Source organism: Hyperolius riggenbachi, chromosome 11 (assembly GCF_040937935.1).
Source record: "Hyperolius riggenbachi isolate aHypRig1 chromosome 11, aHypRig1.pri, whole genome shotgun sequence".
NCBI classification, from domain to species: Eukaryota; Metazoa; Chordata; class Amphibia; order Anura; family Hyperoliidae; genus Hyperolius; species Hyperolius riggenbachi.
This window is the reverse complement of record NC_090656.1, coordinates 214,886,840-215,031,018: the sequence shown is the minus strand read 5'-3', so window position 1 is coordinate 215,031,018 and position 144,179 is coordinate 214,886,840. Positions and strand designations below refer to the sequence as shown.

The 144,179-nt window shown below is 47.0% G+C and overlaps 1 protein-coding gene across 2 annotated transcripts; it reads right to left on the bottom strand.

The window, feature by feature from the left end:
* Positions 1-77,167: 77,167 nt before the first annotated feature.
* On the bottom strand, positions 77,168-139,043 carry LOC137537612 (cell adhesion molecule 1-like). Of its 2 annotated transcripts, XM_068259496.1 has the most exons (8): positions 138,897-139,043; positions 128,366-128,719; positions 122,005-122,334; positions 112,603-112,707; positions 108,757-109,194; positions 94,965-95,315; positions 87,505-87,815; positions 77,168-83,747 (listed from the first exon to the last, which is right to left on the bottom strand). In XM_068259496.1, the coding sequence occupies exons 1-7, from the start codon at positions 139,021-139,023 to the stop codon at positions 87,505-87,507; spliced, it is 2,016 nt and encodes a 671-aa protein (XP_068115597.1). In that variant the 5' UTR covers positions 139,024-139,043; the 3' UTR covers positions 77,168-83,747. The 2 variants fall into 2 exon arrangements, with proteins under 2 accessions (XP_068115597.1, XP_068115598.1); XM_068259497.1 differs by lacking the exon at positions 108,757-109,194.
* Between the last annotated feature and the right edge of the window lie 5,136 nt (positions 139,044-144,179).

Below are 144,179 nucleotides of genomic sequence, written 5' to 3'. Positions count from 1 at the left end.
AAGTGGTTCAATAAACAGGGACCACGCGGCAACGCTAACCCAGCAGCAGCAGACGTGATGGAACAGGAGCAGGCGCAGGAGGAGAAGGCCACGCTTTGTGAGACACAACAACCCAGGCCTTGCATGAGGGCAAGAAGCGTGCGGATAGCAGGCTTTGTACCGCCATGCAGTCATAAATGTAATAAAGATAAGTGGTTCAATAAACAGGGACCACGCGGCAACGCTAACCCAGCAGCAGCAGACGTGATGGAACAGGAGCAGGCGCAGGAGGAGAAGGCCACGCTTTGTGAGACACAACAACCCAGGCCTTGCATGAGGGCAAGAAGCGTGCGGATAGCAGGCTTTGTACCGCCATGCAGTCATAAATGTAATAAAGATAAGTGGTTCAATAAACAGGGACCACGCGGCAACGCTAACCCAGCAGCAGCAGACGTGATGGAACAGGAGCAGGCGCAGGAGGAGAAGGCCACGCTTTGTGAGACACAACAACCCAGGCCTTGCATGTGGACAAAAAGCGTGCGGATATAGCAGCAATGCTTTTTGCCGCCATGCAGTCATAAATGTAATACAGATGAGAGGTTCAATAAACAGGGCCCGGAAACGCAACACCATCCCAGATGTTCATTGGTCATGTTACTTGGTTGGGGTCCTGGAGTGTTGCGTAGTCATTTCCAATCCAGGATTGATTCATTTTAATTTGAGTCAGACGGTCTGCATTTTCTGTAGAGAGGCGGATACGCCGATCTGTGACGATGCCTCCGGCAGCACTGAAACAGCGTTCCGACATAACGCTGGCTGCCGGGCAAGCCAGCACCTCTATTGCGTACATTGCCAGTTCGTGCCAGGTGTCTAGCTTCGATACCCAATAGTTGAAGGGTGCAGATGGATGGTTCGACACAGCTACGCCATCTGACATGTAGTCCTTGACCATCTTCTCCAGGCGATCGGTGTTGGAGGTGGATCTGCACGCTTGCTGTTCAGTGGGCTGCGGCTGCATGGGTGTCAGAAAATTTTCCCACTCCAAGGACACTGCCGATACCATTCCCTTTTGGGTACTAGCTGCGGCTTGCGTTGTTTGCTGCCCTCCTGGTCGTCCTGGGTTTGCGGAAGTCAGTCTGTCTGCGTACAACTGGCTAGAGGAGGGGGAGGATGTCAATCTCCTCTCTAAAGTCTCCACAAGGGCCTGCTGGTATTCTTCCATTTTGACCTGTCTGACTCTTTCTTCAAGCAGTTTTGGAACATTGTGTTTGTACCGTGGATCCAGAAGGGTATAAACCCAGTAATTGGTGTTGTCCAGAATGCGCACAATGCGTGGGTCACGTTCAATGCAGTCTAGCATGAATTGAGCCATGTGTGCCAGAGTCCTACCAGAATCCTCATCATCCTCTTGTGAGCGTTGTGATAGTTGTTGTGATGCATCATAGTCGTCACCTTCCTCCTGGTCTGCTTCTGCTGACCATTCGCGTTGAATTGTGGAAGTCCAACGTGCACCGCTCTGGCCCTCGTCAGTGGTGGCATGAAATTCCTGCTCCAACTCCAGCTGTTCCTCCTCCTCTTCTTCGTCATAGCTGCTGGGGCCAGCGTTCCCTGAGGCGGATGGCCTGATGTTGGTACCATCACGCTGATCGTTTTCTCCTTCAGATTCCCCCAGTTGCATCATGACAGCTGTTTCCTTGATTTTTAACATCGACCTCTTCAGTAAACACAGCAGTGGTATGGTAATGCTGACTGAAGAGTTGTCACTGCTCACAAGCAACGTGGATTGCTCAAAATTTTGGAGGACTTGGCAGAGGTCCAACATGTTGGCCCAATCGGATCCACAGAAGCTTGGCAGCTGGCCGGATGCGCCTCGGTACTGCGCCGTCATGTACTGGACCACTGCACTCTTCTGCTCGCAAAAGCGGGCTAGCATGTGCAGCGTAGAATTCCAGCGCGTAGGGACATCACACAGCAAGCGATGGTGGGGGAGATTGAAGCGCTCCTGCATCTTGGCGAGTGCCCCCGAAGCAGTACTGGAATTTCTACAATGTTTGGACACTCGACGCACCTTCAACAGCAGATCGGGCACGCCTGGGTATGTCCTCAGGAACCGCTGAACTACTAGGTTCATCACGTGCGCCAGGCAAGGGATGTGTGTCAGCTTAGCCAACCTTAAAGCGCGAATGAGATTACTCCCATTATCACACACAACCATGCCCGGTTTCAGGTCCAGCGGTGCCAGCCACAAATCCGTCTGTTCCTTTATTCCCCTCCAAATTTCCTCCCCTGTGTGCTGCTTATCCCCAAGGCAGATTAGCTTCAGCAACGCTTGCTGACGCATGCCAACAGCTGTGCTGCACTGCTTCCACGATCCTACTGCTGCTGGGTTAGCGTTTCCGGATGAGGTACAGCTTTGAGATGCGTTGGAGGAGAAGGAGTCAGAGAGGTAGGTGCTGCTGTTATCCAGTGGGAGGGACGGCGGTGCAGCTGTTTGTGGCGTGGGCAACACCCGTGCCGTAGCAGGTGAGGAATCGCTGCCAGGCTCCACAAGGTTCACCCAGTGCGCGGTAAGGGAGATGTATCGACCCTGGCCGAACGCACTCGTCCAGGTGTCAGTGGTGAGGTGAACCTTGCAGGCAACGGCATTCTTCAAGCTTCGGGTTATTTTGCTGACCACGTGCTCATGCAACTCAGGCACTGCAGAGCGTGCAAAGTGGTAGCGGCTGGGAACCACGTAACGTGGGATGGCCACTGACATCATGCCCTTGAAGCTGTTTGTCTCCACCAATCGATATGGCAGCATTTCGCAGGCCAGAAGCTTGGCTATGCTGGCTGTTACTGCCACGGCCCGGGGGTCATTTGCTGGCAATTTCCTCTTGCGCTCAAACATCTCCGACACAGACAACTGAACCGTAGCGCTGCACACGGAAGGGCTGTTGGTTGTTGTGTTTGATGAACACTGGGAGACCTCAAGAGCACTACTCCGGAAAGTGACAGTGTCAGCGTCGTCTGATGTTTGTGAATGTTGTGAACCACGCAATGGCTGGGCTACTGCTGCTGCTGAGGCGGGTCTGGTGAACCCAAGGGAGGCAGTGTTGTTTCTGGTACCCTGTCCTGACGCGTTTGCCCAAAGAGTGGGATGTTTGGATAGCATGTGACGGCTCATGCTGGTGGTGGAGAGGTTGTTAATATTTTTCCCCCTGCTCAGGCGGGTCTTGCACACCTTGCAAATCGCCATGGTAACATCCTCAGTGCAGTCTTCAAAGAAAGCCCAGACTTTGGAGCACCTGCCTCCTTGCTGGCGATTTCTGTTTGCTCCTCTTTTGCCTCTCACTTGAACTTCCACGCTTGTGGTGCCTGAAATTGCGCGCCGCCTACCTTGTGGCACAAGGCGAACTCGTGCAGCAGTGTGTTCTTCAACAGACTCATCTGTGCTGCTGCTACGACGGCGATGTTCTCGTTCACAAACAAAATCTGGGTCTCTGTCCACATTGTCCATACCCTCCTCTTCCATCTCCTCAAACTCGTCATATGTCATTGTGGGCCACCGCCGTGGAGTAGAGCTCCCCACAACAACCTCTGCGCAGCACACTCCAACGTCGTCTTCCAGATCTTGTCGGCCGACCTCCTGCAATTGCAACCCCTCCTGCCCAAATTGCTCTGGGATTTGGGTTTCCGAGTCCTCTTCGGACTCGCCTCGTATTTCAGTGCGCGGTGCATTTCCCACAGTTAACGGTTGTGAATCCAGGCACAACATTTCTGGCTGTTCCTCCATTGACCTTTGAAAGGTGGAAGTTTGTTGGGCTGGGAATAGCTCCTGCGAATACCCCATTGTGTCCTGAGGTAATTCATCGGACTGGTTATCTGGCAGTTGTGTGCGTGGTGTCGCTGCCGGTTGTGTCAGCTTTGTGCCCACTGGCTCCTTGTAACTGGCTGAGGACTCGGACCTCGTGCGTGATGTGCTGGTGCTGCTTAACCCACTGCTGGACGCTTGAGAGGTCATCCAAGTAATTATCTGGTCCTGTTCTTTTGGATTTGTGAGGGTTGTTGTCCTGGACAACATGGGCGGTATTGAGTGGGTTTTCTTGGGTGCTCCCCTGTGGCCTGTACGTGAACCGTCAGGGGAAACACCTCTTCCCTTGCCCCTCCCTCTTTCACCGGATTTCTTCCTCATTTCACTTATCCTTACAGTACACGCTGACTGGCAGCAGTACAGTGGCAGTACAGAAATGCTATACAGTACCACTATTCCCAGCAGCGACACAGAGCACAATGCTATACAGTGACGGGTGAGCGGTGTACCACTATTCCCAGCAGACACAGAACAGTACACAGAATGCTATATAGTGTGGCTGAACGAGCGGTGTACCACTGTTCCCAGCAGACACAGAACAGTACACAGAATGCTATATAGTGTGGCTGAACGAGCGGTGTACTACTGTTCCCAGCAGACACAGAACAGTACACAGAATGCTATATAGTGTGGCTGAACGAGCGGTGTACTACTGTTCCCAGCAGACACAGAACAGTACACAGAATGCTATATAGTGTGGCTGAACGAGCGGTGTACTACTGTTCCCAGCAGACACAGAACAGTACACAGAATGCTATATAGTGTGGCTGAACGAGCGGTGTACTACTGTTCCCAGCAGACACAGAACAGTACACAGAATGCTATATAGTGTGGCTGAACGAGCGGTGTACTACTGTTCCCAGCAGACACAGAACAGTACACAGAATGCTATATAGTGTGGCTGAACGAGCGGTGTACTACTGTTCCCAGCAGACACAGAACAGTACACAGAATGCTATATAGTGTGGCTGAACGAGCGGTGTACTACTGTTCCCAGCAGACACAGAACAGTACACAGAATGCTATATAGTGTGGCTGAACGAGCGGTGTACTACTGTTCCCAGCAGACACAGAACAGTACACAGAATGCTATATAGTGTGGCTGAACGAGCGGTGTACTACTGTTCCCAGCAGACACAGAACAGTACACAGAATGCTATATAGTGTGGCTGAACGAGCGGTGTACTACTGTTCCCAGCAGCGACACACAATGACTGGGGGGGACCCTGGCTAGCGTGGCTGGAGCGCGAACTACCCTGCCTGCCTACCCAAAGCTAAACCCACAGACAAATGGCGGAGATATGACGTGGTTCGGGTATTTATTTACCCGAACCACGTGACAGTTCGGCCAATCAGAGCGCGTTCGGGTCCGAACCACGTGACCCGTTCGGCCAATCACAGCGCTAGCCGAACGTTCGGGGAACGTTCGGCCATGCGCTCTTAGTTCGGCCATATGGCCGAACGGTTTGGCCGAGCACCGTCAGGTGTTCGGCCGAACTCGAACATCACCCGAACAGGGTGATGTTCTGCAGAACCCGAACAGTGGCGAACACTGTTCGCCCAACACTAATTGCAGCCGCAGTGCAGCCAGAAAAAATAGACAGGCATGTACACGCACCAGAAAAATTATTATAGCGGCTGCTGCTAGCAGCGGCCTTAAAAATTCAGGAATCCGCCTGAAGTCCTGGACCTTGTTGGTGGTGGCAGAGGCAGTCAAGCAGCCTGCAGGCAGAGATGCTGTGTGGGGAGCGACTTATTCATGGGGCAGGCAGTCACACGGCATGCAGGCAGAGATGCTTTGTGTGGGGACTGACTTAGTCTTCGGGTAGGCCTGACCATGCTTTGCAGACCAGGCATCTGTGGTCAGTTGGACCCTTGACCCAACGCTGTGTGCCAGAGATGACACCACTTGCCTTTCAACATTATCAGTAACAGTATCGCCTTTTTTGAGAAATAATTGCAGTCTGGTATCTTCCACTGCAGTGTGTGGCTTTGCTTTTGTGTGCTGCTTTTCATCAGGTGGTCATCCCATTGCAGTTCGTGCTTTTTCATTGTGTGCTTCGTAAGGCAGTTGTCCCTACGAGGGTATTGGTCTTTCCACGGCTCAATTTGCGGTGGCAGAGAGTACAGGTGGCATCGCTCTCATCTGAGGCAGACACACAAAAAAATGGCCACACTGCTGAGCCCTGGCATGATGGCACTTTGGTGGTTGCTGTCGACTGAGTGTTAAGTGGGATGCCAGAATCAGAGCAGGAGGAGGAAGATATGTCACGCTTCCGTGCGGAAGCTGAGGAAGATGAGTTGTTCTCTGTTAAATAGTCAACTACATCCTGAAAATCGTGGAGTTGATGGCACGTGCCTTCTTCTGAGCACTGTACTTTGGTCCAGGGCCGCACGAAATCACGTCAGCGCAATATCAAACAGACCTGCCGGGTGGCCTGCCTCTGCCTGTTGTTTTGTCCATATTGGGGGGGGGATGAAGTGAAAGGTATGCACTGACTTGACTAATACAATGTGCAGTCACACAGATGTAGTGAAAGGTATACACTGACTGCTGGTATAATACAATGCGCAGTCACACAGATGCAGTGAAAGGTATGCAGTGACTGCTGGTGGTATAATGCAATGTGCAGTCACACAGGTGCAGTGAAAAGGAATTGTAACAGCAGCAGCGGCGAGCGGTGCCGCCGCTGCAGCTGCCTCCACGGAGGGGACCTGGAGGACGTCGGCTGCGGCGAACGCTTCCGCCGCCGCAGCCGTCTCTGTGCTCCTGCCCGTCTTCTCGGCGTGTAGTACGCCGAGGACGGGGCTTTCTGCTGCACACAGGGTCGCTGTCTTGCGCGGGCGCGCGCACAGACAGGACCTTTATTTTGGGAGGAGAGGCGTCAGCTGACCGGCTGGTCGGCTGATGTCAGAGGAGTCCCACGGCGCCCAGGATTGGCTGATCCTGGAGGTGTGTGCCAGTGGGGTCTCCTCTGCTTCATAAGCCTCCGGGCTTCATTTTAGGATTGTCTGTTGTCTTGAATACTTGCGTGTTAGTGCGCAGACCTTAGGCTAGTTTCCTGGTGTTGACACCAAGGATTTCACACCTAGTCTAGGATATTGCTGTATTGCTATTGTTACTTATAGACTAGTTCCCGGGTGTTGATGCCACGGATTTCACACCCAGACTAGGATATTTCTACTGTATTGATCTCCTGTGTATGACTCTTAGCTATTACCTCTGACACTGATCCTGCCTTCTGATCCTGTACTTTCGCCTATCTGTCTACCTGTTGCTGAACCTCTGCCTGATTACCGTTTACTCTCTGGTCTCACGATTTTGTACCGATACGTACCTCTCTGTTACCGACCCTTGCCTGCCTGACTATTCTACTCGCCTGTGGGCCCTCGCCACTGGTAAGGTGTTTACTGCGCCAGCTCCGCTGGTTAAGCAACTCTGCTAGGCTGTAGTTCAGCCTTAATTACCTGCTCACTAGTTATCTGTCATTTTAGTATTACTGTATCTCTTAGGCTGCAGTACAATTTGACTCACCCGCCCCTCGGATGTTCATTTGCCAGAAGTACATTCTGAATCACCCGCTCCTCGGGAGATTCAGCCTCTTCAGTATTGTTTCTCCAGTTTGCTGGAACTTGTACCCTAGTGCACGCTGCATGTACTGATAGTACCAAACCAGCCCCTCTGGTGAGGTTTCTTCAAACTATTAAAGTTACGGTTGCACCCAAACACTTACACTTTATTTGGTGTCCCGAGGTTAGTCATACTTGTAATATTAGTGATTCTGCAGATCACTAATAATCAGGTATATATCTGTATTGTCGGCGATACTGCAGATCACCGATAATCAGATACTCTCTGTGTGCTGACACCGACCGTTACAGGTATGCACTGAATGTGCTGGGCCTGGCACAGTATAGCAATTAGCAGGGGCCAGCTGCGACAGACAGGGCTGTATATGCAGTGTCAGTGGGCCACACACACACAAAAAAAAAAAACCACATCACAAGAACATTAGCTCTCAAAAGAGTTCTTTTGTGGTGCTTTTCAGCAACAAATATCAGCAAGGAGCAAGCTAACAGGCCTCCTAACTATTGCTTTCCTTATCTCTCCATTGTCTCTCCCTTCTCTCACTAATTGCAGCAGTAGACAAAGTGAGAAAATGGCCGACGCTGCTGCCTTTTATAAGGGGGAGGTCCAGGAGGGAGTGCAGCCTGATTGGCTGTCATGTGTCTGCTGACTGTGATGTAGAGGGTCAAAGTTTAGCCCAATGATGTAGTATAGGAAGCCGATCGATCTTGCTAAAACTTCACATTTCGCATTGTTCATGTGAACAAGTTCGCGTTCTAACCATTCGGGCTATCTCTATTAGGAATACAGTAGTGGTAAAGGTTAGTGCTGGGCATACTGTAGGGGTGAAAGTTAGTGTTGGGAATACGGTAGAGGTTAAGGTTAATGTTGGACATACAGTATGTATAAGGTTAGGGCTAGGCATACAGGAGAGGTAAAGTCTAGGACTAGGCATACAGTAGTGGTATGTTTCATGTTGGACACACAGCAGGGATAAAGGTTAGTGTGGGAATACAGTAGACGTTCAATGCTCTGACCCGTACCCTCAATGGAAATCACCAAAGCATGGACTTGTTAGTTACTGATGCATAAATGTGCTTCAATTAATATTAAATATGCTTAAAAAAGAAACTACTGTTTCCGGAGTCTGCTGGTCTTCTTACCCACAATACATATTTTTGGGAACATAAGACACACTTTTTCTTTTTGATATATTCCAAATACAGGGAGTTGCGAACCCCCGCCAATATGAACTGGCTACCACCGCAGTTCATCCAACGCTAGACAGTCTGCCATCATTGTAAAGCTCCATTTTCCCGGATATCTCCTTTCCATATTTTTAATGTCTTGGTGGAATCGTTCACCTTGTTCCTCACTAAATTTGAATACAATTTTGCATTTTGTGGCAAATCATGATGCTCAGGAGTTTTTTCAATATTTTATTTGTTTTCAGCAGACCAAAATGCGTAGAAATTTGCTGAAAATAATCAAACAGCTTTTTAGTCGCGGATCTGTGTTATCTGACAGTCTGTAAAAGAAAAAACAATAGATTACCAAATATCCCTAAAGCCATGTACTCACCTAGCGATGCAGGGAGATGGATCCAGCGACATCTCCCTGATGACGAGTAGTGTTGGGCGAACAGTGTTCGCCACTGTTCGGGTTCTGCAGAACATCACCCTGTTCGGGTGATGTTCGAGTTCGGCCGAACACCTGACGGTGCTCGGCCAAACCGTTCGGCCATATGGCCGAACTAAGAGCGCATGGCCGAACGTTCCCCGAACGTTCGGCTAGCGCTGTGATTGGCCGAACGGGTCACGTGGTTCGGACCCGAACGCGCTCTGATTGGCCGAACTGTCACGTGGTTCGGGTAAATAAATACCCGAACCACGTCATATCTCCGCCATTTGTCTGTGGGTTTAGCTTTGGGTAGGCAGGCAGGGTAGTTCGCGCTCCAGCCACGCTAGCCAGGGTCCCCCCCAGTCATTGTGTGTCGCTGCTGGGAATAGTAGTACACCGCTCGCTCAGCATTCTGTTTACTGCCACTCTGTGTACCTCGCTCAGCCACACTATATAGCATTCTGTTTACTGCCACTCTGTGTCTGCTGGGAATAGTAGTACACCGCTTGCACAGCCACACTATATAGCATTCTGTTTACTGCCACTCTGTGTACCTCGCTCAGCCACACTATATAGCATTCTGTTTACTGCCACTCTGTGTCTGCTGGGAATAGTGGTACACCGCTCGCTCAGCCACACTATATAGCATTCTGTTCACTGTTCTGTGTCTGCTTGGAATAGTGGTACACCGCTCGTTCAGCCACACTATATAGCATTCTGTGTACTGTTCTGTGTCTGCTGGGAACAGTAGTACACCGCTCGTTCAGCCACACTATATAGCATTCTGTGTACTGTTCTGTGTCTGCTGGGAACAGTAGTACACCGCTCGCTCAGCCACACTATATAGCATTCTGTTCACTGTTCTGTGTCTGCTGGGAATAGTGGTACACCGCTCGCTCAGCCACACTATATAGCATTCTGTTCACTGTTCTGTGTCTGCTGGGAATAGTGGTACACCGCTCGCTCAGCCACACTATATAGCATTCTGTTTACTGTTCTGTGTCTGCTGGGAATAGTGGTACACCGCTCGCTCATCCACACTATATAGCATTCTGTTCACTGTTCTGTGTCTGCTGGGAATAGTGGTACACCGCTCGCTCAGCCACACTATATAGCATTCTGTTCACTGTTCTGTGTCTGCTGGGAATAGTGGTACACCGCTCGCTCAGCCACACTATATAGCATTCTGTTCACTGTTCTGTGTCTGCTGGGAATAGTGGTACACCGCTCGCTCAGCCACACTATATAGCATTCTGTTCACTGTTCTGTGTCTGCTGGGAATAGTGGTACACCGCTCGCTCAGCCACACTATATAGCATTCTGTTTACTGTTCTGTGTCTGCTGGGAATAGTGGTACACCGCTCGCTCATCCACACTATATAGCATTCTGTTCACTGTTCTGTGTCTGCTGGGAATAGTGGTACACCGCTCGCTCAGCCACACTATATAGCATTCTGTTCACTGTTCTGTGTCTGCTGGGAATAGTGGTACACCGCTCGCTCAGCCACACTATATAGCATTCTGTTCACTGTTCTGTGTCTGCTGGGAACAGTGGTACACCGCTCGTTCAGCCACACTATATAGCATTCTGTGTACTGTTCTGTGTCTGCTGGGAACAGTAGTACACCGCTCGTTCAGCCACACTATATAGCATTCTGTGTACTGTTCTGTGTCTGCTGGGAACAGTAGTACACCGCTCATTCAGCCACACTATATAGCATTCTGTTCACTGTTCTGTGTCTGCTGGGAATAGTGGTACACCGCTCGCTCAGCCACACTATATAGCATTCTGTTCACTGTTCTGTGTCTGCTGGGAACAGTAGTACACCGCTCGTTCAGCCACACTATATAGCATTCTGTGTACTGTTCTGTGTCTGCTGGGAACAGTAGTACACCGCTCGTTCAGCCACACTATATAGCATTCTGTTCACTGTTCTGTGTCTGCTGGGAATAGTGGTACACCGCTCGCTCAGCCACACTATATAGCATTCTGTGTACTGTTCTGTGTCTGCTGGGAACAGTAGTACACCGCTCGTTCAGCCACACTATATAGCATTCTGTTCACTGTTCTGTGTCTGCTGGGAATAGTGGTACACCGCTCGCTCAGCCACACTATATAGCATTCTGTTCACTGTTCTGTGTCTGCTGGGAATAGTGGTACACCGCTCACCCGTCACTGTATAGCATTGTGCTCTGTGTCGCTGCTGGGAATAGTGGTACTGTATAGCATTTCTGTACTGCCACTGTACTGCTGCCAGTCAGCGTGTACTGTAAGGATAAGTGAAATGAGGAAGAAATCCGGTGAAAGAGGGAGGGGCAAGGGAAGAGGTGTTTCCCCTGACGGTTCACGTACAGGCCACAGGGGAGCACCCAAGAAAACCCACTCAATACCACCCATGTTGTCCAGGACAACAACCCTCACAAATCCAAAAGAACAGGACCAGATAATTACTTGGATGACCTCTCAAGCGTCCAGCAGTGGGTTAAGCAGCACCAGCACATCACGCACGAGGTCCGAGTCCTCAGCCAGTTACAAGGAGCCAGTGGGCACAAAGCTGACACAACCGGCAGCGACACCACGCACACAACTGCCAGATAACCAGTCCGATGAATTACCTCAGGACACAATGGGGTATTCGCAGGAGCTATTCCCAGCCCAACAAACTTCCACCTTTCAAAGGTCAATGGAGGAACAGCCAGAAATGTTGTGCCTGGATTCACAACCGTTAACTGTGGGAAATGTACCGCGCACTGAAATACGAGGCGAGTCCGAAGAGGACTCGGAAACCCAAATCCCAGAGCAATTTGGGCAGGAGGGGTTGCAATTGCAGGAGGTCGGCCGACAAGATCTGGAAGACGACGTTGGAGTGTGCTGCGCAGAGGTTGTTGTGGGGAGCTCTACTCCACGGCGGTGGCCCACAATGACATATGACGAGTTTGAGGAGATGGAAGAGGAGGGTATGGACAATGTGGACAGAGACCCAGATTTTGTTTGTGAACGAGAACATCGCCGTCGTAGCAGCAGCACAGATGAGTCTGTTGAAGAACACACTGCTGCACGAGTTCGCCTTGTGCCACAAGGTAGGCGGCGCGCAATTTCAGGCACCACAAGCGTGGAAGTTCAAGTGAGAGGCAAAAGAGGAGCAAACAGAAATCGCCAGCAAGGAGGCAGGTGCTCCAAAGTCTGGGCTTTCTTTGAAGACTGCACTGAGGATGTTACCATGGCGATTTGCAAGGTGTGCAAGACCCGCCTGAGCAGGGGGAAAAATATTAACAACCTCTCCACCACCAGCATGAGCCGTCACATGCTATCCAAACATCCCACTCTTTGGGCAAACGCGTCAGGACAGGGTACCAGAAACAACACTGCCTCCCTTGGGTTCACCAGACTCACCACCAGACCCGCCTCAGCAGCAGCAGTAGCCCAGCCATTGCGTGGTTCACAACATTCACAAACATCAGACGACGCTGACACTGTCACTTTCCGGAGTAGTGCTCTTGAGGTCTCCCAGTGTTCATCAAACACAACAACCAACAGCCCTTCCGTGTGCAGCGCTACGGTTCAGTTGTCTGTGTCGGAGATGTTTGAGCGCAAGAGGAAATTGCCAGCAAATGACCCCCGGGCCGTGGCAGTAACAGCCAGCATAGCCAAGCTTCTGGCCTGCGAAATGCTGCCATATCGATTGGTGGAGACAAACAGCTTCAAGGGCATGATGTCAGTGGCCATCCCACGTTACGTGGTTCCCAGCCGCTACCACTTTGCACGCTCTGCAGTGCCTGAGTTGCATGAGCACGTGGTCAGCAAAATAACCCGAAGCTTGAAGAATGCCGTTGCCTGCAAGGTTCACCTCACCACTGACACCTGGACGAGTGCGTTCGGCCAGGGTAGATACATCTCCCTTACCGCGCACTGGGTGAACCTTGTGGAGCCTGGCAGCGATTCCTCACCTGCTACGGCACGGGTGTTGCCCACGCCACAAACAGCTGCACCGCCGTCCCTCCCACTGGATAACAGCAGCACCTACCTCTCTGACTCCTTCTCCTCCAACGCATCTCAAAGCTGTACCTCATCCGGAAACGCTAACCCAGCAGCAGTAGGATCGTGGAAGCAGTGCAGCACAGCTGTTGGCATGCGTCAGCAAGCGTTGCTGAAGCTAATCTGCCTTGGGGATAAGCAGCACACAGGGGAGGAAATTTGGAGGGGAATAAAGGAACAGACGGATTTGTGGCTGGCACCGCTGGACCTGAAACCGGGCATGGTTGTGTGTGATAATGGGAGTAATCTCATTCGCGCTTTAAGGTTGGCTAAGCTGACACACATCCCTTGCCTGGCGCACGTGATGAACCTAGTAGTTCAGCGGTTCCTGAGGACATACCCAGGCGTGCCCGATCTGCTGTTGAAGGTGCGTCGAGTGTCCAAACATTGTAGAAATTCCAGTACTGCTTCGGGGGCACTCGCCAAGATGCAGGAGCGCTTCAATCTCCCCCACCATCGCTTGCTGTGTGATGTCCCTACGCGCTGGAATTCTACGCTGCACATGCTAGCCCGCTTTTGCGAGCAGAAGAGTGCAGTGGTCCAGTACATGACGGCGCAGTACCGAGGCGCATCCGGCCAGCTGCCAAGCTTCTGTGGATCCGATTGGGCCAACATGTTGGACCTCTGCCAAGTCCTCCAAAATTTTGAGCAATCCACGTTGCTTGTGAGCAGTGACAACTCTTCAGTCAGCATTACCATACCACTGCTGTGTTTACTGAAGAGGTCGATGTTAAAAATCAAGGAAACAGCTGTCATGATGCAACTGGGGGAATCTGAAGGAGAAAACGATCAGCGTGATGGTACCAACATCAGGCCATCCGCCTCAGGGAACGCTGGCCCCAGCAGCTATGACGAAGAAGAGGAGGAGGAACAGCTGGAGTTGGAGCAGGAATTTCATGCCACCACTGACGAGGGCCAGAGCGGTGCACGTTGGACTTCCACAATTCAACGCGAATGGTCAGCAGAAGCAGACCAGGAGGAAGGTGACGACTATGATGCATCACAACAACTATCACAACGCTCACAAGAGGATGATGAGGATTCTGGTAGGACTCTGGCACACATGGCTCAATTCATGCTAGACTGCATTGAACGTGACCCACGCATTGTGCGCATTCTGGACAACACCAATTACTGGGTTTATACCCTTCTGGATCCACGGTACAAACACAATGTTCCAAAACTGCTTGAAGAAAGAGTCAGACAGGTCAAAATGGAAGAATACCAGCAGGCCCTTGTGGAGACTTTAGAGAGGAGATTGACATCCTCCCCCTCCTCTAGCCAGTTGTACGCAGACAGACTGACTTCCGCAAACCCAGGACGACCAGGAGGGCAGCAAACAACGCAAGCCGCAGCTAGTACCCAAAAGGGAATGGTATCGGCAGTGTCCTTGGAGTGGGAAAATTTTCTGACACCCATGCAGCCGCAGCCCACTGAACAGCAAGCGTGCAGATCCACCTCCAACACCGATCGCCTGGAGAAGATGGTCAAGGACTACATGTCAGATGGCGTAGCTGTGTCGAACCATCCATCTGCACCCTTCAACTATTGGGTATCGAAGCTAGACACCTGGCACGAACTGGCAATGTACGCAATAGAGGTGCTGGCTTGCCCGGCAGCCAGCGTTATGTCGGAACGCTGTTTCAGTGCTGCCGGAGGCATCGTCACAGATCGGCGTATCCGCCTCTCTACAGACAATGCAGACCGTCTGACTCAAATTAAAATGAATCAATCCTGGATTGGAAATGACTACGCAACACTCCAGGACCCCAACCAAGTAACATGACCAATGAACATCTGGGATGGTGTTGCGTTTCCGGGCCCTGTTTATTGAACCTCTCATCTGTATTACATTTATGACTGCATGGCGGCAAAAAGCATTGCTGCTATATCCGCACGCTTTTTGTCCACATGCAAGGCCTGGGTTGTTGTGTCTCACAAAGCGTGGCCTTCTCCTCCTGCGCCTGCTCCTGTTCCATCACGTCTGCTGCTGCTGGGTTAGCGTTGCCGCGTGGTCCCTGTTTATTGAACCACTTATCTTTATTACATTTATGACTGCATGGCGGTACAAAGCATGCTATCCGCACGCTTCTTGCCCTCATGCAAGGCCTGGGTTGTTGTGTCTCACAAAGCGTGGCCTTCTCCTCCTGCGCCTCCTCCTGTTCCATCACGTCTGCTGCTGCTGGGTTAGCGTTGCCGCGTGGTCCCTGTTTATTGAACCACTTATCTTTATTACATTTATGACTGCATGGCCGTACAAAGCCTGCTATCCGCACGCTTCTTGCCCTCATGCAAGGCCTGGGTTGTTGTGTCTCACAAAGCGTGGCCTTCTCCTCCTGCGCCTGCTCCTGTTCCATCACGTCTGCTGCTGCTGGGTTAGCGTTGCCGCGTGGTCCCTGTTTATTGAACCACTTATCTTTATTACATTTATGACTGCATGGCGGTACAAAGCCTGCTATCCGCACGCTTCTTGCCCTCATGCAAGGCCGGGGTTGTTGTGTCTCACAAAGCGTGGCCTTCTTCTCCTCCTGCGCCACCCTCCTCCTGTTCCATCACGTGTGCTGCTGCTGGGTTAGCGTTACCGGTCCCTTTTCCTGGAACCTCTTATATGTATTACATTTATGACTGCATGCCGACAAAAAACATGTTACCTGTGCAAAGAAAACAGACATTTCCCGCATTTAAAAGACAGTTTTCCCTTTGAAACTTTAAAATCGATTTTCTCAAAAACTATAAGCTCTTTTTGCTAATTTTTTTTTCCTCTTGTACCCACTCCCAAGGTGCACATACCCTGCAAATTTGGGGTATGTAGCATGTAAGGAGGCTTTACAAACCACAAAAGTTCGGGTCCCCATTGACTTCCATTATGTTCGGAGTTCGGGTCGAACACCCGAACATCGCGGCCATGTTCGGCCTGTTCGGCCCGAACCCGAACATCTAGATGTTCGCCCAACACTAATGACGAGCACTCCCCAGATCCATCTTTCTTCATCTTCCGGCCAGCAGGTATGCGCCACAGCTCACGATGGTGCGCAACAGGTGCAAACGAGACTTCAAGCAGTCGCTGTACTTTGTGCGGGAGTTGTCAGGGATCTTAAAGATCTTATCCGCCATGATGGTCGTTATCACCACATGACGCTAAGTGGGCCTTTAATAATGTCACGAGATTGCATAAACGACCGCTTGTCGCTCAAAAAAATTTCCGGTCGTTGGAAAAAACGTTAGAAAAATGGGCCTTTTGAGCTATGATTAAGGACGGTTAGTCCGAAACATGTCAGCTATCTGATGTTTGCCCTGGATGTTTTGGGATATGTCCAATAATAAAGGAAATCTTCACTGAGCTGTGCGGACCCTCTCTTTTTGCCAGATTGCCAGCTAGCCTGTTAGCCAGTTTACTGCAGATTGCTAGTTGGCCGGTTTGCTGCAGATTTCCAGCTGGCCTTTTAGTTGGTTTCCTGCAGATCACCAGGCAGCCTTTTGGTGAGTTTGTTACAGATTGTCAGTTGGCCAGTTTTCTGCAGATTGCCAGTTGGCCTGTTGGCCAGTTTTCTTCAGATAACCAGTAGTCCAGTTTGCTGCAGATGACCTTTTTGGCGATTTTGCTGCAGATTAACGCTTGAAGTTGTAGAGATAACATCCACAGTGCAAGACAGTGAGCCGAGTTAAAGCTTGTACACATGTCTAAAAAATCTACCCAATTGTTGTCTGCGGGTCAGTGAAAAATGGCGCCCAGCACCGTTAGATAAAAATGGCGCCCCATTCACTTACTTTATCAAACGATATTTATCGTTTTAAAAGGTTAAAAAATGGCACCGACCTTTTGAACGAAATTTATCGTTTTAAAACTTTTTTTTGTCCTGCCTGAACGATATTTATCGTTTTAACCCCTGCTTTGCTGCCGTTTGGAAAATATCTGCCCGCCAGCTTTAATGTTTAATAGCAAAACCCCCTTAAAAGCTAAAAACACCAAATTTGCAGGTAGTGTTAAGAAGAAAATTGTGAACAAGAGGAAACATTTTTTTTTCAAAAAGACCTTATAGTTTTTGAGAAAATTGATTTTGAATATTCTCCTTCTGACCGTGGGAAAATTAAACGCCCACCGACTTTAGCGGTTAATAGCAAAGCCCCTTTAAATGCCAAAAACACCAAATGTGTAGGGAAGGTTAAGAAGAATAGTGGGAACACGAAGAAAAAAAATTGTCCAAAAAGACCTTATAGTTTTTGAGAAAATCGATTTGAAATCTTCAAAGAGGAAAATGTATCTATTTAAATCGCGTAATGACATTTCTACGGAAACAATTCCCGCCGACTTTAGCAGTTAATAGCAAAGTCCCCTTACATCCTAGCAACACCAAATTTGCAGCTTATGTTAAAAAGATACTGGGAAACAATATTTAAAAAAAAAATTTGAAAAATTGTATTTATTTATTTTTTAAATTTACATTTTTGGGTTATGTTCTGAGTGTGTGAAATTTTTTGAAAAAAATGACGTGAGGTCCCCCCTCCCGAGCCTCTGTAACCCCTTGTCTCCCATGCAGGCTGGGATAACCAGAATGCGGAGCCCCGGCTGACTGGGGCTTCGCACCCGGCGGCCAAGCCTTCCCCTCCCCCCAGAGCCCTTGTCCAATCCATGGACAAGGGGCTCTTCCCCACCTCCGGTACCCCAGGAGGAGGTGGGGGCGATGACTCCCGGGGGGGGGGGGGTTCATGGTGGAATCTGGGAGTCCCCTTTAAGAAGGGGAACCCAGATGCCTGCCCCCCTCCTGGGAGAAATGAGTATAGGGGTGCAAAGTACCCCTTACCCATTTCCATAAAGGGTTAAATGAAATAAAAACGCAACAACGAGAAAAGTCCTTTAATGTTCTAAATTAACCAGAAATACTTACCTGTACCTTTAAGAAAAAATTGCCACGCCAATTAGGTCCCACGACAGTATCCTCCATCTTGCAATCTTCAGAAATACTTACCTGAACATTTAAGAAAAAATTCCCACGCCATTATCCTCGGAAAAGGTCCCGCGCTATAATCTGTTATGTCCCACGACGACAGTATCCTCTGTCTTGCGATCTTCAGAAATACTTACCTGTACCTTTAAGAAAAAAATCCCACGTCAATTAGGTCCCACGACATTATCCTCCGTCTTGCGACCTTCTGATACATGTTGATTGAAGATCTCCGCCGCCCCGACGCCACACACGCCGCCCCCGCCGAACTGCTCTCAGCTATACTTAGTATAGCTAAGAGCAAAAAGCATCTTTAAATTTTAGCTCCAATGGTCCCCATTGGTTCCTTATCAGACCAATGGGGATCAGGAGGATCCCCATTGGCCGATAAGGAACCAATGGGGAGCCTTCGAGCCAAAGTTTAAAGATGCTTTTTGTTCTCAGCTATACTAAGTATAGCTGAGAGTGCATCTACAGTGGTGTGAAAAACTATTTGCCCCCATCGTGATTTCTTATTCTTTTGCATGTTTGTCACACTCAAATGTTTCTGCTCATCAAAAACCGCTAACTATTAGTCAAAGATAACATAATTCAACACAAAATGCAGTTTTAAATGATGGTTTTTATTATTTAGTGAGAAAAAAAAACTCCAAATCTACATGGCCCTGTGTGAAAAAGTGATTGCCCCCCTTGTTAAAAAATAACTTAACTGTGGTTTACCACACCTGAGTTCAATTTCTGTAGTCATCCCCAGGTCTGATTACTGCCACACCTGTTTCGATCAAGAAATCACTTAAATAGGAGGTATCTGACAGAGAAGTAGACCAAAAGCACCTCAAAAGCTAGACATCATGCCAAGATTCAAAGAAATTCAGGAACAAATGAGAACAAAAGTACTGTAATTGAGATCTATCAGTCTGGTAAAGGTTATAAAGCCATTTCTAAAGATTTGGGACTCTAGTGAACCACAGTGAGAGCCATTATCCACAAATGGCAAAAACATGGATCAGTGGTGAACCTTCCCAGGAGTGGCCGGCCGACCAAAATTACCCCAAGAGCGCAGAGAAAACTCATCCGAGAGGCTACAAAAGACCCCAGGACAACATCTAAAGAACTGCAGGCCTCACTTGCCTCAATTAAGGTCAGTGTTCATGACTCCACCATAAGAAAGAGACTGGACAAAAACGGTCTGCATGGCAGATATCCAAGGCGCAAACTAGTGTTGGGCGAACAGTGTTCGCCACTGTTCGGGTTCTGCAGAACATCACCCTGTTCGGTTGATGTTCGAGTTCGGCCGAACACCTGACGGTGCTCGGCCAAACCGTTCGGCCGCATGGCCGAACTAAGAGCGCATGGCCGAACGTTCCTCGAACGTTCGGCTAGCGCTGTGATTGGCCGAACGGGTCACGTGGTTCGGGCCCGAACGCGCTCTGATTGGCCGAACGGTCACGTGGTTCGGGTAAATAAATACCCGAACCACGTCATATCTCCGCCATTTGTCTGTGGGTTTAGCTTTGGGTAGGCAGGCAGGGTAGTTCGCTCTCCAGCCACGCTAGCCAGGGTCCCCCCCAGTCATTGTGTGTCGCTGCTGGGAACAGTAGTACACCGCTCGCTCAGCCACACTATATATAGCATTGTTTACTGCCACTGTGTACCTCGCTCAGCCACGCTATATATATAGCATTGTGTTTTCTGACACTCTGTGTACACGGCTTAGCCTGACTAATATAGCATTGTGTGTACTGCCACTGTGCACCTCGCTCAGCCACGCTATATATAGCATTGTGTGTACTGCCACTGTGCACCTCGCTCAGCCACGCTATATATAGCCTTGTGTGTACTGCCACTGTGCACCTCGCTCAGCCACGCTATATATATAGCATTGTGTTTTCTGACACTCTGTGTACACGGCTTAGCCTGACTAATATAGCATTGTGTGTACTGCCACTGTGCACCTCGCTCAGCCACGCTATATATAGCATTGTGTGTACTGCCACTGTGCACCTCGCTCAGCCACGCTATATATAGCATTGTGTGTACTGCCACTGTGCACCTCGCTCAGCCACGCTATATATAGCATTGTGTGTACTGCCACTGTGCACCTCGCTCAGCCACGCTATATATAGCATTGTGTGTACTGCCACTGTGCACCTCGCTCAGCCACGCTATATATATAGCATTGTGTTTTCTGACACTCTGTGTACACGGCTTAGCCTGACTAATATAGCATTGTGTGTACTGCCACTGTGCACCTCGCTCAGCCACGCTATATATAGCATTGTGTGTACTGCCACTGTGCACCTCGCTCAGCCACGCTATATATAGCATTGTGTGTACTGCCACTGTGCACCTCGCTCAGCCACGCTATATATAGCATTGTGTGTACTGCCACTGTGCACCTCGCTCAGCCACGCTATATATATAGCATTGTGTTTTCTGACACTCTGTGTACACGGCTTAGCCTGACTAATATAGCATTGTGTGTACTGCCACTGTGCACCTCGCTCAGCCACGCTATATATAGCATTGTGTGTACTGCCACTGTGCACCTCGCTCAGCCACGCTATATATAGCATTGTGTGTACTGCCACTGTGCACCTCGCTCAGCCACGCTTTATATAGCATTGTGTTTTCTGACACTCTGTGTACACGGCTTAGCCTGACTAATATAGCATTGTGTGTACTGCCACTGTGCACCTCGCTCAGCCACGCTATATATAGCATTGTGTTTTCTGACACTCTGTGTACACGGCTTAGCCTGGCTCTATAGCATTGTGTGTACTGCCACTGTGCACCTCGCTCAGCCACGCTATATATAGCATTGTGTTTACTGCCACTCTGTGTACACCGCTCAGCCAGACTATATACCGTTGTTTACTGACACTCTGTGTACACCGCTCAGCCAGACTATATACCATTGTTTACTGACACTCTGTGTACACGGCTCAGCCTGACTATAAAGCATTGTGTGTACTGCCACTGTGCACCTCGCTCAGCCACGCTATATATAGCATTGTGTTTTCTGACACTCTGTGTACACGGCTTAGCCTGACTATATAGCATTGTGTGTACTGCCACTGTGCACCTCGCTCAGCCACGCTATATATAGCATTGTGTTTACTGCCACTCTGTGTACACCGCTCAGCCAGACTATATACCGTTGTTTACTGACACTCTGTGTACACCGCTCAGCCAGACTATATACCATTGTTTACTGACACTCTGTGTACACGGCTCAGCCTGACTATAAAGCATTGTGTGTACTGCCACTGTGCACCTCGCTCAGCCACGCTATATATAGCATTGTGTTTTCTGACACTCTGTGTACACGGCTTAGCCTGACTATATAGCATTGTGTGTACTGCCACTGTGCACCTCGCTCAGCCACGCTATATATAGCATTGTGTTTACTGCCACTCTGTGTACACCGCTCAGCCAGACTATATACCGTTGTTTACTGACACTCTGTGTACACCGCTCAGCCAGACTATATACCATTGTTTACTGACACTCTGTGTACACGGCTCAGCCTGACTATAAAGCATTGTGTGTACTGCCACTGTGCACCTCGCTCAGCCACGCTATATATAGCATTGTGTTTTCTGACACTCTGTGTACACGGCTTAGCCTGACTATATAGCATTGTGTGTACTGCCACTGTGCACCTCGCTCAGCCACGCTATATATAGCATTGTGCTTTCTGACACTCTGTGTACACGGCTTAGCCTGACTAATATAGCATTGTGTGTACTGCCACTGTGCACCTCGCTCAGCCACGCTATATATAGCATTGTGTTTTCTGACACTCTGTGTACACGGCTTAGCCAGACTATATAGCATTGTGTGTACTGCCACTCTGTGTACACCGCTCAGCCAGACTATATAGCATTGTGTTTACTTCCACTCTGTGTCTGCTGGGCCTGGGAACAGTAGTACACCGCTCACCCGCCACTGTATAGCATTGTGCTCTGTGTCGCTGCTGGGAATAGTGGTACTGTATAGCATTTCTGTACTGCCACTGTACTGCTGCCAGTCAGCGTGTACTGTAAGGATAAGTGAAATGAGGAAGAAATCCGGTGAAAGAGGAAGGGGCAAGGGAAGAGGTGTTTCCCCTGACGGTTCACGTACAGGCCACAGGGGAGCACCCAAGAAAACCCACTCAATACCGCCCATGTTGTCCAGGACAACAACCCTCACAAATCCAAAAGAACAGGACCAGATAATTACTTGGATGACCTCTCAAGCGTCCAGCAGTGGGTTAAGCAGCACCAGCACATCACGCACGAGGTCCGAGTCCTCAGCCAGTTACAAGGAGCCAGTGGGCACAAAGCTGACACAACCGGCAGCGACACCACGCACACAACTGCCAGATAACCAGTCCTATGAATTACCTCAGGACACAATGGGGTATTCGCAGGAGCTATTCCCAGCCCAACAAACTTCCACCTATGAAAGGTCAATGGAGGAACAGCCAGAAATGTTGTGCCCGGATTCACAACCATTAACTGTGGGAAATGCACCGCGCACTGAAATACAAGGCGAGTCCGAGGAGGACTCGGAAACCCAAATCCCAGAGCAAGTTGGGCAGGAGGGGTTGCAATTGCAGGAGGTCGGCCGACAAGATCTGGAAGACGACGTTGGAGTGAGCTGCGCAGAGGTTGTTCTGGGGAGCTCTACTCCACGGCGGCGGCCCCCCACAATGACATATGACGAGTTTGAGGAGATGGAAGAGGAGGGTATGGACAATGTGGACAGAGACCCAGATTTTATTTGTGAACGAGAACATCGCCGTCGTAGCAGCAGCACAGATGAGTCTGTTGAAGAACCCACTGCTGCACGAGTTCGCCTTGTGCCACAAGGTAGGCGGCGCGCAATTTCAGGCACCACAAGCGTGGAAGTTAGAGTGAGAGGCAAAAGAGGAGGAAACAGAAATCGCCAGCAAGGAGGCAGGTGCTCCAAAGTCTGGGCTTTCTTTGAAGACTGCACTGAGGATGTTACCATGGCGATTTGCAAGGTGTGCAAGACTCGCCTGAGCAGGGGGAAAAGTATTAACAACCTCTCCACCACCAGCATGAGCCGCCACATGCTATCCAAACATCCCACTCTGTGGGCAAACGCGGCAGGACAGGGTACCAGCAACACTGCCTCCCTTGGGTTCACCAGACTCACCACCAGACCCGCCTCAGCAGCAGCAGTAGCCCAGCCATTGCGTGGTTCACAACATTCACAAACATCAGACGACGCTGACACTGTCACTTTCCGGAGTAGTGCTCTTGAGGTCTCCCAGTGTTCATCAAACACAACAACCAACAGCCCTTCCGTGTGCAGCGCTACGGTTCAGTTGTCTGTGTCGGAGATGTTTGAGCGCAAGAGGAAATTGCCAGCAAATGACCCCCGGGCCGTGGCAGTAACAGCCAGCATAGCCAAGCTTCTGGCCTGCGAAATGCTGCCATATCGAGTGGTGGAGACAAACAGCTTCAAGGGCATGATGTCAGTGGCCATCCCACGTTACGTGGTTCCCAGCCGCTACCACTTTGCGCGCTCTGCAGTGCCTGAGTTGCATGAGCACGTGGTCAGCAAAATAACCCGAAGCTTGAAGAATGCCGTTGCCTGCAAGGTTCACCTCACCACTGACACTTGGACGAGTGCGTTCGGCCAGGGTCGATACATCTCCCTTACCGCGCACTGGGTGAACCTTGTGGAGCCTGGCAGCGATTCCTCACCTGCTACGGCGCGGGTGTTGCCCACGCCGCAAACAGCTGCACCGCCGTCCCTCCCACTGGATAACAACAGCAGCACCTACCTCTCTGACTCCTTCTCCTCCAACGCATCTCAAAGCTGTACCTCATCCGGAAACGCTAACCCAGCAGCAGTAGGATCGTGGAAGCAGTGCAGCACAGCTGTTGGCATGCGTCAGCAAGCGTTGCTGAAGCTGATCTGCCTTGGGGATAAGCAGCACACAGGGGAGGAAATTTGGAAGGGAATAAAGGAACAGACGGATTTGTGGCTGGCACCGCTGGACTTGAAACCGGGCATGGTTGTGTGTGATAATGGGAGTAATCTCATTCGCGCTTTAAGGTTGGCTAAGCTGACACACATCCCTTGCCTGGCGCACGTGATGAACCTAGTAGTTCAGCGGTTCCTGAGGACATACCCAGGCGTGGCCGATCTTCTGTTGAAGGTGCGTCGAGTGGCCAAACATTGTAGAAATTCCAGTACTGCTTCGGGGGCACTCGCCAAGATGCAGGAGCGCTTCAATCTCCCCCACCATCGCTTGCTGTGTGATGTCCCTACGCGCTGGAATTCTACGCTGCACATGCTAGCACGCTTTTGTGAGCAGAAGAGTGCAGTGGTCCAGTACATGACGGCGCAGTACCGAGGCGCATCCGGACAGCTACCAAGCTTCTGTGGATCCGATTGGGCCAACATGTTGGACCTCTGCCAAGTCCTCCAAAATTTTGAGCAATCCACGTTGCTTGTGAGCAGTGACAACTCTTCAGTCAGCATTACCATACCACTGCTGTGTTTACTGAAGAGGTCAATGTTGAAAATCAAGGAAACAGCTGTCATGATGCAACTGGGGGAATCTGAAGGAGAAAACGATCAGCGTGATGGTACCAACATCAGGCCATCCGCCTCAGGGAACGCTGGCCCCAGCAGCTATGACGAAGAAGAGGAGGAGGAACAGCTGGAGTTGGAGCAGGAATTTCATGCCACCACTGACGAGGGCCAGAGCGGTGCACGTTGGACTTCCACAATTCAACGCGAATGGTCAGCAGAAGCAGACCAGGAGGAAGGTGACGACTATGATGCATCACAACAACTATCACAACGCTCACAAGAGGATGATGAGGATTCTGGTAGGACTCTGGCACACATGGCTCAATTCATGCTAGACTGCATTGAACGTGACCCACGCATTGTGCGCATTCTGGACAACACCAATTACTGGGTTTATACCCTTCTGGATCCACGGTACAAACACAATGTTCCAAAACTGCTTGAAGAAAGAGTCAGACAGGTCAAAATGGAAGAATACCAGCAGGCCCTTGTGGAGACTTTAGAGAGGAGATTGACATCCTCCCCCTCCTCTAGCCAGTTGTACGCAGACAGACTGACTTCCGCAAACCCAGGACGACCAGGAGGGCAGCAAACAACGCAAGCCGCAGCTAGTGCCCAAAAGGGAATGGTATCGGCAGTGTCCTTGGAGTGGGAAAATTTTCTGACACCCATGCAGCAGCAGCCCACTGAACAGCAAGCGTGCAGATCCACCTCCAACACCGATCGCCTGGAGAAGATGGTCAAGGACTACATGTCAGATGACGTAGCTGTGTCGAACAATCCATCTGCACCCTTCAACTATTGGGTATCGAAGCTAGACACCTGGCACGAACTGGCAATGTACGCAATAGAGGTGCTGGCTTGCCCGGCAGCCAGCGTTATGTCGGAACGTTGTTTCAGTGCTGCCGGAGGCATCATCACAGATCGGCGTATCCGCCTCTCCACAGAAAATGCAGACCGTCTGACTCAAATTAAAATGAATCAATCCTGGATTGGAAATGACTACGCAACACTCCAGGACCCCAACCAAGTAACATGACCAATGAACATCTGGGATGGTGTAGCATTTCCGGTCCCTGTTTATTGAACCTCTCATCTGTATTACATTTATGACTGCATGGCGGCAAAAAGCATTGCTGCTATATCCGCACGCTTTTTGTCCTCATGCAAGGCCTAGGTTGTTGTGTCTCAAAAACCGTGGCCTTCTCCTCCTGCGCCTGCTCCTGTTCCATCACGTCTGCTGCTGCTGGGTTAGCGTTGCCGCGTGGTCCCTGTTTATTGAACCACTTATCTTTATTACATTTATGACTGCATGGCGGTACAAAGCATGCTATCCGCACGCTTCTTGCCCTCATGCAAGGCCTGGGTTGTTGTGTCTCACAAAGCGTGGCCATCTCCTCCTGCGCCTGCTCCTGTTCCATCACGTCTGCTGCTGCTGGGTTAGCGTTGCCGCGTGGTCCCTGTTTATTGAACCACTTAACTTTATTACATTTATGACTGCATGGCGGTACAAAGCATGCTATCCGCACGCTTCTTGCCCTCATGCAAGGCCTGGGTTGTTGTGTCTCACAAAGCGTGGCCTTCTCCTCCTGCGCCTCCTCCTGTTCCATCACGTGTGCTGCTGCTGGGTTAGCGTTACCGGTCCCTTTTCCTGGAACCTCTTATATGTATTACATTTATGACTGCATGCCGACAAAAAACATGTTACCTGTGCAAAGAAAACAGACATTTCCCGCATTTAAAAGACAGTTTTCCCTTTGAAACTTTAAAATCGATTTTCTCAAAAACTATAAGCTCTTTTTGCTAATTTTTTTTTCCTCTTGTACCCACTCCCAAGGTGCACATACCCTGTAAATTTGGGGTATGTAGCATGTAAGGAGGCTTTACAAACCACAAAAGTTCGGGTCCCCATTGACTTCCATTATGTTCGGAGTTCGGGTCGAACACCCGAACATCGCGGCCATGTTCGGCCTGTTCGGCCCGAACCCGAACATCTAGATGTTCGCCCAACACTAGCGCAAACCACTTTTAAGCAAAAAGAACATTAAGGCTCGTCTCAATTTTGCTAAAAAAAATCTCAATGATTGCCAAGACTTTTGGGAAAATACCTTGTGGACCGGCGAGACAAAAGTTAAACTTTTTGGAAGGTGCGTGTCCCGTTACATCTGGCGTAGAAGTAACACAGCATTTCAGCAAAAGAACATCATACCAACAGTAAAATATGGTGGTGGTAGTGTGATGGTCTGGGGTTGTTTTGCTGCTTCAGGACCTGGAAGGCTTGCTGTGATAGATGGAACCATGAGTTCTACTGTCTACCAAAAATCCTGAAGGAGAATGTCCGGCCATCTGTTCGTCAACTCAAGCTGAAGCGATCTTGGGTGCTGCAGCAGGACAATGACCCAAAACACACCAGCAAATCCACCTGAATGGCTGAAGAAAAACAAAATGAAGACTTTGGAGTGGCCTAGTCAAAGTCCTGACCTGAATTCTATTGAGATGTTGTGGCATGACCTTAAAAAGGTGGTTCATGCTAGAAAACCCTCAAATAAAGCTGAATTACAACAATTCTGCAAAGATGAGTGGGCCAAAATTGCTCCAGAGCGCTGTAAAAGACTCGTTGCAAGTTATCGCAAACGCTTGATTGCAGTTATTGCTGCTAAGGGTGGCCCAACCAGTTATTAGGTTCAGGGGGCAATTTCTTTTTCACACAGGGCCATGTAGGTTTTGAGTTTTTTTTCTCACTAAATAATAAAAACCATCATTTAAAACTGCATTTTGTGTTCAATTATGTTATCTTTGACTAATAGTTAACGTTTTTTGATGAGCAGAAACATTTAAGTGTGACAAACATGCAAAAGAATAAGAAATCAGGAAGGGGGCAAATAGTTTTTCACACCACTGTATATAGACGCATTACCGCTAGCTGCCGCTGCCCTCCCTGCCTCCCCCCACCTGTCACCTTCACCCATGCTGGCACCCATGGGTGCATTGGGTGCCAGCATGGGTGAGGGTGACAGCAGGTGGGGGGAGGCAGGGAGGGCACCAGAAACAAGCATGCAGCTAATCTCGTCAGATCTGACAATGTCAGAAACCCCTTAGCATGCTTGTTCAGGGTCTATGGATACAAGTATTAGAGGCAAAGGATCAGCAGGGCAGCCAGCCATCTGGTATTGCTTAAAAGGAAATGAATATGGCAGCCTCCATGTCCTTCTCACTTCAGTTGTCCTTTAATTCTCTAAATTAACCACAAATACTTACCTGTACCTTTAAGAAAAAAATCCCATGCCAATTACGTCCCACGACAGTATCCTCCATCTTGCGACCTTCTGATACATCTTGATTGAAGATCTCCGCCGCCCCGACGCCACACACGCCGCCCCCGCTGCACTGCTCTCAGCTATACTAAGTATAGCTGAGAGTGCGTCTATACAGACGCATTACCGCTAACTCCCGCTGCCCTCCCTGCCTCCCCCCACCTGTCACCTTCACCCATGCTGGCGCCCAATGCACCCATGGGTGCCAGCATGGGTGAGGATGACAGGTGTGAGAGAGGCAGGGAGGGCAGCGGCAGCCAGCGGTAATGCGTCTGTATAGACGCACTCTTAGCTATACTTAGTATAGCTGAGAACAAAAAGCATCTTTAAACTTTGGCTCCAAGGCTCCCCATTGGTTCCTTATCGACCAATGGGGATCCTCCTGATCCCCATTGGTCTGTTAAGGAACCAATGGGGACCATTGGAGCTAAAATTTAAAGATGCTTTTTGCTCTTAGCTATACTAAGTATAGCTGAGAGCAGTTCGGCGGGGGCGGCGTGTGTGGCGTCGGGGCGGCGGAGATCTTCAATCAACATGCATCAGAAGGTCGCAAGACGGAGGATACTGTCGTGGGACCTAATTGACGTGGGATTTTTTTCTTAAAGGTACAGGTAAGTATTTCTGAAGATCGCAAGACAGAGGATACTGTCGTCGTGGGACATAACAGATTATAGCGCGGGACCTTTTCCGAGGATAATGGCGTGGGAATTTTTTCTTAAAGGTTCAGGTAAGTATTTCTGAAGATCGCAAGATGGAGGATACTGTCGTGGGACCTAATTGGCGTGGCAATTTTTTCTAAGGTAAGTATTTCTGGTTAATTTAGAACATTAAAGGACTTTTCTCGTTGTTGCGTTTTTATTTCATTTAACCCTTTATGGAAATGGGTTAGGGGTACTTTGCACCCCTATACTCATTTCTCCTGGGAGGGGGGCAGGCATCTGGGTTCCCCTTCTTAAAGGGGACTCCCAGATGCCACCATGAACCCCCCCCAGGGAGTTGTCGCCCCCACCTCCTCCTGGGGCACCGGAGGTGGGGAAGAGCCCCTTTTCCATGGATTGGACAAGGGCTCCGGGGGGGAGGGGAAGGCTTGGCCGCCCCTCCCCCCGAAGCCCCCCCATACCATGGACCATGCGGGCTGGTATAGCTCAGGGTGCGAAGCCCCAGTCGGCCGGGGCTCCGCATTCTGGCTATCCCAGCCTGCATGGGAGACAAGGGGTTACAGAGGCTCGGGAGGGGGGACCCCGCGTCTTTTTTTCAAAAAATTTCCCACACTCAGAACATAAACCAAAAATTTAAATTTAAAAAAAAAAAATTCAAGTTTTTTTTTTAAATATTGTTTCCCAGCATCTTTTTTAACATATCCTGCACATTTGGTGTTGCTAGGATGTAAGGGGACTTTGCTATTAACTGCTAAAGTCGGCGGGAATTGTTTCCGTAGAAATGTCATTACGCGATTTAAATAGATACATTTTCCTCTTTGAAGATTTCAAATCGATTTTCTCAAAAACTATAAGGTCTTTTTGAACAATTTTTTTTCTTTGGGTTCCCACTATTCTTCTTAACATTCCATACACATTTGGTGTTTCTGGCATTTAAAGGGGCTTTGCTATTAACCGCTAAAGTCGGCGGGCGTTTAATTTTTCCACGGTCAGAAGGAGAATATTCAAAATCGATTTTCTCAAAAACTATAAGGTCTTTCTGAAAAAAAAAATTTTTTCCTTTTGTTCACAATTTTCTTCTTAACACTCCCTGCAAATTTGGTGTTTTTAGCTTTTAAGGGGGCTTTGCTATTAAACATTAAAGTCGGCGGGAAGATATTTTTCAAATGGCAGCAAAGCAGGGGTTAAAACGATAAATATCGTTCAGGCAGGATTAAAAAAAAAATGTTTAAACGATAAATTTCGTTCAAAAGGTCTGCACTATTTTAACCTTTAAAACGATAAAGATCGTTTTAAACATATATCGGGCAGAAGGGGGCGCCATTATTTAGCCGGCGCCATTTTTCACTGGACGCGTTGTCTGACCTTGGTCTGATGGACAACAATCAGGCGGTCGGATCTCCGTTACACGCCACAGTCCGACCGCGGCGGTGCCTACACACACAGAGAAGCGCTTGTAAAACTGAGCATCCGGTACGCAAGTTTTTAATGCAGACTTTTAATAAATGTTAAGTGGTTTTATGCTATGCGGAGTTCCGCTTTTTATATCTAAAGGTCCTGCACTGTCGCTGCCCAGGCTGGAGGGCTTATATGCTTAGAGTACAAGAAATAATTTGGTGAGTGCACTCACGAGGGGGGCATAGGCATCCCCCTGTGTTTCCTCGTTATCTGGGTGGAGGCTATTGCTGACACAACTGTGTCAAGTGTATCACCGGGTGGTGTATAACAAGCCATACTACACTATATGCAGATTCTTTACAGGGAAATCCTATGCTACATTTGAGAGATCTGGATTGTGATCACGGCTTTGTTATTTGGATTGGATCGATATTGGAGAGTGTGTGTACTCGGAGAAAGTCTGCGCGATCCCCTACATTGGTGACATTTGTGTTACATATATACATAGTATTATTAGTGCTGTGGAGCACAGGTCTTTTTACCCTTTGGGGTTTCTTCTGACATGAGTAAGATGCTGCTCTGCCGAAGACTCTGCAGGGGCCCTGGAGAACACAGTTAAGTTAGGTTGTGGTTGGAGGGGGGAGACAACAGCCGGCGCAAGGGCCCTGGGCGGAAATTTGACTACAGCAAAGGACCCTTCATGCTGCTTTCTGAAGTGTCTGTTAGGGCAGAGCTCCAGTCCCCAACCCTCATAGCTCCCAACTGTCCCTCTTTTGAAGGGACAGGCCCTCTTTGGGAGCCCTGACCCTCTGTCCCTCTTTCCTCCTCATTTGTCCCTCTTTCAGGGCTTTGTCCTTCTTTCTATGTAAATATATATATTTCTCTACTAAAAAATGTGTTTTATTGATTCTAAACTTTATTCCCATCTTTTAAATTGATATATTACTAATTTTAAAATGTTAATATGAGGGAAAATGAACCAGGATAGAAAGGACCAGTGTGGTTTGAATTACAAAACAAACTATGTTTCTTATGAAATCTTTATGATATGTGTGACTAGGGTTGTGATGGGGGTGTGGCTTAAGTGTCCCTCTTTCTCATCTCAAAAAGTTGGGAGGTATGAACCCTGTCCTCAAGACCCACCAACAGTACCTGTTTTGCAGGAAACCACAAGCATTCACAGGTGGGGTAATTACTGTCTCAGCAAAGCTGATTACCTACCTGTGTGGATTTCCACAAAACATGCACTGTTGGTGGGCCAGTGGGGAACACTTCGTTAGGGGACCACTGGATTTATTTTGTCTGGGGACAGTTGCGTAACAAGAAATCATGGGGCACCCTTGTGAAAATTTGGATGGGGCCCCCTCCCCTGGGGCCCACTCAAGTCAGTTTTGAGGGTCAGGAGGGGTCGCAGCATGAGAGGAGAGCATGGCCACCTACATCAGCTAGGAGGGGGCCATTCCCCCTTCCCTCACCTCGGGCTCTCCCCTCAGCGCTCCCCCTCCAGCATCATTGGCAGCAGCGGTGGCCAGGAAAACATACCTCTGTATGTTCCACCGCAGAGGTCCAATTTCTAAGTGCCTCACACTACTTCCTGATAAAAAGGAAGTACACTTCCGTCAGACACTTAGAGAGCGGAATCTCTGGCACGTGGAACGCATGGAGGTATGTGTTCCTGCCGCCGCTGCTGCCAATGATTGATGCTGCAGGAGGAGCACTAAGGGGAGAGCCCGAGGTGAGGGAAGGGGGGAGTGGCCCTTCTCTCCGCTGATGTAGGTGGGCATGCTCTCCCCTCATGCTACGGCCCCTCCTGCCCCCCAAAACAGCCCTGGGTAGGTCCCGGAGGCCCCTCCCCCCGTGTGTGCAGGGGCTGTAGCCTCTGTTGTTACGCCACTGTCTGAGGGCCCCATTGTTACAAGAACTGACCCTGACTCTGTGCAAGTGTATAGAGCAGCAGATCTCCAATTACTGAAGCAGTCCATCAAAGCACTCATCACGTGAAGAAAAATATGATTGCCCTTTTATAAACCAGGCATTAAATGTCACGCTGTGTTTGTCATATACAGTGGGATGCGAAAGTTTGGACAACCTTGTTAATCGTCATGATTTTCCTGTATAAATCATTGGTTGTTACGTTAATGTCAGTTAAATATATCATATAGGAGACACACACAGTGATATTTGAGAAGTGAAAAGAAGTTTATTGGATTTACAGAAATTGCGCAATATTTGTTTAAATAAAATTAGGCAGGTGCATAAATTTGCATGTCATTTTATTGATTCCAAAACCTTTAGAACGAATTATTGGAACTCAAATTGGCTTGGTAAGCTCAGTGACCCCTGACCTACATACACAGGTGAATCCAATTATGAGAAAGAGTATTTAAGGAGGTCAATTGTAAGTTTCCCTCCTCTTTTAATTTTCTCTGAAGGGTAGCAACATGGGGGTCACAAAACAACTGACCTGAAGACAAAGATTGTTCACCATCATGGTTTAGGGGAAGAATACAGAAAGCTGTCTCAGAGATTTCAGCTATCTGTTTCCACAGTTAGGAACCTATTGAGGAAATGAAAGACCACAGGCTTAGTTCAACTTAAAGTTTGAAGTGGCAGACCAAGAAAAAGCTTGGATAAACTGAAGTAACGAATGGTGAGAACAGTCAGAGTCAACTCACAGACCACCACCAAAGACCTACAACATCATCTTGCTGCAGATGGCGTCACTGTGCATCGTTCAACCATTTGGCACACTGTTTTATACAAGAAGAGGCTGTATGCGAGAGTGATGCACAGCACAGAGCTGCTTGAGTTATGCTAAAGCACATTTGGACAAGCCAGCTTCATTTTAGAATAAGGTGCTGTGGACTGATGAAACTAAAGTTAAGTTATTTGGGCGACTGTGACAACTGTCCAGCTGATCGAATTTGGTCTGTCCACAATGAAGCAACGACCTTATTATCTTGGGTGTGCCCCCTAACACTTTCATATAGGCGGCGGTCATTGCTTCATTGTGATACGCACGCCCCTTCACCACGGCAAGGTAACGATCACGAAGGGGAATTGACACATGTACATGCCTTTTGTTTTGTAATTGCTGCCGCAGTGCAGCCAGAAAAATTAGGCATGCATGTACATGCACCAGAAAAAATTGCTATTGTTCTTGTTAGCGGCCGCTGCACAGCGGCCTTAAAAATTCAGGAATCCACCTGCAGTCCTAGACCCTGATGGTGGTGGCGGAGAAGGCAGTCAAGCAGCCTGCAGGCAGAGATGCTGTGTGGGAACTGGGGATGACTTAGTCTTGGGGCAGGCAGTTACACAGCGTGCAGGCAGAGATGCTGTGTGTGGGGACTGGCTTAGTCTTCGGGCAGGCCTGACCGTGCTTTGCAGACCACGTGGTCAGATGGACCCTTCACCCAACGCTGTGTGCCAGAGATGACACCACTTGCCTTTCAACATCATGGTACAGTTTGGGTATCGCCTTTTTTGAGAAATAATTGCGGCCTGGTATCTTCCACTGCGGTGTGTGGCTTTGCTTTTGTGTGCTGCTTTTCCTCAGGTGGTCGTCCCATTGCAGTTTGTGCTTTGTCATCACGTGCCTTTGTAAGGCAGTTGTCCCTTTGTGGATCTTGGTCTTTCTACGGATCAATTTTCGGTGGCAGAGAGTACAGATAGCTATGCTCTTATCTGAGGCAGACACACAAAAAAATTTCCACATCGCTGAGCCCTGGGATGATGGCACTTTGGTGGTGGCGGCCGACTGAGTGTTAAGTGGGTGCCAGAATCAGAGCAGGAGGAGGAAGATATGTCACGCTTCCGTGCGGAAGCTGTGGAAGATGAAGTGTTCTGTGTTAAATAGTCAACTATGTCCTGACAATCTTGGGGGTTGATGGCACATGCCTTCTGAACACTGTACTTTGGTCCAGGGCTGCACAAAATCACGACAGCATGACCTCGAACAGACCACACAGGTGCAGTGAAAAGGTAGGCACTGAATGTGCTGGGCCTAGCACAGTATAGCAATTAGCAAGGGCCAGCTGCGACTGACAGGGCTGTATATGCAAGTGTCAGTGGGCCACAAAAAAAAAAAAAAAAAAACAGATCACAAAAACATTAGCTCTCAAAAGAGCTGTTTTGAGGTGCTTTTTAGCAATAAGTATCAGCAAGGAGCAAGCTAACAAGCCTAACAACAGCCTAACTAAGCTTTCCCTATCTCTTCTCCAATGTCTCTCCCTTCTCTCCCTAATATCTGAGCACACAGAGTGAGATCATGGCCGACGCAGCTGCCTTTTATACAGGGGGGGGGGGGGGCAGGAGGGAATGTAGCCTGATTGGCTACCATGTGTCTGATGACTGTGATGTAGAGGGTCAAAGTTTGGCCCAATGATGTAGTATAGGGGGCGGATTGAATGTGCATAAACCACCGATGTTCGCGGGCGAATAGTTCGGGCCATCTCTATCCATCATGCTGTGGGGCTGTGTGACCAGTGCAGGAACTGGGAATCTTGTCAAAGTTGAGGGATACATGGATTCCACTCAGTATCAGCAGATTCTGGAGAACAATGTCCAGGAATCAGTGACAAAGCGGAAGCTGCCCCAAGGCTGGATCTTTTAACAAGACAACAACCCTAAACGCTGCTCAAAATCCACTAAGGCATTCATGCAGAGGAACAAGTACAATGTTCTGGAATGGCCATCTCAGTCCCCAGACCTGAATATAATTGAAAATCTGTGGTGTGAGTTAAAGAGAGCTGTCCATGCTCAAAAGCCATCAAACCTGAATGAGCTAGAGATGTTTTGTAAAGAGGAATGGTCTAAAATACCTTCAACCAAAATTCAGACTCTCATTGGAATCTACAGGAAGCATTTAGAGGCTGTAATTTCTGCAGAAAGAGGATCTACTAAATATTGATTTCATTTATTTTTTGTAGTGCCCAAATGTATGCACCTGCCTAATTTTGTTTAAACAATTATTGCACACTCTCTGTGAATCCAATAAACTTCATTTCACTTCTCATATATCACTCTGTCTCCTATATGATATATTTAACTGACATTTTTTATCGTAACAACCAATGATTTATACAGGAAAATCGTGACAATTAACAAGGTTGCCCAAACGTTCGCATCCCACTCTAATTAGGCACCTCAGTCACATCTGCAGAAATCATCCATAGTCCCTTGCGATTACCAAATCCTGATATCCACCAAGCTGCATTAGCAAGTGCCTTCCTGGTGAATTGCTGCCCTCTTGTGTAACAAGTGAGGTATTACAGTTCCTAGTGTGCAGCAGCTTTCTCTGATAAGTGCAGCTTAATCCTAGGGTGTCTGTTGTCCATGGGGGAGGCCTGTATTTACATCACAGGAGCCTATAGGCACAGATGTCCTGGCACCTTAGACTTCACCCTTCATGAACTTACAAACCCCACCGAACCGCTCCACTGTGCTGGCTGTCCCAGCTTTCATCTCTCCCTTACTTCCCTTGCCCGTCACAGGTAGCTACAGGTGCCCCTTAGTATTAGGTATCCAGAAGTACCCTCAATATTAAGTAGCTAGAGGTGCTCTTAACTGAAGGGAACTCTAGTCAGTGGAATGCCGAGAGCTGGGTGAGTTATACTCTGCTCGGGACTCTGCATGGGGTGGAGGGAGACACTTGGGGAGGGGATTGACCCGCCATTCCATCACCAGGTGCCTGTAGGCAAGTGCCTACAGTGCCTTATGGTAAATCCGGCCCTGCCCTGGGGGCAGCTGGACATGAAAGAAGAGGCACACATTAAACAGCGTGAGTGTGTTTACAGTACACATGCATACGGCATGAGGGGTAAGGGTGTACAGGGTGTAGGTCATCCCTACTAGTAATACATATACAGTATATATAGTGTTTTGGAGCTGGTAAGGATGGTAAATGAGATGCAAATAATTCTGAGTTGATGGGGGATTATGCAAATTTTGAACAGTCAGTTTTCAAATTGCAAAATTTGCATACAGAATTTGCATAATATCAAATTAACTTGGAATTATTTGCATCTCATAGGATCATAGGACATTCTTCGCCTCTGGTACACAGGATGGACACACAGGCAAGGTAAGCAGCACCACGAGGAGCAGGTGAAACAGCCCTGGTAGCTACCACTTTTGCCTTGCAGCACTGGAGTCCTAGGGCACTATATCCATGGAGTTTGTACGTTCTCCCTGTGCTTGTGTGAGTTTTTTTCTGAGCACTCAAGATGTCCTCTCACATCCCAAAAACATACTCATAAGTAATCTGGCTCCGCCCCTTCCCCCCTCACAATTCTTCATGGACTACAATAGAGGAGGCAGTCTATGACTATGGTAGAATTAGACTGTGAACTCCTCTGAGGCATACATTTGGTTTAAAAGAGTGCAGGATGGAGCAGAGGCGGCCTTAGGGGGGGCCCCGCACCTGAAGGGTGCCCCACAGTCATGCCTACTGCGCTCGCACTGAGAGCCCCATTCTTCCTGGTCAGCTTATGATAAGGTGCTGACCCGCTGATTTACATCATGCACATAGCACTCCTGGCCATGGGCACTCAATATACCACTGACCCAGCGCCGACAACTGCGAGTCTGCGACAATCAACCTCTCACAGGACTAAGGAGCATCTTATTTTGGAATTTGCTAAATAGGTGAAGACTCTACAATACCACCAACAGAATCAGAGTCAGCCAGCAAAGTCAGGCCAGCAGACACAACACAGTGACAGCGTGAGGCCGGCGGCAGGCTGGACACATACCTCCATCGCGACGGAGGTCTCCGATCAGTAAGTGCTTCATGTTGCTTCCTGTTTACACAGGAAGCCAGCCTGGTACCCATCCGGAGCACCCCAGCTAGCCTAGTACCCATCCCTAGCTCCCTACCTAGCTTAGTACCCATTTTCAGTTTATTGGTTGGCTTAGAGGCCTTTAACATCCTTAGGTTCCTTTTACACTTAATCAGTTGCTCTCAGTTATAACTGAAAGAAAACGGAATTTCAAAGTAATGCCCATGTTTTCCTATGGCACCTTTCACACTTAACGTGTTTTAACTGAAATCTTCTTCCCAATGCACTGCTATGGAAAAAACGCGTACCAACGAGCACTAACGCTGACTAACGCACACTAACGTATACCAACTGATTAAGTGTAAACAGGGCCTTATTGTATATTCTGGCGTATAAGACTACTTTTTAACCCTTGACAATCTTCTGAAAAGTCAGGGGTCGTCTTATACGCTGGGTGTCATTGATGCCGGGTGAGATGCCCTATCCTGTTACCGACTCTCAGATCTCACTGCTGAGGACTGTAGTGAAACGGCAATATGTGCGAGATCTGAGAGGCAGAGAAGCAGGTAAATAGGATACAAGGGCGGTCCAGAAGGGTGAAAGCAGGGGCGTAGCAATAGGGGGTGCAGAGGTAGCCACCGCATCGGGTCCCTTGGGCCAGAGGGGCCCCGAAGGGCCCTCCCTCAACTACAGTATTAGCTCTCTATTGGTCCTGTGCTCATAATAATCACTTCTATAGATGCTTTGAATAGTAGTAATCATTAACAAACTGTTCCCCATCCCCTTCTTGCACCTCTGACACTGTAGTTGCCATTGGCAGGTTTTGGTGCGCCGTATCAATTGTTATGCATAGAGTACTTGGGGGGCCCCATTGTAAAACTTGCATCGGGGCCCACAGCTCCTTAGCTACGCCAAGAGGCATGTTTTATGGGCACAGCATAATCTATTCTTCCATACCGCTCTAATAAACGGAGAAAAGGAGAGCTGACTAATCCACTTAAGGAGAGGGAGAGTTGACCAATCCAACCAGTCAATCACCTATATACTGTTGTATACTGGGTACCCCGTACTGTACAGTACAGCACCAGTATCTGTTCATACCAGTATATGATTTTTTTTTAGTTTTTATTTGGTGTGCGTTGGAAGAGGTGTAGTCTTATAGAGCGAATATATCCCAAACTTATACGTCCAGTCGTCTTACACTGGAATATACGGTATCTGTTTTTAACAATAATAAATGTCATGAACGATACGGAAAGTCGTGCGTAATCGTCAACGATTTTCGTATGGTCCAGCACCATTACTGTCATTCTCATTTTAAACGTACAAGAAGTTCATTTTTTCCCCTCTCTTCTTGTGCTTCCCCATCACCCACACTGAATGAGAACAGACCCCTCACCCACTTCACACGTAGCTCTTTCACACTTAACCACTTAACGACCAGCCGCCGCCGATAGGTCTTTCCTGTATTTCCATGGAAACGGCCGCATCGTTTGAGCGGCCGTTCCATGTCAGTTCACGGAGGGTGTCTCCGTGAACAGCCTGCGAGCCTCCGATCACGGCTCACAGGCTAAATGTAAACACGCAGGGAAGAAATCCCCTGTGTTTACATCGTACGGCGCTGCTGTCACAGCAGCGCCGTAAAGGAAAACAGCAATCCCCAGCCTCTGATTAGCCGGGGATCACCGCCGTCTGATAGGCTGAAACCTATCAGAGGCGGTACAGGACGTATCGCCATCCTGTGCCGCCCACAATGAGGAGGAGAGGGAGGGAAGGAGAGGGAGGGGGAATAGCGCTGCGGAGGGGGGCTTTGAGGAGCCCTGAGCGCTGTTAGGAGGGGGGGCGCTGCGATGAAGGGGGGAGCTGCAGCCGCGCGGAAGGCAGCCCGACCTCTGCCTCCCTTCCTCTCCCCAGGCCGCCCTCCATCCCCGCTACACACATATAGCCGGCGGCGATCAGACCCCCCCCAACAGGACATCCCCCTAGTGGGGAAAAAGGGGGGGGGGAAGTCTGATTGCTCTGACTGGAGGCTGATCTGTGCTGGGGGCTGGAGAGCCCACGCAGCACAGAACATAGAAAAATGCTGCTTTCCTTAAAGTGAACCTAAAGTCAAGGTAAAAAAATTAGATTTTTTCACCTGGGGCTTCCCTCAGCCCCCTGCAGCCGATCGGTGCCCTCGCAGCTCCGCTCCGATGGTCCAGGACCCGCCGGCGAACACTTCCGGTTTGGCGTCAGCGGCCGACAGGCATGGGAACGTGAGTGATTCTTTGCGTTCCCAGCCTGTATATCGCCCCCTATGCTGCTATTGTGGCCTCCTGTTTTTTTTTTTTTAAGTGTGGTGTCACAGTTCACTCATCTCTTCAACTACAAGAAAGGCCCAGGAGTAGTCTTAGCTACCGTAATATCTATGTTACGGCAGGGCCCTTATTACACTTTCTCTTACAGGGCTATGGAAACCGTTTTGCCCATGCGATAAAGCGAGGTGCAAAAATGAAATCATGCCTAGCAGTGGATGGTTTCGATCCATCAACCTCTTGGTTATGGGCCCAGCACACTTCCGCTGCGCCACTCTACAGTCTGCTTACATTTGTATACAATCTTCAAGTTTAAGAAGGGTACATTAGTTGAAATAGTTACACTACAATCTATGTTACAGCCAGGGGCGTTTCTAGGGTCCTTGGAGATCGGGGGCACCTGTAGGCACTAGGTGGGGGGTACATGCGGCGCACGCGGCGTGGCAAAAATGGGCGTGGTCATGAGGTGAGTGGGCGTGGCCATGGGTGGGGCCAAATGTACATGAACTTAGCAGCGGTGTAAGCTACAGATAACGGGCCTGCCCATCAAAATATTGGATGGAGCCCCCTGTCCTTTATTTAGATAATTTACAATCAGTAAAGGCATAGATCAAAGATGTATACGCACATACAATTTTGATTGGTCAATCACTGACCAATTTTACCACCCCCGTGCAGTAAGTGGGCCAACAGACAATAAATTTGATGAACAGAGCTAAAGTTGGCTAATCAAAATTGTATGTGTGTACCAGGCTTTACAGCTAATACTGTACATGGCCATTTCTAGGGCCGTGCAGCCCGTGCGGGCGCCCTGAGCGCTGTTAGGAGGGGGGGCGCTGTGATGAAGGGGGGAGCTGCAGCCGCGCTGAGGGCAGCCCGACCTCTGCCTTCCTTCCTCTTCCCGGGCCGCCCTCCGTGCTCCCCCCTTGGACTGCAAAGCAATGCACAGGGAAGCGCTATACAAAGCTACTCACCTCCCTGGTTCCAATCGCTGCTCACTTGCATAGAGTAGACGCTAATACACACACGCTGCTTCCCGCTAAATAGGAAGCAGCGTGTGTATCAGCGTCTATGCAGAGAAGAGACTGGCGGCGAGTGAGCAGCGATTGGAACCAGGGAGGTGAGTAGTTCTGTATAGCGCTTCCCTGCGCATTGCTTTGCAGTCCGAGGGGGGTGCACAGAGGGCGGCCCGGGGAGAGGAAGGGAGGGAGAGGTCAGCCTGCCTTCCCCGCGGCTGCGGCTCCCCCCTCCATTATGGGGGGCACCTACCTAACCTATCCTGGGGGGCACCTACCTAATCTAACCTATCCTGGGGGGCACCTACCTATCTAACCTATCCTGGGGGGCACCTACCTATCTTACCTATACTGGGGGTCAGCTACCTAATCTAACCTATACTGGGGGGCACCTACCTAATCTAACCTATACTGGGGGGCAGCTACCTAATCTAACCTATACTGGGGGGCACCTACCTGATCTAACCTATACTGGGGGGCAGCTACCTATCTAACCTATACTGGGGCAGCTACCTATCTAACCTATAGTGGGAGCATTAACTTATCTAACCTGGGGCACCTACCTATCTACCTAGCTAGCCTATCCCATTCGCGTTCCGTCGTTTTCACTTGAGAAATGTTCACCTCCCATTCATTAGCCTATAACTTTATCACTACTTATCACAATGAACTGATCTATATCTTGTTTTTTCCACCACCAATTAGGCTTTCTTTGGGGGGTACATTTTGCTAAGAGCCACTTTACTGTAAATGTATTTTAACAGGAAGAATAAGAAAAAACCGGAAAAAATCATTATTTCTCAGTTTTTAGCCATTATAGTTTTAAAATAATACATGCCTCCATAATTAAAACTCACGTATTGTATTTGCCCATATGTCCCGGTTATTACACCATTAAAATTATGTCCCTATCACAATGTATGGCGACAATATTTTATTTGGAAATAAAGGTGCATTTTTTCCGTTTTGCATCTATCACTATTTACAAGTTTAACCTGCTGGGCGGTCTGGACGAGCTCAGCTCGTCCAGTACCGCCGGAGCCTGCCGCTCAGGCCCTGCTGGGCCGATTTGGCTCAAATAAAAAGCAGCACACGCAGCCGGCACTTTGCCAGCCGCGTGTGCTGCCTGATCGCCGCCGCTCTGCGGCGATCCGCCGCGAGCAGCGGCGAAAGAGGGTCCCCCCAGCCGTCTGAGCCCAGCGTAGCCGGAACAAAAAGTTCCGGCCAGCGCTAAGGGCAGGATCGGAGGCGGCTGACGTCAGGACGTCGGCTGACGTCGATGACGTCACTCCGCTCGTCGCTATGGCGACGATGTAAGCAAAACAAGGAAGGCCGCTCATTGCGGCCTTCCTTGTTTATTCTGGGCGCCGGAGGCGATCGGAAGAACGCCTCCGGAGCGCCCTCTAGTGGGCTTTCTGCAGCCAACTTTCAGTTGGCTGCATGAAATAGTTTTTTTTTTATTAAAAAAAAACCCTCCCGCAGCCTGCCTGGCGATCTTAATAGAACGCCAGGCAGGTTAAAATAAAAAAAAATATAGAAATATTTCATCTTTACATTGATATTTAAAAAGTTTAGACCCTTAGGTAAATATTTACATGTTTTTTTATTTGTATTGTAATGTTTTTTTTTTTTTAATATTAAAACATTTTATTTGAGTATTTTTGGGAGGGTGGGATGTAAACTATAGTTTTATAATGTAATTGTGTGTTGTTTTAAATTTTTTTTACTTTTAGTTGTAGTTTTACTTTTTGGACACAAGATGGCGGCCATGAGTTTGTTTACATGTCGTCACTCTAAGCGTAACACACGAGTCACTCTAAGCGTAACACATGCTTAGAGTGACGCAGGGGGGGGGCAACGGCCAGAAACAGCACAGCTTCCGAGAGAAGCTGTCGCTTTTTCAGCGGGGGAGAGGAATCAGTGATCGGGCACCATAGCCCGATACATTGATTCCGTGGCTACCGAATCCGCGGCCGGGAGTGCGCGTGCATGCGCGTGATCGTCCGCGGTAGCGCGCATGGTTCCTGGACGTAGTTTCTACGTCCAGGAACCAAAATAGGCTATACAGGTGACTACTATACTGGCTACCTATATTGGAGGCACCTACCTAACTAACCTATACTGGGGGCATCTACCTATCTAACCTATGCTGGGGGCAACTATTCTGGCTACCTATATTAGAGGCACCCACCTAGCTAACCTGTACTGGGGCACCTACCTATCTAACTTATACCAGGGGCGCCTGCGTATCTAACCTATACTGGGGGCAACTATACTGGCTACCTATACTGGAGGCACCTACCTGGCTAACCAATACCAGAGGCAACTATACTGGCTCACCTATGCCTGGCTACCTATACTGGGGAGACCTATAGCTGGCTACCTATACTGGGGGTACCTATTCTGGGCTACCTATACTGGGGGAATCTATACTGAGTGCAACTAGACCTGGCTAACCTATACTGCGGGCACCCATACCTTGCTTCGGGGGGGGGGGGGCGCAATTTTTACACCCTCGCCCTGGGTGCATTTTAGCCTAGAAACTGCACTGATACTGTACATACTGAAGGTAGCAGCGATCAGCATACAATACAGCTAGTTTACAATCAGCAAAGGCACAGAGTAACACCTTATACTGTACACACTGGAGGTAGAACATCACACAGTGCCGGCACTAGAGAACAGCGTATACTGTACATACTGTAGGCAGCAGAATTCAGCACACTGCAGCTAGCGTGCCGAAAAATATGAGCGTCACGTTGTGCGGCACACTTGGCGTGCCGCACCAAAAAATGGGTGGGCCATGGACCAGATTGTGGGTGTGGTAATGGGTGGAGACAAATTTACATGAACCTAGCAATGGTGGGACATTAGATTAGGACAGTGGTGGCGAACCTTTTGGAGGCCGAGTGCCCAAACTGCAGCCCAAAAGTCACTTATCTATCGCAAAGTGGCAACAGCAATTTAAACTAAATACTGTACAAACGTTTTAACTCATACATGAACATTATGGAAAATCCAAGTTTAAAATAAACTGTGAAGATAAATGTAACGATCGGTGTCAGCACACAGAGAGAATCTGATCGTTGATGATCTGCAGAATCATCAACGATACAGATGTATACCTGATTATGGATGATCTGCAGAATCACCAATAATACAGGTATGACTAACCTCTGGACACCTAATGAGTAATGTGTTTGATGAACTGTAGGCTATCTCCTGAGGAGCAGGAGATATAAGTGACTCAGCCAAGAGACACCTGGGAGGCAGGTGGCCCTGGGCAGTGCAGAAACTATCTCTTAGATAACAAGGACCTTGCAACCAGGGAAGCAGTATTAGATGGTGAACTGGACTGTAGCCAAAGGAATAGACCACTGGCTGCTAACAGACCGGACTCTCTGAGGTGCGGGAGTCCTGGTTGCAGCTGACACTTGGTGGAATGGTGTCACTGCTAATACTGATCAACTGAACACTCAGGGAGAGTGACAGCTAGGATGGTCAGGCAGGCCAGGTCGGCAACACACAAGCAGATGAGAAACAGAGACAGAAGACTGATTCGGTAACCGGGTACAGGCAGGGTCTGGCAACAGATAGACAGATATGCAAGGTACCGAATCAGAAAGCAAGAGAAAGGTTGAGAGAGCAAAAGGTCATAACATATAAATATCACAGAATCCTAGACTGGGGTGTGAGCTCCTTGATCTCGACACCCGGGAACTAGTCTAGAGTATAACACAGTATAGACACAGAGTCCCTAAGCTTGGGTGTGAGGTCCTTGGTCACAACACCCCGGAACTGGTCTAAGGTATAACACAGCAATGACACAGTATCCCTAAGCTTGGGTGTGAGGTCCTTGGTCACAACACCCCAGAACTGGTCTAAGGTATAACACAGCAATGACACAGTATCCCTAAGCTTGGGTGTGAGGTCCTTGGTCACAACACCCTGGAACTGGTCTAAAGTATAACTCAGCAATGACACAGTATCCCTAAGCTTGGGTGTGAGGTCCGTGGTCTTGACACCCTGGAACTGATCTAAGGTATAACACAGCAATGACACAGTATCCCTAAACTTGGGTGTGAGGTCCGTGGTCTCAACACCCTGGAACTGGTCTAAAGTATAACACAGCAATGTCACAGTATTCCTAAGCTTGGGTGTGAGGTCCGTGGTCTCAACACCCTGGAACTGTTCTAACATATAACACAGTAGTAATCTGGCTCAGTGTGAATTCCCAGGTCCTCCTGGTTCTAACACACTGTGGGATCTGACTGGTCTGAGTGCTCACACGTTAGTATTCGCAACGGCAGACAACCAGCAACTGACAGGCAAGAAGTATATATAGAGCAGCGCTCCTCAGCGCCACCCAGCCAATCACCTGCTGTGCTGGGATCAGCTGATCGTCCTGATCAGCTGATCCCTCTCCTATTGGCATAAAGGGCCTGCCTCCTAGCGCGCGCGTGCGTAGCTCTCCATCTGTGTGCACTACTAGGCTCAGACACCCCAGACGCATGCTGCTGTGCGGAAACCGCCGGTCTGAACGCGGAGACAGCCGCCCTGCTGCCAGACCGCGCGGCGGATGTCTCCGCAATCCTTTACAGTACCCCTCCCGCCCCACCTGAGGAGTGGACTCCGGACACTTCCCACCAGGCTTCCCAGGATGTGAGTCATGAAATTATTTCTTTAATTCCTCCGCATGCATGCGACAATCTGGCACGCAAGTTCTTTCCTCCAAACCATATCCTTTCCAGTGGACCAGATACTGTACGGAATTCTGCACTAAGCGAGAGTCCAGAATCTTTTCAATCTCATATTATGGTTGGTCATCAACCAACACAGGGGGGGGGGGGGGAGAGGAATCCACGTGCACCGCTGGTTTCAATAGAGACACATGGAATGATCTCACACCTCTCATACTGGCTGGGAGATCAATCGCATAAGTGACATTATTAATTTTCTTGGACACTGGGAATGGTCCTATAAATCTAGGACCCAGTTTGGGTGACAGCTGCTTCAAGGCCAAATGCCAAGTGGATACCCACACAAGATCTCCTGGAGAAAACTTCCACTCTACAGACTGCCTTTTATCTGCCTGCTTTTTCTGGGTTTGAAAAGCTTTCCCTAGGTTCCTTTTAACCATTCTCCAAATTTCCTTTAAAGCTCTCTGCCAATCCTCCAAAGCCGGGAATGGTGTAGATGCCACCGGCAATGGAGCAAACTTCGGTGATCTTCCCGAGACCATCTGAAATGGGGAAAATCCTGACGAGGAGCTTTTCCAGGTTATTGTGCGCAAATTCTGCGAACGGCAAAAATTTTACCCAATCAGATTGCGCATCTGCAACATAACATCTGAGGAACTGTTCTAGGGATTGGTTAACTCTCTCGGTCTGGCCATTGGTCTGTGGGTGGTAGCCTGATGAAAAAGCAAGGTCCATATCCAGTTGATGGCAAAAGGCTCTCCAAAACTTAGAAACAATTTGGACTCCCCGATCTGACACTATGTTTTCCGGAATGCCATGCAGCCGGAAAATGTGCTGGATGAAGAGATCAGCCAGTTCCTGGGCCGAGGGGAGTCCTTTCAAAGGAACAAAATGAGCCATCTTACTGAATCTGTCCCCTACCACCCAAATGACCGTTTTGCCCTCAGACCTGGGGAGTTCACCCACAAAATCCATGGACACATGGGTCCATGGTTCACTTGGGACTGGCAAGGGTTGCAAAGTACCAACAGGGGCCTGACGAGAGGGTTTACTCCTAGCACACACTGCACACTCTCTTACAAACTCCTTACAATCTGTTTGAAGGCCACCAAGCACATCTGCCCAGTAAATCCTGAGTTCTGGTGGCCCCGGGATGACCAGCATTCTTATGGGAATGAAACAGTTGCAAGAGTTGTAGACAGAAAGGCAGTGGTACAAACAAGACCCCATCAGGCTTCCCCTCTGGAACATCCTGTTGGTAAGGACTCAGAGTGACTGTCCAATCCTTCCAAGTCTCAGTGGCTGCCAGAACTACCTTCTGAGGTAGAATGGTCTCAGGGGCTGAGGGCTGTACTGTCTCGGGCTCAAAACACCCTGACAAGGCGTCGGCCTTGATGTTTTTACTACCAGGAGTATACGTAATTACAAATCTGAATCTTGCAAAGAACAGGGACCACGGGGCCTGATGGGGGCTAAGTCTCTTGGCACCCTCTATGTACTCCAAATTCTTATGATCAGTGTAAACTGTGATAGTATGTTCTGCACCTTCTAGCCAGTGTCGTCATTCCTCAAAAGCTAAATTGATGGCTAAAAGTTCCCGATTGCCTATGTCATCGTTTTTCTCTGCGGGTGCAAACCTGTGAGAAAAGTAGGCACATGGGTGGAGTTTTCCCTGTAAGCCTGACCTCTGAGACAATACAGCTCCCACCCCCACCTCTGAAGCATCAACCTCCACAATAAAAGGAAAGGGGACATCAACATGTCTCAATATAGGTGCGGAACAGAACAGTTTTTTCAGTGTAGAAAAGGAAGCATGGGCCTCTGCTGACCAGTGGTGAGTATCGTAGAGTTGAGCCGAAATTTTCGTAATTTCGCATTACTAAAATTACGCATGCGAAATTTGCGATTACGATGCGAAATTACGGTAGCGTAATTGCCATTAAAATCGTAATTGAAAATACCATAAGCGTAATTTTCAACGCGTAATTTCGCGTTTCGTTCATGCCGTAATTTCGCATTAAACGCTACCGTAATTTCGCGTTAAACCGTAACGCTCCGTATAATATAAAAAAGCTGCCGACTTTAAGGGTTAATAGCAAAGCCCCCTTAAATGCTAAGAGCCTCAAATTTGGAGAATATATTAAGGAGATCAGGAGGAATAAGAGGAAAATTTTTTTTTTCAAAAAGACCTTATAGTTTTTGAGAAAATCGATGTTAAAGTTTCAAAGGAAAAATGTAAACATTTAAAAACCCGCCGACTTTAACGGTTAATAGCAAAGCCTGCTTAAAGTTTAGGAACACCAAATTCCCAGGGTATATTAAGGGGATCAGTGGAAATAAGAGGAAAATTTTTTTTTTCAAAAAGACCTTATAGTTTTTGAGAAAATCGATTTTTAAGTTTCAAGGGCGAAAATGTCTTTTAAATGCGGAAAATGTCAGTTTTTTTTGCACAGGTAACAATAGTGTATTATTTTCATAGATTCCCCCAAGTGGGAAGAGTTTTACTTACTTCGTTCTGAGTGTGGGAAATATAAAAAAAAAACGACGTAGGGTCCCCCCTCCCAGACCTCTTTAACCCCTTGTCCCCCATGCAGGCTGGGATAGCCAGAATGCGGAGCACCGGCCGCGTGGGGCTCCGCACCCTGACTATACCAGCCCGCATGGTCCATGGATTGGGGGGTCTCGGAAGGGGAGGGGCAGCCAAGCTTTCCCCTCCCCCTCCGAGCCCTTGTCCAATCCAAGGACAAGGGGCTCTTCTCCACCTCCGATGGGCGGTGGAGGTGGAGGCCGTGATTTCCTGGGGGGGAGGTTCATGGTGGAATCTGGGAGTCCCCTTTAAAAAGGGGTCCCCCAGATGCCCACCCCCCCCTCCCAGGAGAAATGAGTATAGAGGTACTTGTACCCCTTACCCATTTCCTTTAAGAGTTAAAGTAAATAAACACACAGACACTTAGAAAAAGTATTTTAATTGAACAAAAAACATAACCACGAAAAAAGTCCTTTAATATTCTTAATTAACCATTAATACTTACCTGTCCCTTTAAATAAATGATCCCTCGCAATATCCTCGGAAATGTTCTATCAATTACAATGTAACAAAGTTATTACAATGTAACAACTTTGTTACATTGTAACTACGCCGCACCCGACGTCACTCGCCGCCGCCGCCGCCGCGTCTGTGCTGCAGGACCCGACAGAGCTCTGAGCTATAGCTCAGAGCTCTCTAAGCATCTTTGTATTTGGGCTCCAAGGAGCCCCATTGGTCCTTAGCAGACCAATGGGGTTCCTTCTGATTTAAAGGAACCCCATTGGTCTGCTAAGGACCAATAGGGCTCCTTGGAGCCCAAATACAAAGATGCTTAGAGAGCTCTGAGCTATGCTCTGTCGGGTCCTGCAGCACAGACGGGGCGGCGGCGGCGGCGGTGAGTGACGTCGGGTGCGGCGTAGTTACAATGTAACAAAGTTGTTACATTGTAATAACTTTGTTACATTGTAACTGATAGAACATTTCCGAGGATATTGCGAGGGATCATTTATTTAAAGGGACAGGTAAGTATTAATGGTTAATTAAGAATATTAAAGGACTTTTTTCGTGGTTATGTTTTTTGTTCAATTAAAATACTTTTTCTAAGTGTCTGTGTGTTTATTTACTTTAACTCTTAAAGGAAATGGGTAAGGGGTACAAGTACCTCTATACTCATTTCTCCTGGGAGGGGGGGTGGGCATCTGGGGGACCCCTTTTTAAAGGGGACTCCCAGATTCCACCATGAACCTCCCCCCCAGGAAATCGCGGCCTCCACCTCCACCGCCCATCGGAGGTGGAGAAGAGCCCCTTGTCCTTGGATTGGACAAGGGCTCGGAGGGGGAGGGGAAAGCTTGGCTGCCCCTCCCCTTCCAAGACCCCCCAATCCATGGACCATGCGGGCTGGTATAGTCAGGATGCGGAGCCCCACGCGGCCGGTGCTCCGCATTCTGGCTATCCCAGCCTGCATGGGGGACAAGGGGTTAAAGAGGTCTGGGAGGGGGGACCCCACGTCGTTTTTTTTTTTATATTTCCCACACTCAGAACGAAGTAAGTAAAACTCTTCCCACTTGGGGGAATCTATGAAAATAATACACTATTGTTACCTGTGCAAAAAAAATGACATTTTCCGCATTTAAAAGACATTTTCGCCCTTGTAACTTAAAAATCGATTTTCTCAAAAACTATAAGGTCTTTTTGAAAAAATTTTTTCCTCTTATTCCCACTGATCCCCTTAATATACCCTGGGAATTTGGTGTTCCTAAACTTTAAGCAGGCTTTGCTATTAACCGTTAAAGTCGGCGGGTTTTTAAATGTTTACATTTTTCCTTTGAAACTTTAACATCGATTTTCTCAAAAACTATAAGGTCTTTTTGAAAAAAAAAATTTTCCTCTTATTCCTCCTGATCTCCTTAATATATTCTCCAAATTTGAGGCTCTTAGCATTTAAGGGGGCTTTGCTATTAACCCTTAAAGTCGGCGGCTTTTTTATATTATATGGAGCATTACGGTTTAATGCGAAATTACGGTAGCGTTTAATGCGAAATTACGGCATGATACGACTGTAATGCGAAAATTACGCGAAAATTACGCTTATGCGAAATTTCGCGAAATCCTTCTTCATTACGATTATGTACTTACGGCCATAATCGTAATTACACTAATTACGCGAAATTTCGCGAAATCGTAATTAGGTCATTACGCTCATCTCTAAGTATCAGCCCCTTTCTTGGTGAGACTGGTGAGAGGCGAGACTATGGTAGAATACCCCTTTATGAACCTCCTGTAGTAGTTGGCAAAACCCAAAAAGCTCTGGAGTGCCTTCAGTCCTACAGGCTGAGGCCACTCCAGGACAGCAGAAACCTTCCCTGGATCCATAGAGAGGCCGGATGTAGAGATAATGTACCCCAGGAAGGCAACCGAAGTCACCTCGAAGAGACATTTCTCCAGTTTGGCATAAAGCAGATTCTGTCTTAACTTCTCTAGAACAAACCTAACATGCTTGCGGTGTTCCGAGAGATTGGATGAAAAAATCAGTATATCGTCCAGATAGACTAGGACGAACTTCCCCAACACCTCCCTGAATACCTCATTAATCAACTCCTGGAAGACGGCCGGAGTGTTACACAACCCGAAGGGCATCACCAGATACTCGTAATGCCCGTTGGGCGTGTTAAAGACCGTCTTCCATTCGTCACCATCCCTAATGCAAACGAGGTTGTAAGCACCTCTCAGATCTAGCTTTGAAAAAATCTTGCCGTTGGTAACCTGGGTGAATAAACCGTCAATCAAGGGTAACCGATAATGATTTTTCACTGTGATCTTGTTTAAGCCTCGATAGTCAATGCAGGGACGGAGGCCTCCATCTTTTTTTTTTTTACAAAAAAGAATACTGCCCCTGCCGGTGAACGAGAGGGACGGATGAACCCTTTAGCCAAGTTTTCTCTGATGTATTCCTGCATAGCTAGCTTCTCAGGCCCAGACAGATTATAGAGGTGACCCCTGGGAGGCATACAACCAGATCTCAAGTCGTTGGGACAGTCGAAGGTACGGTGGGGGGGAAGTTTATCTGCTGATTTGGGACAGAACACGTCAGCAAATTCTGCATATTGTTTTGGCACACCTTTAATCTGAATCTTGGTGTTACCCACGGTTACTTTCGCTAAACAATGATGATAACAATGGGTAGACCAGCTCGTTAGCTGACCTGAAACCCAATCTATCTGAGGAGAGTGAAGTTGTAACCATCGCATGCCAAGAATGACGGTAGAGGTTGCCATACGCAGAACCAGAAACTGCAGATTCTCCTTATGTAGCACCCCAACACTGAACCTCAAATTCGAGGTTTGAGACAGAGGATGTCTACTTTGCAGAGGAGAGTCATCTACAGCAGTGACCAAAACCTGTTGGTCTAATGGGAGTATAGGAATCCCCATGTTTTTTGCAAACTCGTAATCTATAAAGTTAGCTGCTGAACCAGAGTCTACAAAAGCTTCAGTGGTAACAGTCTGGCCCTCCCATGTGACTGAACAGGGAAGGAGTAAACGATTGTTGTTTAGAGGTAAAGACTGCGCGCCTAGGGTATTACCTCTGACTACACCTAGGCGGCAGCGTTTCCCAACTTCTTGGGACAATTCTGCACCTTATGACCCTCCTCTGCACAGTATAAACAGAGCTGTTCTGTTTTCCTGCGATTCGTCTCCACCCGAGTCAATATGGACTGTCCAATTTGCATTGGCTCTGGCGGAGGTGAGACGGGTGGAGGAGAGGCGTAGGAGACATATCTTACAGTATTCTTATTGCGGGTTTGTTTCTGATAGCGTAATCGGCGATCAACCCGTACTGCTAAAGCGATAGCCTCATCAATAGTTTTTGGTTCAGGGTGTCCCAACAGCAAATCTGAGACTGCGTCTGACAACCCTGATAAAAAACAGTCTAATAGTGCAAATGACCCCCATCTAGCTGACACAGACCATTTCCTGAATTCAACTGCATAGACTTCTACCGGATCCTTGCCTTGACGTAAAGTCTTGAGCTTCCGCTCAGCAGTAGAGGCAATGTCCGGATCATCATAAATTAAGGCCATAGCCTTGAAAAATTCCTCAACTGACGTTAAAGCCTCATGCCCTTCCTGCAGGCTATATGCCCAAGTCTGAGAATCTCCTGAAAGAAGGGTCTTAATAAAAGTAACTCTCTGTGCCTCAGTTCCTGATGATTTGGGTCTCAGTTCAAAATATGACATTACTCGATTTTTAAAATTCTGAAAGTCAGATCTATGACCAGAAAACCTTTCAGGTACAGACATGCGTAAGTTTGTAACTGGAGGAGATCGCACTGTGTTTACAGCCGTCTGAAGGACATGTATGGACCCAGACAATGCTGTGATCTGGGTCTGATGACCGTCCAGCACCCTGATGAAATTTTCCACCGAAGTGGTGAGTGCATCAAGACGGCTGTTAAGTGCGTCCATTTTGTTTTTCAGGTCTGCCGTTTTGTAACGATCTGTGTCAGCACACAGAGAGAATCTGATCATTGATAATCTGCAGAATCATCAACGATACAGATGTATACCTGATTATGGATGATCTGCAGAATCACCAATAATACAGGTATGACTAACCTCTGGACACCTAATGAGTAATGTGTTTGATGAACTGTAGGCTATCTCCTGAAGAGCAGGAGATATAAGTGACTCAGCCAAGAGACACCTGGGAGGCAGGTGGCCCTGGGCAGTGCAGAAACTATCTCTTAGATAGCAAGGACCTGGCAACCAGGGAAGCAGTATTAGATGGTGAACTGGACTGCAGCCAAAGGAATAGACCACTGGCTGCTAACAGACCGGACTCTCTGAGGTGCGGGAGTCCTGGTTGCAGCTGACACTTGGTGGAATTGTGTCACTGCAAATACTGATCAACTGAACACTCAGGGAGAGTGACAGCTAGGATGGTCAGGCAGGCCAGGTCGGCAACACACAAGCAGATGGGAAACAGAGACAGAAGACTGATTCGGTAACCGGGTACAGGCAGGGTCTGGCAACAAATAGACAGATATGCAAGGTACCGAATCAGAAAGCAAGAGAAAGGTTGAGAGAGCAAAAGGTCATAACATATAAATATTACAGAATCCTAGACTGGGGTGTGAGCTCCTTGATCTCGACACCCGGGAACTAGTCTAGAGTATAACACAGTATAGACACAGAGTCCCTAAGCTTGGGTGTGAGGTCCTTGGTCACAACACCCCGGAACTGGTCTAAGGTATAACACAGCAATGACACAGTATCCCTGAGCTTGGGTGTGAGGTCCTTGGTCACAACACCCCAGAAATGGTCTAAGGTATAACACAGCAATGACACAGTATCCCTAAGCTTGGATGTGAGGTCCTTGGTCACAACACCCTGGAACTGGTCTAAAGTATAACTCAGCAATGACACAGTATCCCTAACCTTGGGTGTGAGGTCCGTGGTCTCGACACCCTGGAACTGGTCTAAGGTATAACACAGCAATGACACAGTATCCCTAAACGTGGGTGTGAGGTCCGTGGTCTCAACACCCTGGAACTGGTCTAAAGTATAACACAGCAATGTCACAGTATTCCTAAGCTTGGGTGTGAGGTCCGTGGTCTCAACACCATGGAACTGTTCTAACATATAACACAGTAGTAATCTGGCTCAGTGTGAATTCCCAGGTCCTCCTGGTTCTAACACACTGTGGGATCTGACTGGTCTGAGTGCTCACACGTTAGTATTCGCAACAGCAGACAACCAGCAACTGACAGGCAAGAAGTATATATAGAGCAGCGCTCCTCAGCGCCACCCAGCCAATCACCTGCTGTGCTGGGATCAGCTGATCGTCCTGATCAGCTGATCCCTCTCCTATTGGCATAAAGGGCCTGCCTCCTAGCGCGCGCGTGTGCGTAGCTCTCCATCTGTGTGCACTACTAGGCTCAGACACCCCAGACGCATGCTGCTGTGCGGAAACCGCCGGTCTGAACGCGGATACAGCCGCCCCGCTGCCAGACCGCGCGGCGGTGTCTCCGCAATCCTTTACAATAAACAATTTCATCCATCCTACTCCTGAAAAATGTATTCAATTTTTTAGAACCTCCCAGTTTTATTTTCTGTTTTAAAAAGCTAAAAAAGTAGGTTTAATGCTATTGTCTCATATGATGAGGATTCAGCTTTTCCCACAGTCTCGCAGTTAGCAATCATGTGACCTCCAACAAGACAAATTCAGCAATCATGAGGCCCCCCATCAAGACAAATTCAGCAATCATGAGGCCCCTATCAAGACAAATTCAGCAATCATGAGGCCCCCCATCAAGACAAATTCAGCAATCATGAGGCCCCTATCAAGACAAATTCAGCAATCATGAGGCCCCCAACAAGACAATTTAAGCAATCATGAGGCCCCCAACATGACAAATTCAGCAAACGTGAGGCCCCCGACATGACAAATTCAGCAATCGTGAGTAGAGTTGGGCCGAACCTCCGATTTTAGGTTCGCGAACCTGGTTCGCGAAATTCCGCGGAAGGTTCGGTTCGCGTTAAAGTTCGCGAACCGCAATAGACTTCAATGGGGATGCGAACTTTGAAAAAATAAAATAATTATGCTGGCCACAAAAGTGATGGAAAAGATGTTTCAAGGGGTCTAACACCTGGAGGGGGGCATGGCGGAGTGGGATACATGCCAAAAGTCCCGGGGAAAAATCTGGATTTGACGCAAAGCAGCGTTTTAAGGGCAGAAATCACATTGAATGCTAAATGACAGGCCTAAAGTGCTTTCAAACATCTTGCATGTGTATACATCAATCAGGTAGTGTAATTAAGGTACTGCTTCACACTGACACACCAAACTCACCGTGTAACGCACCGCAAACAGCTGTTTGTGTAGTGACGGCCGTGCTGGACTGGTGCGCACCATGACGAGAGTGCAGGTTTTGGTGGCTTTACAGCCCATATGGTCGCCTGGCTGATGTAGCTCCGGGTTCACAGAACAGGTATGCAGTGGCAGGTTCACTGAACACAACAGGTATGCAGTGGCAGGTTCACTGAACACAACAGGTATGCAGTGGCGGGTTCACTGAACAGGTATGCAGTGGCAGGTTCACTGAACAGGTATGCAGTGGTGGGTTCACAGTACAGGTATGCAGTGGTGGGTTCACAGAACAGGTATGCAGTGGCAGGTTCACTGAACAGGTATACAGTGGCGGGTCCACTGAACAGAACAGGTATGCAGTGGCGGGTTCACTGAACAGGTATGCAGTGGTGGGTTCACAGAACAGGTATGCAGTGGTGGGTTCACAGCACAGGTATGCAGTGGTGGGTTCAATGAACAGGTATACAGTGGCGGGTCCACTGAACAGAACAGGTATGCAGTGGCAGGTTCACTGAACAGGTATGCAGTGGTGGGTTCACAGCACAGGTATGCAGTGGTGGGTTCACAGAACAGGTATGCAGTGGTGGGTTCACAGCACAGGTATGCAGTGGTGGGTTCAATGAACAGGTATACAGTGGCGGGTCCACTGAACAGAACAGGTATGCAGTGGCAGGTTCACTGAACAGGTATGCAGTGGTGGGTTCACAGCACAGGTATGCAGTGGTGGGTTCACTGAACAGGTATGCAGTGGTGGGTTCACAGCACAGGTATGCAGTGGTGGGTTCACAGCACAGGTATGCAGTGGTGGGTTCACAGCACAGGTATGCAGTGGTGGGTTCACAGAACAGGTATGCAGCCAGACAGGAACAAGTTAAGCCTAACTAATCTTTCCCTGAGAGACAGTCTGCAGCAGCTCGCCCTACTCTCACTAACGCAGGCAGCACACGAGTGACCGTAATGGCCGCCGCTGCCTGCCTTATATAAGGGGGGGTGGGGCTCCAGGGGCTAGTGTAGCCTAATTGGCTACACTGGGCCTGCTGACTGTGATGTAGAGGGTCAAAGTTGACCCTCCATGTGCATTATGGGGCGAACCGAACTTCCGCAAAGGTTCGCCTGCGGGACGCGAACGCGAACCACTGAAGTTCGCATGGAACCGTTCGCAGGCGAACCGTTCGGCCCAACTCTAATCGTGAGGCCCCCAACAAGACAAATTCAGCAATCATGAGGCCCCCAACAAATCATGAGGCCCCCAACAAGACAAATTCAGCAATCTTGAGGCCCCCAACAAATCATGAGGCTCCCAACAATACAAATTCAGCAGTCATGAGGCGCATAAATAGACAGCATTTCACATAAATAGGCAGAATGCCCCCTTAATATGGTAGACTAGACACCTCTCACCTGGCTTCTGAATTCTCCTCTACTGGCTGCTGTGCCTGGCAATACTGTTTTTGGCTGGATTGGGGATGATGTGTGGGCTAAAAGGCCTGGCAGTGATGCTGTGGCCGATGCTGTAGTTGGGTTGGCTGGCGGTGATGCTGTGACCTGGCTGGCGGTAATGCTGGGCTGTTGAAGTAAATGCTGGCCTGACTTGTGGTGATGCTGTGGCCTTTTTGACAGTGATTCTGGGCTGGTTGGCTGGTGGTGATGCTGGGCTGGCTGGCCTGGATAGTTTAGGTAGTGACAGGTGCCCCCTAGTTAAGGTAGCACCAGGAGTCCCCCAGTTTAGGTAACGACAGAAGCCCGCCAGTTTAGGTAGTGACAGGCGCCCCCCAGGTTAGGTAGTGAGTGACAGGCCCCCCATAGGTTAGGTAGTTAGTGACAGGGACACCCAGGTTAGATAGTGAGTGACAGGGACCACCAGGTTAGATGGTGAGTGACAAGGACCCCCAGGTTAGATAGTGAGTGACAGGGACCCCCAGGTTAGATAGTGAGTGACAGGGATCCCCAGGTTAGGTAGTGAGTGACAGGCACCCCCCAGGTTAGGTAGTGAGTGACAGGGACCACCAGGTTAGGTAGTGAGTGACAGGACCCCCCAGTTAGATAGTGAGTGACAGGCGCACCCCAGGTTAGGTAGTGAGTGACAGGGACCCCCAGGTTAGATAGTGAGTGACAGGGACCACCAGGTTAGGTAGTGAGTGACAGGGACCACCAGTTAGGTAGTGAGTGACAGGGACCACCAGGTTAGGTAGTGAGTGACAGGGACCCCCAGTTAGGTAGTGAGTGACAGGGACCACAAGCTTAGGTAGTGAGTGACAGGCCCCTCCAGTTAGGTAGTGAGTGACAGGGACCCCCCGTTATTTAGTGAGTGACAGGCGCCTCCAGTTAGGTAGTGAGTGACAGGGACCCCCGTTAGGTAGTGAGTGACAGGCGGCTCCAGTTAGGTAGTGAGTGACAGGCGCCTCCAGTTAGGTAGTGAGTGACAGGCGCCCCCCTCACCTCCCAGCCAGCAGCGTCAGACCTCGATCAGCAGGCGACCCGACCAGGCAGAGCGGGCGCCGGGCGCACCACGCTGTATATGCGGAAGTGATGTCACTTCCGCATATCAGCGGTGTCCGCTAGGTCCTAGCTGTGGCGAACATTACGGAAAGTCGTGCACAATCGCCAATGACTTGCGTAATGGTCCAGCCCATTACTGTCAGTCCTGTGTAGATTAAAACAAATACCTTTCCTTTTGCTCTCTTCCACTGAAAGCAAAAGCCCCTCACCCACATCCTGTGTCAGGTCAGCAAGGAATTTCACACGTGGCCGACCTCCTAGGCAGAGCGATTTGGTGCACAGCTCATTCCCCAAAGGAACTAGATGCAACCAGTAAGATAAGAGATTCCCTCCAAACTCATAGACTCAAACAAAGGAAACTTTAATTTATTAATAATTCAAAATAGGCTTGCCACAGAAAGACAAAAAGTACATTTTCTGATACCCATAAAGCAGTTATATCATTCACCTGAATTACAATTTTCTAGCTGTCAGGAATCAGTAGGGAAACTCCTTTATCCGACCTGCGTAGAGCGAATGCGATAGAATAGGCATGTGTAGCCTCAGTTGATACAGGGTCGCAGGCCGCTTATGAATATAGCCTCGGATTTGCGATGCGCCAATCTGCGGCGGAGTCACACAGATTATTAATATTTGGTACATTTTCTTGCTCTGAGTCTGGGGGTGGCAACCAGGAGGGGTTGCTGCCAGGAGATAACCCCGCCTTCCCTCCACCTAGTTTGGAGGTAACACAGCCCTAATTCTAAGACTGTATAAATATGGGGCCAGCAGAGCCCACCCCTGTCCTTCCTCATTTCATCTGCTAAAGGAGAGCTTGGAGCATGTGTTCAAGAAGGACTGAACGCATGCTGTGTTTCAAGGACTCTTAAACATGAATGCCTACTTTAACTGGACTTTGTTTTCTTCATTCGCCAAATGGACTGATCAGCCATACCTACAGTAAGAGCTTTCTGATTGTATCCCTGTTATTTTAAGCTTTGTGTTTATGTGTTAATCTGTGTAAATGTATGTAATGCAACTTTGTTATAAAAACGTTTAAAAATCGTTATGGTTACAATCTGTTCTGAATATACACAATCGTACCTATTCTCCTGAAATCGCTACCCTGTGTTTAATAGAAGTGTGCCTTTATAACCCGTATGCGAGAACCCAGCCCAGATATAACAATCTGACCCAGGTTCCTGCATACTGCTAAGGGTTAATAGAGCGTTCTCGAAGTCCTAGCATAATTACAGTAGCGGGCTGTGTAACCTGCTTGGTGGCAGATCTTTGAATTGTATGTGTGTGGTGAATCCGTTGGCGTGCGAATGCTCGCTCCATTAGTCAGTTCATAAAATATTCGAGCTGGCCTTAAATAGCTTGTAAAACTTGTATAGGAGGTCAATGATGCATGAAACCACCTTTTTTATGAAGAAAAACATCATGTGGTGATGTAGTAGTTATAAAAAAGGTCTCAAAAAAAGTAAATTAACTTCATGAAAAGTGTTTGCATGAGAAGGTGTGTCCAAAATGGTTGTTGGAAGTCTTCATTTACGTCGTCTTCATCTTCTTCTTCTATATCTTCTTCTTCTTCTTCTATATCTTCTTCTTCTTCTTCTATATCTTCTTCTTCTTCTTCATCTTCTTCTATATCTTCTTCTTCTATATCTTCTTCTAAATCTTCTTCTTCTTCTTCTTCTATATCTTCTTCTTCTATATCTTCTTCTTCTATATCTTCTTCTTCTGTATCTTCTTCTTCTTCTATATCTTCTTCTTCTATATCTTCTTCTTCTTCTTCTTCTTCTTCTATATCTTCTTCTATATCTTCTGTTTCTATATTTTCTTCTTCTATATCTTCTTCTTCTTCTTCTTCTTCATCTTCTTCTTCTTCTTCATCTTCTTCTTCTTCTATATCTTCTTCTTCTTCTTCTTCTTCTATATCTTCTTCTTCTTCTTCTATATCTTCTTCTTCTTCTATATCTTCTTCTTCTATATCTTCTTCATCTTCTATATCTTCTTCTTCTATATCTTCTTCTTCTTCTATATCTTCTTCATCTTCTTCTACATCTTCTTCTTCTATATCTTCTTCTTCTTCTTCATCTTCTTCTTCTTCCTCTTCTTCTCTATCATTATTTTATGTGTCTTGGTTTTCCTTTCTTTTGAAATATTTTTTTTACTTCATTTTTGGAAATATTTTATTGTTATAACACCATAGTTATATTTGTGTTGATGGCATAATAGGTAGGTAGTGGCACATTGCAAGCCACAGCGCCTTTTTCTGTGTACCCTGGCGGTGGTAAAACACAGACATCAGCAGGAGGAGGAAGTAGTAGTTGCAGGCTTGCAGCTATTTGTAGTGTATGGTAATAGTCGGTCGGTACTCGGTAGGAGAGTGGGTGGGCAGGTGGCAGTAGAAAATAGTTCTTCTTCTGTTCTCCCTGGCAGTGGTAGCAGCACACAAACAGCAGAAGCTCAATGCAGCTACAGGAGGAGGAGTAATGTGTGTCAGGCAGTGTGATGTGACTGACATAATAGGCCCTGGTACCTAACGGTGGTACCAGGGCCATAAATGAACATCATGAGGTTCCAGACAGCGGTCGTGAAGCCCACATTGTGTCCAATACACAATTGGGACAGCACAGTTTTCAACCCGGACACCTCTAAAATAATTACAATTTTTTTTTTCTAATTAATGCAGCTATTGTTAAGCGTAATAGCTGGTGGCGCTTGGGCAGCAGCACCTTGTAATGTGTTCCCTGGCAGTGGAGAGGAGACACAGACAGCAGGAGGAAATATAACAGCAGGCAGTGTGAGGAGGATAAGTGTGTGTGGCAGACTGGCATTTGGCAGCAGGCAGGAGGGCAGGCAGCGAGACGTAGTAGGCCCTGGGTCCTAGTGGTGGTCCCAGGGCCGTAAATGAACAGCATGAGGTTCCAGACAGCGGTCGTGAAGCCCACATTGTGTCCAATACACAATTGGGACAGCACAGTTTTCAACCCGGACACCTCTAAAATAATTACAATTTTTTTTCTTTTTTTTTCAAATTAATGCAGCTATTTTTGAGCGTAATAGCTGGTGGTGCTTGGGCAGCAGCAACTTGTAATGTGTTCCCAGGCAGTGGAAACACACAGACAGCAGGATGAAATATAACAGCAGCAGCAGCAGGTGTATGTGTGTGTGGCAGTCGTCACTTCATGTACCCCTCTTGCCGACAACAGGGGCCATGAATTCGCCTTCCACCCAAGCCTGGTTCATTTTGAGAAACATCAGTCTGTCCACAGACTTGTGAGACAGACGAGATCGTTTCTCAGTGACGACTCCACCGGCTGCACTGAAGCAACGCTCTGACAGTACGCTGGAAGGGGGGCAGGAGAGCACTTCCAGGGCGTACTGCGCAAGCTCGCTCCAGATCGGCAGGTGCTTGACCCAATACTCCATGGGATCAACAGGGGTCACGCTGTCAAGCCCGCTGAAGGACCCCATGTAGTCAGCCACCATGCGGGTCAAGCGCTGCCTGTGACTGGAGAAGGATGCTGCTGCAGGCACCTCCTCTCTAGTCCTTGGCAGCTCTACACTCATGTAGAGCTCTTGGGTCAGAGACAGCAGGTCTGTAGTGCGCGAGCGCTTGCTGCTGGTGGATGCAGGCACCTGCTGCTGCCTCTGTGCTGGCTGGACAGTGGGGGTGGATGGCTCAGGGAAGGCTTCCTGCAAGCGCTCAACAAGGGACAGCGGCAAAACCCTCATTTGTTGCGCACGGTCTCCTCCTGCAGGCAGGAACTGGCTGAGCTTCCCCTTCAGACATGGGTCCAGCATCATGCAGATCCAGATGTCCTCCCTCTGCTTCATCTGGATCACCCTTGGGTCCTTGCGCAGGCACCTCTGCGTGTGCGCTGCCATTGGGAACAGTCTGGCCACGTCTGTTGGCACATCATCGGCAGCCCCAGAGCCGACATTGCTGTCCTCCTCTGCCTCCTCCACCTCATCCTCTCTCCACCCCCGCACCAGTCCAGCTGCGCTCTGCTGCTCCCCCTCATCAGCAGTAGTGTTGGGCAAACAGTGTTCGCCACTGTTCGGGTTCTGCAGAACATCACCCTGTTCGGGTGATGTTTGAGTTCGGCCGAACACCTGGTGGTGTTCGGCCAAACTGTTCGGGTTCGCCCGAACTGCTGAATGCCCGGCCGAACAGGGCCCCTGTTCGGCCGAACAGGGCCCTGTTCGGCCGAATACGGCCCCCCTATGGGGTCGCAGGCATAAGGGGGGAGCATGCCCCGATCGCGGGGGGGGGGGGTCGGAAATTCCCCCCACCCCCTCTGCTAGCGCTCCCCCCTCTGCCCGCTTCCCCATACAAAAGTTTGACGAAAGTAAAATAGTACCGGTGGTGGTGGCTGGCTGCTGCAGTGGCTGGCTGGCACTATGAAGTGACTGAGGAGGAGGAGTCGGAGTAGGACGCGTTGAGGGAGGCCGGGCAGCGGGCGGTTCAGCGGTAGTACCCTTGTGGTACTTCCGCCCTTTCTCTGACCTCACGTCCTCTGCGTGATGACGCATACGAGGGTACGCATGCCGCGTACCCTCGTATGCAGAGGACGCGAAGTCAGAGAAAGGGCGGAAGTACCACAAGGGTACTACCGCTGAACCGCCCGCTGCCCGGCCTCCCTCAACGCGTCCTACTCCGACTCCTCCTCCTCAGTCACTTCATAGTGCCAGCCAGCCACTGCAGCAGCCAGCCACCATCACCGGTACTATTTTACTTTCGTCAAACTTTTGTATGGGGAAGCGGGCAGAGGGGGGAGCGCTAGCGGAGGGGTGGGGGGAATTTCCGACCCCCCCCCCCCCGCGATCGGGGCATGCTCCCCCCTTATGCCTGAGACCCCATAGGGCCCCCAAAAGCGGGATGTTCAGGGAGTTCGGGGTTCGGCCCGAACATGCCGAACATCGCGGCCATGTTCGGCGAACGTTCCCGAACCCGAACATCCAGGTGTTCGCCCAACACTAATCAGCAGCAAGGTCAGGGACCTCCACCAACTCCGAGCCCTCTTTCTCAGAGGTGGCCTGTGAAGCTGCCTGCAGCTCCTGCTGGTCCAAGGCTGCCGCTCCCTCTTCCACCAGTGCATACAGGGCCCTGTAAAGCACACACACCAAGGGGACCCACTCGCACACCATTGCATGGTCCCTGCTCACCATGTTGGTGGCCTGCAGGAATGGTGCCAGGACTGAGCACACCTGCTGCATGAGCCCCCAGTCCTCCGTGGAGATGATGGACGGGAGGTTGGTGGCGGCACGCCCAGTTGCAGTGAGAGAGGCAACTGTTGCTCGTGCAACGTACTGGCTGACAGCCTGCCTCTGTTCAAAAAGACGCTCCAACATCGCCAGGGTGGAGTTCCAGTGAGTTGGAACATCGAGCATGAGCCGGTGCTGTGGCAGGTGCAGCTCCTTCTGCACCTCTTCCAGGCTCGCCACGGCTGCAGGCGAGTACCGGAAGTGACGCACAACCTTCCTTGCCACCTCAAGGAGTCGGTCCATCCCCTGGTAGGTCCGCAGGAACTTTTGGACTACCAGGTTCAGGACGTGCGCCAGGCAGGGGATGTGGGTCAGGTCTCCCCTGCTGATGGCAGCGACCAGGTTTGCCCCATTGTCGGACACCACCTCTCCGACTCTGAGGCCTCTGGGGGTCAGCCAATTCCTCTCCTGCTCTCGGAGTTTGGCCAGGACGTGGTTCGCCATCAGTTTGGTCTTCCCCAGGCTGACCAATTCCAGCAGCGCTTGGCAGTGGCGGGGCTTCACACTGCTGCTGAGGCGGGGGGTTTGGGCTGGTGTGGCGGAGGATGGAAGCGGATCAGAGGAACCTGCTGCTGTTCCGCTGACCCTGCATGGTGGCAGCACCCACTGCGTTGTTGGTGCTGCTGCTGCTCTGGCAGTGCCGGCCGATGTTGCTCCCCCCTCCTCACCCCCTTCCACCAAGCTGACCCAATGCGCGGTGAAGGACAGATAGCGGCCTGTCCCAAACCGGCTGCTCCACGAGTCCATGGTGACGTGGACCCGTTGACCCACCGCGTGCTCCAGCCCTCTCCCTACATTGGCCATCACAGAGCCGTGAAGTGCAGGGATGGCCGTGCGTGCGAAAAAATGTCGGCTGGGGATTGGCCAATCAGGGGCTGCACACATCAGGAGCGCACGCATGTCGCTCCCCTCCTGCACAAGGGAATAAGGCAGGAGTTGGGAGCACATGGCCCGTGTCAGCAAGCCGTTCAGCTGACGCACGCGACGGCTGCTGGGAGGCAGAACCCTGACCACCCCCTGGAAGGTGTCGCTGAGCAGGGTCTGGCGAGGTTTTTTGCTGGCACGGGAAGCAGTGGAGGGAGCAGAGGAGGCCACTGAGGACTGGCTGCCAGAACAGGCCTCAGTGTCGGTGGCAGGAGTTGCAGAGGGAGGAGGAGCAGTGCGTTGCTGACGCACTCCTGCTGCCGATGGCTTCGCAGTGGTGGCGGGTCTGCCACTGCCGCTGCCAGCTTCCTTCAACTTCACGAACTCCTCATGCTCGTGAAAGTGTTTCCCTGCAAGGTGGTTGACCAGAGAGGTGGTGTCAAACGCAGAGGGCTCCTTCCCTCTGCTGAGCTGCTTGCGGCACTGGTTGCAGGTGGCATACTTGCACTCCAAATATGGAAGAAAAAATTCCATATTGGGGAGGTGAAGTTGCCCCTTCGGCTGGAAGGTGCTGCTGCCGCTGGTCTCCCTGTGGTGGTTGGGGGGGGGGGGGGGGGGGGGGCTTGGAGCGGCTGGTGGTGGCACTGGCAGAACTCGTCTCCTGATCAGCACGCTGTGTGGCCTGCATACCACACCCACTTGTGATCCTGCCCATGCCTGCGATGCTGATCCTTCTAGCAAGGCCCGCAGACGCATCCTCCTCCTCCTCCTCCTCCTCAGAGCTGATGACATCCCCACTCCTAGGACCTGGTGGCAACCAGTCTTTGTCCTTCACAATGTCATCATCATCCTCCCCCTCCACAAACATGTCCTGCTGGGATCCCCCAAACTCCCCTTCTGCATGCATTAGTGGATGGACAGTCACCACTGTCTGACTGTCCAAAGCATCATCCCCCAAAGTGCCCATCAGCATTCCTTTCTCTGACAATTCTTCCGCAACAGCACTACATACCTTCTCTGTGCCTGGGGTCCATAAGAAGGTGCTGAGTGACAGGGTGCTGGTGTCGCCCGCTGGGGCTGGAGAACTGCACTCCTTCTCCTGCTCCCCAGGCAGTGCTGGGCGGCTGCTGCTGCTCTTGCGAACAGGAGTGGTGGCGGGGGTGGAGGACTCTGTTCCAGAGCTAATGGTGGCCTGCTCATCCACCATCAGTTCCACCACAGCGTCTGCGTCCTTCTCCTCAATAGGACGGCTACGACCTGGCGGTGGCAGGAACATCTGGGCCACACGCTGCTGCTGCTGCTGTGTCTCTGCAGCGTGACTCCCAGCTGTTGGGCGGCCAAGGCGTCCACGGCCAGTGGCTAATGGTGGAATAGCCACTGGTGCAGACGCAGAACTGCGCATGGTGGTGGTGGCGCGGCTGCCACGCCCACGACCTCCTCTCTTGGCGATGCCCTTGCTGCCCCTGCCCAGACCGCGGCTGCCAGTGCCAGACATTGTATATTTTTAATATTATACAAATGAAAAAAAAAACGTATGTATGTAAAGGCGGGTGGGACAAGTGGGGTACTTTAATGGTGTGGGACTGGTGGTGGTGGGTGTGGGAGGTGACGGACAGGTGTACTCTACAGCAGAGATCGGTGTAGCGCTAACGAGAGAGTGCGCACTGCGCACACAAAGACCCTAGCTGACGCTAACTGACGGTGTCAGACTACAGTACAATTCAGCTAAGACACAATAGAAGTAGTATATATATAAACAATAGGAGGACGGGTGTAGCACTAACTGGAGGGTGCTGACAGCGCAGATGTGCACTGCGCACACAAAGACCCTAGCTGACGCTGACTAACGGTGTCAGACTACAGTACAATTCAGCTAAGACACAATAGAAGTAGTATATATATAAACAATAGGAGGACGGGTGTAGCACTAACTGGAGGGTGCGTGCGCACGCACACTAAGACCCTAGCTGACGCTAACTGACGGTCCCTAAACACAGACTAGAGTACAGTGAGTAAGTACACACAGTACTACTAGTACTAACTAAACAATAGAAGAATCGAGCTAAATAGTACAACAGGTGTGACTAGATTACTGAGAGGCAGATACAGCCGGACAGGTATAGCAATAAAGCTGGGCCTTGCTAACTACAAAATAGTACAATATTCTATCTAACACAGAAGTAGTAGTACAGGAGTAGAGTAGGACAGGTGAGAGCACAGGTAAGGTAGAGACTATAGCACAGAGCAGGGCAGGCACAGGGCCTAGCTGCTGGCTGCAGGCCTGCAGCAGCAGCACCAGTGACAGTCTCCCTCCCTAGTCCCTAATCACACTAACTAAACTGCCTAAAATACAATCTATCTACAATACAAAGCAATACAGTTGAAGATCAAGTGTTGGAGTGTAAAAACGCTAGGTTTAGAGCAATGGAAATGCACTTGCACACAGACAAAAAGCACTGGAGCAGTTCTCTCAGTACAATCAGTCAGTAAGTCGCAAGCAGGACGAGTGAGGCAAGATGGCGTCCGCTATTTATAGAGGGGGGCTTGGCCAGGCTTCCCCTCTGTGATTGGCTACAGTCAGAGGGCTTGGAGCCCTCTGATTCGCTTGTGAGGACTCGAGGTGACGTCTGTCGTGACGCTATCTGAGCTCGTGACGCTATCCGAGCTCGGATAGCTAGGATATCTCCGGATAGCTGCTTGCTATCCGAGTGCGCTCGGATAGCACAGCCCGGATAGCTAATACTATTCGAGTTCTGTATTCGAGCTCGAATAGTGAAAAAGAGCTAGGATTATCCGAGTACCTCGGATATCCTAGCTCTGATGAGCACCACTGGTTACAGCAAGGCCCTAATGACACTTTCTCTTAAGAGGCTATGGCCGCCAATTGGCCCATGTGGTAAAGCAAGGTGTAAAAAATAAAGTACACCTAACAGAGGATGGTTTCGATCCATCAACCTCTGTGTTATGGGCCCAGCTCACTTCTGCTGCGCCACTCTGTAGTCTGCTTACATTTGTATACAATCTTCAAGTTTAAGAAGGGTACATTAGTTGAAATAGTTACACTACAATCTATGACAATGACACTTTCTATTAAGGGGCTATGGTGGCAGTGGTGACTTGGGGTGTGGCCTGTGCTGAGGGGTGAGGTTTAAAGGCGCTAGAATTTCTGTGCCTATAGGCTCCTAAGCTCTAAATCCGGCCCTGGCTACAAGTGTGTGCTGCAACCATTCGAATCATATGCTAGGTACACATGATACAATTTTCTGACAGATTTACTGTCAGATCAACTATTTCCAACAGGTCTGATCTAATTTCTGAACGACTTTCCGATCGATTTTCCATGGAAGTGAACGGAAAATCGTTCAAAAATCCGATTGGACCTTTTGGAAATACAGTCGTCGATCTGGCAGTAAATCTGTCAGAAAATTGTACCTAGCATTAAAGTGGTACCTATCTTATCTAGGCCTAGGTAAGCCTCCTGAGGATTCAGAGCTGCCTTTCTCAACCTTTTTTTTTTTTGCCTGGAGGAACCCTTTCAAAAATGTTCAGCTTTCGGGGAACCCCTGCATAAAAATTATATATCTACAACTTACAATTATAAGTACAAAGCTTCCAACTGTCCCTTTTTCAGGGGGACAGTCCCTCTTTGGGAAGTAAACCCCCTGTCCCTCTTTCCTCCTCATTTGTCCCTTTTTCAGGAATGATTTACAGATCTGTGTAAATATATGTATTTTTCTACTGAAAATGTGTTTACTGTACATATCAATTGCAGCAATGGTCCTCACATATTAAATCCCCCCACATATCATATGCATCAAGCCCCCCAAATGTCAAGTGCAACAATTCCCCCACAAATCAAATGCATTAATAATGGCCCCCAATCATTTTGTCAGTGGGCTAAAGATTCAAGTGCTTTCACAGGGGAGCAGAGGAGACACTGCGGGGGCCAGAAGACCACACAGGGGACAAGGCAGGGAGTCCCCTTTATCGTGGCAGGTAGGCGTTCATATTGGCGGGCGATCGTGGGTTGGGAACTCCCTGTCGCAGGGACTTTTTCTCCCAATTTTTGGGGAGAAAAAGTGCATCTTATATTCTGAAAAATACAGCAATTCCTGGCAGTTGATCCAGAGATTTATCTGACTGCCATCTGGAGTCATAAATGAATTTTTCCCTTTTAAAGGACAACTGAAGTGAGAAGAATGTGGAGGCTGCCATATGTATTCCCTTTTAAACAATACCAGTTGCCTGGCAGCCCTGCTGATCTATGTGGCTGCATATCTGACACAGTGGCAGACCGTGCAGTCCGTGCCGCCGCACGAGGGCCCCTGAAGTTCCGTCGCTTCAGGGACCCATTAAGTATTTTTTTTATATATTTTTTTTTATTTTTTCCCCTGGGGGGCCCCGACTCCTATCCTCCCTCCCTCACCTCGGGGGGCCCCCCTCCCGGTATGCGCGGCGGGAGAGCGGCAAATAGAGGATGTCTCCGGGGCTCCAGGCAGGCGCTAGAGGCTCAGCCGCTTGGTCTCCAATATGTCTCCAACTCTATATACTGCTCGCTACTAAACCAGGAAGTAGCGAGCAGTATACAGAGTTGGAGACATATTGGAGACCAAGTGGCTGAGCCTCTAGCGTCTGCCTGGAGCCCTGAAGACTTCCTGTATGTGCCGCTATTCCGCCGCGCATATCGGGAGGAGGGCCCCCCGAGGTGAGGGAGGATAGGAGTCGGGCCCCCCACCCGGATAGCTACCCAAGGGCCAACCCACCCACCCGGCTACCTGCATACCCACCCGGCTACCTGCCTACCCACCCGGCTACCTAACCACCTACCCACCCGGCTACCTATCCACCCACCAGGCTTCCTACCTACCTACCCACCCGACTACCTAACCACCCACCAGGCTTTCTACCTACCTACCCACCCGGCTACCTAACCACCTACCCACCCGGCTACCTACCCACCCACCAGGCTTCCTACCTACCCACCCGGCTAACTACCCACCCACCAGGTTTCCTGTCACAGACGGTTGCGGGGCCGCGGACGCGTCCTGGAACCGCCCGTGAAGAAAAAGCGATCGCACTCGATTCTCTGCATCGATTGCGCTTCAGATCGATAGAATCTGGATTGATGGTGTAGGAGCACCAGCTTAACTGCAGGATGGCTCTTTTGATATGCTAATGAGCCTGAGCCAGGCCTGTGTCCTGGAGGATGTTTGTTCTCAATTACCTGAATTTGGTGAGCCTTTCATAACAGGGAGAGTAAGGAAGCTAATCCCAGCAGGGGGCTATTCAAAACCTGCTTCCACTCCAGACTAAACGGCACCGAGCACGGGCCATAAGAAAGCATGGGTGGTAGGATTTCCTGTCGGTATACGAAAAACGTATATCGCACAGCTATGATATTCATATAGTCTTGTTCGGTAAAATCTGGCCATCGTGTTGATATGAAATTCATTGTGATGGCACATCCGGTTATTGAGATATGAATCTTCTCAGAAACCTGATCCGCTGCATTAGCCATGTCTGATATCATATTAATCGGTAGGTTCTGGGGATCGATAATATGTAATTACTATTTGTGCGCCGGCCGCGTAGGTCGGCCTAGAGAACATTTCAGGATTATGGGGCTGCTGAAAGCCCCTGCCTAGATGTGATTACCATAATCCGGCCTGGGGGCCGACTCTGGAAGCCCGCCTCTGAACTCCGCTCCATTAAAAGTGAATGAGCTGCCCGGGCAATTCAGTCCTCCAATTCCATCCATATGAGAACATTCTGCTGCCAGCCAGAGGACACATGGTTGGCGGTCATCTTGTCTGAATTGAAACAAAGGACATCCTCCATTTTGTTTGGATTTTAAATCTTGCTGAACTTTGAATTTATCTCTGGAACAAAGAACTTTGCGAACTTGAAACCAAGGACTTGACGATTTTCCCACAAAAGGACATATTTCCACAAACCCTAAGTATTTTCTCCCTTTTTATTTCATACTGGCTACTACTGTTTTAATAATTGTTGATTTTAATAATTGTCTGTATATATTAATTATTTATATTGCTTTCAATAAACCGACGCTATCGTCAGTTGTTGTTCTAGCTACCCTATTATTCAGCACGCACAGAACTGATCCCGGGTCTCTGAAGAGACGCTACTATGGGTTGTTGTTGGCTAGACAGAATAGAGTGTGTTTAACCATTTTTTTCGCAGGACTAGTCAGTCAGCGGGCTCCTCGGGCCCATGGTAACCAAGGTGGTGGCAGTTATACCCTGAATTAGTGTGTATTTTGTAATTACCGTACCTCACAGGCTCCCTTCTGGTTGGTCTGCGGCTAATTCCCAACGGTTCCTGCGCATTGACTGCGACCAGAGTTCACACGATCCGTGCGCTGGCACCGTTTAGAAGGCCATTTGCGGTCTGACCACTAGGGCCTCCTGTGACACTTCCTACCTAACCACCCACCCGGCTACCTACCCACCCACCAGGCTACCTACCCACCCGGTTACCTACCTAACCACCTACCCACACGGCTACCTACCCACCCACCAGGCTACCTACCCACCCGTCTATCTACCTACCCACCCACCCGGCTACCTAACCACCTACCCACCCGGCTACCTACCCACCCACCAGGCTTCCTACCTATAAGTGTTCAATGCTGCTGCGCTTAACTCCTCATAGACACATCCAGTGGTGACATATGTAGGGGGGAGATAAAAAAGAGAAAACCAACACATAGGGTGTAACGTATGCTTAGTTCACCCTCAGTGACAAACACACTCTTCCCGAAATTGTGAATAAGCACCCAGCCGTCAGGACCACCATCTCTTCCTATAGAGTGGCCAATTACCCTCAGCTTTCTTGTAAACAAGCCTAGCTCATGGCAGCCATTGCCTCTGCAAAAAACATCCTAAAGCCAATATAAAGATAAAACATAGCGTAATTCCGTTTATTTAAGATAAAAATCCCTGCTACAAGTTGTGCTTACAATGTAACTACTTGGGTATGAGCATATCACATAATATACTGCACCGGATCCTCAGCGCGTCCGCCAGTCAAGTGTAGTTAATGAACCTCGCTCCTTCCCCAGTATGCGTGCATGCGTACGTCCAAGCTCCACCCTACGCGTTTCGTCACTGGGCGTGACTCATCAGGGGCTGCCCCAAGAAAGCTGAGGGTAAGCGGCCACTCTATAGGAAGAGGTGGTGGTCCTGACGGCTGGGTGCTTATTCACAATTTCGGGAAGAGTGTGTTTGTCACTGAGGGTGAACTAAGCACACGTTACACCCTATGTGTTGGTTTTCTCTTTTTTATCTCCCCCCTACATATGTCACCACTGGATGTGTCTATGAGGAGTTAAGCGCAGCAGCATTGAACACTTAAAGTTTGGACTTCCTATACAGAGGACACTGCTTGCGGCTGGGATACTCATCAAGTACTTTTTCACTCATTCTGCGCAGCGATATCATTGTTTAATTTGTGAGGCTTCCTACCTACCCACCCGGCTACCTAACCACCTACCCACCCGGCTACCTACCCACCCACCAGGCTTCCTACCTACCTACCCACCCGACTACCTAACCACCCACCCGGCTACCTACCCACCCGGCTACCTACCTACCTACCCACCCGGCTACCTACCTAATCACCCACCCGGCTACCTACCGGGCTAGTTACCAACCCACCCACCAGGCTACTTACCCACCCACCAGGCTGCCTACCTACCTACCCACCCACCAGGCTGCCTACCTACCTACCCACCCACCCACCAGGCTACCTACCTACCAGGCTAGTTACCAACCCACCAGGCTACCCACCCACCCAACAGGCTACCTACCCACCCACCCACCAGGCTACCTACCCACCCACCCACCCACTCACCCACCCACCAGGCTACCTATCCACCCAACCACCCATGGGAGCTGCGCGCCGGATGGAGGCTGGGACAGGAGGTCTGCTGCTGCAGGTGAGTAAATGTTTTTGTTTTTTTATTTATATTAGCAGGTGTATGTTCTGGGCAGGTCTGCCACATGATTGCATGTATTTTCTGGGCATATCTGCCGACTTGATTGCACGTATTTTCTGGGCATATCTGCCGACTTGATTGCACGTATTTTCTGGGCATATCTGCCGACTTGATTGCACATATTTTCTGGGCATATCTGCCGACATGATTGCACGTATTTTCTGGGCATATCTGCCGACATGATTGCATGTATTTTCTGGGCATATCTGCCGAAATGATTGCACGTATTTTCTGGGCATATCTGCCGACATGATTGCACGTATTTTCTGGGCATATCTGCTGATATGATGTGTATTTTCTTGAGAAAACCTGCACAATTATGTGAATTTTCTGGGGAAAGGGTCACCAAAACTTGGGCCCACTGTCTTTGCGTTGCACTTTTCAAGGGAACCTGAGGTGAAAATAATCTTGAGGCTGCCATATTTCTCTCCTTTTAAGCAATACCAGTTGCCTGGCTGCCGTGCTGGTCCTCTGCCTCTTATTCTTTCAACAATAGACCCTGAACAAGCATGCAGCAGGTCAGGGGTTTCTGACAATATTGTCAGAACTGAGAAGATTAGCTGCATGCTTGTTGCTGGTGTAATTCAGTTTATTACTGCAGTCAAATAGATCAGCAGGGCCGCCAGGCAACTAGTATTGTTTAAAAGGAAATAAACCCTCACCCCGGGTTCGCTTTAAGTTACAGTTAGCCCCGCCCTCATCCGGTCATTGCCACGCCCATTTTTTTGCTGCGGCGCTACGCACCTATTTTTTTTTCGCGCGCCGCAGGTTGTAGCCACGCCCATTTTTTGCCGCGGCGCAGGTCGTAGGGGTTCCACAATTGCAATTTTGCACAGGGGCCAACTGCTGGCAGTGTCCGCCACTGATCTGACAATAACGTCAGAAACCTCTGATCTGCAGCATGCATGTTCAGGAGCTGTGGCTACACATATTAGAGGCAGAGGATCAGCATAGCCAAAAAACTGGTATTGCTTAAAAGAAAATAAATATGTCAGCCACCACATCCCTCTTGCTTCATCAGCTGTCCTTCAAGGTGGCCATCAACTAAAAGATGACCACCAGATTCGACCATCGGATAGCTCTCTCTGATCTAAATCTGATCAGAGGGAAATCTATTACTGCCGCACACAGTACACAGATTTTTAATAGATTATACTAGCATGAAATATATAGAAAATCTGTGGTGGTGTGTCATCTGCCGTACACCCAGGTCTCTTCCATGTAATTCACTCCCCCCCCCCCCCCCCAGCGCCACACAGAGTGGTGGAAGTGGAGGGTACCCGTGGAGATGCACATGCTACTACAGTCATTGCACAAGAGGACTACAATCTGCCATTTTATATCTGGCTCTACCCAACCACTATTGCTCTATTGTAGTCTTTCTTGTTCTCCGTCCATGGAGCAGGGCAGTGTGTCCATACAGCATTTCATTTCAGTTGGCAGTTCCTAAACTGCCACCTGAAAGGGTCACCAAAAATCTGTCAAAAAGCAGTCATTGCACTTGCATACAAGGCTTTAGGGATGGGGAGTGAGCATGTGAGAGGGATAACATAAAAAAATGATGAGCAGGTCATTAATAAATTAGCCATTGTATGTAGTCTACTTCACATAACTGTGAACGCTGTCCTCAAAGTTTAACTGTGCAAAACATATTATTAGTATACCAAAAAAACATAATTAGGCAGCGTGCCCCCATACAAAATATAATTAACCACTTGAGGACCGCAGTGTTAAACCCCCCTAGTGACCAGGCCATTTTTCAATAAATAGGCCACTGCAGCTTAAAGGGCCTCGCTGCAGGGCCGCACAACACAGCACACACGTGATTCCCTCCTCCCCCATTTTCTCCCCACCAACAGAGCTCTCTGTTGGTGGGGTCTGATCGCTCCCCCAGTGTTTATTTGTATTTTTTTGTCAATATTTATCTTATTTATTTTTAAATAAATGTCTTTATTTTTTTTTTTTACAGTGCCCCCGCCCTCCCTCCCCCGCCAGCCAATCACTGTGATCACCCCTGAGCCTCTGGAGGGAACAGACGTGTCAAACGGCTGTCCCCAGTACAGCGCTGCCTTAGATCGCAGCGCTGTACAGTGATAAAAGATGGCAGTTTCGCAGTCGGAATAGCCGATTTCCGTTTCCGGCACAATTCCGCATTCCGACATATAGAAATTCCGTTACCGTTCCATTCCGACGGTATACCGGGTCAGTTCCGCGGAATTCCGATTTACAAAATTTTAAAATCTCTCTCTCTCTCTCTCTAAAGCTGCCGGTAGCATAAACCATACTTCCATTATGATCAATTCGATAGAAAAAGTAGCATGATTAAGGATTTGTACTTTTTGAAAAGCATGCCTATATACCATAGCTGGGATTTGAACCCAGGACCTAGTGTGTAGTAGGTATCTGTCTTACCCTCTAGACCATGAACCACACTGCATGGAAGTAGGTATCTGTCTTACCCACTAGTAAGGCTGAGGCTGGAGAGGCTGCAGCCTCAGGGCGCAGTGTAGGAGGGGGTGCACAATTCATTCAGCTGTCATTCCCAATTGTGTTTGAAGCAGAAAGAAATAAGAAAAGGTGATACATGGCAGCGACAGCAAGCCAGATAAGTAGAGATTAAGGTGTTGGGGGGGGGGGGGGCCTGGGGCACCTCTTAGTGTAATAGCAATCAGTGTGTGACAGCTGGGGTGGGAGGGATGGGGGGCGCACTTTGCTGTCTCAGCCTTGGGTGCTGAAGGACCTTGTCCCACCTCTGACCACACTACATGCTAAAGCCTGGCCCTGAGTGTGGTTGATGGTCTAGAGCAGTGGTCCTCAAACTAAGGCCCGCGGGCCGAATGTGGCCCCCTAAGGCTTTCTTACCGGCCCCCCACACAGAAAATGTATTGCTTATAAATGCAGTCAGCTACATCTTTAAATATTGGTGGTCCACATATGGAATAGCAGTGCAGCACCCCCCATCCACATGGAAGCCAGAAAGCAGAAATGTTGCTGGTTTCCAATCAAATTCCACATCAGGTGACACTGCTGTCCAATTGGCTTGCAGATTGTCACCTGGGTATGCTTCAGTGTCTGGTCCGCAAAGACTTCTACATCATTTTATGTTTACTCCGGCCCACCAGCGGTCTGAAGTATGTTGACCCGGCCCTCAACCCAAAATGTTTGGGGACCCCTGGTCTAGAGGGTAAGACAGATACCTACTACACACTAGGTCCTGGGTTCAAATCCCAGCTATGGTAAATAAATAAGCATGCTTTTCAAAAAGTACAAATCCTTAATTATGCTACTTTTTCTATCGAATTGATCATAATGGAAGTATGGTTTATGCTACCGGCAGCTTTAGCATGTAGTGTGGGTCATGGTCTAGAGGGTAAGACAGATACCTACTACACACTAGGTTCTGGGTTCAAATCCCAGCTATGGTATATAAATAAGCATGCTTTTCAAAAAGTACAAATCCTTAATCATGCTACTTTTTCTATCGAATTGATCATAATGGAAGTATGGTTTATGCTACCGGCAGCTTTAGCATGTAGTGTGGGTCATGGTCTAGAGGGTAAGACAGATACCTACTACACACTAGGTTCTGGGTTCAAATCCCAGCTATGGTATATAAATAAGCATGCTTTTCAAAAAGTACAAATCCTTAATCATGCTACTTTTTCTATCGAATTGATCATAATGGAAGTATGGTTTATGCTACCGGCAGCTTTAGCATGTAGTGTGGGTCATGGTCTAGAGGGTAAGACAGATACCTACTACACACTAGGTTCTGGGTTCAAATCCCAGCTATGGTATATAAATAAGCATGCTTTTCAAAAAGTACAAATCCTTAATCATGCTACTTTTTCTATCGAATTGATCATAATGGAAGTATGGTTTATGCTACCGGCAGCTTTAGCATGTAGTGTGGGTCATGGTCTAGAGGGTAAGACAGATACCTACTACACACTAGGTTCTGGGTTCAAATCCCAGCTATGGTATATAAATAAGCATGCTTTTCAAAAAGTACAAATCCTTAATCATGCTACTTTTTCTATCGAATTGATCATAATGGAAGTATGGTTTATGCTACCGGCAGCTTTAGCATGTAGTGTGGGTCATGGTCGAGAGGGTAAGACAGATACCTACTACACACTAGGTTCTGGGTTCAAATCCCAGCTATGGTATATAAATAAGCATGCTTTTCAAAAAGTACAAATCCTTAATCATGCTACTTTTTCTATCGAATTGATCATAATGGAAGTATGGTTTATGCTACCGGCAGCTTTAGCATATAGTGTGGCTCATGGTCTAGAGGGTAAGACAGATACCTACTACACACTAGGTTCTGGGTTCAAATCCCAGCTATGGTATATAAATAAGCATGCTTTTCAAAAAGTACAAATCCTTAATCATGCTACTTTTTCTATCGAATTGATCATAATGGAAGTATGGTTTATGCTACCGGCAGCTTTAGCATGTAGTGTGGGTCATGGTCTAGAGGGTAAGACAGATACCTACTACACACTAGGTTCTGGGTTCAAATCCCAGCTATGGTATATAAGCTGTTTTGAAAATCTGCAATTCCCTACTGCGATGGATGGATGGATGGATGGATGGATGAGGATGAGGAGGAGGAGAGAGAGATTTTTAAGTTATTCCGGAAAATTCCGTCGGAATTATACAATTTCCGCGGAATTCCGTTTGAGAGGTATAGGAATTCCGATTTGACTACCGGAATCGGAATTAACCTAATTCCGGCCGGAATCACGGAATTTATAATTCCGCGGAATTTTCCGAGCATCCCTATCTAACAGTCTCCTAGTGGAGATGCGCGAGCATCAGCGCACGTGATCTCCTGCAAAACAGGCCCGCAGGACCTTACGCAATAATAAATGCGCTAGGCGGTCCTGGGGCTGCTGGGCTGCTGCCACGTGCACACCCATCGGCGTGTTGCCCTGATTGGATCTCAGGCGAGGAAGGGAGGGATTTCTTTTTAAAATACACATTTTTATTTAAAATAAAATAACAAATAAATTAATAAAAATTAAAAAAAACCTGCAGCAGCGATTAGAGCCCACCAACAGAAAGCTCTGATAGTGGGCAGAAAATGGGGCCGGTTCGATTTGTATGCCAAGTTTTATGACCGTGCAGCACACTGTTAAAGCTGCAGTGTGCTGAATTGTAAAAAAAAAAAATAGCCTACTCACTAGGGGGTGTAAGCCTTTAAGCAGTGTTCCTCCCAAAACATAATTAGGCAGTAGGTTTCCAAAAAATAACTAGGCAGGGTGTCTTAAAACCATAATTCAGTAGTGTTCCCAACACCACATGTTGGATGGGCGTTGTTGTTGCTTTTTTTATCGGCCATTGAACTCAATCCCTCCTTCCCTTACATCATTTAATGAGTGGTGTATCTTCATTGAAATGTGTATATGTGTGGGTATGGGGGTTAGTGCAGTAATCTAAAGCTAAATATTCCCCGACAGATGGATCGGGGATCTCCGTTGATGAACAATCATTCCTCAATCCATCTGTCAACATCACACAACATCAAAAAATGAACGATAGAACACAAATTTTCCGCTAAAAATAACGGACTTTATCTGAAATCTGAACTATCGTCCACGATGTGACTTGTCATGATGCTCGTGCACAACGACCGATCGTTGCGGTTCATCAGCGGTCTTTAAACATCATTTAACACACATTTTTGCACAATATCACAAAAACCGAATGTTGATCGTGCAAAATCGGCCCCAAAAAATCTGACTGTTGGTACCTGAGACAGGATCATTTTTGCATTTCTACTTACCTGGGGGTTTCTCCAGTCCCATGAGATGTGAGCTCCCTCGTCGTCCTCTCCAGCCGCTCCGTTATGGACACTGGATATCCCATTTTCTGATCATTTAGATTAGCCTAATTCCAAGCTGGATACATTTTCATAAAATGAGCATAAAATCTGCACCAACTCAACAATTCTGACCATTGATCATCTTTGTTGAAGACCATCTGTGATTTACAGCATGGAGTATATTAACCCTTAGGCAAGGAACACACTTGCAGGGGCTGTTTTCCTCGCGATTCCTGGATCCCCGTTGCAGTGGGTTCCCATTTGTGTTTTCCGCCCACAATTTTTCGTGCAATTTTTTGAGTCAGAATACATTATATTTACGAAATTGCGTTGTGCAGAGTAATGTAGAAAGCTGTGTGATTTAAAACTGTGAATGGTGAACAAGAACAGTGTGCGTTTCCGAGTGAGGATATTAACTTTAACAGCCATTGCAGCCGTGCGCATTTTGTCGTTCACAGCAAAACGCGCACAATTCCACCATGCATGTTCCCTGCCTTACTATCAAAATGAAAGAAAAAAAAAACAAAACAGAAAATAAATCTGGCAAGTGATAGAATTCATAGGAATTTATATTTGAGTACATAAATACAGACATTCGTGCATAATACAGAATTGGTAAATAAGTTACGGTACATGATGCAGTAACTAATACATTGTTGCTAACATAGTGTGCAGCAATTTACACAAACAAAAGGAAGAGAATCCTGCCCATGCAAGCTTACAGTCTATATGTACTCAGGCTTATCACACCATGCAACTTATCACTTCTTTTGGATCATTGGATCATCTTCCCGAGAATAAGGTGGAGATGAGCACTTTGTTCATAACATTGGACAACGACACTCTGCTAAGGGAGGGCGGAGGCAATGTACCCTTTATTTGCAGTTTTCCCCCAATATTTTGGACCATATGAAAAGTTATTGCTTAGTGAGCTCAACCTGACACGATGTCACACAGTTGTGTCCACTTTGAAATGTAAAAAGACATCCTCAGTGTTCAGATCGATTCAACTTCTGGCAGCATTTGTCACTACAGGTAAACACACACAATGTGATTCAAAACTTCTTATTGTACAATTCTGATCCAGTTCTGTATAATTCCTTGAAGAAAAAACAATGTTTCGTAATCTTGCAATAAGCCATGTACAGTTAGTCATTAAAGAGACACTGAAGTGGAAAAAAAAATGATATAATTGGTTGTGTAGTACGGATAATTACTAGAACTATTAGTAGCAAAGAAAATATTCTCATATTTTTATTTTCAGTTATATAGTGTTTTTTTTTTATATAATTGCATCATTCTCTAATATTTGCAGTTTACACACTACTCAGCTTTCTAAATGATTTTACAGAGCAGGCTAGTGAACTTTTGAACCCTTATCTTCAGAGAAAAAGAAAATACATTGACAGACACTTGAGATAATAAGCTTCAGAAGACAGAGCTCTCTGGGACTTTGAGGTCGCATTCATAGTGGCACGCTGCAGGCTCTTATAACACAGCTTACTGCACTGCAATGATAATCCTATGGGACGCTCACAATGCGACGTTAACATTGCGTTGAAAAATGTTGCGTTGGTTGCAGTGCGTTACCTCTAAACACAGACGCATTGCGATTTTAACATCGCATTAAAATGCAACGTCCCATTATGAATATGCCCTGAAAGTTGTGGAGCTCAATGGCTCTTTTTGCATTGCATTACAACTGGAGTTTATTAACTCTTCCGGAACTGGAAAGAATATTAACTTATGTCTCTGCTCCTAATGTTTTATTTCTTAGCTGTACTACACATACAAATCATTATTTCATAAGTGTTTTTTCGCTTCAGTGTCTCTTTAAAAGGTATCACTAGAATCAAAGTTTGTTGGTTTGATGTCTGCATTTCTGCTCCTCGACTAACACCGGACCACACTTCACTTGCTCAGTGAGCAGAGCCCTAGGTTGTTGGGGGTTTTAGCAAATTTAGAGGTGACCTGATTGACTGAAAGGTGACCTGATTAAAGAGAGTGTCCACGTAAAAAAAAACCCAACAAAGATCCACTTACCTGGGGCTTCCTCCAGCCTGTGGCACCCGTCCTGTGCCCTCGCCGCAGCTCGGGAGGCTCCCGGTCTTCTTCCCTGGCGCAGCCGAACTTATCAGGTCGGGTTCCGGGTCGGCGTCATCTACGCTCCACCTCGCGGGTCACGTGGTCCGGCCGACGTCATCGGGACGGTACTGTGCAGGCGCAGAACTACCGGCTACTTCCGGGTTCGGCGACAGCCAGGGATTTATCTGACTGCCATCTGGGGTCAGAAATTATTTTTTTCTCTTTTAAAGGTCAACTGAAGTGAGAGGAATATGAAGGCTGTGATATGTATCCCTTTTAAACAATACCAGTTGCCTGGCAGCCCTGTTGATTTATTTGGCTGCATATCTGACAATAATGTCAGAAATACCTGATTTGCTGCATGCTTGTTCAGGGTCTGTGGCTAAAAGTATTAGAGAGAGAGGATCAGCAGGGTAGCCAGGAAACTGGTATTGCTTAAAAGGAAATAAGTATGTCAGCCACCACATCCCTCTTGCTTCAATTATCCTTCAAGGTAGTCATAAACTAATAGATGACCACCGGATTCGACCATCGGATAGCTCTCTGATCTAATGGCCCATACTCACGGGCAACTTTTTGGCATGTCGCTAGCACACGGGAGCTTGTGCGCGACATGCCGGCGACAGCTCGTTGCCAGGTCCCTCTGCATACACACAGCGGAGGGACCTGGCAACTGATGCGGCGGAAGCTGTCGCTGTTGTCCCTCCCCCCGCCGGAAGCGCCGTCTATTTGCAATTATGTTGCTGTCGCTAGTCCGCGTCCTCACGCGGACTAGCGACAGTTGCGGCGGCGACTGTTGCCAGGCGATTGACCGCGCCAATCGCCTGGCGACATCAGCGATGGGTGACAGTTCAGGGTGCGCGCCCGTGCAACGCCGCATACTCACGGGCAACCTGCTGCCGCAACATGCGCGCGCCGCATGTTGCGGCGACAATTGTAGCCCTTGAGTATGGGCCATTAATCTGGTCAGAGGGAAATCTATTACTGGCACACACAGTACACAGATCTTTAATAGATTATAGCATGAAATATATAGAAAATCTGTGGTGGTGCCATCTGCCGTACACCCAGGTCTCTCCATGTAATGCACTCCCCCTCCCCCCCGCGCCATGCAGAGTGGTGGCAGTGAAGGGTACCCCGTGACCACGTACATGCTACAGTCATTGCAAGAGGACTAAAATCTTGCCATTTTGGAACTCTGCCGATGTATGATCGTTCCCCAATCTATCTGTTACACGAAAGATGAACGGTGGGGTGCAAATTTTCCACTAAAAACAATGGACTTAGGCAGAAATCTGAACTATCGCCCATGATCCACCATGATTCTCACGCAAAACAAATAATGGTCACTAGTCTTCGAGCATCGTTTAACAAGTTGCACGATATCACGGAAAATGAACGTTTGCTGCAGAAAATTAGGCAAAAAACTGACTTGGTTTAGAGTTATTTAGAGGTATCGGAGGGATCGAAGGTTTTGGAAGTGGAGGAGTCGTAACAGCACTTATCAGAGGTATAGTAGTTCCAGGTGGCAGGGCAGTAATGTGACCTAAATGTTTAAGACCCTCAGATATTAATATGGGGGAGAACACAGGTTAGCTGGGAGGAAGATATACTGTATATTCTGGCATATAAGACTTTTTAACCCTTTAAAATCATCTGAAAAGTCAGGGGTCGTCTTATACACTGGGTGTCATTGATGCCGGGTGATACGACCTGTCCTGTTACTGATTCTCAGATCTCCCTGCTGAGGACTGTAGTGAAGTGGCACAGGCGCACATGTGTGAGATCTGAGAGGCAGAGAAGGAGGTTGTAATGATCTGCTCTGCTGTCTGCACAGCCAGACAGCTTTTTGACCATTTTGTAGCTCTGAGCGTTGCAGGTCCCTGGAAAGGAGACCTGTCTCCACTCTGCAAGCTGCAGAGTTGCTGTTCTGGGGAGGAATTTGCATTCACTTGTCATGCAAATTGCTTAGCTGCTTCCTCTGATGGCTTGCAGTATAAAAACCATTTATTCCCAGAATTCCTTGCTGGTCATGATGGTTTGTTCCTGCTCACTCACCTGGAGTATCAGCCTTTTGCTATTGTTTGCTAAGATTATCTTAGAGTAATTCCTTGGGACTGCACTAGGCATCCCTTCTAGCGTAGTCAGATTGTATTATCTGTTTGCCTTCTACTGTCTGTCTGTTGCGATTGTCTTGTCACCAGCGGCGGTCGACAGGAAATCGTTGTCTGTTGGGATAGCATTCGCCCTAGCGGTAGTGGCGGTGGTTCCTTCTGTATTCTGCCTTAGGGGTGCTAACCAGAGCAGCGGTTGCTACTGGTAGCCCCATCTGTCTGTCTGTCTCTATCGCATCCGCCCTAGCGGTAGTGGCGGTGGTTTCTTCTGTACTCTGTCTGGGAGTGTAGGCCAGGGCTGCGGTTGCTGCTGGCTACTCCTTCTCTCTGTCTTGTCCGGTACGTACGCTTGCTGTAGGCTCGATGTGGTAACCGTTTAGCAAGCGTTCACGTTCTCTATTTTCGTGTTTGGGTTACATTGGTTAGTTAGGGTGGCACGCTTATCACTGGGCGCCTAACGCGCGGTGATCGTGTCTTTAACGCGTTCGCTGTTGCGAATGAGTGCGGTGTTCGCATTTAGCTAGCGTTTGTTATTTTCCTTGACGTTCTGACCATTGTTATTTGCTATGTCTTTCTTGCTACACTTGTTCTCTGTCTGATTCGGTCTTGTGTCCCTATTGGCAATCACCACTCTTGCGATTGCGTTCCCACTTCGTTTCCGCTGTTGTGTGTTCACCGTCGCTGGGTGGCGACTAGATTGGTGGACACACATGCATTCTGTTTCTGTGCTCTCTCTTTTTAAAGGCTATCTAGCCCTGCATTGCTTCGACTCGTGCAAATTCCCATCTGGCATCTGTGGCAGGGCAGAGGCTGTGTTCCTCTGCACTCCACAGCTCCATCTGCCGGTGGGAATTTCCCTCTACAGGTGCATAGCACCATAGCTGGGTTCTGTTAAATTACACGCTTGTGGAGGATTTCCACAGTGTCAGCGCACATCTTGTGCGCTGACCACAGAAATGATTCCGCAATCGTTACAGAGGTAAATAGGATACAAGGGTGGGCCAGACGGGTGAAAGAGGCGTGTTTTATGGGTACAGCGCAATATATTGTTCCATACCATACCTCTGATAAACACATAGACAAGGAGGGTTGACCAATCCACTTAAAGGGGAACTTCAGCTTAAAAAAACATACTGTCATTAAATTACATTAGTTATGTTAATTAGAATAGATAGGTAATATAATCTCTTACCCACCCCGTTTTAAAAGAACAGGCAATTGTTTGTGATTCATGGGGGCTGCCATCTTTGTCATGGGGGCAGTCATCTTTTTGGTTGAAAGCAGGTGAAAGGGAGCATGAGACACAGTTCCAACTGCCCTGTGTCCTGATAACCCCTCCCAGCTGCACACGCTAGGCTTCAAATGTCAAATTCAAAATGTAAAAAAAAAAAAAATTGCACCAAAACAGCAGAACGAGAACAACAACATCAAAATCCCATCATGCTTTGCACAGCATTAGGGGAAAAATGCCCGGGCAGTTTTTTTCTGTGCAGCTAAAAATGAGGCTTGTATAAGAGAAAAAAAAGTTCTGATGCTGTGAAACAGTTAAAGAAACACCAAGCCTTTCCAGTGCTGCTGAGTCAATTTTTAGTCTGGAGGTTCACTTTAAGGAGAGGGAGAGTTGACCAATCCAACCAGTCAATTGCCTATACAGTGTTATATATTGGGTATCACATACAATACAGCACCAATATCTGTTCATACATAGCACCAGTATATGATGTTTTTAAATATTTATTTGGTGTGCGTTTTGAAGAGGGTTAGTCTTATGCAGCGAGTATAAGCCAAACTCTATATTTTAACTAGAAAAGTTGGAGATAGTCTTATATGCCCAGTTGTCTTATACGGCGGAATATACGGTATATATATATATATATATATATATATATACATAAAAGCATACATATGAAATCGGCGCAGGTAGACTTGGGCGCAGGATACAGCCGGTATATGGCTGATCCTGCTTCTGCACAAGTCTGGGCCGTGTTAATTACTATTCCCCCTCCAGGCCGCCATGGATAGTGGGGGAATGAAATAATTCGGCTTCCATCGATTGCTGGAGGCCGAATTATTGTGTTTTTTTAAGCAACTTCGGCTCCATCTTCTGACGGAGCCGACATTACTCACTGAGCGCCGCTATAGACTGATTGCCATTATAGTCTATGGCGGTGCCGGCTGCGCCCAAATCTAGCAGCACTGAAAAGCACTGCTCCGATATAAACTATATATATATTTATGGGAAACTGACTTTATTTTTTATATTTGATGGTATAATCTGCTTGTCATTCTTATAGTGTATTTCAGTAGTTTAGGATACTAGCTAGCATTATAAAGACATACAGTACAGTCTTAGTTATTCGGCACCAATGGGGATCAGCTGATGGCCGGATAGGTGTGCTTTTTAATTGCTTGAGACTCCATGTTAAAAATAAGCCAAGCTAATACAGTACTATACCCCACTTTATATACATGCCATGAGTTCTCCATTAAATGTTAAACTACAGTAATTGAAAGTACATTAACCATGGGGGGAGCCATGGAAGCCAGTGTTTAAGCACAGCAGAGCCCACAAACAGCCTAAGAAGTTGGACTTCACCACTGTGAGTACTGTCAGCAATTTATTCTGGTTGTTTGAGGCTTCTGGTTAGATAAGTTCCACATAACTGGGACTCTATTGTATACGCATTTCCAGCCATAAAGCCACATCGCCTAATGAACAAGATCATCCAGAAGCTCTTGCTTTGGCTGTAAAGTAAACACAACCCTGACGCAGTGTAAACGGATCACCTCTGAATAGGTTACAGTGCAAATCCATAGGATTCAAACAGTACATATCGAAAGTAATGTACTGTGTGATTTACAGAGGTGGTGCAAATACTGTTGTGAAACCATCTTCTTTTTCCTTCATACAGACGGCAGCAGCTCTGGATCATCTTGTGCGTTGTTTTATGTTGTCCTATCACCTGTAAGACAAAACATTACAGTATATAGTGTTATTATAAAGTCATGACGGGGGCATAGCAATAGGGGTTGCAGAGGTTGCGACCACATCGAGGCCCTTGGTCTAGAGGGGCCCTGAAGGGCCCTCCCTCAACTGCAGCATTAGCTTTCTACTGGTCCTTTGCTCATAATAATCACTTCTACAGATACTTTGAATAGAGGTAATCATTAACAAACTGCTCCCCATCCCCTTCTTGCACCTCTGACACTGTGGTTGCCATTGGCAGGTTTTGGTGCGCCGTATCAATTGTTATGTATACAGTGCTTGGGGGCCCAATGTAAAACCTGCATCAGGGCCCACAGCTCCTTAGCTACGCCACTGGTCATGGCATCTCCTGCAAAGTACAACTGCATAACCCTTAACTGTCCTTCTTTGGGAACCAAATCTCTCTGTCCCTCTTTCTTCCTCATATGTCCCTCTTTCAGGACTGATGTACAGATCTGTGTAAATACCATATGTATTTTATCTACTGAAAAAAATGTTTAACTGGCTCTAAACTTTATTCCCATCCTTTAAATTCATAGGCTCTTTACTTAATTATCATGCTTTACATTGATATATTTCTTATTTTCTAATGCTAATATGAATCAAAATGAGCAAAGATAGAAAGGACCAGTGTGTTTTGAGTTATAAAACAATGTATTTTTCTTATAAAATATTTAAGGTATGCATGACTAGGGGTGTGTCGGGGTGTGATTAGAGGCGAGCATTAAGTGCCAATCTTTCTCTCATCTCAAAAAGTTGGGAGGTATGCAGCTGTGTCCTCTTCTTTTTAAAGTACCTTATATATTCGAGCATAAGCCGACTCGAGTATAGGCCGACCCCCCAACTTTTACCAATAGCAACTAGAAAAAATGAATGATTCGAGTATAAGCAGAGTGTTGTTCGTGCAGCAGCTACTGCTGAATTTTAATCCTAGTCTGCACTTGAGCTGCATATACAGAAGGGTGAGCTGCACTCTGACAGCCTTGTCACTTGCTCCCTCTGCCATGCGCAGAGCATCTATCTTGCAGCCATGTAAAATCCCCCCCTGGGCTGCCCCCTGCCAGACCAGAATGTGTAGAGCATGTGTACCGCAAAGTCCTCTTCCGAGTGCCCTCACACAGAGCAGCAGCGCATGGACCTATCACTCACCCCATTCTGCTTTGCAATGGAATTCCTCAGCCCTGCAACATGTGTTCTACTCAGACCTTCATGTTCTCTCTCAAGTGCCCCCACACAGAGCAGCAGCACGTCTCCATCACTTTGCCCATTTTGCACCACGCTGGAATGCCTTGGCCCGACCTGTCTCATTGCCATGACTCCTGCGGAGACGTGAGGCGCCTCTAGAGGGCATCATAGCAATAAGACTACTACTGACAGGCCAAACCGAGGGATCCCATCGCAGCACAGAATGGGGCGAAGGATGGGAGCACGCACTGCCACTCTGCACAGGGACACCCGAGAGAGAACACAGAACACAGTACACATACCACACACACTCCTGCCGTCGCGCAGAGGGGGGGGGTTACACAACAGAAGCGACACTGAGCACTCTCTGCACATGGCAGCGGGGAGGAGGGAGCATGCAGCTGCCAGCACAAAGCTCATCACTCTGTATAGGAAGCTTTTTTTAATGGTGGGGGCGTTACTAATGATAATGACTCGAGTATAAGCCGAGACCCCTAGTTTGGAGCCATTTTCTCTCTCTCAAAAACTCGGCTTATACTCGAGTAAATACGGTAGCCTTTATTTAAATTTAACTCTTACCACACCAATATTAGAGAGCTAATATTCCCCCTGATCAAAGCGAAATTGGCCATGGGGATTAATGGAAACCTAGATGATTGATTCCATAAACATTTATTGAAGAATATGTAATACAAATTTCTGTACTGCATAAAGTAAAACAAATGAACCTGCAGTTTACTTTTGAAAAGAGTTGTGGCTGGTGGAGACAAGAGGATGATGGATATTGTATAGGAAGACTCACTATAATTAACAAGCATTGCTTTGAGAGAGCTGCAGCCCAGCTTGGGCGCGCTCAGTTGAGTCCTATGGGAGAAAAGCGCTTTACAAATGTTATTGTATTGTATTGTAAATGTTGGCTCACCCTAATCTTTTTCTTTTTGTGTGACTTTAAAACTTATCCAGTGACAGCTGCTTTTGCCTCCTTTTGAGGATTTCACCGAAATGTGACATTATGCAGTCCCTACACTCAGGTCAGGTACAATCCTGCAGTGTCAAATGGAAAGGAACCATTGGTTCAGCTGTGATGACCTATGTATATGTTCTGTGCTTGTATATCAATTTGAAGGAAGATGGTCGCTGGTGAGGGACTTGCTAGATTCCAGGGCCTCGTACTCACCAAGTATCAGGTTTATTTTCATTTCTTTTACAGATTTTGTTAGCCAATTTATTTGGCTACAAGCTGATTACATTTTAATTTTTATTAAATTGAACGGTGCGACAGTGGTGCAATTTGTTCCTAAAGTGTGTGCATTGTGCGCATGGTTTGTGGGGAATTGTGCTGGGTCCCCTAAAGCAGACTAGTGCCAGTAAATTAGGGAATTAAGTTGGCCAAGGGTAGTATCACTATTTGTAATATTGCTTTGTTCAGGGGCCTAACTAGAAACCACTGGGCCTGCCTACAAAACTTTGGATGCCCCCCCCCCCCCCCCCCCCCCACACACACACACACACACTCTCTTTCTGCACAGGTAAACTAAGGACCAATGTTATTCAATTGGCTAGTGCACACTTAACCTCCCGGGCTATGCCGCCGGAAGGCACCGCTCAGGCCCCGTTGGGCCGATTTGCATAATTTTTTTTTGCTACACGCAGCTAGCACTTTGCTAGCTGCCTGTGCAATGCGATTTCCGCCGCTACCCGCCGATTCGTCGCGCCGCGGCCGCCTCCCCCCAGACCCCGTGCGCTGCCTGGCCAATCAGTGCCAGGCAGCACTGTGGGGTGGATCGGAGTCCCCTCGATGACGTCGGTGATGTCATCCGGCCCGTCGCCATGGCGGAGGAGATCGGAGGGGCTGGGGGGGATGCCACTGAGCAGCGGCTATCATGTAGCGAAACAAAAAATGACTTTGCTGCCCCCTGGCGGATTTTGATAAACCGCCAGGAGGGTTAAAGGTGTTTTCCCCATGCAGATAAAAACAGACAGCAATGAAGCACTGCATGCATTTTCTTTATCAATTACATTGACTTCTGTGATGAAACGTTCATATTTTCACACATCAGACCCTCACAGTGTACAGAAAACGCATACAGAAAAACGACAGACAAGTGTGCTCCCAGACCTCAGCTTATTACACTCACTCTGACCATCTCTGATGGAGCAGAACTGGCTCTGAAGACTTCTCCAGTATCACTACAGTACACAGCACTTGGGGAGGGGTAGAGACGTTGCGGGTTGGGTGTTGTACACAAGGGCCTGATGCATAGAATATGGACTGTCTACAAATCTTTGTCTGCAAAACCTTTTTATGATTACTCATCAGTGGCTGAGCAGATGCATTAGAACAAATGTGCAGAGAACAGAAGGCCTTTTCTCTCCCTGCCCTTAGTTGTCAGTCTCTCAGAACAGGGAAAAGAAACTTCTCCCCACATAGGGTCCCCTGCGGCTTCTGAGCCCCCCTATGGCTGCAACCCTTGCAGGGTCTATTGTTACACCCCTGGCTCTGTTACATTTTTTTCATTAGTATTTTTTTACTCTTTACAGTTACTTACTCAGGGGGTCTTCATTGTCCATTCTCGAATCTCAGGGGTTTTCATGCTGTGGTGGGAAACTTTGCACTGAAATTTCTTTCCAAGGTCCTTCATTTCCAGGCTGAGCGTCACAGTGGAGGTAGCGTTGTACAGATTGTTATTGTCAACCTTTATCTCGTTGTTTGGTGCTGGCAGTGGCTCGTTCTCTTTGTACCATTCTACAGTCAGATCTTCTTTTGGATAAAAAAAACAAATATCGCAGGAGAGTGTCATCTGCTGGCCAGCAGAGGGAATGGCGGGATCTGGCATTATTGCTCCAACTACTGGAATAGCTGTAAATACAAAGTACAGCCAGGGTATAAATATAAAGCTGAGCTAAAGAATACAAATATAATACAGGTGTTCCCTCATTAAAGTGATCTTGTTCTCAAAAAATCCCAGTCAACAAAATGTCAATTATGTATTTCAATATCTTTCTTTACTTTTTTCAGATTTCAAAGTTTGTCACGATGTGTCATGCTCAGGGCCGGCCCTAGACTTTTTGCCGCCTGAGGCAAATTTTTAAAAATTGTCACCGCCGCCCCTCCCCCCCCCTCGGGGGGGGGGGGGGCGCTCTGGGGGGCCGCCGAGCTGGAGGGGTAGCTGGCAGGACGGGGGTATTGGGCCAGCGGCGGGGAGGGGGGTCGGACCCCCCCTCCCTCGCCTGGGTCCCCCGTCCTCCACTCCCCTCCAGCCTAAATAGAAGCAGCCGTATGTGTAAGAGGCACGGGCGGGGAGGACACTCACCTCTTCCCAGCGTGCGCTCCACTGACGTCACTTCCTGCAGCGTCCCGCAGGAAGTGATGTCAGTGGAACGCACGCTGGAGCGAGGAGGAGGTGAGTGTCTCCCCGCCCGTGCCTCTTACACATACGGCTGCTTCTATTTAGGCTGGAGGGGAGCGGAGGACGGGGGACCTAGGCGAGGGAGGGGGGGGGGTCCGACCCCCCTCCCCGCCGCTGGCCCAATACCCCCGTCCTGCCAGCTACCCCTCCAGCTCGGCGGGCCGGCTCCCCGCACCCACGGACGGGCGGGTGCCGCCCCTGGAAATTTGCCGCCTGAGGCAAAAGTTTCACCCCGCCTCATGAGCGGGCCGGCCCTGGTCATGCTATAAGCTGTAGTCTTGCCTTTATGAAATCCGCCATCTTGGAAAGGTAAGTGGGCGGAGCATCTTTCCATCACCCTCCCATAGCTTCTGATTTCTTTGCTGCTTCTTAGAATGAACTAGGTATGCAGTCGCTAGCTATTTTACCTATACAGAGGTTTAATCAGGTATGGGCAAACTTGGCCCACCAGCTGTTAAGGAACTACAAGTCCCACTATGCACTTGCCTTTATGAGTCATGACTGTGGCTGTAAGACTCCTGCAATGCTTTGTAGGACTTGTAGTTCCTTAACAGCTGGAGGGCCAAGTTTGCCCATGCCTGTGTTAAATGCTACGTCCACATCTTTGATAACCGTCGCCTCCAAGGATTACAGTGCAAATTGCCAAATTCGGTTACTGACCAGCAACATGTTCTGATGCTATGGGAAAAGGAGGAGGGACTTCTGCACAATGGAGTGGCATGCAGCATGTAAGGTAAGAAGAAAAACTGGCTGTTGTAGATAGATCCGGTGTGGCAAATCAGGGCCTCAAGGTACACCTGTACAATTGCTAGATTTTTGGCCTAAACAGCCCCGAATGGTTGCCTCTATATAATTAACTTTGAGAAGTTTGGAAAACTGTTAAAATTTAGGATGAATTGCTTCTACTGGGCGAGTTACACGATTTGCACAACTAAAGACTCTGTAACTTAACATGCACTCAGGGGCGGGCCGAGGCAGAGGCGAGAGAGGCTCCAGCCTCAGGGCGCAGTGTAGGAGGGGCGCACAACTCACTCAGCTGTCATTCCTCTATTGTGTTTGAAGCAGAGAGAAATAAGAAAAGGGGATACATGGCAGTGACGGCAAGCCATATAACCAGGGATTAAGGTGATGGGGGGTTTGGGGCCCTTGGGGCGTCTCCTAGTCTAATAGCAATCAGTGTGTGACAGCTGGGGTGGGAGGAATGGGGGGCGCACTTTGGTGTCTCAGCCTTGGGTGCTGGAGGACCTTGTCCCGGCTCTGCATGCACTCTCTGTACAGTATGAAATCTATTAAAAATCTCTCAATCTACAGCATTTCACTGTTTGATGCTATGGGCCATTGAACTACCACTGCAACCAACCTCCTGCCAATTGATCAATATTTTTGTTTAATTAATTTGAATGATTTTTAGCCCAAACTGATTAAATTAATGATATGGTTGGTGTATCTATTTCTAGCAGTTTCAGGGTCATCAAAATATCTACTGCATACATAGTTAAAGGGGTTCCGTGAGGGGTTTTGAAAACAAAAACTGACACTTACCTGGGGCTTCTACTGGCCCCCTGCAGCTGTCACGTGCCCGCGCTGTCCTCTACGATCTGCCGTTCCCCGCCGCCGGCACCGTTTAATTATTTGTATAACTAGACGAATACAACTGCGCCTGCGCGGCTACGGTCGCGCGCGTCCTAGCTCCCACTCACATCTCAGTTTTTGTTTTCACAACCCCCATAGAACCCCTTTAGGCACAAAAAGCAGCAAAGAAATTAGAAGCAAGGTGGGTGTGATGAGAAAATGCTCCACTCACCCACCTTTCTAAGATGGCTGCTTCTATGAAGGCAAAGCTACAGCTTGTAGCATTGCACACATTGACAAACTTTAAAATCTGAAAAAGGTAAAAAAAGATATTAAAAAAACATAATTGACATTTTGTTGGCTGCCATTAATTGAGAACAAAACAGCTTTAACGGTTCCTTGAGTTCATCCTTTGAATTTCATTCATTGGATACACACATTGGGGCATACACATGCCCTACAACTGCCCCCGAAGGATGGCATGTCTTGTCCTAAGGTCATACAGATTTGTCCCTACTGCCGATATGAGGAGAGGAGGAGAGAACAGCAATGGCCTACAGCAGACTGGGTAAGAAGCAACTTAATATAATCAGCCCTGGCTTACAGATCCAGTTGGTTAATTGGTTCCCCCTCCCAAAAATTAGCTGTAGACTACAGCAGGGAGTACAATCAGTGACATGACTATGTACTCTATTAAAGAGACACTGAAGCGAGACTAAATCTCGCTTCAGCTCTCATATATAGCAGGGGCACATGTGCCCCTGCTAAAACGCCGCTATCCCGCGGCTGCACGAGGGTCCCTGTCCCCCCAACCCACCCCCCGCAAACCTTGGTCGCAAGTTGGTCGTAGGTTTTTTTCTTCCTGGAGGCAGGGCTAACGGCTGCAGCCCTGCCTCCCAGCGCGTCTATCAGATGCGCATCGCCGCCTCTCCCCCGCCCCTCTCAGTGAAGGAAGACTGAGAGGGGCGGGGGAGAGGCGGAGATACGCGTCTGACAGACGCGCATGGGGCAGGGCTGCGGCGGTTAGCCCTGCCCCAATGCGGAAGCGCTCCCCCGCATTACGGAGGTTATTTGGGGGGACAGGGACCCCCATTAAGCCGCGGGATAGCGGCGTTTTAGCAGGGGCACACGTGCCCCTGCTACATATGAGGTCTGAAGCGAGATCTATTCTCGCTTCAGACTCTCTTTAAGTGCTGCAAAAGATGTCAGCGCTATGTAAATAAATAATAATAATATGGTAGGACATTAGATTATGGAAGGGTTTAGAATGTGAGCTCCTCTGAGGACAGTCAGTGACATGACTATATACTCTGTAAAATGCTGCAGAAGTTATCAGTGCTATATACAGTGGGATGTGAAAGTTTGGGCAACCTTGTTAACCGTCATGATTTTCCTGTAGAAATCGTTGTTACGATATCCTTCCCCTAAAACTTGGTGGTGAACAACCGTCTTCAGGTCATTTAAGAGTTGTTTTGAGACCCCCATGTTGCTACTCTTCAGAGAAAATTAAAAGAGGAGGGAAACTAACAATTAACTCCCTTAAATCCTCTTTCTCATAATTGGATTAACCTGTGTATGTAGGTCAGGGGTCACTGAGCTTAACAAGCCAATTTGAGTTCAAATAATTAGTTCTAAAGGTTTTGGAATCAATAAAATGACACATTTATGCACCTGCCTAATTTTGTTTAAACAATTACTGTATTGCACACTTTCTGTAAATCCAATAAACTTAATTTCACTTCTCAAATATCACTGTGTGTGTGTCCTATATGATATATTTAACTGACATTTTTGTATCCTAACAACCAATGATTTATTCAGTAAAATCATGACGATTAACTAGGTTGCCCAAACTTTCGCATCCCACTGTAAATACATAATAATAATATGGTAAGACATTTGACTATGACTATAGTAGGATTTGATTGTGAGCTTCTCTGAGGACAGTCAGTGACATGACTATGCACTCTGTAATGTGCTCCAGGTAATGTCAGTGCTATATAAATGCATAATAACAATAAGGTAGGTCATTAGACTATGATTATGGTAGGATTACATTGTGAACGCCTCTGAGGAGAGTCAATAACATGACTATGTACTCTGTAAAATGCTTTAGAAGATGTCAGTGCTATATAAATACATCGTAATAATATGGTAGGACATTAGACTATGGCAGGGTTTAGAATGTGAGCTCCTTTAAAGAGAACCCGAGGTGGGATTTACTTATGCTAGTGGGGCACAGAGGCTGGTTGTGCACACTAACACCTGCCTCTGTTGCCCCATGGTGTGCCTCCAAGACCCCCTGCGCGCCGCTATACCCCTCGCAGTGCTGGCGACACGCAGCGTGTCGCCAGCACAATGTTTACCTCTTGCCTGCCTGTTAGCGCCGCTCCCCCGCCTCCTCCGTATCGGCGCTACCCGCCCGCGTCCCTTCCCTCCCGCTGATTGGAGGAAAGTGACGCGGGTGGGTAGCGCCAAAACGGAGGAGGCGGGGGAGCGGCGCTAACAGACAGACGAGAGGTAAACATTGTGCTGGCGACACGCTGCGTGTCGCCAGCACTGCGGGGGGTATAGCAGCGCGCAGGGGGGTCTTGGAGGCACACCATGGGGCAACAGAGGCTGGTGTTAGTGTGCACAACCAGCCTCTGTGCCCCACTAGCATAAGTAAATCCCACCTCGGGTTCTCTTTAAGGGCAGTCAGTGACATGACTATGCATTCTCTAAAGTGTTGCAGAAGATATCAGCGCTAAATGTAAATACATAATAATAATATGGTAGGACATTTGACTGTGACTATGGTAGGGTTAGATTGTGAGCTCCTCTGACGACAGTCAATGACATGCCTATTGTTACTATTGATTTATGTAGTGCCAACATATTATCTGGCGCTGTATGCGCTCCGTAAAGTGCTCCAGAAGATCTCAGTGCTATATCAAAACATAATAATAATATGGCTGGACATTAGACAGACTATGGTAGGATTAGATTGTGAGCTCCTCTGAGGACAGTCAGTGACATGACTATAGATAATAGGAGAACAGAGGCGCCAATAGGATAAAAAACACTAAAAGAACTTAAAAACCCATCTTGGTAATAGAGGAGGCAGTGGTGGACTCACCCCCTCCAAGCAGAACACACGATTGTGGATTTTCAGTCAAAACAATTTTATTGGATACTCCAAATAAAGTGCAACGCGTTTCACGGGATGCAAACCCGCTTCATTAGGCAATAACAGATAGGAGTAAACAGCATCTGCCAGTATCATCAACGCTGAGCGTCTCTGTGTTGATGATACTGGCAGATGCTGTTTACTCCTATCTGTTATTGCCTGATGAAGCGGGTTTGTATCCCGTGAAACGCGTTGCACTTTATTTGGAGTATCCAATAAAATTGTTTTGACTGAAAATCCACAGTCGTGTGTTCTGCTTGGAGGGGGTGAGTCCACCACTGCCTCCTCTATTACCAAGATGGGTTTTTAAGTTCTTTTAGTGTTTTTTATCCTATTGGCGCCTCTGTTATCCTATTATCTACATCAAGTCCACCCTTGGTGGAGGGTTGTACCTTTCCTTCTTCAACTACAGAGAGCGACTTTTTAATCCTGAGTGGGGTCAGGACAATCTCCCCACCTGCTTTGACAGTGGTTGCCTACTTGGTAACCCTGGTTTGTGAGTAGTAAATTAATATTATTACTCTATCAATTATACCTTACCAGTACATACTACACTATATTGGGCTCTTGGTGTTCTCACTTTTTCTCATCCTTTGCAAGCAGTGACATGACTATGTACTCTGTAATGTGCTGCAGAAGATGTCACTGCTATATAAATACATAATAATAATATGGTAGGACATTAGACTAGGACTATGGTAGGATTAGAGTGTAAGCTCCTCTGTGGACAGTCAGTGGCATGACTATGTACTCTGTAATGTGCTGCAGAAGATGTCACTGCTATATAAATACATAATATGGAAGGACATTAGACTATGACTATGGTAGGATTGGACTGTGAGCTTCTCTGAAGACAGTCTGCGACATGACTATGTACTTTGTAAAGTGCTCCAGAAGATGTCAGAGCTATATAAATACATAATAATAATAATAATAATAATAATAATATGGTAGTAAAAATAGACTATGGTGGGATTAGATTGTGAGCTCCTCTGAGGACAGTCTGTGACATGACTATATACTCTGCAAAGTGCTGCAGAAGATGTCAGTGCAATATGAATACATACAGTATTAATAATATGGTAGGACAAAGACTATGACTATGGTAGAGATTAGATCGAGAGCTCCTCTGAGGAAAGTCAGTGACATGACCATGTACTCTGTAAAGTGCTGCAGGGGATGTCAAAGCAGTATAAATATATACGGTATTGATAATTTGGTAGGTCATTGGGCAAGGACTATTGTGGGTATTAACTAGAGATGCGGTGAACTGTTCGCCTGGCGAACATCTCTGGGGCTTTTACTACTTCCGGGTCGCACTGACCTGGAGTAGTACGCCTGTGCTGCCCAGCGGAGCGCATCTTCGATCGCGCTCCTGTTGCCGAGCACTCTCTGCGCATGAGCGTGACGTCGTTCATGACATCACGCACACGCGCAGAAAGTGCCCGGCAACAGGAGCACGATCTAGGATGCGCTCCGCCGGGCAGCGCAGGCGTACTACTCCGGGTCAGTGCGACCCGGAAGTAGTAAAAGCCCCAGGGATTCGGAGATGTTTGCCGGCGAACGGTTCGGGAACCATTCGCCACATCTCTAGTATTAACCTCCCTGGTGTTCAATTTCCCAAGGATTTCTGTGCAAAAGTGATAAAATTAATTTTTATAACTTTTTTTTCCCTGTAACTTGCCAAAATGTGTCAAGCAAGGGTCTAGTATACAGTGCAGGAGAGTATTGATGTGTATGCATGTTTATACTGTTCACAGCATGTTTTGTATGGACGGATAATCTGTCAATACCGCTAGGGATTAAATTGTGATTATAAATAATATTATTAATAATGGAAATTGTTGGAAACCCTCACCTATCACTTGCGTAGTTAATTTAGACTTTTTAGTCTGCTTTATTGCTGGATATTCAACCTTACAAACATATTTCTTTCTCTGATCTAGCCTAATGTCTACTAAGAATGTCAGAAAGCTGGAGGAAATGTAGTCACATCCGATGTGGTTTTCTTCTGACTCCTTATGTTTATATCTGTTGTCACAGATCTTTCCATCCTTATATATGATCAGATCTGGTTTCATCACATCCTTTTTCAGCCATGTGACCTGTAAAGGTCCTGGTATATACTTCCTGAACTCGCAAGACAGAGTCAACTCCTTTCCATATTCTGGGGTGCCTGAGGCCATTATATCAGACAGGGTGAGGCAATCTGCAAACCAAAACACATTGTAAGATAAAAGATACAAAAATATAAAAAGCCACTTCACTGCTATATCAATGCGATATCACTGCTATTAAAGAGAGACTGAAGTCTCACAAAATACATGTTTTTCTTTTAAAATCATCTTCAATATCAAAGCCCTAACTGTAACGCTGCATCCCCGCGGCTGCACACTAACAAAATCACCCCATACTACGGGGGCACATTGCGGGGAGCGCTTCCGTGAAGAGGCAGAGCTTTGGGCTGTAGCTCTGCCTCTACACGCGTCATTTCTTCACGGATCGCTGCTTCCGCCCGCCCATCTTAGTCTTCTTTCACTGAGAGGGGCGGGGGAGAGGCAGGGATACGCGCGGATTGACGCGCATGGAGACAGAGCTACAGCCCAAAGCTCTGCCTCCTCGGGCAGCAAAATCCACGACCAGGAAAGTCGTGGATTTTTGCCTGGCAGTTTGGGGTGATATAGTTAGTGTGCAGTGTTTCAATTAGGGCAATGACATTAACCTTCTCGGGGTAAGCCGCCGCAGAGGATTTCTCAGGCCCTGCTGGGCCGATTTTCATAAAAATTTTTTAGAACATGCAGCAAGCACTTTGCTTGCTGCGTGTTTGGGTCGCTCGCCGCCGATGCGCCACTACCCACCGTGATACAGGCCCCCCCAGCCACGCATACCCCTTGAGCAGCCTGGCCAATCGCCGCCAGGCTGCGCTATGGGGTGGATCGGGACTCCCTGCGACGTCACGACGTTCGTCACCATGGCGACGGGGGAAGCCCTGAAGGAAATCCCGTTTAGAACGGGAATTCCGTATGGGCTTGATCGCCGGCGGCGATCGGAGGGTGGGAGGGAGGCCGCAGGGAGGGGGGAATCATGTAGCTAGCGTTAGGCTAGCTACATCATAAAAAAAAATTAGGCTTAAAAAAACCTCCCGCAGCCACAGAACAATTGACCGCCAGATGATTTTACAAGAAAAACATGTGTTTTGAGAGACTTCAGAGTCTCTTTAAAGGAGCCCATATGTCTAGCAATATAGGGGCAGATCAATCAACTAGGTATACAGTGGGTTTCAAAAGTATTCGGCCCCCTTGAAGTTTTCCACATTTTGTCATATTACTGCCACAAACATGAATCAATTTTATTGGAATTCCACATGAAAGACCAACACAAAGGCCTCAATTCATAAAGCATTACCGCATGCGTTATCGCCCAATCAGTAAATTACCGCATGGTATGTTTTTGTTAGAGGATTCATAAAATTTACCGCATGTGCGGTATTAGTGCGGTAATGGTGCGGTAATGAAAACGTTGTTTGAGTCGGTAAACTGAATGAAGTGTATTCATGGAAAAAAAAAGGGGAGTAAGGAAGTGATAAATAACATGTTGTTATCGCCAACAAACACCAGGCGAGTTTGCTCTACTCAGTAGCATTTTAGGTGACAAATAGAGCCCTTTCAGCTTAATGTTATGGAATTTTTAAGGGCACAGAGGAGGAAGTGTATCTATACAGTTTTGCCGCTCAAAAAATAAACAATCAATTACAGAGGAGGGAGGGTTAGAAATCGTACAGAGTTATATAATTTATTAGGTCAAATATATATATATATATATATATATATATATATATGTTTGTATGTATATATATATATATATATATATATATATATATATATATATATATATATATATATATATATATATATATATATATATATATATATATATATATATATACATACATTTATTAATTTATAAAAAATATAATTTATAAAAAAATAAGTCACGTGTCTAATACAGCATGCACCTTGTCATTAGGAAGCCAGCGGCAACCTACCGCACTCAGCAAAGTTTACCGACAGCTTTCCGCACCACACAGCACACTTACCGCACACTTACCGCACACTTACCGACTGCTATCGCACTTGGAATTTTTTTAATGAATTCACTGCAAAAACTCTCATTTACCCCTAGCAGTAATTTCCCGCCCATCTCTGAAATACCGCATACACTTTTATGAATTGAGGCTAAAGCGGTGTACACGTGAGAAGTGAAACGAAAATCATACATGATTCCAAACATTTTTTACAAATAAATAATTGCAAAGTGGTGTGTGCATAATTATTCGCCCCCCTTTGTTCTGAATGCAGTCAGTTGCCTATAGACATTGCCTGATGAGTGCTAATGACTAAATAGAGTGCACCCGTGTGTAATCTAATGTCAGTACAAATACAGCTGCTCTGTGAGGGCCTCAGAGGTCGTCTAAGAGAATATTGGGAGCAACAACACCGTGAAGTCCAAAGACCACACCAGACAGTCCAGGGATCAAGTTATTAAGAAGTCCCGTTTGCAGTTTGCCACAAGCCATGTGGGGGACACAGCAACCATGTGGAAGAAGGTGCTCTGGTCAGATGAGACCAAAATGGAACTTTATGGCCAAAATGCAAAACGCTATGTGTGGCGGAAAACGAACACTGCACATCACTCTGAACACACCATCCCCACGGTCAAATATGGTGGTGGCAGCATCATGCTCGGGGGGTGCATCTCTTCAGCAGGGACAGGGAAGCTGGTCAGAGTTGATGGGAAGATGGATGGAGCCAAATACAGGGCAAACTTGGAAGAAAACCTCTTGGAGACTGCAAAAGACTTGAGACTGGGGCGGAGGTTCACCTTCCAGCAGGACAATGACCCTAGACATAAAACCAGGGCAACAATGGAATGGTTTAAAACAAAACATATCTATGTGTTAGAATGGCCGAGTCAAAGTCCAGATCTAAATCCAATCAAGAATCTGTGGCAAGATCTGAAAACTGCTGTTCACAAACGCTGTCCATCTAATCTGACTGAGCCCGAGCTGTTTTGCAAAAAAGATGTGCAAAGCTGGTAGAGACATACCCTAAAAGACTGGCAGCTGTAATTGCAGCAAAGGGTGGTTCTACAAAGTATTGACTCAGGGGGCCGAATAATTACGCACACCCCACTTTGCAGTTATTGATTTGTAAAAAATGTTTGGAATGATGTATGATTTTCGATCCACTTCTCACATGTACACCGCTTTGTATTGGTCTTTCACGTGGAATTCCCAAAAAATTGATGCATGTTTGTGGCAGTAATGTTACAAAATGTGGAAAACTTCAAGGGGGCCGAATACTTTTGCAACCCACTGTATATGGGCAAATCAACCAAGAGATAGACCTCTATCTGATCGAAAAACAGTTAACCTTTCACACACTCACATGCAAAATTGCAAATGTTCAAACAAATGCATTCACAGAAATCAATCATCCAGGCACCACAGCTATCCCTGCAGCTAAGTTAAAAGCCGGGGTCTTTTAGTTACAAAATAATGCATTCTCTTGAGTAGTCACCTACACTGCGCATAACTAACCAGGTATTCGTAGGTGTCCTAACTATGGCCCTGTAACATGCATAGTGCAGACATGCAAACATTCATTGCATCAAACCTATCTAGGGATTAGGAGCACACATCCTGACGTCCTCTCCTGGGACAGATAGCGCATCACACCAATCGCACAAGGGAGCTAACGTAATGTATCCATGCGCACCATGCACATACACCAGCATATGCTGTGTGCGTCCTGGCAATGTTCACAGTCGGAGGGGAAATAGGGAGTGCGCTAGATTAATCCCTGGCCGCAATGCTCAGTTACAAGACAAAAAAAGACACCTACGAATACCTGGGTACCTCTGCGCAGTGTAGGTGACTACGCAAGGGAATGCATGCTTTTGTAACTAAAACCCCGGCTTTTAACTTAGCTGTACAGATAGCAGTGGTGCCTGGATGACAGATTCCTGGGAATACATTTTTTTGAACATTTGCATGTGAGTGTGCAAAGGGTTAACTTTTTTTTTTTTGCTATTTTTTTGGCCACACCCCTTCAGCACCTTCCCTAATAACTTATTTAAATGACCTAACTTGAGGTGATGTGTCTGCATATATGTATTTTTTTCTCTCTCTGATCGAATCTGCTTCTACAGCAGAGAGAGCTCATTTTTTAGCACAGCTAGGAATGTATACTGATTGCAGCAGACAAAGGAATGTAAACAAAATACAATGTTATCACCTCTTTAGACGTGGCAGCAAGCTTTCCATTGAAGAAGCAAACGCTGTGTTTTACTGTTTGAATGCTGTTCTGCTACAATTTTATTTTTTGTGGTAGTAGATTTTATGCTGTAGCCTATCAATAATCTTTTAGAGCAAAAGAGAAATGCTGAGTTCAATACTACTTTAAAATAGGCCAGCTGTGAGTCTCAGCAAAATGGGCAGCCCGAATGGGTTTCAGAGACCTTGGCCATGACTCCTCCCTCATGTGACCTTGCCTCAGTCTCTGCATTGATTGTCGTTACAAAGGAAACAGTAGTACCACCCAGAAATATTATTATGATGTTCTGGTCCCAAAAATATGGCGTTCTCATATTACGCATCTTTACACAGATTTGAAAAAACACAATTTTCAGCATTTGTGTTGAATTTACATGAGTCTTTATAGGGAACCTAAACTGAGAGGGATAGGGATGTTTCCTTTTAAACAATATCATTTGCTTGGCAGTCCTGCTGATCTCTTTGGCTGCAGTAGTGGCTGAACCACAGACCTGAAACAAGCATGCAGCTAATCCAGTCTGACATCAGTCAGAGCACCTGATCTGCATGCTTGTTCAGGGGCTGTGGCTGAAAGTATTAGAGACACATGATCAGCAGGAGAGTCAGGCAACTGGTATTATTTTAAAAGGAAAAATCCATATCCTTCTCAGTTTAGGTTCCCTTTAAAACAAAAAGTTATGGAGCTCAATTTATATATGGAATTGTGCAAAATGTCATATTTCTAGAGTAAAATCCTAGCACAGAATGAGAATCCCCAGTACTAATAACTGTGCACAGTGGTTCCTTCTTCCTCCTTTCTTATCAAACTTTGACAGGGTCAAAATATGATTAAAGCACACCCGACCTGAGGCAAAGCTATATAAGCTAAGCACAGAGGTATGTCCATGCTGGATCCACTTACCTCTGTGCGTTGTCCATTCCTCTTGTTGTTCCCTCCGGTCCCTGTAATTACTCCTTGAATAATGTGACTTTTGGCTAAAGTCAAATATTCAGACAGGAAGAGGCAGGCTTGCTGTTCTCTCCTATCACCCTCCCATTCCCTCCTCTTACCCTCCCTTAAAGGGAAGGTCCGAGCAGCTTAAAAAAAGTATTTGTAGGACAGAAGAGAGATTCGCTGCATTCGCGTACTAAAACTAGGATTGTTATTGAAAAATAGATAAGCTGGACATGCACAGTAGCTCACGTGTTTCGGAGCCTCACAATGAGCTATTAATAAGGAGCAATTGTGAGGCTCCGATACAAGTGAGCTACTGTGCATGTCCAGCTTATCTATTTTTCAATAAAAATTTGACTTTTAGTACGCCAGTGCAGCGATCTCTCTTCCTTCCTACAAGAATCCATGGGGCTTGGCTGCCCGTGGTGCTGATCCTGGTCGCTTTGGTGGGGTGGTGAGCTGTGTTCATCTTTCTCCACAATATTTTAAAAAAAATTAATTTACTTACCCGGGGCTTCCTCCAACCCCTAGCAGCCACTATGTCCCTCGTCGCAGCTCCGCACTCAGCCGCTGGCTCCCGGTCCCTTCTGCTGCAAAGGACAACCTCACGAGGTCGTCCTCTACTGTGCCTGCATGAGCGCCACTGTCAATCACTCGCACGTGGTGTGGAGTGTACTGCGCAGGCACAGTAGTTCTGCACCTGCACAGTACACTCCACACTAAGTGGCAGTGATTGACAGCGGCGGTTGCGCAGGCACATTAGAGGATGACCTTGCGAGGCTGTCCTCTGCAGCGGAGGGGACCGGGAGCCAGCGGCTGAGTGCGGAGCTGCGGCGAGGGACATAGGTGCTGGAGAAAGCGGCAAAGAACATTACAGTAAGCCCGCCTTTGACAAATTGACTTCAGTCAAAAGTAAGTTTTTTTTGTCTTTCTGGAGAAAGAAGAAGACTTCTGGTCTTCTGTGTTATAGTCAGATGAAACAAAAATTCAAGTGTTTGGTCACAATGAGGTTTCCTTCATTTGGCGTAAAAAAGGAGAAGCCTTCAACCCAAAGAACACCATCCCCTACGACAAATATGGTGGTGGGAACCTAATTCTCTGGGGTTGTTTTTCGACCAATGTACCAGGGAACTAAATCACAGTAAATGGCACCATCAAAAAAGAGCTATACATGAAAATCCTCAACGACAACATCAGGGAATCTGCAGAGAAACTTGGCCTTGGGCACCAGTGGACTTTTCAGCACGACAATGACCAAAAACACACAGCAAAAGTGGTGAAGAAATGGTTAGCAGACAACAACATTAACATTTTGGAGTGGCCCAGCCAGAGTCCTGACTTGAATCCAAGAGTCATATGCAATTCACTTTTTCACCTTTCTCCTAGGTGATATTTTTAAACTTGTCAATAAAATGCCTTTTAAGCCCCCAGAAGGCAAGAAAATGATTAAAACAATTTTGATAATACTTTTTCACCAACTTTTTGGTACTTTTTTAGTTGAAAAGTACTGGAAAGTTATTTAAAATCAAAGATCTCCTAGGTGAAAACTCAGGTAAAAAAGAGAATTGCATGGCCCCCATTGAGAATCTGTGGAGGGAGCTAAAGATCATGGCAAGGAGACCCTCCAACCTAAAAGATTTAGAGATCATTGCTAAAGATAAATGGGCAAAAATTCCTGTGGAGACATGCAAAAAGCTGGTCTGCAAATATAGGAAGCGTTTGACTGCTTTAATAGCTAATAAAGGATTTTCTATTGATTATGGAAAAGAGTATGAATAATTTTGGACTGGACACTTTTTGCTCAAATGTAAATAAAAGCTGAAAAATGTTTTTTTTTTTCACAATAATGCCTCTTGTACATTGTTTTATTATCTTTTGGGAGACACCTATGTAATTTCCCATAAAAAAAAAATAAAATCACTTGCTGGTTGAATAAAAGTAACTTTAAGTCAAAATTTGCCAGAGGTATGAATAATTACGGGCAGCACTGTATATATTATTTTACGCTATCCTGCTGATTCTCTGCCTCTGATACTTTCAGCCATAGACCCTGAACAAGCATGCAGCAGATCAGGTGTTTCTGATATTATTGTCAGATCTGACAAGATTAGCTGCATGCTTGTTTCTGGTGTGATTCACGCACTACTGCAGCCAAATAGAGCAGCAGGGCTGGCAGGCAACTTGTATTTGTTTAAGAGGAAATAAATATGGCAGCCTCCATATAGCTCTCACTTTAATTGTGCTTTTAGGAATCAACTATTGTATTTCCTATATTTTTTTAATCTAGCAAACCATTTTTACTCAAACAAGCTAGGGACAGTAAGGAAAAACAATACACGGTATTCCGCGCCACTGTAGAACAAGATTATCCAAAGAAAAAATTTGGGGAGGAATTGCCAGAACACTAATAGCATTTATACTAAACCATATGTCCATGTATGGCAGCACAGAAGGGTCTTAAAGGATACCCGAAGTGACTTGTGACAAGATGAGATAGACATGTGTATGTACAGTGCCTAGCACACAAATAACTATGCTGTGTTCCTTTTTTTCTGAAATAGTTAAATATCAGGTATGTAAGTTGCTGACTCAGTCCTGACTGATGTGCTGCATGCCGCTCTATCTCTTCCCAGCTAGGGATGAGCAGAAATTTTACATTTTCATAATTACGACACGCAATTTGCAATTACAACACGACATTGTAATTCGTATTTATCAGAAAATGTATCTGAAAATATCAGTATTTATCAGAATATTTGTACATTTCATATTCTAATTCTGCATTAAACCATAATTTTGTGTTACTTGTAATTTCTTGTAAAATGTAATGAATGGCGGAGATGCCGCCGCGCGGTCTGGCGGCGGGGTGGCTGTCTCCGCGTTCAGACCGGCGGTTTCCGCACAGCGACATGTGTCTGGTTTGTCTGGGCCTTCTAGTGCACACGGAGGGAGAGATACGCGCGCGCTAGAGGACAGAACCTTTATGCCAACAGGAGAAGGATCAGCTGATCCGGACGATCAGCTAATCTGGACGATCAGCTGATCTCAGCGGAACTCCTGATTGGCTTAGCGGCTGGGGGCGGCACTGAGCAGCGCTAGAGTATATATAGATCTTGCCTTTCAGTTGCTAGTTGTCTGCCATTGCGAATACTTACGTGTGAGCACTCAGACCTCAGTCAGATCTTACAGTGTGTTAGAACCAGCAGGAGCTGGGAATTCACACTTAGCCAGATTACCTTTGTTTATGCTCTGTTATACTCTAGACCAGTTCCAGGGTGTTGAGACCAAGGACCTCACACCCAAGCTTAGGATTGCTGTGTCATTACTCTGTTATACTCTAGACCAGTTCCAGGGTGTTGAGACCAAGGACCTCACACCCAAGCTTAGGATTGCTGTGTCATTACTCTGTTACTCTTTAGACCAGTTTCTGGGTGTCGAGACCAAGGACCTCACACCTCCGATTAGAATTGTGCTTATGTATATCTGTTATGACCTTCTGCTTTGCTGACCTCTCTCTTGCTTTCTGATTCGGTACCGCTGCCCATCTGTCTACCAGTTGCTGACCCTGCTTGTATCCGGTTACCGAATCAGTCTTCTGTCTTTGTACCTTATATGCTTGTGTGTTGCCGACCTGGCCTGTCTGACCTTCCTGGCTGTCACTCGGTCCCCGAGTGATTAGTCTGTCTGTACTTCCTTGGCACTAATCCACCAGGTGTCAGTTAGCTGCAAGGACCTCCTGTACCTTAGAGAGGCCTTCCTGCAGTGCAGTCAGTGGTCTCTTCCCATTAGGAGTCCATTGGCTGCAGTACAGTCTGATTCCATTCCATCAGGGAATCACTGGCTGCTGCTCTATCTCATCTCTAGAGATAGCTCCTGCTCAGCCATAGGTCACCTGCTCCTCAGTAGAGATGTCGCGAACCTCCGCGAAAGGTTCGGTTCGCGAAAAAGTTCGCGAACCGCAATAGACTTCAATGGGGAGGCGAACTTTGAAAATTTAAAAAAATTCCCCTGGCTAGAAAAATGATAGAAAACATGTTTCAAGAGCTCTAATACCTGGAGGCACACCTGATTGAGTGAAATACACATCACTGCTGGAGGACCCGCCCTCCCTCCCTCCTCCAAGCAAGGTCCTTATACCATTTGTCTGCCTACACTAATCAGTTATGGACAGCTGCTACACACTCTGCTAGGGAGATTTTAATTAGCCTCTTGTGGGTCCCCTCCCACCTCCCTTCTACCCTTCTACCGGAGTGAGGAGGGTCTCATCTGCCAGGGAATTATTCTATTTCAAAAACCAGTATACATCATACCATGGCTGGGAATCGAACCCAGCTCTCACTGTGTGGTGGGCATGCACCCTAACCACTGTACCAACTGAAGCTGGCCTAAAAATTACCATTTATGTTCAATACAAGAGAAAAAGTAGACAAGACAAATAACATTTATATCACGCTTTTCTCCTGGCGGACTCAAAGCACCAGAGCTGCAGCCACTAGGGCATGCTCTATAGGCAATAGAAGTGTTAGGAAGAGAGAGAGAGATATGAATCTACCTGGCTATCTGGGGTTCTCTTTGGACAACTGTTGAACACAAAAGAGAAGGCCATGTCTGGCTACATATCTGTAAGCAGTGGCTGCATGGTGTAATGGTTAAGGGCTCTGCCTCTGACACAGGAGACCAGAGTTCAAATCTCAGCTCTGTCTGTTCAGTAAGCCAGCACCTATTCAGTAGGAGACCTAGGCAAGTCTTCCTAACACTGCTACTGCCTATAGAGCATGCCCTAGTGGCTGCAGCTCTGGTGCTTTGAGTCCGCCAGGAGAAAAGCGTGATATAAATGTTATTTGTCTTGTCTACTTTTTCTCTTGTATTGAGCATAAATGGTAATTTTTAGGCCAGCTTCAGTTGGTACAGTGGTTAGGGTGCATGCCCACCACACAGTGAGACCCAGGTTCAAATCCCAGCCAATGTGAGTTGGCTTTTATGCTACAAATCCTTAAAGGGAACCTACACGGAGAAGGATATGGATTTTTCCTTTTAAAATAATACCAGTTGCCTGAATCGCCTGCTGATCCTGTGTCTCTAATACTTTTAGCCACAGCCCCTGAACAAGCATGCAGATCAGGTGCTCTGACTGAAGTCAGACTGGATTAGCTGCATGCTTGTTTCAGGGTGTGATTCAGCCACTATTGCAGTCACAAAGATCAGCTGGACTGCCAGGCAACTGGTATTGTTTACAGGAAACATCCATATCACTCTCAGTTAAGGTTCCCTGTAAGCAACCTGTTTCTATTGCATTGAGCATAAATGGTCATTTTTAGGCCAGCTTCAGTTGGTACAGTGGTTAGGGTGCATGCCCACCACACAGTGAGACCCAGGTTCAAATCCCAGCCAATGTGAGTTGGCTTTTATGCTACAAATCCTTAAAGGGAACCTAAACGGAGAAGGATATGGATTTTTCCTTTTAAAATAATACCAGTTGCCTGAATCGCCTGCTGATCCTGTGTCTCTAATACTTTTAGCCACAGCCCCTGAACAAGCATGCAGATCAGGTGCTCTGACTGAAGTCAGACTGGATTAGCTGCATGCTTGTTTCAGGGTGTGATTCAGCCACTATTGCAGTCACAAAGATCAGCTGGACTGCCAGGCAACTGGTATTGTTTACAGGAAACATCCATATCACTCTCAGTTAAGGTTCCCTGTAAGCAACCTGTTTCTATTGCATTGAGCATAAATGGTAATTTTTAGGCCAGCTTCACTTACTACTGTAGTGGTACAGTGGTTAGGGTGACTTGCCCACCACACAGTGAGAGCTGGGTTTGATTCCCAGCCATGGTATGATGTATACTGGTTTTTAAAATAGTATAATTCCCTGGCAGAAGAGACCCTCCTCCCTCCGGGAGGAGGGGACCCACAAGAGGCTAATTAAAATCTCCCTAGCAGAGTGTGTAGCAGCTGTCCCATAACTAATTAGTGTAGGCAGACAACTGAGTCAAATGGTATAAGGACCTTGCTTGGAGGAGGGAGGGTGGGCGGGTCTCTAGCAGTGAGAGAAGTGTGTTTGGCAAGAATATGTCTGCTGACAGTGATATGGAGGGTCAAAGTTTTGCTCAATAGAGCATTATGGGGCGAATCGAACTTCCGCAAAAGTTCGCCTGATGCAGGCGAACGCGAACCCCCAAAGTTCACCTGGAACCGTTCGCGACATCTCTACTCCTCAGGTGTCCACTGGCTGCAGTAGTGTCTGTATCTCCCGCTCCACGGGAGATAGCCTTCTACTGTTGCAACCAAACACTTACACATTATTAGGTGTCCAGAGGTTAGTCATACTTGTATTATTGGTGATTCTGCAGATCATCAATAATCAGGTATACATCTGTATTCTTGGTGATACTGCAGATCACCAATAATCAGATTCTCTCTGTGTGCTGACACTAATCATTACATAAAATAAGAAAATTATGAGCATCGCGAAATTGTAATTTCGTGTTTCACAGGAAAATTTGTGTTATACTTGAAATTTCATCACGAAAAGATGAACATTTTCTCACGAAAATGAAAAATTTGTGTATGGACGTAATTACGGGAAATTTTGTGTAACTTTTTGTGATTAAGATTTTTCTACTGCAATTGTAATCCTGAGTATGAAAATTATGCAAAATGTCATGCAATTATCATTAGCATATTACAATCATTACTATTCCGAACACTTTCCCCTTCACAACTGGAAGTTAAGGAACACCCGAAGCGAAAATAAAATAATGAAATAAACAATTGCATCTATCGTCCTTCTCCTAACAATGACTTTTTAAGATATTACACACTTTTATTTTATGTTTAAATCTACTTTTTAAGTTTTAACAGTTTCATTGTTTTTTCTCAGTGACACATTCATTGAAGTAGAGCTAAAATCTATGAACTATTGACCCTTTTATCTCTTTCCTGCTCTCAGAAGCCATTTTATGCTAGGAAAGTGTTTTATAGTTGGGATTTCTTATCAGTGAGGGTCACACTGTAGTCACTTCCTGTTTGAGTCAAAACTGAGTCAGCCACTTACATACATGATATTTAACTATTTTAGGCAGAGAAAGAAAAAAAGGAACACAGCATAGTTATTAGTGTGCTTGGCACTGTACATACACATGTCTATCTCATCATGTCACACGTCAGTTCGGGTATCCTTTAAGCTTTGAAGTGTCTGAGAGCTTGAGAGCAGCGTTTATCGAATTGGCCAGAGCCGGTGACAAATATAAATTAACCCCCTCTGCTGTGGTCCTTCCTCACTCAAATGTCAGAAATGTTTATTGTTTTGTTAAACTGGTTCCTCTCATCCTTACTTGGAAATACTGTCAAGTCCCTTTAAAGTGAACCTAAACCAAACATAAAAAAAAAGAGTTTCACTTACCTAGGGCGTCTACTGGCCACCTGCAGCCGCCCTGTGCCTGCACCATCTCTCAACGATCCTCCGGTCCCCCGCAGCGGCTTAGTTTCATATTCCACCGACTGGCCAGTCGATGACCACTGTGCCTGCGCATCCCTGCACTTGTCCTCGATTATGCTCCTTCCGCCATGAGCATCCTGCGCCTGCGCAGTACGAGATTTCCGCATACTGTGCATGTGCAGGACTCTCCAGACGATGGGAGCGGGAACGAGAACGTGGGCGGCCAGGACCATGCAGGTGCAGTGGCCATCGACTGGCCAGTCGGTGGAAAACAAAACGTAGCCACTGCAGAAGACCAGAAGATTGTTGAGTGGCGGCGTGGGCACAGGGCAGCTGCAGGGGGCCTGTACAAGCCCCAGGTAAGTGAAACTCTTTTTTTTATCATTGGTTTAGGTTTCCTTTAAACATTTAGGACCGCAGTGATTGAAATCTACACCCTGTTTTGGTGGGCTTTTGGCTGGCAGGGCGTAGATTTCAATCACTGTCCGCAGCATGCATCCGCCGTCTCCACCGCTACCCGCCGACCGCGGCGCTGAAACCCGACGATTCTCACCGCATCTCACAGGCTCTGCCTGTCTCTATGACGGCAGAGTCATGTGAGCCGGTCAGGAGCCGATTTCATTGGCTCCTGGCCCTGTCTTTCAATGTAAGCTGTTCCCATTGGCTTACATTGAAAAACAGGGTCAGGAGCCAATGAAAGCAGCTCCTGACCGGCTCACATGACTCTGCCGTCATAGAGACAGGCAGAGTCTATGTCCTGGGGGTCCCGGGGAGCGGCGATGATGGTGGTTGCGACGGGTATGTGCTGCGATTCCTCGGGATTCTGTCGGGATTGGACCAGCGGTCTCTGGTCCTTAAGTGCCCAGTGACCGCTGGTCCTTAAGTGGTTAAGGTACTATCGTCTGCCATCAGGCAATTGGAATAAGGTTATGGGTTAGTCTTACCTCCATTGATGTTCAGTTTACAGCTTACAGATTTTGGAGATTTCAGTGCTTTGTGGACAGCTTCTACCATCAGTTCTCCTCCTTCATCTTTTGAAATATCAGGCGTTATATCGATATTGCATTGACAATCGTGCAAAAAAAACAATCTCCTTAATTTGACGAGCCCTACTTCAGCTTTCAAAGTATTTGTCCTGTTGGGACAATCTTGCTGCTGAGGCTGGTCCTCCACACTCCGATACTGGTCTTTTTGTTCTTGGGCCTCAAACTTTAGATAATTACAGGAGAAGATGTGTTGCTTCTTGGAATCTCCAGTTCTCTTCAAATACACGTTAATTGAAAGTGTTTTTGGTGTAAACCCCAATATCATGCAGGAGAGTCTGGATTTCTCCTCGTGGACCAAATATTCTGCTCCAGTGATGGCCAACAGTTTTGGAGAGACTGCACAAAATGAGAGCTCATTCTTAGAAATGTTGAACACTGATTACAGAGAACCACAAGAGCCACAAAAGTTTAAATGTAAATACTTACCTAAGGAAAGGAAAGCCTTTGGATCTTCCAGAGGCTTCCCACGTTGTCCTCCAGTCCCTCACCCCTCCCCGGGACCCTTCTTAACATCGGTGACGCACTCCTATTCTGGAACGCGGCCACGCCTACGCAGTAGCATGAGCAGCTCTGGCTTACAAGCCCTTGGCAGTAATTTTTTGGGGTTGGTGCTCGGCAATGAAGGACTGGAGGAGGGCGTGGGAAACTTCTATAGGATCCAGGTAAGTATTTACTTTTTTTTAAAAAGGATAACTGAAGTGAGAAAATGGAGGCTGCCATAATTATTTTCTTCTGAATTATCCAGTTGCCTGGCAGCCCTGATGATCTTTAAACACAGATTAGATTTGGAAGAGGAAAAAAAAAAATTAAACATAACTTTTAATGAAAGATCAAAGATAAAAATGTAGTAGCACTGCTAACACATACTAGTTTGGTGATCGAACAGTGGCAGGTGATACTAATGCATGGTAATATCCTCAGCTTACACTGCAAGGGATAAGTTCACTCTTCTCACTGCACTGAAACATACAAAATAACAACCCCACATGTTTTGGTCCCTCTATAAATGGGGACCTTCATCAGGGGAACAACAAGTGCTAAAGTGCATTAAAAAAAAAACAGTACATTGTAATTTATCACAACAGGAAACAGTATGAAAGCACGTTGGCCTAAACAGCAGCCAGCATGCTATCATACTGTTAAAGGTTCCCATTTACAGAGAGTGTTACCAGCGCTACCACATTTTAATCTTTGATCTTTCATTAAAATGTATGTTTTATTTGTATTTTTCCTCTTTCAAGGCTAATTCATGTTTAAATATTTAAATCAGGTGTGTGTTCAGCCCTGCTGATCTATTTGGTTGCAGTAGTGTCTGAATAACACAGGAAACAAGCATGCAGCTAATCTTGTCAGATCTGACAATAATGTCAGAAACACCTGACCTGCTGCATGCTTGTTCAGGGGCTATGTCTAAAGGTATTAGAGGCAGAGGGTCGGCAGTGGGTCAGCAGGATAGCTAGGCAACTGGTATTATTTTAAAGGAAATAAATATGGCAGCCTCCATATCCCTCCCGCTTCAGTTGTCCTTTAATTTTGTGATGCCTCAGATACACCTTAAAGAGGTATTGTCATCAAAAAAATGTTTTCCTCTGAAACATTAAAGGAATACTGTAGGGGGTCGTGGGAAAATGAGTTGAACTTATCCGGGGCTTCTAATGGTCCCCTGCAGACATCCTGTGCACGCGCAGCCACTCACCGATGCTCCGGCCCCGCCTCCGGTTCCCTTCTGTAATTGCAGACTTTAAAGTCTAAAATCCACTGTGCCTGCGTTGCCGTGTCCTCGCTCCTGCTGATGTCACCAGGAGTGTATTGCACAGGCCCAGTATGGTCTGTGCCTGTGCAATACACTCCTGGTGACATCAGTGGGAGTGAGGACATGGCAACGCAGGCGCAGTGGTTTTCAGACTTTAAAGTCTGAAATTCAAGAAGTGAACCACAGGCGGCAGGGCCGGAGCATTGGGGAGTGGCTGCGAGGGCAACAGGATGTCTGCGGGGGACCATTAGAAGCCCGGGTAAGTTAAACTCATTTTCCCCTGACCCCCCTACAGTATTCCTTTAAACACAGCAAAAAATGAATATGAATCACTATGAGACTGCTCTGATGTATGTTGATGCATATTTCCACCTCATTGAAGCTGCAGGACAAATGATCAGATGTACTCACCCCCCCCCCCTTTCTTGACGAAGCGTATGCACAATCTGATAATTCTGCCCAGCAAAGCCAATTACCAGCTATATGAAGTGTAAAGCATGACTTTTAACCCTTTCTAAACCAGTCAGATGGACGTCATCATGCTGCATCCCAGTACTGTGGACAGAGAACACAAGAGCGGGTGGTGCAATCGACGCTGGCGAGAGGCACGGTGAGTAACGGCGCCGGCCACCATCTATTGCTGTGGAGGGAGGGAGTCAGGCATATCACCCAGGAGGTGAAAAAAATCCTGCAAATAAAAACTTTAATGCAATCCTGAAGCAAAAATAAACTTTTGAGATAATGAATTGTATGTGTAGTACAGCTTGGCAATGGAACATAAGTAGCAAAGAAAAGGGTTTAATGTTGTTTTCGAGTTTTCGAGTACACGAAGAGTAAAAAAAAAAAACTTCAGTCGTCTATGCAAAAGAGCTTCTCTGAGCTCTTCGGCCCGAGATAAGGTTTTACTTCAGGAAAGTTCAAAGGGTCATTACCGCTGCTCTGTTTTATGGCTTAAAAGTTTTCTCTTAGGTGATATTTTCAAACTAAGTTGGCAATAAAATATCTTTTAACCTCCCTGGCGGTACGCGGTTGCAGTGGCTGCGTGCGCCGGAGGGATTTTTTAAAAAAATAAAAAATGTTTTTTTTTATCCATTAGCTATAGCTAGCACTAGGCTAGCTAACTATGTGTCCCAAGTCCCCCGGCACCTCTCTGACCCCCCCGATCGCCGCCGGCTATATTTACCCGTCTGCAATCCCGTGAGAGCCGCTACTTCACCAATTAGCTCCACTCGTCGCTATGGCGACATGACGTCATGACATCATGCGCAGTTCCGATCCTCCCCATAGCGAAGCCGGGTGCTGATTGGGAGGTTGCGCCATCGCGGGATCCCTGGGGGGTACGTATTACGGCAGCAATCGGAGGGGACCGGAGGGACTTGCCGCACATAGTTAGCTAGCCTAGTGCTAGCTTAACAATCAGCAAAAAGATTTCATTAAAAAAAATCCTCCCGGGGCGATGTGATCCCCTGCAGCGGCTAGCCCGAACGTAGGTCGAGCTTACCGCCAGGGAGGTTAAGCCACCAGCAAGCAAGAAAATACTCAAAATAATTTTGATAGCACTTTTCCACCTACTTTGTCAAGTGCAGAGTGCTGAAAAGTTATTGTAAATAGAAGATGACATTTTTTTTCTCCTAGGAGAAAAGTCAGGAGAAAAAGTGAATCGCATATGGGCCAGAGTTCCAAACTGAAACTGTGACAGTATGATGCAATGTTATAAATAAAGCTATATAAGTGAAAATAAAAATATGAGACTCTTTTCTTTGCCACTAATGTTCGATTCATTATTCATACTACAAAAATCATAAGTTTTTGGTTTTTTTTTTTCACTTTTGCTTTGGTTTAAGAAAATCTCTTCCAAGTGTGTATTTAAAAAAAAAAAGAAAACTATAATGCTCAACAATTTCATCAGCTCCTCTTTCTAATATAATGCTTTTCAAAATGTATTTAGATTTATGCATTCATCAGGATAGATTTGGAAATGCCAGAATTACCTCCAATGCAGTACAAAGCGAGAGCTATCCCAAGAGGAATCACCACCATCACAGCCAACAACACAGCAACTGCAATGACCCACTCCTGGAAGGTAGTGGGCTGCTCTGTAATGACATAAACAGGAAAAGTTACAAAGTTAGCAAAGATGGACTCTGCAGTTCAAATCAAATCAAAGATATCTTTATTGGCATGACCAAGATTCATACAGGTATTGCCAAAGCAACAGGAAAAGGGGGACATGGAAGGGGGGTGGGGTGGGGTGGGGTGGGGGGACAATGGCTAAGCAGTCTGTGAACATTTTTAGGTTTACAGTTCCGTTATGCTCCTCTCAGTTTGTGGCATGCTGTGACATAGTGTGCAGCGATTGTCACTGTGGATTCCTCCTCTCCCAGTAAGCTATGTTTTTCTCTCATCTTCTAATGTCAGACAGTCTGGGAATAGTTCCATCAATTTCTTAAAGTAGGTGTTCCTGGTTACAGTATATTTCTTTTGTTTTCTGGAGACCGTAGATCAGTTAATGTCTCACCCAGGACACTTGCACGCTGCGTCACCCCGCGTTACGCTTCCCCGCGGCATCCCCACGGCAAGGGCCATGCAAGTCTGTTTAGACTTGCACACTTCACGCTATGTGGCGCAGCATGCCGGAAGTATTAAAGTCGCTGCATTCCCGACACAAAGTCTGCAGTGCTTACCCGCATATTCTGTGCCTACCACATGGATTATGCAGCAATGCAAGTCAATGCGTGATGCAATAAGTGTGCAAATGGGAGCGCGGTGTGGTTCGGCGTGCATGCGCAGACCGATGGAAATCCCAGTGACATACTTCCTGCCACTGCAGGAAGTACGCCCCTCTAGCTGGGGGGCGGCGCTATGCATATGACCCTTTCGCCACACCGTCTGATTTCTGCAGTATGATGGGAACTACTGTTAGGTTTGCAACTAAAGGTACCAATTAACAGAGCAATGCTTAGGGAACAATCTTAATCTCAGTAAGATCATTCAGATCAAAAGAAAAGATTGTATTTTATTAATCAACGTTAAAGAAACTAACGTGCAATCGTTTCTAAAGCAGTCATGATCATATCTGTGAAAAAATCTGCCATGCCAATCGACCATTTCTAAAACCGAGGTAACATGTGACTGATTAGATAGACGTGTATGTACAGTGCCTAGCACACAAATAACTAGGCTGTGTTCCTTTTTTTCTTTCTCTGCCTGAAAGAGTTAAACATCAGGAATGCAAGTGACAGTTTCTGTCTGGGTAGGGACTGGGTCAGACTATAGCATAACCCTCACCGATAAGAAATTACAGCCATAAAATACTTTCCTGTCAGTAAATGGCTTCTGAGAGCAGGAAAGAGATAAAAAGGGTCAATAATTCATAGATTTGAGGTCTAGCATACTTCAGTGAAGGTGTCATTGAGCAGAGACAATGAAACAGTAGAAACTTAAAAACTAGATTTAAACAAAAAATAAAACTGTGGGATATCTAAAAAAAAAAAAAAAAAGTTATTTTTAGGAGAAGGAGGATACAATTGTTTTTCTCATCAGTGTATCTTCCCCACGGATGTCCTTTAACTACTTTCGCCTCCTGGACATAGGAGCTACGTCCAGGAGGCCATGTGCACTCCCGCGGCCGATCACTGATGCCTCTCCCTTGCAGAAAAAGCGACAGCTTCTCTCTGAAGCTTCGCTTTTTCTGCCTCCTACGTCCCTCTAAGCGTACATGTTACGCTTAGAGTGACGTCATGTAAATAAACCTAAGGTTGCCATCTTGTGGCCAAAAAGTAAAACTACATCTACATAAAAAAATAAATAAAAAACATATATTTACATTAAAAAAATTCTTTTTACATCCCACCCTCCCAAAAATATCCAAATCAAATGTTTAACCAGTTCACCTCCAAGAGTTTTTATCCTAACGGACCAGAGCAATTTTCAGTTGTCAGTGCTCCTCCCTTTTATTCCCTAATAACTTTATTACTACTTATCACAAGAAAATGATCTATACCTCGTTTTTTTCGCCACCAATTAGGCTTTCTGTGGATAGTACATTTTGCTAAGAATTTTTTTATTCTAAATGCGTTTTAATGAGAAAAACAGAAAAAAAAGAAGAAAAATCATTATTTCTCAGTTTTCAACCATTATAGTTTTAAAATTAAACATTCTCCTGTGGATAAAACAAACACGTTTTATTTGCCCAGTCGTCCCGATTATTAAACAGTTTAAATGATGTCCCTATCACAATGTATGGCGACAGTATATTATTTTGAAATATAAGTGTTATTTTTCTGTTGTGTTTTTTTTTATTCTGGCCATAATTACAAGCCCCTATGTAATAAATTAAAATTAATTTTCCCCCATAAAATATAAATTAACAAAGCTGAGTCCCTGGGGGGGGGGGGGGGGGGGAGGATTGGAAGTGTAATTTTATTAAGATCTGTATGTACTTGAAAATGAATTTATTTTGTAGGTGTAATATACTTTTTGGCCACAAGATGGCGCTAGTGAACACTCATAGGAAATGTTCACTTTTTTTTTTCTTCACTTTATTTAATTGTTACATTTCCTGTTATTGTGAATGGACATACCCGCTGTTCGCGGTCACGTCCATTCACTCCAGGCACTGCGATTGGGTAGAGGACCGTTCGGTCCTCTTCCCCAATCACCCAGCACGGAAGCCCGACGGAAACAGCGGCGTTAGCGGCGCACACACGGCGGTAGCAGCGGCGGGAACGCGGGACGTATTAAAACGTCATGTTGCTGTTAATAGCGGTAAGCATGACGTTTTAATACATTAGGATGTCAGTAAATGGTTGATAATAAAAAAAAAACATTACAATAAAAAAAATAAAATAAAAAAAAACACAAATATTTACCTAAGGGTCTAAACTTTTTAAATATCAATGTAAAGATGAAATATTTCTTTTTTCTTTTTTTTTTTTTTCTTTTATTATTAGCTTGTAAATAGTGATGGATGCAAAATGGAAAAAAATGCACTTTTATTTCCAAATAAAATATTGTTGCCATACATTGTGATAGGGACATAATTTAAATGGTGTAATAACCGGGACAAATGGGCAAATAGAATACGTTGGTTTTAATTATGGAGACATGTATTATTTTAAAACTATAATGGCCGAAAACTGAGAAATGTTTTTTTCCCGTTTTTTTCTTATTCTTACTGTTAAAATGCATTTACAGTAAGGTAGCTCTTAGCAAAATGTTCCCCCCAAAGAAAGCCTAATTGGTGGCGGAAAAAAAAGATATAGATCAGTTCATTGTGATAAGTAGTGATAAAGTTATAGACTAATGAATGGGAGGTGAACATTGCTCGGATGCATAAAGTGAAAATGACTGAGGGCTTAAGTGGTTAATGAAACGATCAATAATGCTATCATATGGGATTGCTTGGGCTCACAAGTGTCTCTGTTTTCATATAATGTGATCAGATTGAAAATACAATGGTTCACTAAAAATTGCACTGTTAATGGACACCCTAAGAGCAACAGTGACTACCCTCAATCAAAGGGCCAGACCATGGTCATTTTTCTCCTGCTTCAAACTACATTTTCTCAGTTTTCTTAATTTAGCAACTTTGCCCATATGCAATTAACTTTTACACCACTAAGGTTATTTTTTCTGTGAAAACTGATGAAATTTGGACTGCCACGGGAGCTGCTGACCAGCTTTGACCACGTTACCATTGAATCCATTCTCTGCTCCTCTGTCATTGTCTGGTACGCAGGGACAACCACTACTGATGTACAAGCTCCTAGGAGTACGGTAATTATCACAGCAGAAAAGATCATCGGATTACCCCTGCCACCACTAGACTTCCTCCACATGTCTAGCATGAAGACAACGGTCACCAATATTTTTCATGACCCCTCCCACCTGGGTAGTTCCTGCTACAAGCCCCTCCCACGAGGCCACCACTACAGAACCATCCCCTGCAGAACCGCCAGACACTTGGGCCCATATGCAATTATTAACTTTTTCACCCAGGAGATCATTTTTCTTCTCTTCTATTTAAAATAACTTTCCAGCACTTTTCAACTGGAAATGTACTGAAAAGGAGATGAAAATTATTGCATAGTGCTGGTGCCCTACAGACATCACTAAGGTTTGGTACCCAAACAGGTGCATTGGGGAGCATTGAGCGCTTGTTTGTTGGGCACATGTGTTCTGTGCTTCTGTGGGTGGAATTATTTTGCTTTTTTTTTTTTTTATATCAGTATTTTCTTTGAACACTAGAGGGCAGCAGAGATTAGTTTGTTGTAAGAATCTAATGCTTATTCAATATTTTTTTTTAATTCAATGTAAAATAACCATGTTGTATGGGAAAATATAATATAATACAATATATGTATGTATATATATATATATATATATATATATATATATATATATATATATATATATATACATATATATATATATATATATATATATATATATATACATATATATATATATATATATATATACATATATATATATATATATATATATACATATATATATATATACATACATATATACACACGTGTATATACAGTGGGTTGCAAAAGTATTCGGCCCCCTTGAAGTTTTTCACATTTTGTCACATTACTGCCACAAACATGCATCAATTGTATTGGAATTTCACATGAAAGACCAATACAAAGTGGTGTACACGTGAGAAGTGGAACGAAAATCATACATGATTCCAAACATTTTTTACAAATAAATAACTGCAAATTGGTGTGTGCATAATTATTCGGCGCTGATCAGAAATGCAGTCAAGAGGCCCATGGTGACTCTGGACGAGCTGCAGAGATCTACAGCTCAGGTGGGAGACTCTGTCCATAGGACAACTATTAGTCATGCACTGTACAAAGTTGGCCTTTATGGAAGAGTGGCAAGAAGAAAGGCATTGTTAACAGAAAGCATAAGAAGTCCCGTTTGCAGTTTGCCACAAGCCATGTGGGGGACACAGCAACCATGTGGAAGAAGGTGCTCTGGTCCAGTGGCGGCTCCAGGAAATTTTTTTAGGGGGTGCTATGCAGGTGCTGGACCAATTTCCGGGGAGCTGACGACCTGGGTGTGGCTACAACCTGCGAAAAAATGGGCGTGGTCATGACCGGATGAGGGCGGGGCTAACTGTAATTTAAAGTGAACCCAGGGTGAGAGTGATATGGTGGCTGCCATATTTATTTCCTTTTAAACAATACTAGTTGCCTGGCAGCCCTGCTGATCTATTTGGCTGTAGTAGTGAACTGAATTACACCAGAAACAAGCCATGCAGCTAATCTTGTCAGTTCTGACAATATTGTCAGAAACCCCTGACCTGCTGCATGCTTGTTCAGGGTCTATGGTTGAAAGAATAAGAGGCAGAGGACCAGCACGGCAGCCAGGCAACTGGTATTGCTTAAAGGGAGATAAATATGTCAGCCTCAATATTATTCTCACCTCGGGTTCCCTTTAAAAGTGCAACGCAAAGACAGAGGGCCCAAGTTTTGGTGACCCTTTTCCCAGAAAATTCACATAATTGTGCAGGTTTTCTCAAGAAAATACACGTAATGTGAGCAGATTTTAACAAAAAACGTCCAATGACCCCAATATGCACAATCGTTATCAGATATGGCTCCAATATGCACAATCGGTAGCAGATATGACCCCAATATGCACAATCGGTAGCAGATATGACCCCAATATGCACAATCGGTAGCAGATATGACCCCAATATGCACAATCGGTAGCAGATATGACCCCAATATGCACAATCGGTAGCAGATATGGCCCCAATATGCACAATCGGTAGCAGATATGGCCCCAATATGCACAATCGGTAGCAGATATGGCCCCAATATGCACAATCGTTATCAGATATGGCCCCAATATGCACAATCGTTATCAGATATGGCCCCAATATGCACAATCGTTATCAGATATGGCCCCAATATGCACAATCGTTATCAGATATGGCCCCAATATGCACAATCGTTATCAGATATGGCCCCAATATGCACAATCGGTAGCAGATATGACCCCAATATGCACAATCGGTAGCAGATATGACCCCAATATGCACAATCGGTAGCAGATATGACCCCAATATGCACAATCGGTAGCAGATATGACCCCAATATGCACAATCGGTAGCAGATATGACCCCAATATGCACAATCGGTAGCAGATATGACCCCAATATGCACAATCGGTAGCAGATATGACCCCAATATGCACAATCGGTAGCAGATATGACCCCAATATGCACAATCGGTAGCAGATATGACCCCAATATGCACAATCGGTAGCAGAAATGACCCCAATATGCACAATCGGTAGCAGAAATGACCCTAATATGCACAATCGGTAGCAGAAATGACCCCAATATGCACAATCGGTAGCAGAAATGACCCCAATATGCACAATCGGTAGCAGAAATGACCCCAATATGCACAATCGGTAGCAGAAATGACCCCAATATGCACAATCCGTAGCAGATATGACCCCAATATGCACAATCCGTAGCAGATATGACCCCAATATGCACAATCCGTAGCAGATATGACCCCAATATGCACAATCCGTAGCAGATATGACCCCAATATGCACAATCCGTAGCAGATATGACCCCAATATGCACAATTCGTAGCAGATATGACCCCAATATGCACAATCAGCATCACCTGAAAAAGAAAAGAAAAACCCATTTACTCACCTACAGCCAGAAGACCTTCTTTTCCGACCTCCTGTCCCGAGTCCCGACCTCATTGCGGCGCGCAGCGCCCGCGCGCCCACGATCCTCTTCCTTCCCGACGTCACGACGAGACTTCCTGCCTGCATGCAGAGAGCAGGGCTACGGGAAAATGGCCGCCCGAAGCCATGCACTGCAGACTCGAAGTCTGCAGAACAGGGCTCCGGGCGGCCATCTTACCGTAGCCCTGCTCTGCTGCTTCGGGCTGCCGCTGTGAACTGACTTGGCGTCTTTTAGACGCCTGAAGTCAGTTCACTCCAGGGGGTGCTTGGACAATTCTAGGGGGTGCTCGAGCACCCCCCTGGCGCCGCCCCTGCTCTGGTCAGATGAGACCAAAATGGAACTTTTTGGCCAAAATGCAAAACGCTATGTGTGGCGGAAAACTAACACTGCACATCACTCTGAACACACCATCCCCACTGTCAAATATGGTGTTGGCAGTATCATGCTCTGGGGGTGCATCTCTTCAGCAGGGACAGGGAAGCTGGTCAGAGTTGATGGGAAGATGGATGGAGCCAAATACACCTTCCAGCAGGACAATGACCCTAAACATAAAGCCAGGGCAACAATGGAATGGTTTAAAACAAAACATATCTATGTGTTAGAATGGCTCAGTCAAAGTCCAGATCTAAATCCAATGGAGAATTTGTGGCAAGATCTGAAAACTGCTGTTCACAAACGCCGTCCATCTAATCTGACTGAGCTGGAGCTGTTTTTGCAAAGAAGAATGGGCAAGGATTTCAGTCTCTAGATGTGCAAAGCTGGTAGAGACATACCCTAAAAGACTGGCAGCTGTAATTGCAGCAAAAGGTGGTTCTACAAAGTATTGACTCAGGGGGCTGAATAATTACGCACACCCCACTTTGCAGTTATTGATTTGAAAAAATGTTTGGAATCCTGTATGATTTTCGATCCGCTTCTCACATGTACGCCACTCTGTATTGGTCTTTCATGTAGAACTCAAAAAAAATTGATGCATGTTTGTGGCAGTAATGTGACAAAATGTCAAAAACTTCAAGGGGGCCGAATACTTTTGCAACCCACTGAGTGTGTGTGTGTGTATATAATTATATATATATATATATATATATATATATATATATATATATATATATATATATATATATATATATATATATATATATATATGCAATAGATAAAGACCGCCACAGCTGATAATCATGTGTGATTATCCGACCGTTACTCCACATGTGATCCGCCTGGCTGATCAATTTGGCTGATCAACGGCCAACTTCATTACCCACTCCCCCGCCCACTGCGTGACCCCCCCCCCCCCCCCCCCGCATAGCAAGAGAGCTCGTCTGACTTTGCGCCCAGTGATGTCACTCAAGGGATCAGCTCCTGATCCCCTATGGGTGACATCAGTTAAGGGTGTGTACGCACCTTAAAGACTACCACCGATCAAAATAAAGTAGTTAGAATGCCAATAGATATATATACAGTACAGTATGTATTCCATGCACTGTTTACAGTTAGATGAACATATAAACTTTACATCTGGTACATCGTAGTGGATAGAACAGATTAAAAATTATATCTGTAGTAGCACCTCCTTCTTTCTCCTCATGCTGATGCCTTGTAAGTACACCTTCAGCATTGTGTCCTCCCCTTCACCCTGGTCCCCTCTCCTGCCCCTCCCTACCCTACCCTCTGCCTACTTAGATCAAATTACATCTCTTTTCACAGTGTGTAGGAGAGAGGAGAGACTGCAGAACAGCTGCAGCCTGTCTTATCATGTCTGTTTGCTATAATTCTCATTTCAGATGTCTTGTCTGCCTGCCTGGATTAGATTACATTAGATTAGATTACATTACTTTTCATGGTGGTTGTGGGCTAGGATCAGGACATGGGGGTGGAGTTGTGACATCAATCCCCGAGCATCCTTTGCATCTATGGTTTGGAAAGAAAAAAAATGCCATTTCAGACAGAGGGCGGGGATTTCAAGATCATTTGTGGAATATGGACCCAGGGGGAGAAGATCACCCTTTATTATGTGTGATTTAATATATCTTGACAACTTATTAGGTTTAAAGTAAAGTGTAATCTATAATTTAGGTACTCTTCAAGACCCCTTGCACGACAAGGGAAAGTAGGACCTTCACAAATGTTATGAGTTTTATATCAAGTGAGTTGCGGAACCCGAGGTGGGTTTGAAGAATATTATCTGCATACAGAGGCTGGATCTGCCTATACAGCATAGCCTCTGTTGCTATCCCAAACCCCCCTAAGGTCCCCCTGCACTCTGCAATCCCTCATAAATCACAGCCACGCTGCTGACAAACAGCTTGTCAGAGCTGGCTGTGTTTATCTCTATAGTGTCAGTCTGCTGCTCTCCCCGCCTCCTGCAGAACTTCAGTCCCCGCCTGCATCCCTTCCCTCCCTGCTGATTGGAGGGAAGGGACGGGGGCAGCTGAGACTGACACTACAGATGTAAACACAGCCTCACAGCACGGCTGTGATTTATGAGGGATTGCAGAGTGCAGGGGGACCTTAGTGGGGTTTGGGATAGCAACAGAGGCTGGGCTGTATAGGCAGATCCAGCCTCTGTATGCAGATAACATTCTTTAAACACACCTCGGGTTCTCTTTAAGCTATATGATATGAAAAATGAAAACAAAAGTTCTTTGTTACTTACCTTCAACTTTCAGAATAAAATCCACAGCCTGGTCGCTGCTGAATGATCTGTGTGTCACAAGGCAGTAATATGTATCTCCATCTTCAGCTTTGCTAGAAGGCTTTACAAGAACGAGGCTGGTGGCATTGAAGGTCCCATCCCCGTTCTCAGCAGGTACACTATTGCAGGTCTCCTTATCCAGTGGTGACCGGTTACTGGAATCTTTGTTGGACTTGAACCATCGTATTGTGATGGCTTTTGGATAAAATCTATTGACTTTACAAATAACCGATTTTTCATGTTCAGGTTCAACTGCAATCTCAGAAGAGGACAGTGTAATGGCCGGTCTAGCTGCAAAGACAAAATAGGTTCATCAAGTGAATTATTATTACTTTAGGGGAACACACTTGCTACTGTGATATTGCAGATGTTTTTCATTAAGTTGTGTTTTTATTTACATGTTCTGCAATTTTTGAATTTGTGACAGATACAATAGGAAAACATGCAAAAAAATTGTCTGATTACGGTAAGGGCCTGAGCCCACTAACGCAGTTTTGCACAGTTGTGTCTGCTTTTCAGCATCTGTAACATTGATGTGTTGCTGAAAAACAGACACAACTGCGCACAACTGCGTTAGTGGGCTCAGGCCCTTAGGGGTTGATTCACTAAAGGAAATAGCACTCATGCTATTTCCACAGCGCGCTTTAAATGTAATGCGGCTCACGCTACGCGCGCTATTAGCCATGTAGCAATAAACAGGAGCGCACGCTATGCTGCAGGTAATGTAGCATAGTGAATTCTATTACCTTAAGCCTCCTTCCAGCATATAAGGAGTGCTCATCTCCTCCTGCCCTGAGCCCCTGCGGGTCCAATCACTATACAGGACGTGATCCCCGCACTCTGATTGGCCCAATAAGCTTCTTCTAAAGTGACAGGCAGCCTACTGGGCCAATCAGAGTGCAGGAATTATGTGTACACTCTAGACCTACTGCGCCTGTGCAGGAAGCTCCTGGCAACAATTGCAAGGACATGCGCGGCCAGGGCCGCGCAGGTGCAGTGGCCAAGACCGCGACATTAAAATAGCAAATACTGAAAGCGAGCAGCAGTGGGGGATCAGGGGTTCATTTTGTCCCGGCGTGGGCACAGAACGCCTGCCGGGGCCGGTAGAATCCCCAGGTAAGTGAAACTCCCCTTTTTTTTTTCATTACAGTACTCTTTTAAAGGGAACTCGTGCTGGTGAGAGGGATATGGAGGCTGACGTGTATTTCCTATTAAATAATGAACATTGCCTGGCTGTCCTGCTAATCCTCTGCCACTAATACTTCAAGCCATAGACCCTGAACAAGCATGCAGGCCAGATTGTGAAGGAACTGGATGAGAGGAGCCCAAAATAGTGTAACAATGATGTGGATATCACACGTATAAGAATTATGAAGTATACAAATTATGTGTCTTACCCAGGGCCAGGCAGAGGCGAGAGAGGCTCCAGCCTCAGGGCGCAGTGTAGGAGGGAGCGCACAACTCACTCAGCTATTATTCCCCTATTGTGCTTGAAGCAGGGAGAAATAAGAAAAGGGGATACATGGCAGTGACTGCAAGCCAGATAACTAGAGATTAAGGGATTTGGGGGGGGTCCTGGGGTGCCTCTTAAGGCAGCCACACACTGGTCGATTGCCACCAGATCGACCAACAGATAGATCCCTCTCTGATCTAATCTGATCCCAGAGGGATCTATTGGCTGCCCATACACTGCACACAGATTTTGAATCGATTTCAGCATGAAATCGATTCACAATCTGTGGAGCTGCCGCTGCCCGCCGCTCCCAGCAATACATTACCTCTCCGCCGGCGCTAGTCCCCGCTGTTCCTTCTGTCTGCTGGGCATCTTCTCTTTACTTCCTGTCAAGTCCTGTGACCAGCGGAAGTTCAAACAAAGGGCGCTCTACTGTTTGAACTTCCCCTGACAGGACAGGACAGGACAGGAAGTGAAGAGAAGATGGCCAGCCGGAGAAGGCACAGCGGGGACTCGCGCCGGCGGATAGGTAATGTATTGCTGGGTCGGTCATCAGCCAATCGAACGCCACTATCGACACACTCCTGACCTGCAAGCGATCGAGAAATTTTCCGCAGGGACAGATCGATGGATTTCGGATGGAAATCGGCCGATCGGTCGGCGTTTCCAGGGGCAAACGCAGGATTTTTAAGGGGGGGTTCCTGAAAGGTCCAGAAGCACGTATGTCCCTAGTGCTTCCGAATACAGGTGGCTCCATACTGCCCATGCACAAAAGTGCGCTGGCGTATTACGGAGCTGCCTATCTTTGGAAGTACTCAAGGACACTAGTGTTTCTGAGGGCTTCTGGTAGCAGCAAATGTGAACGGGGTACAGCGCTGGAACAACTCCCCAAGAGAGGAACGGGAGATAGACTTAGTTTGGACAATTCAGTGGAATATGCTACATAGTTTCACATAGCGCAAGCGATACCCATATCATGCAGGGATATATGCATCTGCGGAAGATGTCGGCGCTACATAAATACTAAATAATAATATTTTGCCTCACCAGGATTGCACTTTTATTTAGCTTTCCTGTAAGACAAGAACACACAGTCAGCCAGCCAGCACTAGGGGAAGAGGGAAACAAAGGTGAATGAGGGAGGGCTGGTGCACACCAAGAGTGCTTCTGAGCGTTTTTCAAATCAACAGTGATTTGAAAAGCGCTTGGCTAATGTTACCCTATGTGGGTGTTCCCACAGCAGCGTTGTGATTTTTTCAAAATCGCAGGTATACTGCATGTAGCATGTTTTTGAGCAATTCATTCAAAAATCGCTCTGAAAATCACTTCACAAAATCACACTCACAAATTGCTAGCGATTGCTATTGTCATTTTGGCGTTGCACTAGCCCAGAGAGAGGAGTGGAGAAATTGAGAATAGCCCCGGAGATGGAACAGAGAACTTATCTGTATTGAAGTCCCACATCACACAGGCTACTTGCCTGTAATTGGACTCCTGTCCCTGTCAGTCTCTCACACAAGTCAGAAAGAAGCCCTCCTGGAGTCTAGGGACTGTCAAAAACTTTTCAGCTTGTTATCCACACCTTATCCACACATGCAGTCATTATAACAATGGGGAGAGACCAGACAGATGTTTGCCCACAGACCCTGAGTCTAGGCAAGCTCTGCATCATGCTGTGCATATTTACCAGCTTGCCTGCACTCTAATTTCATCATGTCTGACACTTCTGTGCTGTGGAGAGTCCAGGACTCCATAATCAACATTCTCTCACTGCAGGCTGCATCTTCTTGTGAGGGTTGTGAGGGAAGCTCGGCTGCCTCTCTCATTCTATTAGCTGGAGGGAGGCACCAGAAGTAAGAAGGGAGGGAGAATGAGGCTGTTTATATTATGCGGGCTTCCCTGGCTGAATACACAGCTCAGTGCAGGGGGGAGGTTCCAGACACCCGGAATAGCCCCCTGAGTTCGCCAGTGGTTTCCGTTATCAATTTAACAGCAGATTCGATCACAGTGATCGAATCTGCTGTATATCGGCCAGAATACGACGCAGTGCAACGGCGCATACTCACGGGCGACCTGTCGCCGCAACACGCGCGCGCCGCGTGTTGCGCCGACAATTGTAGCCCGTGAGTATGCGCCGTTGCACGGGCGCGCACCCCGAACTGTCACCCGTCGCTGATGTCGCCAGGCGATTGAACTGCTCAATCACCTGGCGACAGTCGCCGCCGTAACTCCGCCGCAACTGTCGCTAGTCCGCGTGAGTACACGGACTAGCGACAGCAACCTCCATTGAAGTATACGGAGCTTCTGGCGGGGGGAGGAGGAACGTCGGCGACAGCTTCCGTCGCGCCGCTGGTCCCTCTTTCGCGTGTGTACGCGGAGGGACCTGGCGAGGAGCTGTCGCCGGCCTGTCGCCCACACGCTCACATGTGCTGGCGACAGGCCCTAAAAGTTGCCCGTGAGTATGGGCCATTAGTCTATGAAGCAATCAGTTTGTGATGGCTGGGGTGGGAGGGATGGTGGGGTCGCACTTTGGTGTCTCAGCCTTGGGTGCTGGAGGACCTTGTCCCAACTCTGGTCTTTCCTGTCTAGACTTTTGTTCAAAAAGCCTATTTTATTTGTATGGATAAGACAACGCATTTCATGAGTCAATCGCTCAATCTCTCAGATCAAAACTGTGCCAAAAAAACACTTAGAAGTGCTCTGAGCTCCATAATACAGTGTTTTTGACAACGCATTGTGTTTTTCCATAATACAGTGTTTTTGGCCACGTGTTATTTTGGAAAAGTGTTGTCTTATCCATGCAAATTACTCTTTTTGAACAAAAGTCTATACATCCTATTCAGGTAAGATGCCTCTAAATTCTTATACTTGTGATATCAACATAATTGTTACCAGTGGTGGGCTGAAATTTTGCATCGAAATTCGCAATTACGCATCGTAATTGTAATGCGAAATTTCAGAGAAAATCATAATTAATTTTGTATGTAATAGTAGTATTTCAAAATTTCGCATAATTTTCCGTGTAATTTTAGGGAAATTTCGTGTAATTTGGTGCCGACTTAACTAGAGGTTAATAGCAAAGCCCCCATACACGCTATTGCTACCAACATTGCTACATATGTTAAGCAGAATCATGGTTACAAGTCACACAAATAATTTTTCAAAAAGACCTTTCAGTTTTTTAGAAACTCAATTTTAAAAATGCAAAGAAAAATGTTTTTTAAACTGTCATTTTTCTAAGTTTAAAAAACATTTTTTACTTGCATTTTTAAAATCGAGTTTCTCAAAAAACTCTAAGATCTTTTTGCAAAATTCTTTTTTTGACTTGTACCCATGATTCTCCTTAACATATGTAGCAATTTTGGTGTCAATAGCATGTATGGAGGCTTTGCTATTTACTGCTAAAGTCGGCAAGAAATTACGCAAAATTTTATGCGAAATTACGAATGACTACACAAAATCAATTGAATTTGCAAATCGTAATTACGTATAAGCCTAATTGCGAAAATGTAAGCAAAAATTTAGCGAAATCGTAATTTGTTTACAATCATCACTAACTGTTACACTACTTTGGGTGCCTTTCATCCAGTTTCCTCATACTAGTATTACCCTACTTGGGAGGAACGGTGCCTTGGACCCAACTTCGTTTTTTTTTTTTTTTTTTTTTAGAGAGAATGACCATCAAGAGAGAGAGATCTTCCTCACACCCGAGTGCAGAACAGGTGTTCCTCACATGCGCAGAAGGTGTTTGGGGTCAGTAACTCTGGTTTGTGAGTACCCCAACTTTTACCTTTGACGTCCACTTGAGTACTGAATGTTTTACACTATATTGGGCTCCTCCTCTTTTGTGTTTTTTTTTTTTTCCTCTCAAGGTCTTTGACCAAATCTCCACATACAGATCAGATTGCCTATGACAAATCTGACAAGATTAACTGCATGCTCGTTTCAGGTGTGTGGTTTATATACCCTACTGACCAGAAAGATCAGCAGGACTGCCAGGCAACTGGCATTATTTAAAAGGAAATAAATATGGCAGCTTACATAGTTCTCACACCTAGTGGTGGACAGAAATGAAATCTATGCATAATCACACATCGTAATTTGCAATTACACATCTTAATCGCAATGCGAAATTTGCGGATTATGCATAGAAAAAATTGCATGCAAACGTAATCACTAACCGTAATTAAGCATAATAGCGTAATTTACGCGTAATTTTGTTCACAAGGCATAAAGAATATGAACGGATTTTTCACACTGAATATTTAAATAACCACATGTGTGCATTATACTGGCTGATGAACACGATTTTTTTTTTGCATACAAACCCATTTTTCTCATTGAATATTTAACTAATAGCTGCACATGGGCAGAACTCTGGCAAATAGATGCAAATATTTTTACGCATTGAACGCCAATTATGCATAATTGCATACTTAGAGATGTAATTACTATTAACAAACGTAGTATGCTGTACGTAACGTAACCACAACTACACAATGAAAAATTATGCAAAATTTTGCATAATCCTAATAGACCCATTACGAGCACCACTATTCACACCTGGAGTTCCTTTTACCCTCCCTGGCAGTATGATTATTTCTGGATTTTAGAGTCTGTAAGCGGTGCAATTTTTCACAAGCTTTTAGACCCTAAAAACAGAAGAAAAAAAACAACAAAAAAAACCAAAACTTACCACTATGAGATCTACAGCAGCCCCTGCATGTAACTCACTCAAGCACGGGATTACCACTCTGAGCTGTGGATCTCCGAGCCTGACTCGTGACTACCGCTAAGGAGGTGAAAGATACAGATACTCAGGTTGCAGCATGAGTAGGCTGTTATGTCATAATCCCTATCATCACTTACCGGACACCTGTACAGCAATAGTCGCTGTCAGCTTATCGGGTGTGATGAAGATGGAGCAGGTGTATTCCCCTTCATCACTTTCCTGAACGTCCTGCAGGAAGAGGCTGGCATTGCCTTTCTTAAAGTCTATCTGTTCAATATGAGACTTCGGTCTAAATGGAGTGTGAACGTGATTGGTTAACAGGTAAACTCTATGTTGCTCTCCCTGTATTGGCGTTATTTCCCAGCGCACAGAAGCAGTGGAGAGGTCTAGGTCTAGCTCTTGTCTGTTGTCATCCGTTAGGAAACAAGGGATGGTCACATTGTGCCTCAGCGGAGCTTGTATAGGTGATGATCCACTAGTGATGTGTAATCCTGCAAAATACAACACAGACATGTCACTTGAAGCTCACAATTCCATTTCCTGGGCCTGACTATAGCTTGGTACACACATCCAATTTTAATTGGCCAGTTTTACCACTTCCATGTAGTATGAGGGCCAACAGATTTTGAGCAGATTTGTGTAGGTAAAAATGTTGGTAAACAAAGGCCAATAGAATAAAACACCACTTTAGCCTCAGCTACAGTATATCTACATCCTCTGTGACTACAGGTAAACCATGTGGTCATAGATATATGCCTTGTAGCTGAAGCACAGCTGTGCACGATCGCACGCACTCCCGGCACTATCTGCTGCAGCAATCATTTGGTGAAAGGGAATATATGTTCCCTGAGCCAATTACATAAATGTTCCCTAATTATTACCAATAAAAATACTTTTCATTTCTCAGTTCAAAGTGAAAAGTACGTACTGTAGCAAAAACCCACCTTTAATTCAGAATCAGATATCATCACCAAAAATTGTGACAGGAACATAATTTTAGTTTTGTGAGAATGAGCCAAATACAGTTAGTGTTTTTGTTTTGTTTTTTTATCTATGGTAAGCCTTTTTATCTTTAAACTGGAATTGGTTTAAAAAAAAAAAAAAGTTTGTAAAAAATTTATTTTTTTCTATTTGTTTCCTCTTTTTCCCATCAATATACATAGAAAACGAAATTGTTCAAGAAAAAAAAGCCACACAATGAAATTCAAAATAGTCTAATTTCTAAAACAGCTTTACTTTAGACAGAAAACACTCCAAATTGCAATGTGTTTTGCAGAAATATCCTTCTTCATGCAAATAATGTGAGCGTATCTGTGGCACAGTGATATAGACTGCATTATTTAACAATGTGTATAACTAAGTAAAGGTAGCCATACACTGGTCGATTTGCCATCAGATTCGACCAACAGATAGATCCCTCTCTGATCGAATCTGATCAGAGAGGGATGGTATGGCTGCCTTTACTGCAAACAGATTGTGAATCGATTTCAAAATGAAACCGTTCACAATCTGTGGAGCTGCCGCTGCCGCCGCTCCCCCGCATACATTGCCTAATCCGGCCGGCGCGTGTCCCCTGGTCTCCGCTGTCACTTCTCTGCATTCGGCTTCACTTCCTGTCCGGGGAAAGTTTAAACAGTAGATGGCGCTCTACTGTTTAAACTCTTCCTGCCGGGACAGGAAGTTCAGTGAAGCAGGTAATGCCGGCCGGAGCAGGTAATGTATTGCCGCTAGCGTAGGTCGTCGGGCATTCGAACGCCGCTATCAATGCACTCCCAACCCGCCGGCGATCGAGCAAAATCTTCTGCACGGACGGATCGATGGGAATTGTCGGGAACGATCGATTTCGGGCGGAAATCTATCGTTTCGGTCACCGTGTGCGCAACGATTTCACAGTCGATTCGATCACAGTGATGGCGGGAAAATCCGTAAGTGTATGGGCCCCTTAACTTTGATGTGTTGTTGCTAATGCACAGAAACAGAAAAAATATTCACAGAAAAGCAGAGAAACGTGGGGGTGTACTCATCCAAGCCCTACAGATGCATACACACGTACAGGGGCGTAACTAGAAATCACTGGGCCCCCTGCAATACTTTGGATGGGGCCCCTCCCTTGCTTTGGAGCTTTTTTTTCTCCAGCATCACTACAGTGCACAGCACTTGGGGAGGGGTAGAAAGGTGGGGCCTAGGTGGAGTACACAAGCGCCTGCTGCACAATGAATAGGGACTGCCTACTAATCTTTATCTGCCAAACTTTCCTCATTAGTGGCTGAGCAGATGCAGTCATTAGAGCAATTGTGCAGAGAGCACACAGTTTTTTCTCTCCTTGCCCTTAGTTGTCAGTCTCTCAGGACAGGGAAAAGAAACTTCTTCCCCCACGGAGGCCCCTGGGGCTTCTGGGCCCCCTGCACAAGCATCCCTAGCAGGGTCTATAGTTACGCCCCTGCACACATTCAACTTCTGTCTCCGACCAGGATTGGGACTCAATCCCTTAGGCAACAGTTTTCTATGGAGGGAAGAAGAGTGCCAACAGTGGGGCACACGGCCGAGGGGGTGGAGTGAATAGTAAAACAATGTTCTGCACCTGTGCCAAGATGATCCACCAGGCTGACTGCTGGGGGCGGGGGGGGGGGGGGGGCATCCTAGATTCTCGCCAGAGGTGGCCCCCGACCAGCATCCTCAGCCAAGAACCATTTGGCATGTGTGAAGGCTTTAGGCTCATTACGTTACTACTGGTATTTGGCAGACAATAAAGTTTATCTTCTCACTCCCAGCTTATCTTTTTTTTAAAAAAGTGACTAAATAGCCATGAATGTCCTTGGTGGCCACACACCATACATTTTTAAAAAAAAAAATATTTTCAATTCAAGAGCTACAAAAAATTTTTCTGATTGATTGTAACATTCAATTTAAACCCAATTGGGTTTAATTTTAACCCAAATTAAAAAAAAAAAAAAGAGAAAACTCTGAAAAAAAATGCTTGCTTCTATCATTATAGGATCACTATCACACAAAAAAAAATTGTAAAATTTAAAATACATGTAAACATAAATAAAAAGTACATTTCTCCCAGAGTAAAATGTGCTATAAATTAATTTCCTCCTATGTTGCTGTCACTTACAGTACGTAGTAGAAATATGACAGAACTGACAGGTTTTGGACTAGCTCATCTACTCATAGGGGTTTTCTTTATATTCAAAAGCACTTAGGGCTCGTTCCCACTGTTGCGACGCGATTTCGGCCGCATTCCGACGCTTGTAAAAACGCATGCGGATGAGTTTCCGCATGCGTTTTTACCCGCGATTTCGCGTGCGATTTCGCATGGCAGGGTGCCATGCGAAATTAACCATGACACTGCCAGGGCTAAATAAAATTGAAAAAGGTGCGAAATCGCACGCGAAATCGCGGGTAAAAACGCATGTAACAAACGCATGCGTTTTTACTATTAAATACATTAGCGGCGATTCGCACGGATTCCCGACGCAGGCGAAATCGTTGGCTCTTTTGTGCGTTTTTTTCACGCTGAAAAAAACGCACCTCAACAACGCTACAGTGGAAACAGGCCCATCCACTTGCATTACATGTGCGGATCTGCATGCGTTGGACGCATGCAGATTCGCGATAGTGGGAACGAGCCCTTAGTGAATGGCAGTTGCTCAGTCCAATTGCCAGAATAGTGTGTAAACAGTGGTGGTCTGTGGTCTGTGGTCCACTGTCTGTGGTCAGTGGAGGGTGGTCTGCATCTTTGTATAGATCCTTTCCAGGAAGTGCTTTTGTAAAGAATAACTTAAATACTGGGAATCCAACAAAAGGAGATGGTCTAGTCAAAAACCTGTCAGTTCCATTGGATTTCTACTAACTACTGTAAGTGACAGCAACATAGGAGAAAGGTAATTTATAGCTTATTTTACTCTGGAAGAAACATACTACTTATTTGTATGTGTTTACATGTATTTTAATTTTTACATTTTTTCGCGATAGTGGTCCTTCAAGAAACCCACCACCCACCACTCCCAATCAACTTACATAGAAAAAAATTGGAAATTCAGTCAGATTTCTTGAACGAATGGGAAAAAAAAAAGCTTTTGATTTTTCAATACAACTGATTGTTTGTTTTTTTATTGAATTGCTGTAAAATTGGATTGTTTTACTGTGTACTGTGTGTGGCCACCTTAACCACTTAATGACCAGCCGCCGCCGATAGGTCTTTCCTGTATTTCCATGGAAACGACCGCTCGTTCGAGTGGCCATTTCCTGTCAGTTCACGGAGCGGGTCTCCGTGAACAGCCTGCGAGCCTCCGGTCGCGGCTCGCGGGCTAAATGTAAACACCCGGGGACGTAATCCCCGGTGTTTACGTCTTGCGGTGCTGCTGTCACAACGCCTCTGATTAGCTGGGGAACACCGGCATCTGATAGGCTGAAGCCTATCTGAGGCGGTACAGGACGGATCGCTATCCTGTACCGCCTATGATGAGAAGGGGAGGGAGGGAAGGAGAGGGGGGGGAATAACGCTGCAGAGGGGGATTTGAGGCGCCCCCGCTGGGGAAATATAGCCGGCGGCGATCAGACCCCCCCAACAGGACATCCCCCCAGTGGGAAAAAAAAGCGGGGGGGGGGAAGTCTGATCACCCTGCCTGCCACCTGATCTGTGCTGGGGGCTGAAGAGCACACGCAGCACAGATCTTCAAAAAATGCTGCGGTCCTTAAGTGGTTAAAGGAATACTGTAGGGGGGTTGAGGGAAAAAGAGTTACACTTACCCGGGGCTTCTAATTCTCCCCCGCAGACTCCTGTGCCCGCACAGCCACTCACCGACGCTCCGGCCCCGCCTCCGTTTCACGTCTAGAATTTCAGGCTTTAACCACTTCAGCCGAACTGGATGAAAATTTTCGTCCAGTTAGGCTGCGCGCGCTCCCGCGGGCCCCCCCCCCCGTGCGTGCTCCCGCTGTGGGCCATTAGCCCAGTGATCAATGAAAGGGATTATAAATCCCTTTCACTGATCGGACCCCCCCGGAGAAAAGCCGACAGCGTATCTTCAGACGCTGCAGCTTTTCTGAGATCAAAAAGTGCTTCTCTCTTCTTCCTGGGAGCGAGATCGATCGCTCCCAGGACTTTTTGACTGTGGCCATCTTGTGCCCAAATAGCAAACTACACCAAAAATCACTTTACATTCAATAAATACATTTTTACCCATGTAAAATCCCCTGTTTACCTCCCACACCAAAAAATACCCACATACAAGTGTTAATAAAAAATAAAATAAAAAATTACAATAATAAAAAAAAACAAAAAACATAAATAGTTACCTAAGGGTCTAAACTTTTTAAATATTCATGTCAAAGGAGTATATCAATATGATTTATTAAATTATGGGCTTCTAAATAGTGATGGACACAAATTGAAAAAATGCACCTTTATTTCCAAATAAAATATTGTCGCCATACATTGTGATAGGGACATAATTTTAACGGTGTAATACCCGGGACATATGGGCAAATACAATACGTGAGTTTTAATTATGGAGGCATGTATTATTTTAAAACTATAATGGCTGAAAACTGAGAAATAATGAATTTTTCCAGTTTTTTTCTTATTCTTCCGGTTAAAATGCATTTACAGTAAAGTGGCTCTTAGCAAAATGTACCACCCACAGAAAGCCTAATTGGTGGCGGAAAAAACAAGATATAGATCAATTCATTGTGATGAGTAGTGATAAAGTTATTGGCAAATGAATGGGAGGTGAAAGTTGCTCAGATGTAAAAAATTCTCAACCCTGTAGGCTGAAGTGGTTAAAGTCAGAAAACCACTGCGCCTGTGCGGCCGCGCCCTCGCTCCCGCTGACGTCACCAGGAGTGTATTGCGCAAGCCCAGTACGCTCCGGTGACGTCAGTGGGAGGGAGGACACGGCTGCGCAGGTGGAAATTCCAGAAGTGAATTGGAGGCGGGGCCGGAGCATTGGTGAGTGGCTGCGCGGGCACAGGATGTCTGCGGGGGACCAATAAGTTCAACTCTTTTTCCCCCTACAGTAGTTCTTTGTTAAGTGTTAAGTCACGTTTTTGTGCGCGATTCTTCTGACGATCGGAAATCTTTTTGAGCAATGGGCGATCGTTTCCATGATCTCCTGACGTGGGTACAAGTGCACGATTAGGTGAACAACACTTTGTGACACTCAACACATGCGATATTGACCCCCGACGACTCCTGCACAATCGTTTATGCCTGTCGTGAGTCGTCGTGTGTCCCTGCAGTCAGGAAGATGGCTCGGGGAACGCTCATCGCCGGGTGACATCCCTCTTACCCGTCTTCTTGTGTCTTGTGAGTATTCATCTTAAAGGACAACTGACGCAAGAAGGATATGGAGGCTGCCATATTTATTTCCTTTTAAGCAATACCAGTTGCCTGGCTGTCCTGCTGATCCTCTGCCTCTAATGCTTTGAGCCATAGCCCCTGAACAAGCATGCAGCAGATCAGGTGTTTCTGACAAGATTAGCTGCATGCTTGGTTCTGGTGTTATTCAGACACTACTGCAGCCAAATAGATCAGCATGGCTGCCAGGCAACTGGTATTGTTTAATACGATGTAAATATAACAGCCTCCATATACCTCTCACCTCAGTTGTCCTTTGAGGTGCAACTTTTGTTTGGAGTAGCAGTCTCATCACCCTCCCTGAGGTGCCCTCCCTGTCTCTTTCTTCTCACTGCATTTCCCACTGAAACAGGAAAAGGGTTAATAATTGAGGTCTCCGGACAAGAGATTTCTGTAGCTTTATGCAATCTGACATCCTGTCCCTTCTCTACCGAGCAGCCTTTCCTGCCCCTCCTGTTCTGGTCTGGAAACTCCCTGTGTCCTGATCTCCAACACAGCTTCCAGGAATCTCTTCAGGCTCTAGAAACCTGACAGAATGTTAGGGCAAAAAATGCTCCCCCTGCCGCCACACAGCTGTGCCCTATCCTGTACACAGAGCAGCGCTGGCCAGGAACACGGGCAAACTGAACTCTGAACTGCAAGGATTTTCCATAGCAAGGATGTGTATGTAATGTTGGGTAAACTATCGGGCCCTTTTCCACTAGCAATCACAATCATAAGCGCTAAACGCAGGCCTGGATTTAGCTCACAGTAGCCTGTAGGCACAGATGTCCTGGCACTAGTGGTGTAACAATCGGCCCTGCAGCCCCGCCCCCCCCCCCCACCCCTGGGGCCCGCTCGGGCCGTTTTGTGGGGGCTGGAGGGGTGGCAGCATGAGGGGAAAGCCTTGGCCACAGTCGGCGGGGAGAGGGGAAGTTCCCCCCCTCTCCCTCACCTCGGGGCGCTCCCCTCCAGCTAGTTACAGTGTGTGGGCAGCGGGCAGATACATACCTTCTTCCACGCGTTCCATCGCAGACGCCTCGCTCTAGCGGCTGACGTCACTTCCGGAAGTGACGTCAGCCGCTAGAGCGAGGAGTCTGCGATGGAACGCGCGGAAGAAGGTATGTATCTGCACGCCGCTGCCCACACACTAACTAGCTGGAGGGGAGCGCAAAGGGGAGAGCCCCGAGGTGAGGGAGAGCTCGCCGACTGTGGCCAAGGCTTTCCCCTCATGCTGCCACCCCTCCAGCCCGCACAAAATGGCCACGAGTGGGCCCCAGGGGATCGGGGCGCTCTGAAATTCTGCAGGGGGGCCCGGTGGGGCCTAGTTACGCCCCTGCCTGGCACCTTAGAATTCGCCCTCCATGAAACTACAAACACCCCGCCAAACTGCACCACAAGCTATCCCAGCTGTCACTTCTCCCTTACTTCCCCTGCCCGTCATAACTACAGGAGTCCCTTAGCATTAGGTAGCCAGAACTACCCTCAATATTGAGTAGCTAGAGCTGCCCCTGACTGAAGGGTGATATCGTCAGTGGAAAGACCAGGGTGAGTAACCTCTCATTTACACTCCACTCAGGACTCTGCATAGGGAAGGAGAGGGAGGCACTCAGGAAGGGAAGTGAGCCGCCTTTCCATCATCAGGCGCCTGTAGGCACGTGCCTACAGTGCCTTATGGTAAATCTGGCCCTGGCTAAATGCTATCAATTGTGATTGCTTTTTGTCACTAATTTTTTTAGCTGATCACAATTTTGCATATGGAATGCACTTGCATTGCAAAATTGCGGTAAAAATCGCTCCCCATCGCGATTTGCGCTTTGGAAAAAATAGAAACATGGTAGTGGAAAATACCTACCGCGATTCCTTTGTTAATTGCAAAATCTAGCGATTTAAAAATCGTTAGCGTTTTGCGATTTTGCTGAATCGCTGTGCAGTGGATAAGAGCCCTAAAAGGGACAAAGTATGTAAGAACGTGAGCATAAGGGCCCTTTTCCACTGAAAGTGGTTTGCAAATCGCTAGCGATTTTTAAATTGCTAGGGTTGTTACTTTATTATAGGAATCATAAAAAAGTATTTGTCACTGTAGTGATTCGATTTGCGAATCGCAAATCGCAATAGCTTTCTGGAGCGATTTTAAGAGTGATTATGAAATGCGAGTGAAAAATCGCAATCTCTGGTGTTTGTGATTTGTGAGCCCTAAGGGCTGGTTCAGACGGACGTCTGCGTAGTGTCACGTCTAGGGGCGTTGCGGCGGCTGCGCGGTCAGGCTTTCAGTAGCCTTCCGATGCGGTCGCGTTTTTTTTTTTTTCCCCTAGGGGAACATTAGCCGTCGTGGTTGGCCGCTCCCTGGAAGCTACATGTCGCTTCCAGGGGCAGCTCGAATGCTCGCGAAAATCGGGACCCGAACGCCGCGTTCGGGTAAAAGCGCGCAAAAGCTCGGTGTAAATGCTCCCATTCACTTGAGTGGGAGCGTTTACTGCGACGTTCCGAACGCTTGCGGTAAACGCTCCGCAAGCGTCCGTCTGAACCAGCCCTAACTCAGTCATTGATCATATACAACAAAGTCCCCAGAATCCGGCACCGGTGGGAATAGTCTGATGCCGGATATATGTGCTTGCCAGTTGCTTGAGCAAGCAGCTGAAAAAGCCCAAACCTCCCCCCTTGTGTAGGACAAAATACTCACCAAACCTCCAGCACATCCAGCAGCTCCTAGTGGCTTTCCAGCGTCCTCTGTGTATGGCCTCCGCCGTGTTACCTGACCCGCGTCAGGTCACGTGACACCCCAGGAACCGCGCACAGACGCCAGAAAGCGGGTAGGAGCTTGGTGAGTATTTTAAGGCCAACAAACCTCAAAGGGCTGGTTCTCTCATGAAGCAAGGGGAAACATTTGCATCAGGAGGCAGAGATTTCAGAGGCAGCATGTTTCTACTATGTGTTTACACTGACAGCATGCAGTCAGAGTATGAGGAAAATCGAGGGGAAAGCGAGCGAGATGAAGAGATAATTATTGGGGAAAGCAGCTTGTTGTGCTGTGTGAGGAGTCTGACAGTGAGTGAGAAGGGGGAGGCAGCAATGCAGCAGTGTTTCATTTGACTTGCACAGCAGAAGGGAGAAAATAGCACTGCTGTCCTGAGTAGGAATGAAGGGCGGCTGATTGGCTGAGGGCGAGCAGTCAGTTTGGCACAAACTAGCAGCTAGCCAGCGAGTTATTGTGTTGAGCTGCAGCATGTCATGTCTCAGGTTGTTTTATATGCTCCCTTGCTGACTGAGAACATTAAATGAAGCAGAAACACTACATGGCATAATAGCATTACGTAACAAAACTCACACCGCAGCTACTGTATAACATGCCATGCAAACTGTCAGGTGCTGTGCCATCAATCCAAAATTGGGAGGGGAGGGGGGCGGGGCACATCCTCACAAGTTTGCCTCGGGCAGTAAAAAGTCTGGAACCTGTCCTTACCCCACCCCCTTCTGGTTGCCTGAGTACCAGATAATGGGGACTTTGCTGTACTCTCTACAAAGATTTTTGAGTAAACATACAGAAGTTTTTTTGTTGTATTATTTTCTCTTTAGCTCTTTATTGTTTCTAGTCTGTTTTGTTTACTTGTTTGCCTTGCATACCTCTCAGCTTTTTGAGATGAGAAAGAGGGACACTTAAGTCACGCCCCTGCCACACCCCTGATCACGCCCCTAGTCACGCATACCATAAGGATTTCATAAGAAAAATATGTTGTTTATTAATTCAAACCACACTGGTCCTTTCTAGCCTGGTTTATTTTCCTCCATAGTAACATTTTAAAATGAGTAATATATCAATTTAAAGGATGGGAATAAAGTTTAGAGTCAATCAAACACATTTTAAGTAGAGAAATATATATATTTACATAGAAAGAGTGACAAATGAGTAGGAAAGAGGGACAGAGGGTCAGGGTTCCCAAAGAGGGACAGTCCCTCCGAAAGAGGGACAGTTGGGCACTATGGCCTTGTACTGTACTGGAAATACTTCAATGTGAATGGGCCCTCACACTGGAAAGCGCAAACGCAAAGCAATGTCTGCCATTTTTCAATGTCATTTTGCTGCAAATGTTCTGCAATTGCATATTGCACTTTTCTCTGACTACTAGGAGCACATCTGTGCCTGGGGTCTAGTCAGTGTCAGGGGGCCCAGCCAACTGCCACTTTCTCTGCCCTGTCTCCCTCCTCAGATTGCTAAAAAGACCATCAGAATGAGCCAAAGCTACTACCTTGCCTGGGGCCCCATTGCATCCTTAATCCATTGTTAGTTCTCAGTACACAGAGCGGGGGAGAGAAGAAGATACACCCACCTGCTTCTGAGCTGCTCAGCTGAAGAAAAATAACAATCCTGATCCACAGCAACACCCGAATTCCTTGATTTTCGCTCATTTCCATCTGTCTCATGTCCCTGATCCTTAGACTCGGAGGTGGCAGCATGTCACACACATATTGTACTCTGTGTCACTGCTGGGAGCGTCCTCGGTCTCTTTCACTTTCACTTTCACCAGTCCCAGAAGGCTTTTTATAAGCCGAAAGCTCACTGTTTACTTATCTCTAAGTTAGCCAATAAATGGTTTCATCCTGATTCAAAACTCCTTGCTTTTACTGATGGCTAACACAGTACAACACTCTGCTGCTTGCGTACGTTAAAAAGGGGCGCTGGGAAAAAAGGGCGCAGGGTTTTAAACGATAAGCATGGATAACATTTAAAAACATATTGTACTATATTTCGTTTATAAATAATGTTTTATAAAGTTATAAATCATTAAATAATGTGCATGAAAATCGGCAATTGTGAAAACGTTAATCTTCCGTTTATAAACTGAAATGCATAATAACGTTTAAAAAAAAATTAGTAAGTAACCCTCCCTGTACCTACCCCTAACCCCTAGATCCCCGTATTGGTGCCTAAACCTAAGACCCCCTGGTGGTGCCTAAACCTAAGACCCTCTGGTGGTGCCTAAACCTAAGACCCCCCTGGTGGTGCCTAAACCTAAGACCCCCCTGGTGGTCTAAACCTAAGACCCTCCTTAGTGATCACTGTATTGTGTGTAGAATAAGGTTTTAGAAACCGTAGGGGATAAAATATATTACTATTTACGTTACGTACTGATTGCTTTATTTTGTGCATAATAATGTTTTACAAACAGTAAGGGATAACATTTAAAATAATGTTTTATTGAAATAGGAAACGTAAATCATCACAGTTATAAAACATTAAAAATCTTCGGGCGCCGTTGGAAAACGTTATTATTCTCGGGCGCCCTTTTTTCCTGTTCAGCGCCCAGTAAACGATATTTATTATGGGAGTGAATGGCGGCGCCCGATTTGTCCACTAGCCACCTGCGCCCTTTTTTACTGTTACCCTACTGCTTCTACTTTCTACCAGGAAACCCAGCCAGATGTATTTGTGTGAAACTGAGGAATTCCCCTGATTACAAACTACTTGAATGAATTTCAAGGGGCTTTCTAGCTAAGGCAGGGTTGACACTTGAAGGGATCGCACGCAGTTTCCACAAATGCAGAATCGCACCAGATGTGGATAGTGTACTGGTTAAAGAAAACCTGTAACGACAAAAAGTTCCCCTGGGGGGTACTCATCTTGGTAGGGTGAAGCCTCCGAATCCTGTTGGCCCACTCTACTGCGCAGACACAAGTCTCCTGCACCTGCGTAGTTCGACGGAGATCGGCTATTTCCGCCTATGTCCGTGCTGAGAGCCGCAACAGCGCCCCCGCTGGAGCCAGGGAAGGTAAATATAGCAAGCCTTGTCAGGCTTGTCGAGCGTGGATTGCAGGAGACTTCGGGGGAGCCAGCGCTGGATAGCATGCAGCTACAGAGGAGGGGGAAGCCTCATTGGGACCCTGAGGCTTCCCCCTCCCGAGGTGAGTACCCCCCAGGGGAACTTTATTTTTGTTACAGGTTCTCTTTAAAGCAAATCTGAAGCAAAAATAAACTTATGAGCTAATGGGCCCTATGCAATTTAAAGAGAAAACTCAGCTGTCTTAGGCAATGTGGAATTCGCACCGAATTGCGCGAAAAAAAATTGGCAATTCAATGATTTTTCAGGCCAGATATGGCGTGAATTTTGAAACCACCCATTTGAAAGTGATCTAGCTCTAGCGTTATTTGCTGCAGTGCATGCAAAACCCCAATCACTTCTGCAAGATGCTAAGATACTTTCCTTATGCTAAAGATTCATGCCAAAATTGTGCTTATTCTCCCTGCTCTCTGCCTTCCTGTATTGTACACATGCACTTGTCATTAAAGATTATTGAGTATGTTCCTTTTTACAAAGTTTTTAGTAATGTATTTGAATGTTGTAACACAAATTGTATCTAATTGTTTGATTGAATTTGCATAGTGTTCTTGTTTGCCTGTATTGTCTTCATAATGCACACTACATTTTCATTTGTGTCTAATTAACCACACCTCTAAACCTGCCTCTAATGCTGAATACACACGTTGAGATTTCCCGTTCGATTCCCGGGATCGAACAGATCGAATCAATTATTTCCAACATGCTCGATTCAGATTTCGATCGTTTCTGCCGTCGATTTGGCATACTTAACATGCAAATCGACGGCAGAAACGATCGAAATCCGAATCGAGCATGTTGGAAATAATCGATTCAATCCGTTTGATCCCGGGAATCGAACGGGAAATCTCAACGTGTGTATTCAGCATAAGGTGTGGCAATTTGTGTTGAAAGGTATAAATAAGAGGGTTAGAGGAAATATCAGCCAATTTAAGCTAGGCAAGCACTGCTTACCCAGGGCTCCGCTCCCAGCCGCAGGCCCGGGGTCCTCGCCGGTGCAGAGACCAACTTCGCGAAGGTTGTCCTCTACTGCTCCTTTGCTAGCACCGCTGTCAATCCCTTGCATGTGGACTGGAGTGTTCTGCACTCCAGCCCACGTGCGATTTATGCAAAGATGCATATATATGTACATATAAGAAATTTATGAAGTGTGTGAACGAATTAATTTGAGTTAGGCCTCTTTTACACGGATTGTTGAACTGTGTGCTTAGCAAGCAGTTACCAGGCTGCAGTGGCAACTGCTTCCTGGGCGCACAGTTCAACAGTCCATGGAAAAGAGGCCCTTTCACACGAGCAGTTGATAAGCAGTGAACAGACTGTTGAACTCTCGCAACTGCTTGCTGCTGCCTGGTAACTGCTGATTGCTGCCTGGTAACTGCTCACTGCTGCCTGGTAAATGCTTGCTGCTGCTTGGTAACTGCTCACTGCCACCTAGTAACTGCTTGCTGAGCTCACAGTTCAACTGCCTGTGGAAATGAGCCCTTAGTTTCTCCTTACGTATAACAGGAGACATAATTGCTGTGCAAACAGTAAGGCCTCCTTTCCACGAACTGATAGGCAGTGAAATGCCTCTCAAACTCTCTCAACTGCTCACTGCTGCTTGGTAACTGCTTGTTGCTGCCTGGTAACTGCTCACTGCTGCCTGGTAACTGCTTGCTGACTGTTGAACTGGGCGCTCAGCAAGCAGTTACCAGGCAGCAATAAGCCGTTGCCAGGCAGCAGTGAGCAGATACCAAGCAGCAACAAGCAGTTGCCAGGCAGCAGTAAGCAGTTGTGAGAGTTTGAGAGACATTTCACTGCCTATCAACAGTCCATGAAAAAGATGCTTTAGTAGCAGAGAAAAGCTGGCATCATAAAGATTTAATTATACTCTTTTCTTTATTTGTTACAATAAAGTTACATGCCTTATCACATCGTCCTGAGAACTGCAACACCACAGTGTGCATCCTCTGCACATATGAGCTGTACTTCTATGCCAAAGCAGTGAAAAAGGGCGCATGCAGTAAGTGGACTAATTGGGCACTACCATAGGCGCCAATGCAAAATATCAAGAATTAGGAGCCGGGCGTCTCGTACAATGCCCGCTATAGATCGGGCACTGCAGGCTCCCAAATGCCGATATTTTTAGGCACCTTCACGGTGAGAATTTGCGGGGGGGGGGGGGTGATGCTGCAGTCTGGATGCGTGGTGATCATTGCATTGCAACGCAGCTAGTGAAAACGGGCCATTAAGGAGCTAGTGTGCAGGGGTTTAAGCGTTAGGTACAGTAGGTACTTTGTGGGGGGTTAAGGGTTAGGCATTAGGTAGGTAGTTTGTGCGGGGAGGGGGTTCAAGGGCTGTTTTCCATGGACTGTTGAACTGTGTGCTCAGCAAGCAGTTACCAGGCAAGAGTAAGCAGTTACCAGGCAGCAACAAGCAGTTGTGAGAGTTTGAGAGGCATTTCACTGCCTATTAACAGTCCTTGGAAAAGAGGCCTAAGGGTTAGGTGGTTAGGTTGGGTTAGTTTGTGCAGGGGGGGGGGGGCTAAGGGTTCAGCGTTAGGTAGGTAGTTTGTGCAGGGGGGTTTAAGGGTTAGGAATTAGGTAGGTAGTGTGTGCGGGGGGGGGGGGGGGGTTACGGGTTAGGTCAGATTAGTTTGTGCGGTGGGGTAAGGGTTAGGCATTAGGTAGGTAGTGTGTGTGTGTGTGTGTGTGTGTTTCTGTGTGTGGTGGGGGGGTTAAGGGTTAGGCATTAGGTATAGGTAGGTAGTGTGTGCGGGGGGTTAAGTTAAGGGTTAGGAAATAAGTAGGTAGTATGTGTGGTGGGGGAGTTAATGGTTAGGCATTAGATAGGTCGTTTGTGCAGGGGGGGGGGGGGGGGGGGGGGCATTAAGGGTTAGGCATTAAGTCGTTTGTGTGGTGGGGTTAGGGGTTAGGCATTATTAGGCACTAGGTAGGTAGTTTGTGAGGGAAGGGGGAGGTTTAAGGGCTTAGGCATTGGTAGGTAGTTTGTGCGGTGGGGTTAAGGGTTAGGCATTAGGTAGGTGGTGTGTGTGTGGTGGGGGGGTTAAGGGTTAAGCATTAAGTATAGGTAGGTAAATTGTGCGGGGGGTTAAGGATTAGGCGTTAGGTAGGTAGTATGTGTGGGGGGTTAAGGGTTAGGCAAAAAGCAGGTAGTATGTGTGGCGGGGGGGGGGGGGGTTAATGGTTCGGCATTAGATAGGTCGTTTGTGCAGGGGGGGGCATTAAGGGTTAGGCATTAAGTAAGTAGTTTGTGTGGTGGGGTTAAGGGTTAGGTATTATTAGGCATTAGGTAGGTAGTTTGTGAGGGAAGGGGGAGGTTTAAGAGGTTAGGCATTGGTAGGTAGTTTGTGCGGTGGGGTTAAGGGTTAGGCATTAGAGATGGCCCGAATGGTTACAGGCGAACTTTAGGTGGTTCGCGTTCGCCGGCGAAGGCAAACTTTGGCAGAAATTCGATTCACGCCCATAATGCTCCATTAACCAGCCGGGCGGTATGGACGAGCTCAGCTCGTCCATCACCGCCGGAGGCTGCCGCTCAGGCCCTGCTGGGCCGATTTACATGAAATAAAAAGCAGCACACGCAGCCGGCACTTTGCCAGCCGCGTGTGCTACCTGATCGCCGCCGCAGCGCGGCGATCTGCCACGTGCAACGGCGAAAGAGGGTCCCCCCAGCCGCCTGAGCCCAGCGTAGCCGGAACAAACAGTTCCGGCCAGCGCTAAGGGCTGAATCGGAGGCGGCTGACGTCAGGACGTTGGCTGACGTCCATGACGTCACTCC

Bases quoted from the DNA above. Each gene is read 5' to 3' on its own strand.
- LOC137537612 (XM_068259496.1), bottom strand. From the start codon at position 139,023: ATGCTGCCACCTCCGAGTCTAAGGATCAGGGACATGAGACAGATGGAA. The intron at 122,335-128,365 runs GTAAGTGATGAT...TTGTCTTTGCAG, and splicing joins TATTGCTGTACAGGTGTCCG to CTAGACCGGCCATTACACTG. The intron at 112,708-122,004 runs GTAAGTAACAAA...ATGTCATTACAG, and splicing joins TTTTATTCTGAAAGTTGAAG to AGCAGCCCACTACCTTCCAG.